Below are 140,805 nucleotides of genomic sequence, written 5' to 3' on the forward strand. Positions count from 1 at the left end.
TCAGAATTAGACGCCTAGCTAAGAGAGTGGTAAAGGCTACCAAATGAGCTTTGTATTTTGGTAGTAATAGAGTAGGGGGAGAAATTCCAAAAATAGCCGTCATTACATTTGGTTCTAACGGTATCCTAACACTCCTTGACATAGTGTCAAAGATCTCAGTCTGAGTTAAATGTTAACATGCGCAGGATAGTAGATATCAGGTAGAGTCCACAGCATTGCTAACCTGTCTCCATCTCGCCCACTTTCTTCCAGGTGTATGATCTGGCCTCTCCAGGGGAGAATGTGGACAGCTCCCCTGGATGTGGGCTGACAGATGGGGTGTGTGTGACAGCAGCGGGACCTTCCTGTGGGGTCCATGGTACCTGCTTGGGTGAGTGGGGCTCCTTCAGCTGTGACTGTCACCCTGGCTACACTGGACACAAGTGTGACAAAGGTGAGTGGACTGGGGGTGGGATGGCATCTGTGTGTGTGTGTGTGTGTGTGTGTGTGTGTGTGTGTGTGTGTGTGTGTGTGTGTGCGCATGTGTGCGCATGTGTGTGCATGCGCGCGAGCAAGTCCTTTTGCGACTTTAAGACAAACACAATTATACAGTTTGTGGACTTTTATAATGCATTGCTTTTTGTGTGCTTTTGCGAGTGTGCACACATCTATTTTTGTGTCAGATACAGTCAGATAGCAAATAAATTTAATTTTAAAGTGTCGACAGTGTGCGTGTACACTCCGTGTCCTGTTTGATGGACTCCTTTGTTTTACCACTCTTCCTGTCAGTTGGGGAAAATAAACATGTTAACTAAGCTTTGCTGAATAGAGGGTATGCGCATGCATAAAGTTAATGACAAATCGAGTGGTAAAGTGAATTTAATGTTGTTTAAAGACATTTAATGCAATCAGACTTTTCTGTTTGTATGTATGGACTGTCAAGTCCAGAAAGTAGCTTTTTGCGTTCCCGCATAACTTCCGGGTATGATAATGATGTCACGCGCATACCCTCTATTGTTTGTCTTGCCATCCTTTGGTCATCTCCAGTCGTGTTACCTACTACTGCCCTCACCCGAGGCAGCACGGTGACCGTGTGACATTTACAGATTATAATATAGATTTATTTATTTTGTGGTTAAGTGATTAAACTATCCCTGTTTCCCTCACAGCTGTTCCAGAATGGTCCTTTGACATGGACAGTATGCTACGCTTCCAGCTCAGAGGAGGAAGCAATCCTCGACGCACACACGCACAGCTCCTGCTCCGCACCCGAGGCTCCTCTGGTACCCTGCTCTCCATGACATCCCGGGAAGCCAATGAGTACATCGTCCTGGAGGTCTGTCACAGTCATAATAATAATAATAAAGTTTACCTGAAATGTAAATGTAGTGCTTAACACAATCAGCGCCGGGATTCCTTCAAAATAGAAGCTCTGGGGTGCCGGGAAGACATGGCCGCTTTTACTCTGTAGTGTTTTAAAGTGGTCTCAAGCTGAATAGTATTGTGACCCACTGTTCTATCCTCCTTCCCTGCCCCTCAGATCATGGAGGGACATCTGACGGTGCGTGCCAACCTGGGTGATGGCACTCATACCCTGCACCTACCTAGCCAGAGGCTTGACAATGGCCAGTGGGTGCAGGTCAGCCTTTATCGTCACGACAACCTATTCATGTTGCGTCTAGAACGAGGCGGCGGCTCGCGAGAGGTCAAAGCCTGGCTGGGGAACAGGAGGGAGATCGTGGTGCACCCCACTAGTGTGATGGTCGGCAATGGACCCGATACTGTGGCCAATGCTGACTTCCAGGGTAAGATCAGAATCTGTCTGCTGTGTATCTGGTTAGATATTGCATATTGTTTGATTAGATTGGTTTGTACACCTTATTAACCCATTAAGAACTGAGGCAGATTCTACAAATGTCTTCTAAAAACATACTGTATTACTATGTTGCTGGTGCTCAAACTTTCCCATATCAACGACCCCCAAAATGATGATGTAATTGGCCGTCAACCGCCTATCTCAAAATATTTTGTTCCAGGGACCCCCAGAAGCAAAGATTAAAAAGGATTGCTTTAAAAATATATATATAACTATTCAAAATGTTCAGAATTTTCTAAAATCGAAGATCTATAAGCTCATAGTGCAGCACAAAGTGACGAGGTGAAGTTTGAAATAATGGTTTAAGTGGTTCAAATCTAAAATGACACAGATGCTTTCCCGGTTTTAATAGGTTAACCCTGCGGGGGAGATTCACCCAGCTGATGGCTGGTCAGACTGTTATATTATGATGAGTTATATTATGATGAGTTATATTATGAGGACCTGCTGGGGGTTAAGCTTCTTGCTGAAGGACAACACATAGAGTGCCTTCAGAACATTCTTATTACCAGACGGCCTCTTTACCCACTAAGCGACGGCCACCCTGATATTTAGTATATTGGTCTTATTTAATGGTTGTTTGGATTCAAGCCATACCTGCCAACCTCAGACCATCATATAAAACGATAAACCAATAAAAGACATCTTTAATAATAACCACTAATTACTTTTATAGTAAGTTTATAATTGCATTCAATTACAATTTATTAATTAACATTATGACTGCATATCAGTGGGGTGTGTGAGGGGGGTATATGGCTCTTCATGTGACCACCGCACTCTGACTGTAGGTGTGCGACCCGAAAACATATCAAAATAACAGTAGTGGGTCGCACACACCAAGACTTCAGTTCAAATTGTTTATTTCATATTTGAACAGGGACAAACGTTTCGGCTATCCAGCCTTCATCAGTGTGCTGATGAAGGCTGGATAGGGGGGTATATGGGCCATTGACACATGGGTGGACCACACACAAAGGATGAAATCCCACAAAAGCAGGAGAAAAGCAGGAGAAATGGGGGCGCAGGAGTCATGCAGGAGAAATGGTCAAATGCAGGAGTGTTTGCAGCTATCCTCCAGGGAGAAATCTAGGTTTTCATGTTCTGGGTCTTCGTGTCAGTTTGATCTGGTTTAAAGGACGTCTTTATGTTTATAAACTTGATTGTCACATCTTTTGTCTCCTTCTGTCTCTTCTCTTTTCTTTGTTGCCTCTTGTCCATTGTTCACTCTTTCAAATTCTCTTCTTTTCCTGCCTCTGACTTTCCTCTGTATCTCTCCTTCACCTCTGTCTGTATTTCGGTTTTTCTCAATATTGTCCTTTCTCTGACTAAGTCTGCCCCCTAGCAGCCAACTCGGGTACTAATTCATCTGAAGAGAGCATGCAGGGAAAGTTTGTCGGAAAATAAAATTGTTTCAAATGGCTTACAGAATCCAAAATAGTCACTTGAAATATCTAATATATATATGGTAAAACTTACGGGAAATGATTTAAAAGGAGAGCCTATAGTCATCAGTATTTAAGTAAAAATCTATCTCTAAAATTGATGTTGAAATCAAATGCAATAGTAGGCCTTCTGAACCCTAGCTTATATTATTTATAAGCTAGGGTATTATATTATAAACTTCATTATGACAATGAAGTTTAGCTTTTGTATTTATTGGGTGTTATCTTTGATCATTTTTAACTGACCTTTTTCACAGCAGCCATTTTGACATGAAATAGTAAACACAGTTGTTACCAATGACACTAAATAAGGTGCATGCTGTCTCACTGGAAAGGCTCTGCCACACTAAATGCAACAGAACCTTAATTAGTAACATTGATAAAACCTGTGTTTTTTTTTACCCTACTATTTAATTTCATTGTGCCATGAAAAGGTTCTATTGTGTATTAGTTTTAAACTTGCATTTGTGGTGTTGTCCTAAACTAAGTTTGACTCATGTCCTCCTCCACAGGCTGCCTGCGAGACGTGCGTCTCAACGGCCACACCCTGCCTCTGGATGGCCAGAGTACAGAGTTTGCCACCGTGTTGGAGAGGCAGGGTGTGGTCCCTGGGTGCTCCTCAGATGCCTGCAGCTTCAAGCCCTGCCACAGCCCACTCTTCTGTGTTGATCTGTGGAGGAAACACCAGTGCAGGTGGGGAGACTGCAAAGATACATGCCTGAACATGGAACATATCTACATTAAATGTATGTTCTTTAAAAAAAAACACCCTAACCTCTATTTCAGCATTAAGCACATTATAAAGGATTGTCCACACCAAGCAGCAGGCTATAAATGTAAATATATCGCTTTACCACACAAGTGGTAAACACCACAACTGTAATGATGACAGTGGTGAGTGAACGACATAGTTATACTGCTTGTTGTGGATGACCATTAAGTCCTAAAGTACGTGTTCTCCGGTAGGTGCCCTGGGAGCCAGGTGACGGTGACAGACGATGTGACGGGCCTGCAGCACTGTGTTCCCTCGCCGTGTAAACCCACGTCCTGCCGGAACCAGGGCGCGTGCCAGGCTCTGTCCCCCGATAGCTTCCGCTGCCGTTGCCAGGAAGGGTTCAGAGGTCAACGCTGTGAGCTGGGACAAGTCAAAGGCCACCGCCTAGCAGCTCTCAGCCCGAGCTCAATCCTGGCCATCAGCATGTGTCTGCTGGTCTTCTTCAGTAAGTGGAGGAAGTGGAAGAAGGGGTCACTGTCTGCACTGAAATCCTCAGTATTACGTCATTTAACTCTTGATAGTGTAACCAAATGGGCCTTATTTATACATTCTGACGTGAGGAGATCAGAGGAGGACAGGTTTCAATAAAAAATAAATACAATTGTTTGGGAGAAGTCCATCTCTTCTCGTGGAGCACTGACGTAAGGAATAAAGAACAAGGACTTCTTTACACTGAGTTTTGAGCTTTGAAAACAGCACTATGTTGTTTACGTTGTCTTACATCCTCTTCAGTGAGAGATTCAATAGGTACAAACTTGGAAATATCCTCCTTTGGTTTTGAACCACAGCCCATCTGTTAACATAGCATTGGTTTATCTCCTGCACCACGCAGGCATCATCCTTTTGCACTTTATACCGACCTTTACCCACAATAATTGTGTGTTTGCATGTGTGTGTTGCAGCTGTATTGGTAGCAGTGACAGTGTGGAACCAGAAAGGCAGTCGTAATAGGTTTAGGAAGAGGGGTGTTTACCACATCCCTGCTGAGCACGAGAGCTGGGAGGATATCAGAGAAAATATCCTCAACTACAATGAGGAGGGTGGCGGTGAGCAGGACCAGGTACACACACACACACACACACACACACACACACACACACACACACACACACACACACACACACACACACACACACACACAGAGAGTGGTGGAAGAAGTACAACATGTAAGTAAATGTCCTGCATACAAACTCTGACGTCAAAATACAAAAAGTATTTTGACAAGCTAAAGCGAGCGAGTCGCTGTGCCGAGCTTTGCGAAGTCCGCTTTGAGCCGACTTTGAGCGCCGTCCAAGTTATGTCCCGATAGGCACAGAATCGTAAATCATATATTCCCTGAAAGTCATATACTTCCAGTCCAGTTTAATGTAAAATCTGATCTTTAGTTTTCAAAATTATATAAGCAACACATTATACAATAAAAATCACACCTGTGTGAAGTGAGGGGCGCTCTTATCATCTTACAACTTGAGGAGCCAATAAGAGACCACTATTTTTACCCTGACATACATACTCAACCGACTCGATCGCATTGCACCGATCACAGTACCTTTTACTCCCAAGATATCATCAATAGCCAATAAGGGCATATTATGGTATCATTTCTTCCCTGACAATACGTTTTACGTGTAAGCCTCTATTAATCTAACTCTAATATAATCGTATAGTCTAACTCATGTTGCTATGATTAGATGATGTAATGATGATGTAAAACAAACAGTGTCAAAACAAACATTCAATTCTCTTTATTGTTAATGGCATTTGTGTTAGGGACAAGATGACGTAAATCATTGGGTGATGTTGCACTGGCCCAAAAATGGTTGAGAAACACTAGACGGATTGAATCTGTTTCCTCAAGACACATTTTTAAATCATTAAGTGTAAACAGCCTAATGCATACATGAATCACATATACACATACAAATTCACATAAACTTTTGTAAAATTGCATTGATGTCAACCCAGGCAGCAATGTTAACTCAAGCCTACAATGGCAATCTTCAAGTTGTCCCCAGAATGAACATTTAGAACAGTACACACTAGGTGGTGCTGTTATTCCTAGAGTCTATCATCCACACAAACTTTTATACTAACCATTTTCCATTTTGTATGACAAGAAGAGGCTTAAATGTGACTGTATGTGAATCTCCCTCTTGTTCAGAATGCGTATGACATCACAGAGCTGAAGCGTCCCCTGTGCTCCAGCCTGTCCCAGTCATCCTCCTGCACCACAGCTCCGCTCATCAAGTCCTCCCAGGGCTCCCAGGAGGAGGTGCACCCGGCCGGCTCATCGTGCAGCAGTTCAGGCGCGCCGTACCTCAGCATCCCCCACCACCACCACCATCAACACCACCACCATCACCACCACCACACTGCAAACGGCAGCTGCACTAGTGACGCTGCCTATGCTTACGACGCCAACGGAACCAGCTACACTAACCACGGTGCACACACAAGTGGGGACGTCAAGGTGAATGACACCGGCTGCGTGGACGTCCCACCGGCGGGATCGCAGTCCCACGTTGACTTCAAGAACTACGTGGCACGCATCATCTGGGAGGCAGACACCGATAGCGACATGTTTCCGCAGGATGCCTACCACGTCTGGTCCGTGGAAGGTTCCGGGTCGTCGGTGGGCAGCCTCAGCTCACTCGGGTCGGTCTCATCCTGCCGAAACGCTACGGGGCCGGAGCAAGTTGAGGACAATGAGGGGGGTTTCGGCTATGACAGGCTGTCTAGCTGGGGCCCCAAATTCCAGACACTGAGTGAGATGTATGACCGGCCCCAGTTGGCCCTCACATACAGGGACGCTGTTAGCTACATGCAAAGGAGCCATAGCCAGGACCCCCTCCCCCATCCGCATTAGGGCCCATTGTAAACCCGCTATGGAAATCTACGTACAGCCAACCCTACAATGTCTCTGTCCACTAAGCAGCCCTGTAAATGGGTAGCATATTAGCACTACCAGCGTATATGGGCCCATCCCATCGTGTATGGTGTCACGGGATTGTCAACCACCAAATGGAATATGTATGCATGTTGTACCTTTGTCTGCTGATGATGTGATCAGACACAGACAGACAGACAGACAGACAGACAGACAGACAGACAGACAGACAGACAGACAGACCGCGAGTAAGCGAAGGAAGTTCAGTATTTGTCTTATGCAAGGACTGGACCAGTGGAAGTAGAAGAGAAGAGACGAAGAATAACTAGGAGAAATTATGATGAAGCCTCTTAGGCACATGAACCCTATAGCGTCCCTATTCTGGGGTGAACAATCGGCAAAAATAGCAGATATGCAAACTCACAACCCGTTGCAAAGCGATTGGTTGTGAGCTTGTAGATCTTTGATATTTGGTGTAGAGGGGGAAAAGGAGGGGGCCTACTTAGACCCCTGTGGGACTCCGGTCAACTGAGTATCAGTATACTAAGTAAAGTGGTTAAAGTGGTCTACAGTATACAGTATGTTATGGGTCATTGATATGGGAGGAAAAAGCACACACAGACGGTGGGTTCCAGTATAGTAGCGGATTTGTCAAGAGGGTTCACAAATATGTCATACTGATCTGAATTTATTTATTGGCTTTTATTCCTCTCTTTAAAAGCTGTTCCATGTACTGTATTTATTTCGTTTTTTACATTCCTTTTGAGCCAGCTTTTACACAGTGGAAATTGTTCCTCAATGTGACAATGTGAGTTTGAACATACCTGGTCAAAGTAGGTATACAGACTCTGGTTTTATATATCTTTAGTTAGTAATGTGCTTGAAGATACACTGTTTGTAACACCTGTCTTTTATTTTATTTACTAAGACAACAGAGAATTAATTAGCCAATTTGAAAATGTTCTCTACCATAGACTGTATAGTAGGCTGCTCGAAAAACCACTTGTTCAAATTGGTGCCACAAAAAGTTCAAATTCAGATCTTCTGTCATTGTGTAAATGCACAGATCTACAAACCAAAACTCATGAAATGACTCTTGAGGGTCTGGTCACACCAAACTTTAATTCTGCCTATTAGGGCCCATTCTGCCAATGCTTATCAATGGGAACCGATTTCTTTTTACAGAAATCCGAAAACAAACTCATTTAAAAGCATTGGCAGAATCCACCCGCAAAGATACATTTCCCTTAGTCTTTTTTTCTCAGTTCCTCATCATTGTCAGTTTCTCTATTCCTATTAACTTCAAGGTTGTAGGGTTGTTGCTTGGAAGGAACAGATCTACACACACAGTAAGTAATTTTCTTTAGCTCCGTGTTGCACTAGCGAGTGATTCTATGTCATCATAAAAGGGACCGTGGGATCAATTTGCCAAATAAAAGTACAAAAACCTTAAAATGCTGAGAACAAAAAGCCTCTCAACTTGCCTGGTAAAAAATGAAATATACACTGACAATAGGGTTTTAGATGAAAGATTATTTTTGTACTCTTATGGGAACAAGCGTCCAGTTCTTTGTGCACTGTATTTTGGGGTGGGTGGCCTCTTATGAATATTTCTTGAATTGTTTGGGGTTAGCTGTCATGTTCCCAACTATCTCTGTGTATGTGTGCGTACATATCTCTAGAGGTGAGAGGAAGGCCAAATGGCAGTCGTTATTCATTTGGATGTACCGCTCCTGCCTATAGAGATATGACAAAAGCATTTGGCGAGTGGCTGGTGGTAATTTCCTTCCCTACCTCGAAGCAACATCCCCATATTTTTGTCTTGGCAACTTCTAATGAATGTATTGTTTTATAGATGGTTTATGTACTGTATGGTTTTTATGGAGGAAATATTTCCTGTCATGGTCTGATCATGGAGTCATTATGAACAGGCGAAAAGTACAATCATAATTGATGATGATTCTATATTATTGCTTGGATATTTTCGATGAAGGCTTTCAAAATAGTGAAAACAGAGACCTTGCGGTAAATTCTTCCAATGTTTAGTTTGGTTGATGTGAAGAAAGACACTGGTGAAAGTTCAATCAAATATATGAAGCGCTTTTAACAAACAGGTGTTTCAAAGAAACATACAAAACAAAGACAACAAGCAAGGACAAACATGCCACAAAGACATTATTAGCCCCATGGTGTTAAAACGTCCTTGCTACATGAAGTATGGTGATGCACGGAGGAACCAAGTGTCACTGATTTTGTCCCTGGACCCAAAAGTGTACCTTCAGGCAATTGTACTGGAAGCTATGCATCCAAAATATGTTACACGGGTGTCTTTTATCAACTGATTTTAAGCTCCAAATATGGTGTATGTTTTAACAAACTGAGTTGACAACTGTCAGTATAAACTAACTGTTAAGACAATGTTTTATGACCATGTGTGTGAATGTGTTGATTTGTGTGGAAGTCACAGACTTACAGTCCGCACCAGTGTCTAAACTTGTTGTATTTAGGACTGAACATTGTTTATGTTATGTAAAATATGATGTACTGTACATATGTACGTTTTATAGCAACCTAACATGGAATATTCCTTTTGTATATGACTTTTAATAAAACAGCTATTCCCCATGGAATTACACTTTCATATTTGTATTCTTCTCCAGTGGTGGAAAGTAATTGAGTACTCAAGTACTGTACATAACTAAAATGTTGAGGTATTCTTTAATATACTGAAGTATTTCCAATGTCCTGTACTTTTACTTCTACTTAGAGGCAAATATTGTACACTGCAATTATTTGACAACTTATAGTGTAGATTTAGATGATTACAAATATAGTATGACATTTTTCAAGGTAATCGTCGAAAATCATGAAAAATTACATCTTTTTTTGTATGTCATGGTTTTTTATCCTTTTTTATCATTGAAAACCATGAAAACTGACATACTATAGGTGTGTGTGTGTGTGTGTGTGTGTGTGTGTGTGTGTGTGTGTGTGTGTGTGTGTGTGTGTGTGTGTGTGTGTGTGTGTGTGCGTGTGTGTGCGCGTGCGTGCGTGCGTGCGTGCGTGCGTGCGTGCGTGCGTGCGTGCGTGCGTGCGAGAGAGAGCTAGACAGTGCACGTGTGTCTGGACAATGCTACCAGTCTACCACCAAGGTTGGGGCCACGCTTTCCCAAGCCAGCACAATAACCTCACCCAGCAGGAGGGTAAGGGGTGTTTGGACTAATATAGGAGGGGGGTTGTGGAACTAGTACATCTCCCCATTCTATATGTCCATACTCCCCACCCCCATAAAACGCACAAATGATCAGCCACCGAACATAATATAGGTCACCGCCACAGCTATCCGTGTTTGCATGTAATACTGCGCTTCTATTGGAGCATTAATATGTTCACTGTGGTGGAGATGTCTGAATAAAGAATGTTAAATAGCAGCCACTTAACCCACTGAGCTACCAGGCTCTCTGTGTCATGTTATGTCATGTTCTGTCATGGTTTCTCCTCTATTATCTGATTAACATCCACGATAACCCTTAAATGCACTAAAGACACCTTTGATGCACAGCAAACACCATTCAAATGCTACATGATCCCAAGGCCCCATTTGAAAGGTGACACCAAGAGGAACAAATGGTTGTGAAAGAGGTTGTGAATTCAAATCCTGCTGAGTTCGTCCTACTTTCACTCTGCAGCATGTTATGGAGAATAACATCCAGAAGAACACTGGAAAGACAAGCTGAGGAGATTCTCAGAGAGCATGGTGGCACTCTGTGATAAGCTGCTGTCTATGTGTGCCACAGGTTGTGGGTTCAAGTTCAGCCCATATCCCATGGCCTTGGACGGCATACTATAGCATGCCATTTTTGAGGATTAAAAAAAAGACGAAAATCACCCCGAGACCATGGACTATAGCCATAGTCAAATTTGAAAGCACTATGTTTCTAAAACTATGAAACATTTCAACGATTCCTTTTCAGGCAAACATGTCCACCGTAAGATGAACTCAAATAGGTTTGAATGAGGTTTCTAGGTGTAAGTATGTAGGACTAGTAGCATGCCAAAGTTTGTGCTATTGCCATTGAGAATGCATTGGGCGTTTAAGTTAAATAACTCAGAAACTACAAAACATTTCAAAGTAAAAAGTTCCAGCATGTGTCTCCACAGTAAGCTGAATTATAAAAAGTGTGAATGGAAATTCTAGGTGAAAGTGCTTTTTTGACGTGCCAATATCTGCCATTGAGCCCCATTATACATTTCTCAAATTTGAAAGCACTATATTTCTAAAACTATGAAGCATTTCAAAGATTCCTTTTCAGGCAAACATGTCCACCGTAAGATGAACCTAAATAGGTTTGAATGGGGTTTCTAGGTGTAAGTATGTAGGACTAGTAGCATGCCAAAGTTTGTGCTATTGCCATTGAGAATGCATTGGGCGTTTAAGTTAAATAACTCAGAAACTACAAAACATTTCAAAGTAAAAAGTTCCAGCATGTGTCTCCATAGTAAGCTGAGTCATAAAAAGTGTAAATGGAGTTTCAAGGTGAAGGTGCTTTTTTGACGTGCCAATATCTGCCATTGAGCCCCATTGTAAATGTCTCAAATTTGAAAGCACTATATTTCTAAAACTATGAAACATTTCAAAGATTCATTTTCAGGCAAACAAGTCCACCGTAAGATGAACCTAAATAGGTTTGAATGGGGTTTCTAGGTGTAAGTATGTAGGACTAGTAGCATGCCAAAGTTTGTGCTATTGCCAGTGAGAATGCATTGGGCGTTTAAGTTAAATAACTCAGAAACTACAAAACATTTCAAAGTAAAAAGTTCCAGCATGTGTCTCCACAGTAAGCTGAGTCATAAAAAGTGTAAATGGAGTTTCAAGGTGAAGGTGCTTTTTTGACGTGCCAATATCTGCCATTGAGCCCCATTGTAAATGTCTCAAATTTTAAAGCACTATATTGCTAAAACTATGAAACATTTCAAAGATTCCTTTTCAGACAAACATGTCCACCGTAAGATGAACCTAAATAGGTTTGAATGGGGTTTCTAGGTGTAAGTATGTAGGACTAGTAGCATGCCAAAGTTTGTGCTATTGCCATTGAGAATGCATTGGGCGTTTAAGTTAAATAACTCAGAAACTACAAAACATTTCAAAGTAAAAAGTTCCAGCATGTGTCTCCACAGTAAGCTGAATTATAAAAAGTGTGAATGGAGTTTCTAGGTGAAAGTGCTTTTTTGACGTGCCAATATCTGCCATTGAGCCCCATTATACATTTCTCAAATTTGAAAGCACTATATTTCTAAAACTATGAAACATTTCAACGATTCCTTTTCAGGCAAACATGTCCACCGTAAGATGAACCTAAATAGCTTTGAATGGGGTTTCTAGGTGTAAGTATGTAGGACTAGTAGCATGCCAAAGTTTGTGCTATTGCCAGTGAGAATGCATTGGGCGTTTAAGTTAAATAACTCAGAAACTACAAAACATTTCAAAGTAAAAAGTTCCAGCATGTGTCTCCACAGTAAGCTGAGTCATAAAAAGTGTAAATGGAGTTTCAAGGTGAAGGTGCTTTTCTGACGTGCCAATATCTGCCATTGAGCCCCATTGTAAATGTCTCAAATTTTAAAGCACTATATTTCTAAAACTATGAAACATTTCAAAGATTCCTTTTCAGACAAACATGTCCACCGTAAGATGAACCTAAATAGGTTTGAATGGGGTTTCTAGGTGTAAGTATGTAGGACTAGTAGCATGCCAAAGTTTGTGCTATTGCCATTGAAAATGCATTGGGCGTTTAAGTTAAATAACTCAGAAACTACAAAACATTTCAAAGAACAAAGTTCCAGCATGTGTCTCCACAGTAAGCTGAGTCATAAAAAGTGTAAATGGAGTTTCAATGTGAAGGTGCTTTTTTGACATGCCAATATCTGCCATTGAGCCCCATTGTAAATGTCTCAAATTTGAAAGCACTATATTTCTAAAACTATGAAACATTTCAAAGATTCATTTTCAGGCAAACATGTCCACCGTAAGATGAACCTAAATAGGTTTGAATGGGGTTTCTAGGTGTAAGTATGTAGGACTAGTAGCATGCCAAAGTTTGTGCTATTGCCAGTGAGAATGCATTGGGCGTTTAAGTTAAATAACTCAGAAACTACAAAACATTTCAAAGTAAAAAGTTCCAGCATGTGTCTCCACAGTAAGCTGAGTCATAAAAAGTGTAAATGGAGTTTCAAGGTGAAGGTGCTTTTTTGACGTGCCAATATCTGCCATTGAGCCCCATTGTAAATGTCTCAAATTTTAAAGCACTATATTTCTAAAACTATGAAACATTTCAAAGATTCCTTTTCAGACAAACATGTCCACCGTAAGATGAACCTAAATAGGTTTGAATGGGGTTTCTAGGTGTAAGTATGTAGGACTAGTAGCATGCCAAAGTTTGTGCTATTGCCATTGAGAATGCATTGGGCGTTTAAGTTAAATAACTCAGAAACTACAAAACATTTCAAAGTAAAAAGTTCCAGCATGTGTCTCCATAGTAAGCTGAGTCATAAAAAGTGTAAATGGAGTTTCAAGGTGAAGGTGCTTTTTTGACGTGCCAATATCTGCCATTGAGCCCCATTGTAAATGTCTCAAATTTGAAAGCACTATATTTCTAAAACTATGAAACATTTCAAAGATTCCTTTTCAGACAAACATGTCCACCGTAAGATGAACCTAAATAGGTTTGAATGGGGTTTCTAGGTGTAAGTATGTAGGACTAGTAGCATGCCAAAGTTTGTGCTATTGCCATTGAGAATGCATTGGGCGTTTAAGTTAAATAACTCAGAAACTACAAAACATTTCAAAGTAAAAAGTTCCAGCATGTGTCTCCACAGTAAGCTGAGTCATAAAAAGTGTAAATGGAGTTTCAAGGTGAAGGTGCTTTTTTGACGTGCCAATATCTGCCATTGAGCCCCATTATACATTTCTCAAATTTGAAAGCACTATATTTCTAAAACTATGAAGCATTTCAAAGATTCCTTTTCAGGCAAACATGTCCACCGTAAGATGAACCTAAATAGGTTTGAATGGGGTTTCTAGGTGTAAGTATGTAGGACTAGTAGCATGCCAAAGTTTGTGCTATTGCCATTGAGAATGCATTGGGCATTTAAGTTAAATAACTCAGAAACTACAAAACATTTCAAAGTAAAAAGTTCCAGCATGTGTCTCCACAGTAAGCTGAATTATAAAAAGTGTGAATGGAGTTTCTAGGTGAAAGTGCTTTTTTGACGTGCCAATATCTGCCATTGAGATTCCTTTTCAGGCAAACATGTCCACCGTAAGATGAACCTAAATAGGTTTGAATGGGGTTTCTAGGTGTAAGTATGTAGGACTAGTAGCATGCCAAAGTTTGTGCTATTGCCATTGAGAATGCATTGGGCGTTTAAGTTAAATAACTCAGAAACTACAAAACATTTCAAAGTAAAAAGTTCCAGCATGTGTCTCCACAGTAAGCTGAGTCATAAAAAGTGTAAATGGAGTTTCAAGGTGAAGGTGCTTTTTTGACATGCCAATATCTGCCATTGAGCCCCATTGTAAATGTCTCAAATTTGAAAGCACTATATTTCTAAAACTATGAAACATTTCAAAGATTCATTTTCAGGCAAACATGTCCACCGTAAGATGAACCTAAATAGGTTTGAATGGGGTTTCTAGGTGTAAGTATGTAGGACTAGTAGCATGCCAAAGTTTGTGCTATTGCCAGTGAGAATGCATTGGGCGTTTAAGTTAAATAACTCAGAAACTACAAAACATTTCAAAGTAAAAAGTTCCAGCATGTGTCTCCACAGTAAGCTGAGTCATAAAAAGTGTAAATGGAGTTTCAAGGTGAAGGTGCTTTTTTGACGTGCCAATATCTGCCATTGAGCCCCATTGTAAATGTCTCAAATTTTAAAGCACTATATTTCTAAAACTATGAAACATTTCAAAGATTCCTTTTCAGACAAACATGTCCACCGTAAGATGAACCTAAATAGGTTTGAATGGGGTTTCTAGGTGTAAGTATGTAGGACTAGTAGCATGCCAAAGTTTGTGCTATTGCCATTGAGAATGCATTGGGCGTTTAAGTTAAATAACTCAGAAACTACAAAACATTTCAAAGTAAAAAGTTCCAGCATGTGTCTCCATAGTAAGCTGAGTCATAAAAAGTGTAAATGGAGTTTCAAGGTGAAGGTGCTTTTTTGACGTGCCAATATCTGCCATTGAGCCCCATTGTAAATGTCTCAAATTTGAAAGCACTATATTTCTAAAACTATGAAACATTTCAAAGATTCCTTTTCAGACAAACATGTCCACCGTAAGATGAACCTAAATAGGTTTGAATGGGGTTTCTAGGTGTAAGTATGTAGGACTAGTAGCATGCCAAAGTTTGTGCTATTGCCATTGAGAATGCATTGGGCGTTTAAGTTAAATAACTCAGAAACTACAAAACATTTCAAAGTAAAAAGTTCCAGCATGTGTCTCCACAGTAAGCTGAGTCATAAAAAGTGTAAATGGAGTTTCAAGGTGAAGGTGCTTTTTTGACGTGCCAATATCTGCCATTGAGCCCCATTGTAAATGTCTCAAATTTGAAAGCACTATATTTCTAAAACTATGTAACATTTCAAAGATTCATTTTCAGGCAAACATGTCCACCGTAAGATGAACCTAAATAGGTTTGAATGGGGTTTCTAGGTGTAAGTATGTAGGACTAGTAGCATGCCAAAGTTTGTGCTATTGCCATTGAGAATGCATTGGGCGTTTAAGTTAAATAACTCAGAAACTACAAAACATTTCAAAGTAAAAAGTTCCAGCATGTGTCTCCACAGTAAGCTGAATTATAAAAAGTGTGAATGGAGTTTCTAGGTGAAAGTGCTTTTTTGACGTGCCAATATCTGCCATTGAGCCCCATTATACATTTCTCAAATTTGAAAGCACTATATTTCTAAAACTATGAAGCATTTCAAAGATTCCTTTTCAGGCAAACATGTCCACCGTACGATGAACCTAAATAGGTTTGAATGGGGTTTCTAGGTGTAAGTATGTAGGACTAGTAGCATGCCAAAGTTTGTGCTATTGCCATTGAGAATGCATTGGGCGTTTAAGTTAAATAACTCAGAAACTACAAAACATTTCAAAGTAAAAAGTTCCAGCATGTGTCTCCACAGTAAGCTGAATTATAAAAAGTGTGAATGGAGTTTCTAGGTGAAAGTGCTTTTTTGACATGCCAATATCTGCCATTGAGCCCCATTGTAAATTTCTCAAATTTGAAAGCACTATATTTCTAAAACTATGAAACATTTCAAAGATTCATTTTCAGGCAAACATGTCCACCGTAAGATGAACCTAAATAGGTTTGAATGGGGTTTCTAGGTGTAAGTATGTAGGACTAGTAGCATGCCAAAGTTTGTGCTATTGCCATTGAGAATGCATTGGGCGTTTAAGTTAAATAACTCAGAAACTACAAAACATTTCAAAGTAAAAAGTTCCAGCATGTGTCTCCATAGTAAGCTGAGTCATAAAAAGTGTAAATGGAGTTTCAAGGTGAAGGTGCTTTTTTGACGTGCCAATATCTGCCATTGAGCCCCATTGTAAATGTCTCAAATTTGAAAGCACTATATTTCTAAAACTATGAAACATTTCAAAGATTCCTTTTCAGACAAACATGTCCACCGTAAGATGAACCTAAATAGGTTTGAATGGGGTTTCTAGGTGTAAGTATGTAGGACTAGTAGCATGCCAAAGTTTGTGCTATTGCCATTGAGAATGCATTGGGCGTTTAAGTTAAATAACTCAGAAACTACAAAACATTTCAAAGTAAAAAGTTCCAGCATGTGTCTCCACAGTAAGCTGAGTCATAAAAAGTGTAAATGGAGTTTCAAGGTGAAGGTGCTTTTTTGACGTGCCAATATCTGCCATTGAGCCCCATTGTAAATGTCTCAAATTTGAAAGCACTATATTTCTAAAACTATGTAACATTTCAAAGATTCATTTTCAGGCAAACATGTCCACCGTAAGATGAACCTAAATAGGTTTGAATGGGGTTTCTAGGTGTAAGTATGTAGGACTAGTAGCATGCCAAAGTTTGTGCTATTGCCATTGAGAATGCATTGGGCGTTTAAGTTAAATAACTCAGAAACTACAAAACATTTCAAAGTAAAAAGTTCCAGCATGTGTCTCCACAGTAAGCTGAATTATAAAAAGTGTGAATGGAGTTTCTAGGTGAAAGTGCTTTTTTGACGTGCCAATATCTGCCATTGAGCCCCATTATACATTTCTCAAATTTGAAAGCACTATATTTCTAAAACTATGAAGCATTTCAAAGATTCCTTTTCAGGCAAACATGTCCACCGTACGATGAACCTAAATAGGTTTGAATGGGGTTTCTAGGTGTAAGTATGTAGGACTAGTAGCATGCCAAAGTTTGTGCTATTGGCATTGAGAATGCATTGGGCGTTTAAGTTAAATAACTCAGAAACTACAAAACATTTCAAAGTAAAAAGTTCCAGCATGTGTCTCCATAGTAAGCTGAATTATAAAAAGTGTGAATGGAGTTTCAAGGTGAAGGTGCTTTTTTGACGTGCCAATATCTGCCATTGAGCCCCATTGTAAATGTCTCAAATTTGAAAGCACTATATTTCTAAAACTATGAAACATTTCAAAGATTCCTTTTCAGACAAACATGTCCACCGTAAGATGAACCTAAATAGGTTTGAATGGGGTTTCTAGGTGTAAGTATGTAGGACTAGTAGCATGCCAAAGTTTGTGCTATTGCCATTGAGAATGCATTGGGCGTTTAAGTTAAATAACTCAGAAACTACAAAACATTTCAAAGTAAAAAGTTCCAGCATGTGTCTCCACAGTAAGCTGAGTCATAAAAAGTGTAAATGGAGTTTCAAGGTGAAGGTGCTTTTTTGACGTGCCAATATCTGCCATTGAGCCCCATTGTAAATGTCTCAAATTTGAAAGCACTATATTTCTAAAACTATGTAACATTTCAAAGATTCATTTTCAGGCAAACATGTCCACCGTAAGATGAACCTAAATAGGTTTGAATGGGGTTTCTAGGTGTAAGTATGTAGGACTAGTAGCATGCCAAAGTTTGTGCTATTGCCATTGAGAATGCATTGGGCGTTTAAGTTAAATAACTCAGAAACTACAAAACATTTCAAAGTAAAAAGTTCCAGCATGTGTCTCCACAGTAAGCTGAATTATAAAAAGTGTGAATGGAGTTTCTAGGTGAAAGTGCTTTTTTGACGTGCCAATATCTGCCATTGAGCCCCATTATACATTTCTCAAATTTGAAAGCACTATATTTCTAAAACTATGAAGCATTTCAAAGATTCCTTTTCAGGCAAACATGTCCACCGTACGATGAACCTAAATAGGTTTGAATGGGGTTTCTAGGTGTAAGTATGTAGGACTAGTAGCATGCCAAAGTTTGTGCTATTGGCATTGAGAATGCATTGGGCGTTTAAGTTAAATAACTCAGAAACTACAAAACATTTCAAAGTAAAAAGTTCCAGCATGTGTCTCCACAGTAAGCTGAATTATAAAAAGTGTGAATGGAGTTTCTAGGTGAAAGTGCTTTTTTGACATGCCAATATCTGCCATTGAGCCCCATTGTAAATTTCTCAAATTTGAAAGCACTATATTTCTAAAACTATGAAACATTTCAAAGATTCATTTTCAGGCAAACATGTCCACCGTAAGATGAACCTAAATAGGTTTGAATGGGGTTTCTAGGTGAAAGTATGTAGGACTAGTAGCATGCCAAAGTTTGTGCTATTGCCAGTGAGAATGCATTGGGCGTTTAAGTTAAATAACTCAGAAACTACAAAACATTTCAAAGTAAAAAGTTCCAGCATGTGTCTCCACAGTAAGCTGAGTCATAAAAAGTGTAAATGGAGTTTCAAGGTGAAGGTGCTTTTTTGACGTGCCAATATCTGCCATTGAGCCCCATTGTAAATGTCTCAAATTTGAAAGCACTATATTTCTAAAACTATGAAACATTTCAAAGATTCATTTTCAGACAAACATGTCCACCGTAAGATGAACCTAAATAGGTTTGAATGGGGTTTCTAGGTGTAAGTATGTAGGACTAGTAGCATGCCAAAGTTTGTGCTATTGCCATTGAGAATGCATTGGGCGTTTAAGTTAAATAACTCAGAAACTACAAAACATTTCAAAGTAAAAAGTTCCAGCATGTGTCTCCATAGTAAGCTGAGTCATAAAAAGTGTAAATGGAGTTTCAAGGTGAAGGTGCTTTTTTGACGTGCCAATATCTGCCATTGAGCCCCATTATACATTTCTCAAATTTGAAAGCACTATATTTCTAAAACTATGAAACATTTCAACGATTCCTTTTCAGGCAAACATGTCCACCGTAAGATGAACCTAAATAGCTTTGAATGGGGTTTCTAGGTGTAAGTATGTAGGACTAGTAGCATGCCAAAGTTTGTGCTATTGCCAGTGAGAATGCATTGGGCGTTTAAGTTAAATAACTCAGAAACTACAAAACATTTCAAAGTAAAAAGTTCCAGCATGTGTCTCCACAGTAAGCTGAATTATAAAAAGTGTGAATGGAGTTTCTAGGTGAAAGTGATTTTTTGACGTGCCAATATCTGCCATTGAGCCCCATTATACATTTCTCAAATTTGAAAGCACTATATTTCTAAAACTATGAAGCATTTCAAAGATTCCTTTTCAGGCAAACATGTCCACCGTACGATGAACCTAAATAGGTTTGAATGGGGTTTCTAGGTGTAAGTATGTAGGACTAGTAGCATGCCAAAGTTTGTGCTATTGCCATTGAGAATGCATTGGGCGTTTAAGTTAAATAACTCAGAAACTACAAAACATTTCAAAGTAAAAAGTTCCAGCATGTGTCTCCACAGTAAGCTGAATTATAAAAAGTGTGAATGGAGTTTCTAGGTGAAAGTGCTTTTTTGACATGCCAATATCTGCCATTGAGCCCCATTGTACATTTCTCAAATTTGAAAGCACTATATTTCTAAAACTATGAAACATTTCAACGATTCCTTTTCAGGCAAGCATGTCCACCGTAAGATGAACCTAAATAGCTTTGAATGGGGTTTCTAGGTGTAAGTATGTAGGACTAGTAGCATGCTAAAGTTTGTGCTATTGCCATTGAGAATGCATTGGGCGTTTAAGTTAAATAACTCAGAAACTACAAAACATTTCAAAGTAAAAGGTTCCAGCATGTGTCTCCACAGTAAGCTGAATCATAAAGTGTGAATAGTTTCTAGGTGAAAGTGCTTTTTTGACATGCCAATATCTGCCATTGAGCCCAATTGTAAATTTCTCAAATTTGAAAGCACTATATTTCTAAAACTAAGAAACAGAACAAGCAGAAGTTGACTAAATCCACATGTCATTCTCGTTCAGCTTTGTTGAAAACAGTCAGGTTGTGTTAAATCCTGGTACACTTCTATTAAGGCATCTTTTCAAAGCTATGTCCAAAGGGAAGTTTTGCACTCTTGAAAAGCAAGTATGTTTTAGAGGTAATAGATTAAAGAATATTAGAAATTCAAATTGCATTGTCTGAGATGGTTGACACTAAGAAATGCACTTCAAAAACAAACCGGGTCTTATAGAAAAGCGGCATTAGTCCTCTCACAAGGCAAGCTTAAACTGTGGCAATTTTATTTACATATGCGTGTATGTATGAAGTTTCATATGAACAAGAGTCTCCATTATGGCAAGCCTATGCCATGATAGTATAGAGCAGTAGGCAAAGACGACACAAGTAAATTCCATTGATGATAAAGATCATAGAAACACAACTTAAACTCTGACCATTTACTTAAAAATACAATGAAAGTTAAATGTTGGGATTACTCCGTGTATATAAAATGTATAAAAGACATTCTTTAGAATCTACCGTTTACATAGATCTCACTTGAACTGCAGATGTACAAGAACAAAAGGCATTTCTATTCAATACTGCAGGCTACAGCAAAGAGTCACAGTTGTGTTCAACAAGGCTCATAATAAGCCTCCGCACCAAGCATCTTGGTTTAACACCACAGCTTGTAGATTACATAGCTAAGTTTAAGGCACCTTCAGATAGGACAGGCAACTGTACAACACATTTAATGAATAACTGTATTTTAACGTGTCACACCTTCAAGTACGTCACAGCAAAATAAATAACTTTTGCCTTTGGCAGTGATCAGTAATTCCATTCATAGCTGTATTTCTTTTTACATATAAAAACATTGTACATATAGGCATATAAAGAAATAAATACAATGCCTTAAAACATGAATTCTACACAGTTGTAGGTCATTTACCTACGGAAATCAAGTTTTACAGGAATGTAACTCGAACATGCAACCAGGTTGCAACAGTGGCAAAAGGAAAATCACTGAGCCACTCTAACTGGCGACGACTTCACCAGTTTTCAACCCATCTTCATATAATAGGTCCGCACTAATAATCATGAATAAAAAAATAAGTAAAAAAAATATATATTCTACTCAGCCTGTGTCTCATAAGAGGGCTGTGGGCAGTTCAGAAACCCACCCACCAGTGACCAGCGGTGGCCGAACGGATTGCGGAGCGGTCGTGATACCGGAAGGTCGCCAGTTCGAATCAGCGGTCCGACACGTTAAAATTACCACCGCTGAAGTGCCCTTGAACAAGGCATTGAACCACTACGATGAAATGTTCTATGAGCAGGGCCTGGCTGGAAACAAGTTCTTGAGCTTAGCCCAGATACCCTGGGTAAATATAGTAATCACCTGGGGAATCCAAGCTAATAAAAACCGCAGGCTTTCTAGTCCTGAAAGGTTGCAATGCAAAAATGGAAGCCATTGTTCTCACACTAATAAAACAAATCTAAACATTTTTGTAAAAAAGAAAAGACAGACAGAGTAGGGGGGGAAAAAAATAAATAGTAATTTTATCATGATTAGTGAGGACCTGTTATATGAAGCTAGTTTGAAAAGTGCTGAAGTGGTCCTTTAAGGTGACCCCTTTTGAGGTGGAAAGGGGAGGTACCATGCTGCGGTTGGTGAAGGCAACACACGTCTGTGGAGGATTTGAGGAGACGCTCGTGCGTCTAAAGTCCACAAGCTGTGTTCCTCCCCCCCCATGTCATCAGCCATGATGATATTATACCATCACAGGAGCAGCTACAGGAATTGGGATGACTAAATTGGAGAGGGAGAATTATCCCCAATACTTCCTATTAAAAGTAGCAAGTTATTAATGTGTCCGTCACCACTTGGGTCAAGACATTCCTGTACATTAATTTATACCTTATTAAAGTGATTCTCACCATCTTCAAATTTGCCCTTTCACTTCACACAATTAAATACTTTCTTGAGATAGGGCAATAACACTGAGGATGGGGAAACATTCATTATAAAACCCAATCTATCGATACAGCATCTCTGTACCTCCTGTCCCAAGACAGCTCATTACAGAAATTGTTCATTCACAATTCCACTAGAACCAGCATGTGGCATTCTGGCCACTTAAGCATTCAACACCTGGAGACAACAACTTTGTTCAAATGAACACCAGGAGTGCAGGTTTCTGGTCTCAGGATGTTGCCTTGATTCAGAACAATCTCTTTCAATCTTGATAAAAGCAATAGGTATGGCATGTAAAAATAAAACCTAAAAGTTAGGCATTTAGTAAAAGCCTCTCCTATTGGTCACCAATGGGGTGATCCTAGTTCACCCCGGTAGGTCTGGATGAAATGTGGTTGAAGATTTCTTTTACAGGCTTCACCATTTAAAATCTCAAAGAGCTTTGACGAGTCCATGGATCTCAGTGACTGGTGGGTTTTTCTGTGCTACTGGGTGGAGTCAGTATATCTGGTGACAGTGATCCCATGGTGACAGGCGACATCTGGCAGTCTGGGCTGTCAATCCGTCTCTCATGAGCCATTCCCTGTAAGAGGAATATGTACATATCAGTACGGAGGAAGGAGGCTTAATTTAGGGGCAGAATAGTTTCATGTTTACAATCTTACTTCAGCTTGTGCAAGGTAAGACGGAAATAAGCTAGGTATATTTTAGGGACAAGAATTTATAGGAAATATGGTCTGAATTTTCAATGGCATAGTCAATTCTGGATAAAGAGGTGGAATTTAGTGACATAAAAATCATTGTACACATAGATATCAAATATAAGCAAGCAGGATAGATGTACAACACCACTCAATGTAGTTTCTGGTGCCAAAGCACCACCTAGTGTCCAAGTTCTACACTTCACTTGATGAGTACTGCACATTTCCATGACAGGACAATAGGCAAGAGGTGCACATTTTCATGACAGGAGGTGAAGAACAGTGAAAACCCAACAAATAGACCACGTGAAAACTCACCAAGAATTCCAGGTAGTCTACATGTGTCTGGATGTTGTGCCGGTCATCCATCTTAACTTTGGCAAAGTTCTTTAGTTCAACTTTGGGCAGTGCTTGCACCGTATCAAAGAAGGCAGTCATCCACCGCACACAGGTAGATATGCTCTCCCATGTCAGACCTAGAATGATAAGAGGGCAGGCAGACAAGAGTGTTCAGAAACCATCACCCATGAGTATGTGCAATAGGAATGGGGACGAGAGCCAACTGTGTCATACTTCAGGGTGCCAAGATCTAAAATGGAAGCACGCACATCTCAAAAAAGGTTGACGGGTGCTGAACAAAAAAAAATATATACATACAGAAAGGTGGTAGGATGTCCACACACCATTCTTAAGCTCACAGGGTTTAAGAACGGTGTGTGGACATCATACCTTCTTTCTATACTTCAGGGTGACTACATGTTTCAGCAACTACGCTTAGTTAAGACTCTTTCAGCAACTACGCTTAGTTAAGACTCTTTATATTGGTGACAATAACATCTTTATACCATTGATTAGAATTAAATACAAGACCATTGAGGAAAACAAGATTCAATCCAAGTCTGTGTAACCTGGTTAGTGGTAGATTTCAAAGTGAAAGACTGAAAATACATACATATTATATACATATAGTTTGAGCAGCTAGTTCCCCAATTGTTAGCGTGGGTAGATTAGTAGAGGTTCCTTGAGAGAAAGAAATGCCAGCCTCATGCTTGTGTCCATGCACTTCCATTCAAGAGCAACTACAAGTACTAGACGACTTTTGGCATAACTATCACACATTGACGTCAAGTTAAGGCGATGCTCATACCTGATACTTTATGAACTACTTCAAAAGAAGAAAAGTGGCAGAAGGCAGCAGCAGCTAGAACGCTGTAGGAGTAATCCAGTGAGTCGATGTCCAGTATGCACAAGTCCAACAACTGCAACACAATACAGTTAATTTAAGACATGAAGAGCTTCAACACAGGACTGCAGAACTGACTGAACACTGCTACTTAACCACTAATAGAGGGTATGCGCATGCATAAAGTGAGTGCCAATCGAGCGGCAAAGTGAGTTTAATGTAATTTAACATCGTTTAATGCAATCAGACTTTTCTGTTTGGGTGTATGGGCTGTCAAGGCCAGAAAGTAGTTTTTTGCCACTCAGTAATGTTCCCGCATAACTTCTGGGTATGATGATGTCATGTGCATACCCTAGTGACTAGTATAGACTAGGGCCTAGTCTATACCAGTGGTTGTCAAAGTGGGGAGTGACAGCAACACAGATTCAGTTTGAGTATAAATACTGTAGCTCATGCTCTCCACACAATTATTAGATAACTTTTGTGTACTGCCATTTGCCCTTACTTGTGTGATCTGGATGTAGGCGTGTGGTGAAAACTGAGGCACCAAGAAGTTGTCACCATCTGTCTGGGTCTCAACCTGGGCATAGAGCTTCAACCAGGTGATGGGTGTCTCCGGACATAGGTTCCAGTCCAATGCCTGGGGAAGAACAGGATTAAATATCATGAGTAATTTGTTAAGTACATCATGAGAGTAATACTATCTGGCAGTCTGTATGACTGTGCTGGAGAACAGAAACTCCCACTCTCTGGGCAACTAACTAGTGAAGCAGTGAGGCCTAAACAAAATTTAAAAAATAAAAACATAGGAAAAAGCACAACATGCTCAAGTAGATTTTATTTAACATCTCTCTCAACCTTACCCTGCATCACACCTGGGGTACTACTACTATATAAAGACGCAGGCCCAGAACAGACAGCTGGCATAATGGCAGTAAGTAAGTCTCTCAAACCGTCACTGGGTTGGAGTATGTTAACAGTTTGTGCTAACCTACCTTCAATATCAGGAGTTCTAGCCGCTGGATGTCCCACATATCACAGGCTCCATCCGTAACGTACGCAAATTCATGGATCTTGGGTGGATATATCTCCTGGGAGAAGATAGGAAAAGAGACAGTATTGTAAGTGAGATTGTCAGGGGATTGAAAATGTACAGCAAAAGGTTACTCACAAAATAATAAAGTGAGATGTTGAAGAACATACTTCTATCTTGGCAGCAATAAAGAGGGCTGTGATGCCGATGAGCTGTAAGTTCCCCTTACTGACGTCCACCTGACTCATCATGTAGCGGTCAAAGAAGTCCTGGGCCAGGTAAGCAGTCTGTCGGTGGAGAGCATACACCTCGCTCACCTGCAAACCCATCAAGATCAGAAAAGTCAGCCTTCTTTGTTGTCACAACAAACCTTTTAACCACATAACACACATGTTTTGATGATTTTTTTAATAGGCAAATATTCTGCAAAAACTGGCAAATATTTGCTTGTTCAGTGCCACACACGGTGTAGCCCAAAAGTGAAACAAAACAGAAGGCCTGCCTCATTGTGGAGCATTAGGCAAACAACTGCCACACAGCTCTAATTGGATGACGATCTCGTTTCCGTTTTGTGTTTCTATATTATGCCGCTAGTAAAAATCAGTCTTAAGATTGTAAAAAAAATATATATACAGAGTTCAATAAACACCCCATATTTTCCTGTGTAGGATATACAATACTAGATCTTATATCATAACGAATACCTCAAATAGAATAGCTATATACCTCAAAAAGCCAGTCCAGGAGAATGGCCCTCATCTTAGCCTGCACCTTCGGATTCTGCTCCAGGTAGCTTTTATCGTGGACATACTTCAGCTCTTTATTTAACATCTTGATCCACACGTCATCTGAGCTCGCCCAACTGGAAAGGAGACATGGATAAATTAAGTTGAAGACCTTTGGGCTTTTATGCCTGAGAGAGATGGAGAGTGACCCGCAGCAAAAGTCATCGGCATCAGGGTTCGAACCCACGACACACTGTCAAGCTGACATTGCAGCCTAGGGTGCCTGGACCGACTGACATAGAAACATAGCTTTTTCAGAAAACTGTAGATGTAGATAGGATGTAGAAGACATTTTTAGAATCTGATCTCAGGTCAAAATGGGTTAAACTTGGCCAAGTAACATTTTCTCAACGCAGCCACAGCACATACAAAGCAGAGTGAAGATAAATATAGGCTACTTAAACAAAACAGTACAATGGTGTCAAAATCACTCACACACACACACACACACACACACACACACACACACACACACACCTTAGACAGGGTATAGGTGAAGGTTTGATGAAGAGGTTCTTGAATCTGTATCGTCTGAACCTTGATGGGTCATTTGTGGGTTCCAGCTCTTTATGTGGAGTCTCGATAAGGACACATGGACTTGCACCCTCTTGAGACCACCGATTCTATAATACAGATAGTGTACACAGTAATTTTTAATAAGACATACATGTTAGCATTGAGCTAATCTCAAGAAAAACAAATACAGAATGTGTTAAAATTCAAAGCATGTAATGGGTAAAAAAGCAGCATCATAAGCAATTGGGCAAAGGGCATCAACAAGGGGGGAAATACAGCACTTTGCAAGTACATGGCGCACATATTTCAAATACAAATAGAGTTAAGGGCAAGGAGTAATAAGAGCTGCTTGATGTTGTAAAAACAACCAAAAACTATGAGTGCCTAATTAAACTTTGTAACTTATTTGCACAACAGGCTCAAACTGAATGCCCGGGAGATAAATAAGGCGGGTAGGAACACAAAACGCGGAGTCAATCAAGCGCGCGCACCGCTTAACCGATGACACAGATAATATTCCAAAACACACACTTATCAGCGACATCTTCCCATCAACAAAAATAGATGATCTTTAAAGCTTCATATGAATTGAATAGGGGAAGGTTAAGGATGCACTGTAAGACACTAACCTGTATTTCATAATTGTGTTTCTTGGCAGGTAGCACATTATTTTTGGGCGGCTGGAAAATAAAAAACGACAGTTAACATCAGCACAGTATAGCGACAAAACGAACACACGGGAAGTCAAAATAAGACCTATTTAATGGCCAAACAAACCTCTGTTTTCCTTTTGTTTGGGAGGACCTTTGCCACTTCCTCTGGTGCATTCTCGTCTCTTGCATGCAATGTGATGCGACCACTGTAAAGAGTACATACCGGCACGTATTATTTATGATCAACGAGGAACATTAATTGTATGCATGTATGTATGTATCCATTTCCATAGTTTACCTGCGTCTAGACATGATGAAGCTACGGTTTCACAGTTCAACTTCACACTGCAATGACAAAAGGAACAGTTCAGAATACTTTGCGTGCCAAGCCAGCTACTGAAATTAGCATTTTCACAAGTCGTGATTGTGAGGAATGAGCTCTTTAAGAATGAACTGTACTGTATCCTATGTAATGTCGCGGAGAGGTAAAACACATGTATATAAAGAACAAATAGCCTACTAGTACTAATACTTTAGCTACTAGTATTAGCCAGCTAAATAGGAGGGGTAGTCTTGGGTCGCTTCCTTGTTTGTTCATGGAAAACTGTGATAATTGTAATATTTTATCAGAGGTTCGGGTCTACACAAAGCTACACAATCCAAGTATACCATAGCGTTGATAGAATTTTCATACACATTAGTTAGATGTAGATTTTTAACGATTTGTGAAACTCGAACACGCGCCAATTTTAGCCTACAAAGCGGGAGGCTTTCAACCTTGCCTTGTTCTGGTTCGCGCAAAGCTCATCCAAACCCTCCATAATACACTACCACAACACACCGATATATCATAATATATACTGCTATCTTACATAGCCACGACCACGAATTGGCACGAAAATACCACACTAATCCTTTATGTAGCGTTACTACACTTCTGCTACGTCCATGATGTACCGATCCACGTCCACAGCACACTACGTTACCTTAACAAACACCACTACAGTGGGATAAATAGCCAGTTTAACAGAGTTACATCTGTACATTAACAGTAGATCCCAACCAGAAATCTATTTGCAATCTAGCCAAGATAGCTTAGGATAACGTGGACAGAACAGATGAGTAGTTTGAAGAAACGCTTAAATGTTTTAAGGTCGCCATTGAAGAAAAAATAGTCGAAATGGATGCGCGGGACAACGGAAATATACGATGTTAAACTCAACGATATTTTCAGCTCCAATATAACATTAAACTCCTTCTTAAAATGAGTAACGACGAGCTTACAGGCGGGTTCTCTTACCTCCAGGACGAAGAAAGAATGAATGGATCAGCTGGCGCCGGCGCCAATACTTCTAATGCTGCAGACAGCCTCTAACCTGACTCCGCCCAGTGCGCATGTCTATTCCCGGCTGTTTTAAACGCGCTAAAATGTTCGAATGCGGAGTTCTGGTAACTATAAAGACACAATAATGTAGGTTCAATTCCAAAGGTGCAATACTTTCATTTTGTTGTATACGTAAGGTGATGGTTTGGTTTCTTTCCACGAGTTTAACTGGCCCATGTACCCATTTTGTGCATACAGCGTACGACTCGGGAGGTTTTTTACGATTAAAAGTGTTTTCTTCATTTTCCGGTCAGAATTAAATGACTTCGCAGACGTGTATGTGACATATGCCATGGTTTTCACTTCATAATTTAACACATACGATGGTATTTTAGTTGTTTTTCGCAGCAAAGACAATGCTTCCGTGTTAGAGTTCCGCCTGTGTGGGAGGAGTTTCTCACACGCTGAGCCAATGGAGAGAAAGCTAGGAACGACAACGTGCTTTTTACTCCAGATGTAAACAAACTGAACACGTGGAGCTGCTGTCAAACAGAAGCCAGCTTCGATTGTATATATATATATATATATATTATATATATATATATATATATATATATATATATATATATATATATATATATATATATATATATATATATATATTAGTGTTTAGTATAATAGGCTACATTACATTATTCTTAATTATTATGATTTTTGTTTTACATTTCTATTGGTGAAAACACATAGCAGGACACAAGTGACATACACAAAATACATACATTTCCAAAATCACACACATATACTGTGTATACCGACAGAACAAATATACGTCGAATTTATACATTGTTGTTAGTAAATTGTTATAAATTGAGATTGATCAAGTTATCAAGCTACTGATATTCACAAACACTGTAACAGGAAATAAACTTGGACCCATTTAATTTATGTTGCCAAGTGTGGTAATCCTATTGTAGGCCTACTGCATATTGAGTTCTGGACTTTTACATACAAATTATAGGTAATAAAACCTGGGGTTGGCAACCCCATTTGAAATATTTGGAGTGGTAGTTATTCCCTGGTCTACTGGGAGTGAAAAGTTTCACGTTGACTGTGCTGCGTTCATGATTTGTGACATTTTTTTAATACATCTGAAGTAGCGTAGTAGAAAAAAAAGTTTATTTTGAAGAAAACACAAAAAGTCCTGATATTTGGAAATGAGTGGGGCACATAAGTTGTTTTCATGAGCCAAAGGAAAGGAAGGTAATTTTTTTTATTGTACAACCTATGTAATGGCTCAAGAATTATAAGCCAAGTTTTCTCCTTTGAGAACTCATAATGGAACTCTCCTGTATCATCAGATGGCCAGCTCAGCTCAGTATTCTGAGTCTCCATCATTCATAGTTTTCAGGAATAAGGGGTGCAGAGAGAGGGAAAGGCTGTTGTTGAAAAGTAGGACTAAAAGTGCACACCTGGTGCATTGGTATGCAGACCAGGGCATTTTGATGCTAATATGCAGTGCGCCACTCCTGCATACGATTCACTGGGTTTCACACTTTCAAATCAGTGAGCCTGAGAATGAATGCATGACAGACAGCGTGAATGATTGTTTTTCTAATTGCTCCTGTAGACTCAATAGCCCGTCAAGAGAGAGTCCTGGTCAATCGGAAAGACATGGTTGTCCATCTGTTCAGAGTAAGACCTTATGGGACTGCCACATGGGGAGGGACATAAGGTCCTTACACACCAGGAGTGACACAAATGAACAATACGAAAATGGCAGTGGCGAATATTACACATCAAACTATTAACTTCATGGTAATGCATCATTCATACAGGTGGATGGTTTTATTTGCGACAACCTGGTCTTTAAAAATAAATATGTGGCTTTATCGCTGTGTAATATTTAATTTCAGTGTGGATACTTATGACACAAACATCAGTTTAAATTAATGCAAATTATAACACAACACAAAATGAACAATCCCAGGACTCTGAGCCACTCTGCTATACAGCTTGCTTTGAAGGCCTGCCAAAACCATTATTATGAGTGTTGGATTCAGCGCAATATAATTGATGTGATGGCTCTGTTCACACACAACACAGTACAAATGATATAAGTTGTACCTGAGGTGTTTCCGGACTCAAAATCTAGCCATCTCCCCTGTTTTGACAAGGATACCAGCACCCATTCCCATTCCTCCTGAGTGACAGGCAAAATAAAAACAAAATAATGGTAAATAAAATGAATAGGCTACTGCAGGCTAATTATTAGGGTTGTTTGTACCCAACTAAACTTCATTGTTATTATTATTATAGGCCTAAAATAAACCCTCCATAGATCCATAATCTACATCAATAATGCAACTCATTGAGTTGCAATGAGTTGCATACAGCACAAATGAGTACATTAATTGCAGTTGAACAGTTGACTGGCCATGTTTAATGAATACAATGAATCTGAAGGATATAGCCTAATGGATTTAAACAATATCATATTATATGATATATGATGGAAAAGGGCATTTAAACCACCACATGCCATTTAATTAAAGATTGCAGAATTCAGTTGCTTATAAGGTTACTAACCTTATAGGCTAAAACTGACAGGCTTAACACCTTCGCCAGACAGGTCGGACTCGGTATTAACACCTCAAAAACACAAGTGTTGTGTGTGAACTCTACCCCCACACAACCCATCCTTGTCGATGAAAAACCACTTGAGTTTGTGGGGCATCAAAAGACATCAAAGCAAGGTTGGGGAAGGCTCAGGGTGCTTTCTCCCAACTCCGATCCATCTGGAGATCAAAACAATATAGCCTTAAAACAAAGATGCTCTTATACAACAGCAATGTCAAGTCTATTCTGCTGTATGGTTCTGAGAGCTGGAGAGTGGTCAAAACAGACACTAGGAGAATAGAAGTGTTCCACAACAGATGCCTCAGACGTATATGTCAGATCTTTTGGCCGAATAAAATATCAAACAATGAACTGTACAAACAAACAGGGAGCCGGAGCATTACAAAGGACATTACACACAGACGCCTGAGATGGCTAGGACATGTACTGAGGATGGAGCAGGACTGCATCACAAAGGTGGCCTTACGATGGACACCACCAGGCAAAAGAAAACCTGGGAGGCCCAAGACCACCTGGCGCAGAACTGTGACGCAGGAGCTGGAACAGATGAACCTGTCCTGGGGAGAGGCGCAACATGCTGCCAGGGATCGGATGCAATGGAGAGCGCTCATTGAAGCCTTATGTCCCATAGGGGACGAAGAGGAGTAAGTAAGAACCTTATAGGCATGTTGTGGGTGATGTGGTGTCATATGGAGACAGCTGCAATTTCATAATTGTCTCAAATCAGTAAGCTGGCACGGTGTTGGCACTTGATGCCCAGTGCCTAATTAATCGCTATAATGTGATGGTCCCGCGTTGCCTGGGTTACGCATGTGTGTGTTCGAGCCAGGTGACGTTACAGAATTGGTCCTTTACATTTTCAAGGACCAATTCTGTAACGTCACCTTTTAAAGTTTAAAAGGAAAGCTTACAGTTGCACAGCCATCCTGCCACAAGCCTGTCAGTGTGCAAATAAGCTGGTCAGCTGGAGAGGAGGCCATCAGAGCAGTATAACAAATCAGAGTGTTATCTGTCAATTTGCACCAAAGTATTTAAATAATTAGAAAGGAGAAGGAACCCAATTTGTCTGGTGTTTAGCAGAGATGCTATAATAATGATATTACGGCACCAGTCTGAATTGGCCAATCACTAAAAAGTCACTTAAAGTCAAACACGGAGTTGATAGAGATAATAGACAGAATGCATCTCCATACAGCAGGTCAGAAATGGCAGATGATGATCATCACCCCAAGAGAAGACGGGTGGCTGCAAAGTCCATATATAGGACCATGGCATGTCACTATGACTAAGACATAACCATAAACAAACCCAATATGCCCATATATAGACAGACGACCACGTCACTATGACTCAGACATAACCATAAACAAACCCAATATGACCATATATAGACAGAGAACCACATCACTATGACTGAGACATACGGTAACCATAACATCATTGTTCTGGTGGCAAACCATAAACATCATTGTTCATAGTGACTTGGAAGTATTAAGCCCAAACCATACCAAAGGATCGGTCGGGACGAGACGGTTTTTAAGGCAAACTACATCAATAATGCAACTCATTGAGTTGCAATGAGTTGCATTGAGTTGAACTTTGTAGCGTAGTTCTTTTGATCACCTATAGTTACATACGTACAATTGAACTTTGTGTCGTAAAGGTGACGTTGCAGAATTTGGTCCTTTAAAAAGCAGCTCACAGCCAGACACCTCTCAGTGTGAAAGCAACAGATAAAGTGCAGAGCTAGAGCTGAACTTACCAGAGCAAAAAGAAGCAAAACGTTAAAAAGAAGTTAAAGGAGAAGAAAGGAGAGGTAAACCTTTTGGCTGGTGTTTAGAGACACTATAATAATGAAGTTACGGAGCCTATCTGCATCGGCACAGTCAGTAAAGAAGTCTGTTTTAGACAGGGGTAGTACAAAGCACAGATCAGGAGATGTTGAGAGTGAGATGTGTTCTGTTTTGGACATGGAAGAAGATGATATGCATGCAGTCAGGTCCATTCCGGATAGAGATAATAGACAGAATGGACCACCATACAGAAGGTCAGAAAAGGAATCATCCTTGGCAGATGATGGTCATCACCCCAAGAGAAGGGGGTTGGTAAAGCATAAGAGAGGGAAGATGGAGGGAGTGGTCCCACAGGGAAAACCGCAGAGGAAGAAGACACGTGGGCGTGTAAAGATTAAAATGGAATTCATTAAAAACAAGGCAAGGCGATACACAACCTTCAGCAAGCGAAAAATTGGTATAATGAAGAAGGCCTATGAGCTCGCCATGCTGACAGGTACCCAGGTTCTCCTGCTGGTGGTTAGTGAAACGGGACATGTGTACACCAATGGCACTCACAAGCTCCAGCCCATGATCACTAGTGAGGAGGGCAAAGCCCTGGTCCGAACATGCTTCAACTCCCCGGACCCCCCATCGCACTATGATCCAACCACAGACGTGCGCATTAGCAACAAGGGCTTCGAGGAGGCGGACCTAACGTTCCAGGTGTCCGAGTCAGAGAGCCTGGAGCACACTGAGGATGCCAGGTTACGAGGCACTACCAGCAGTGACCAGTCCACTGTGCCCACAGCCTCCTCCACCAATGTGCAGATGAGCAGCGCACTGTCATTCCCCAACTACCTGCCCGGCGTGTCGACCTACAGCAACTTTACAGAGCAGCTGCCCAGCGGCTTCACCATCATGCCAGCAGGCACTCCTTACCCTCCTGGCACCCCCACCATGTCTCTGAGCCAGCTGCAGCAGCACTCACTGGCCCCGCAACGGCAACACGGTCAGGCCATCACGTCCTCCATGTCACATGGTCACATGATGTACAACAATCCCCACACAGTGCTGTACTCCTCCACACACACAGGGCAATACGTCTACTCCCAGGGGCCCTCTGCAATGCAGGTGTCCTATGCACAGACCCAATGACACGGAAGCTGTTCCTCAAGAAAGAGTATCTCGCTGCTCCCACCAGACCCAGTTCAGAACGATACAGGAAAATCCAATGGTGAGTAACTTGACAGAGCTACAGGCAATACTACACTATTGCAATGAAAATGAATTGCCTTTAAAAGGCAAGAGTCAGTCGAATATATTCAGCTGTGTGAGTGTGCAAGTGAATATTGACAAAGCAAGAAAGGATGGAGGGAAGGGGGAGAAGGTGACTCCATGTGAAAGATGAGTCTTTGGTTATGTCACGTTAGGTTATGTCCTCATCTCTTATTCTGGACAGACTGATGCTTAATAGTTACAGTAAGAGGAGGTCTTTGGTTTTGACCACAAGTACAAAAAGTAATACAATCTTTAATATAAAGGCTTAGTTCATTGAACTATTAAAAACCACATCTACATGTTTTGGTCTCCATAGGCCAGGCCTTTTTCAAGGCAAACATACCATCACCAAACTAAGTGCATGCACCTTCTATTTTTGCACACCTATGCACAGCTTTGCATGTCTGTGTGTCCGCAGCACATAATGTGATGATTTGATTGGCTGAGCATGGAATGTGATGATGTGTGATGATAAGATAAGTGTGATTTTTGCTATTATCTTTCACAAGAACTTTTTTGAACATGATCACAGTTCTCCTCTAACCTTTTAATTCAGAGTTTACCAGATTCAATAGGAATATTGGGGAGAGCATTGTAGAATGCGTCCCCCCTTTATTTTATCCTCCTTTTATCATTATCATAAAGTACTAAGATCAAATTCCCATTGATAATGTATGGATAATGTCACGTCATAGTGTCTGAGCAAATAGACATAGGGCTATATCTTGCGCCACCCCTTAACCCTTATCCCTAAACTTATTTGCCATTTTTACTATTTAAAAAAACCTTTTAAAATAGTTCAAATAGCCAATCTATAACCTCACAACGTCTCGATGTAGATCGGCTAGTTGAACTATTTTATAATGTTTTTCAAAATAGTAAAAAATGGCAAATAAGTTTAGGGATAAGGGATAAGGGTGGCACAAGATGGAGCCAATAGTGTCTATTTTACGCCACGATGATGTACGATGATAAGAGCGCCCCTCACTTCACACAGGTGTGATTTTTTGATTTATTTATATATGTGTGTGTGTGTGTGTGTGTGTGTGTGTGCGTGCGTGTGCGTGTGTGTTCGTGTGTGTATATATTATATACAGTAGTCCTATATCCTGTATTTTTGAGTGGTGCAAACCACTCCAACAACCAGCTTTGTCTGTATGTTTGTGTACCTGTGTACGTGTCCGTGTCCGTGTGTACGTGTCCTCACAAGGTGAGCATGGTTACTATGGTTAGTGTGTGACGTCACTGACATAGCTGATCAGACTATATAAGACCTTGCACCACTCAGTTCACACGGGTGTGATTTTTAGTTAAAGTCTTAAAAACAGGCCTTATCTTCAGATACTTAAATCTGTAATTTGTTAATTATTAAAGTCTGTTTTTGAGGTGCCCAGCTTTGTGTGTTTGTTGATCAAATTTGTGATAACATTTGAGATTATTTGATTGGCTGAGCACGGATTGATTGGCTGAGCACGGAATGTGATGTATGACAATAAGAGCGCCCTTCACTTTTAATTCTTTGTTTTATTTTATTTGAATATCTTTATTTATTCTGGGCCTGTTTTTGTAGACGTTGGATTGTATTTTCCGCTCTGTATTTTAGTTTACTTGAAGATTGTTAATTTATATACTGTTACTCTATATAACTAATCCTCCTTTGTAAACTGTGGATTATTATTATTAATCCAGTTTATATGAGCTACAATGGGGGCATACTGCAGGCTGGAGGGGGGCAGAAGAATTATTATTATTAATCCAGTTTATATGAGCTACAATGGGGGCATACTGCAGGCTGGAGGGGGGCAGAAGGGGTCAATGGGGGCATACTGCAGGTTGGAGGGGGGCAGAAGGGGTCAATGGGGGCATACTGCAGGCTGGAGGGGGGCAGAAGGGGTCAATGGGGGAATACTGCAGGTTGGAGGGGGGCAGAAGTGGTCAATGGGGGCATACTGCAGGCTGGAGGGGGGCAGAAGGGGTCAATGGGGGCATACTGCAGGCTGGAGGGGGGCAGAAGGGGTCAATGGGGGCATACTGCAGGTTGGAGGGGGGCAGAAGGGGTCAATGGGGGCATACTGCTGGCTGGAGGGGAGCAGAAGGGGTCACGTTTTTCTTATACTGTAAATGTGAAATTGTAAAAAGCAAAAATGCATTGAATAAAATAATATTTTGCAATGATTATTTATTTATTTGACATGCAGGTCATGCAAGGTTTGTTGATCAATTTGGCCTTTAACCTTTTAAACCCCAGCATCCATATTCTGGGGAAACTTTCGCAGAAAATCGGCTATTTCCAGAAACAGAAAAGCCACAGAGAAGAGGGAAGAAATTGGGTGATTTAAAGAAATACATTTATTTTTCATTGATTGATTCAGTATTAAGAAATTCTATATAATATTTTTTATCAGACACGCCCCCTTGGTATACAACCCCACTGTAATTTCAAAGATTTATTTAAAACACGTGTCCTTGGTTCTAGTGCCTTCTAATACGTGAGGGGGCCGTGTTTTTCCATTAGGGTTGTGTATACGGAAAAGCCTGGTCCAAGTAGTTCGATAGCCCGATAAACATAATCTGTGTTCAGATCCAAATGATACAAGTTAAAAATATCCTCCTATCCATAAATGAACAAGTTTACAATAAACTTGCTAAAGGATGAACAATGAAAACAGAAAGTAAATGTTTGTGTGTATGAAAACATTTATTTATGAGACTAGTAACAGATCACATGTATTAACTATTACAGTTTAAAACAGATGACCCCACATTGTTTAGCAAATTCTGATCACCATCAAAATAGAATGAGTTGATCTGTCATATGTCCACAATATAAAGAATGGAACCAGATAGGTTGATAAATTAAGTTAACCTAAAATTCCTACACCTTTTCTTTTTTTTTGGCAAAGTGCTGTATTATTCCAGTAAACTATACAAAAACAAAATGTCTAACACTTGGTGAAAAATGCCACAAAATATTCTTCACACTTTCAAAACAATAGGAGAAAACAGTTTTGCTACATTGTTTCTTATAAAAGCTGTACATGGGCCAGGCGGGTCTTGAAGAGTGAAGAGGTTACCTCCAGTGGTGCATAGTTTACATTTTTGATATTGGATTTTTGTTTTCTTTATGTCTCTTTTTGACATAAAAGTTTCAAGTTCATCATCGATGCATTGTCATTACAACATTTCAACCTGGAAGGCACGTGATCCAAAACAACAAATTCAAGGCATAGAACAAAACACACAAATCCCTGTTAATTTCTTTATGAAGAGCTGACACAAACTGTGGACTAAAACAAAACGGCTCCTCCTTCCAGCTTCACTCATCACAAAATGAGAAGACAGTTCACCATGTCCACTCCATTCCCTTCCTCTTATTTATCTTTTACAACATAAACTAAATAAAACGGCTGATTGCAAGTTTCAATAGCAAATAATTGGAAATAGAACAAAAAAAAGGTTAAATACAACAGCGATAATCACTCAACTATCATAACAACTAAATGTATTTACACTACCGTACACACACCTAACAAATACTTGTTAGCTTTCTTAATGCTACCATGCCTAATACACCTGAACTTGCTGTCCCATCTAAATATGACCACAGAGTAGGCTACAACAAAACAGATGTCTATTAGGTTACACAGAAAATCAATCATACAGTATCTTACTGGAGAATTGGAAAGTGAAGCTCCTTGGTGATTTAACATGGGCTTTTTCCCTATGGTGGATTGTTTATTCATCTCACAATATCCACCATTTCAAAGCACCAAGGCCCGTTCTTCCATAAGTATTGTTAGAAAAAAAATCTAAACAAAAACAAAAGATAACTAAAAGAATTACAGTATTATAAACTACTGCTACGATAAAGATCAATGCTACTTTTTGGTTTAAATAGTCTAACAGTTTAACAAAATGTAACTAAGTTATATGCAACTTAGAAAATAAAACAGGTAGAAGACAAACTCAATACAACACTGAAATCATGTAAAATACAGTGAGCAATATATATATAAACAACATTGAAAAAGACCAGGTTTTACTCCATCTTGATGGACGTTAAACAGTCGATTGAGAGTTATAAAAAAAAATCATTTTCACAGTCCTGGGACTAAGGAGAAAGTTTTGAGAAGTCAATCATTAGTAACAAACATTTTCATGAGGGAAAGCATACTGGGACAAATTTGGACAGTCTCCAATAGACGCAATAACAATTATCAGCCATCAAGTAATCAACATTTGTAAAGTGTAAAGGTGATTGGTTATGACCCTGAGAAGTGGACTGCAGATTTAAGAACAAATACAAGATAATAACCCCAAATCTTGTTTTTTCTCTTTTTCTTTTTTTAACCATCTCAACGCTAACAACTCTACAACCATGCAACAAATTGCACACTAACATAATCAAACATACCTATACAAGATAACATAGACGCATATATACCAACTTCATACTGATATGTAATATGTTTTTTTCCTTTAAAAAATATTTTGGAAGTTTTTTCTTTTTTAAATACATTTTACATTTATTTTCATTTCAAAGCTACCATTAAAACAAGGCGTTTAGTGATATTTAACCCAGTAATTTTTACCTTTTCTTTTTTTCCTTTAAAAAAAATATTGTGAAAAGTACTGAATTACAAAGTCAAAGGCAAGTTCACTCACAGCTAAGGGAGTGGGAGGTGTGGATTTGTAGAGCAACATGTTGCCATCAAAAGTGTCATTGTTTTCTCATAATAGTGATGTACACTGTATATTGACTAAAAAGATATAATACATTTAAGATGGCACGCAATTGCTCCGCAAAATCCCACTTGAGATTGATGATCACTATGACATCGCACAACTACCGTACTCTAAACTATGTCAACATACACTCACTGGATGAAAGCCACAGCTGTTCTGCCACAGGGGCTGTTAATTTGCCATTGAGTAAAGTGACCTACAGCATTGATTCTATATAATATGGTGTCCATGAAGATCGCAACACTTCCCTCCATTTCTGCCTGTGACATGCACTTCCGTCAGAAGGAGAAATAGCTGGAGAGATGGAAGGAAGGACTTTTGGAAAGGACAACAGCATACATGAGGACAGGGGACACCTCCTTTCTGTGTGTCAATCTGTAGTTGAATGAGGAGGACAGAAGATAACATTTTCAACCACTGGCCACAGTGGCTGATTATTTCCTAAATCAGCCAACTGTCTTTTGAATTATATGAAACATATTGTTGACTTGCTAAAATAGCTAGTAGAGCATAAAATGTACCAACCACTGTATACATTTAATTAGACAAAGGCTGCTGTGGATTTCCCAAAAGCAATGATGAAGGAATTGGGGTTCATCTGGAAGTGCACTAGTACAATTATAATAGAAAGGGGGACTTCAAAAAATCATTTCTCCTCACAAGTTGTTGACATGTCTCTGGTTGGGCTGGTAACCAATGAGGAGAGGATAATGTAGTGGCAGTGGAGAGGTATAGGGGCTCATGATATAGATGATGATGGTGAAAGAGAACAGGGTCTTCACCTCAGAAGTTGAGGTGTCTCTGGCTAGGCTGGTGGAGGATCATTGCGCTGGCCCTGGTCTGCTTGGCTCCATTAGGTTGGCGCAGCAAGTTAAGGCGGCGTAGGGCGTTACGAGACAGGGGCTGGGTCCGCTGAGCCAAGCGCCCAGACTGCAGCTGCACCTGGTGGAGGAGGGCGGCGTGGGTAGAGCGGGCCGCGGCATAACAGGCTGAGTGGAGAGTGATGCGACGCTGGACCACAGCCACTTCTGGCCTCCAGGGGGAGACAGAAACACAATGAGAAAGGTAAGCAGCTGAGTCGACTCCATATGCTAAAGAAAAAATGCATAGATTCTCCAGTGTGTCTATTGCTCAGGCCCGGCGCCACGAGGGCTCAAAGGGGGTACTTTTTTTTTTTTTTTTTTAATAATATCAATAATAAAATATAAAACTACCTTTTGTGCTGGATTGGTTTTCTAGTGATATTTGGCAGTGATATTCACTAGCAGCACTGGTTATAACAACTCGAAACATGCTGCTACAAACAAAAACATGAATTGTACAGGCATGCAAGGAACATCTAACATGCGTCATGGCCATCTCCCATCTGGAAAGAACAGGAAGTACGACTTTCCTGAGGCACAGGAATTTAACACATGTTAATTCGGATCAACTGAATGTATGTGTCTGACATGATGGTCTGCCATTGGGGGGGAGGGGTGCTATTGATGCAGTGGATCAGAGCAAGTGGCAAAGTGGGCTGTGGACTATTGTGGACACGCTGAAGAATTTATTCTCTGAGCACAGACTCAGTTCACTTAATGCGGTCTGCAGGTTAATATCAGAATACTGATATGTTATTGATTTCAGCTGTTACAATTCCAAACATGCAAACATGACCCACTTTAATTACTTCAGTCTATATTAGTAGCTTAATGACTAGTACTAGCCTTTTTTATGTCCAATATTTGCATTTCAGTTCATAATCATAAAGTTAACATAACATATAAATGTATTTGAAATTAAATAAAAAATATTACTTTTCCGGATTCCAATAAAAAAAAAAATAGGTGAAATAATTCAGGATTCAAGATCTACAAGCTCAAAATGCATCGCACTGCGACACGTTTTGAGCTTGTAGATCAGCTACTCTTGACTATATGCATTGTGGCCCTCTGGAGTGAGTTTGAAATATAGTGGCCCTCTCCATCATCAAAGTTGCCCACCCCTGCCCTATCCAATGTTGTTTTGTAGCCTACTGTGATGTTGGCAAATGGCAATAATAGCACAGTAAAGATGATAATAATCTAATATGATGTGTGTAGTTCTTTATAGATCTAGCCTCTTCATTTTTATCTCAAAGTGCACCAGATTGAAGCATTTTTTGCCCCCTCAAAAATCTCAATTGACCCCTCAGACATTTCATCCTGGCGCCGGGCCTGCTATTGCTGTTTTTTTGATTGATTGATTGAAATATTTATTAACAGTTTGCAGAATTACAGTACATTTCAAGCACAAACTCAATACAAAGACTGTTAACTGTGAGTGGACGACCCAATTAAGCATTACACTTGTTTACAAGAGGGTCCACCATGTTCAATTCATCAAAACATTTAGAGACGTACAAATAGACACTTCTATATAGTCAAAGAACAGAACAGGAATTCATCATAGAGGTAAAAAGGGAAAAGAGACATATACAGTGAGGGGGGAAAAAGGGGGGGGGGGGGGTCGTGGGGGATTCAGATTTCGAATTGCAGCCGTCCGTAGGTGCCCTTTGAGAACGTTTTTGAAGGAGTCAAGGTTTTACAGTTTTACAGTTTTTACCATAAATAAATAAATAAATAAATGGTGCATTTATATAGCGCCCTTATTCAAGGCGCTTTACAGAGATTGTGCATTACATTCACCCATTCACACACACACACACATTCATACACCGATGGCAGCGGAAACCATGCAAGGCACCAACTAGCACATCGGGAGCAATTGGGGGTTCAGTGTCTTGCTCAAGGACACTTCGACAGTAACTCTGGGGGAGCCCGGGTTCGAACTGGCAACCTTTCGGTTACCATCCAGGCACTTTAATGTTCATAGTACGTATGAGTACTATGATGTTCATAGTACTTAAAGTTATTCTTATAAACTGAGCTCAACTTCATAAGGCAGGAATCAGAACTTGGTCTTAATTCACAGCCATACCTGTGACGTGGAGCATCTAGGGAGCGTCTGCCCTTCTCCTTGCCGACTGTGGACGTGGAATTGGCAGGTGTAGTGTCAGCTATCAGACCCAGGTCCAGCTCCAGGTTGAGGGAGCGTGGCAGTGGGTTGAGGGCCAGCCGGGGGCTGTGGTGGACGTAGACTGACATGCTGGGGTGCTCAATAAGCAGGTTCTCCAGGGGGCTGGGCTCCAGGAGGAGGGGCAGGCTGCTGTGGCCGGTGAAGCAGGGAGGAGGGGTGACAAACCAGCTCTCCTCAAGGGAACGAGCCTCCAGCCGCAGGAAGCCTCCCTCCTCCTCCAACTCCTCCTCGTCGTCTTCTGGGCCCCCGTCTGGGTCAGTGTCAGCTGTGGAGTCGAGGGATGTGCAGGAGGAATATCGGATGGGAGGGCTGGCCATTGGGGAGGGAATCATCACCAGATCCTCTTCTTCTTCTTCAGGAGTCAGAGGAGCTCCTGGAAGGCCATCACCACGTGCATTGGAACAGGCCTCAGCTGTACAGAAACAGAAAATTAGCATGGGCAAGTGCAATGTCTGAAAATCTGATATGGAAGCCATGGTCTACGCATTAGATACATGGGTAAAGTATCTGTAGGGATGTAGGAGCCCATGGCCCCTTAACCCTGACAGAATTGTATAGTGGTTCATCCACTGGGTAGCAAAGAGGATGGAGAACTTAACCCTGGATGGGTTACATATCCAGTAGATCACCATACATAAAAATATATATAAATTATAATAATTCCTTTCAATTATAGTTACATAAACAGGACATAAACCTTTTACGTTTACAAATATGTGCAATTTACGCAAGCTACCAGAAGATGGTGCTGCAGCACACATTTCACTGAGCCTGCCCAACTGTAAACAATAATCTGCAGAGGTGTGAAAGTACTACTGTAGGCAAGTAACCCCGCTCACCAAGCTGTTGTGGCCTGTCTGACCAAAAAAGTACACACACACACACACACACACACACACACACACACACACACACACACACACACACACACACACACACACACACACACACACACACACACACACACACACACACACACACACACACACACACACACACACACACACACACACACACACACACACACACACACACACACACACACACACACACACACGCACGCACGCACGCACGCACGCACGCACGCACGCACGCTTTTCTGTTAACTGAACTTGAGCCTCACTGATCTAGTATTATCATCCTGCTTTCCGTTCGAGATTCTAACTACCAGCAGCAATGAGTTATTGCTACCCCAACCCCACATGATTAAAAATCTCTTTAATACACTGACATTTTCCATGACCACTTGTTGAACCAAGTTGTTTCTAAAAGCAAACTGGCCAATGGCCACAGTCTCTGCAGCCAGACTTATGTTTTGAGTTTCAGCTGTCAGCATGTCAAATAGGGATGTCTGGCCAAAGTGCAGAGGGCAGACAGACGAGGCCTTCTGTGATAAACAAAAACACAATGCTGTGTCTGTCTGTATTCATGTTTTTGAATATGCAATAGTTTGCTAAATGCACAATCTCTTTAAAGTGTGCAAGATTTGTGCATGCGTGTTTAGAATAAGATTCACAAAAGTGACACATGACACGTCCATATTCTTTGGGTACTTGGCTATATGAATTTGAGATATTATTGAGTGGTGCAACCACTCCCTTACGGAGCTATGTGTGTGGCTGGCTGGGTGCCTACCCGTATGAGCACGAAAATAGCATGGTTGTTTTTCACCACCTGTGCGCAACCTAACACACACAAACACACACGCACGTATTAACTGTATATATGATGAGCCAGCACCCTGGCTGTGGCCCCCACACAGAGTTGCACCACTCACTTCACACGGGTGTGATTTTTATTATTATATTCCACTCCCACCCCTGTCTGCTGTCAGGCATAGACAACTTGTTTACACAAATCAAGTGCAAGCTCCTCAATGCTGACTCTGAGCCTTCTATGTGATATGCACTTTATCCTGCTAAGGACCGCAGCAGGACCCCAAAACGGATTACACCACCTATGATTGTCCAAGCCAGTTAGCAAGTAATCCTATCACCTGAGACTGCCTATGTCTAATGTCTAAGCGAGTATATGATGGTTCAGGCAATTTGCACAAAAAAAAAGATGTAAAATACCACTATTATGATCTTAAAACCCTGTGTGGCAACACAATGTCTGCTCATAAATGGCCTCTATGCACATGCAGATTACTGAGTGAAAACCACTAATGCCTACACTGTCTACATCACATTCTTGATTCTCTGGGAATTATTTTTCCCAGAGTGCAATGTAAAGACGTCAGAAAGTAATCTTCAGGTCTATGCTATCATACAAAGTTTATTACTTGTGACTTATTTCTATTGAGACATTTTGCACATTTAGCTGGGAATTTCTTCATTTAAGAATTGAAAAGCTCCACATTTAAATGAATTTCTTCAAAAATATCAAAACATTTGTAAAGGAAGACATTCACAATAATTGGGGCGAGGCTGTACACAGGTGTCTCATGCACTTTTATCTTAGTGAAGGAAAATCCGACCAGCCTGTGTGCCCACTGCCCATACATGTAAGTCTCCCTAAGCGGTAACTCTAGTAGGGAGGAGACCTATTTTTATCCCCAACCCCCAGTTCCTCAGACGCTTTTGTTTGACCTGTTTACAGGTTGGAATTGCCCATAAACTGCCACACGCCTTCACTGCCAACCCTTTCCCCTCCAGAGGCTGAACCAGGCGGCTGTCACACCTGAAATATTCACAAGGCTGTGGAATAGGAGAAGGGCCATGTCGGGACGAGTGGGGGATTAACGATGGGCAGCTCAAAAGCTGTGCCAGGTGGCACTCGCAGCCATCAGGAAAGTGCTAGCAGCTGTACACGTGCGTATATCCATGCAATATATCTATTATTGTATAGTATGTTTTTGCAAGTGTGTGTGGGTGCGTATTAGCTACCGGTATATGTAAACAAAATCTATTTCTGCAAAGTGAGAATGGTATCTTTTCCAGGGCATGCAGAGTTCATCACCCTAATGCAGAGGGGATTTCAACAGGCTGGTTTATGATGCTGGGGGGTGATACCATAGCCGCAGCCTTAGCAGCACATAAGTGGGCTGCGACTAGGAGATCAGACTGTACAGAAATGTCTGGCGGAAATAGCAAAGCTAAATCATTCTACAATCTTTTGTAGCCATCTCTATAGAATTCAGTAGACTGCTAAAACTCTGAATCAACTAACTGTTGTGGCTTGTTGATAGAACAGTTATTTATTGCACTCCACTTGATCGATCCATTTGTACACTGCGTGAAATGAACGCATGATGACATTACTTTGTCAGTATTCATTGATGAAATTTGTCTTGTGACACAGGCACAGCAGGGCTTTACACAGTGGGTTTGTGTGAGAGACTAACCCAAGTAGTCCACCAGGATCCAGTCTTCATCATCCTCTTCCTTGTGCTCTCTAGGGCCACTGAGCCGGCTGAGCTCCTCCACATTGTCCCCAAAAAGAACACTAGCAAACCTCTGGAACATCCCGGGATGTCCTGATGGGACACAAGGGGGGCGCAGCTAGGGGTGGCACAAGGCTGGGGGTGAAGGTGGGGAGAGGGAACTTTGGTCATCAGCTGCAGGGTCCACCAAGTGGGGAAGGCTCCAGAAAGGTGCAAAAGTACATCAATAAGATGGGACCTTGGATCATCTGCGGGTGACTGGGCTCAGTCTGGACATAGCTCAAGGTCAGTCAACTGGGAAAAGTGCAAAAGTACAAAAAGCCCTGGGAAAGAAAGACAGACATGGGAGAGGATGAGAGATGGTATAAGAAGACAACACATGAAGTGTCTCACTTGTGTAGCTTCTTGCAACAGTATAATTTGGGTATTGGCAATAGTCCAGACAAGTTGCTTATTAAAATCATGCATAATCAAATATGGAAAAGGGAAGGGAATAAGAGACTCTCATCACTTAACCATCTCCAGTGGAGATGCTCTAAAATACCATAACTGAGATTGTAATGTATATCTAACAAATGCACTGTAAAACTTCAAGTGTATGTTCAAGGTCATAAATGTTTACAGATGCATGTATCATTTGCCTCGCCTGTAGACACTCCTCATAAAAGATACTATGAAAATAGACCCCAAATCCAGCTGCCAAAGATGTTTCCCCACAGCCATGTTAGGACTGGACCAATCCCTGGCTTTGGCTGGCTATCTCAGGACTTAAGAGTTAGGACCACAGTTTTGCTGTTTGTTATTGCGACCGCAGGTTGCATTTTACCATGAAAACCTGCATTTCCCATCAGTCGTGTCACGCCTCCATATATGGTCACACCTCGTGACACGTCGCGCAACCATATATGGCCGTCTCCATATATGAAGATCACGACACTGACCTTGTCAAACCCTGGATAGCCATATATGGAGAAGACTTGATCACCTAGATCTGCATATATGGAGCCGTCCAGCAACTCTACATCTGACCTCAAACCCTTGATATCCATATATGGAGCTGACCTGTTCCATATGTTGATCCTACCCCACCCGTCCCTCCTCTTCGCTGTCTCCCTTTGGACTGATACCGGTCCATTCAAACTCCGCCCCAAAGTTATTAGTAGAGGTCTCATCAGGCCCGAAAATTAAGGCCCGGCCCTACCTTGGTCCTCATCAAACCCTGTACACTTAAGACACTTCCCTCGCTGCCACCCATAGATCTCTATATGGAGCTGACCTGTTCTGACATTCCATATGTTGATCTGACCTCATCAAACCCTGTACACTCAAGACACACTCCATATATGGCCAGTACAGAATTCATTCCATATGTTGATCTGATCCCCCATGCCAAAGCGCCAGCGCTCGCCCAGCAGTCTGCCGTCACCCAGGCGGATGCATGCTCGCAACCTCGCCCTTTAACACCAAATTTGGGTTTTAAAGTTAGTTTATAATGATGCTACATCAATTTAACAGCAATCGTGATGGCTGTGGCTCAAGAGGCAGAGTAAGATTCCTGGTATTATCTCTGGCCTCTCCTAGAGTCGTTGTGTCTTACTGGACCCTGCTAGCAATGTAGATCCTTGCAGATCCTGGGTTAATACCTGCTCCTTTACTGGGTGAATTGAATGCACTTTGTAATTAAAAGCACTAGAGAAACGAAGAGATTTTTTTGTATTGCATTTAGGACAATGAGAACATTAAAAACCAACATGTCTGCCTTCTTCAGGGTTGAATATGCACCCCCACCACTTCTTGCTTAGGTCATGACCTCACTGGAGGCAGGAGAGTAAATAACCTTAATTCTGCCTGAATTGATTTCTTGCAGTGACAGATGAGTGGGTGGGTGGCAGATGGAGACAGGCTTCCTAAATGGGTAAAGCTTAAGTACAGCATGGTAACATACTAACTTCTAACTATCAACAGTAAACAAAAGAAGATTTGTCTCAGGCAGCAGTGGTCAATGTTATAGACAATTACTGACTACATCTCGGTAAAGAAGAAAATACATTATTATTAATAATAATAATAACAATAATTCAAATAATAAATGAACAGTGTGTTAATTATCATCAGATTTTAGATATGTTTTGCGTCTGTTACACATGTTTCTGTGGTGTCAAGTTACTATACACTTGAGGAAACAAAACGAAAAGAGCAGCTGCGACTTTAGGACGGTGATGGGTAGGCCTACGGCTTTTCTCTTTCGAGGGTGTAACGGTTTTATTTACAGTAGCCTGCTGTGGCCGACAACAGACGTAGTTATCTCGTGCACCTGTTCCTCTTTAGCAAATCATTCACGCGTGTTTTGTTTGTCTCCCCGACCCCGAGGCTACAACACTCGACAAGACGCAAATTAACGGGTAACGCCAAATATAACGTTTGCCTCTCCGCTGTGGTAAATGTTACTTTCGCGGTGACTGATTGTTTAAGCAGGCCAATTGTGGTATACCCCCATACAACAATAAATAATAAACACAAAATATATGCACCAACCAAGGACGAGGCAACATAAACATCGATTACGTCATTTTCGACATTTCTGATCCACGAAAATAACGATGTTTGTTTATGCAACGGAAACGCACAGTAGTACTGACACATTGTTTAGACACAATTCACTAACCCTAATACATAAAACCTCTAAATAATAACGTCAGTGTACTGTGAACGGTAGAGCTGGAGCTAGGGCAGTAGGCTTGCTCAGTGTTGTTTGTTGATGGGGAATGGGAGGAGGCTCGGCTGTAACCCTACACCTTTTGGGCGTACCACAACACATCGACCAAGTTTTATCTCAATTATACCATTTCCTTTCCAGTTTCCACAATACATTACCGTTCAAAATGCCTTCGTTTAACCATGGATCAGTTTTGAATTGCCTTGAATAGACCACGCAGGGACGATCTCAAATGCAGTGTTTATCCACAACCACAAGTAGGCTATATTTTTAGTAGGCCTAGGTTATCATGATTGTACTGTAAAATGTACACTTAATTGTTGCTATTTTTAATGCATTGTATGTTTTTTGCCAATACGAATAGATATCAACAACTAGAATCCACACAAATGCTAAAGAGAACGTGATGTTCAGTGAAGAGACAACAAAGAACCGACACTCACCTGCGGCAAGGAAAAATGTAAACCGTAAAAAATATATATATATATTGCAAAACAAGTCCTTGCTATTGAGGTAGATTTTGTTTTTCGAACGTAATAAAAACGAAGGTTTCTTCTCAGAAGAAATACAAAATAATGTTAAGGGACTATTACATTCGGAGTCACAGTGTTTCTTTTCCAATCCCTTCCGAAGTCCCAACTGCTCCTTTTGTTATTGTTATGGAAGTACTAACAGCTGATCGGCGTGACGCGTCGAAGGACAGCCTATGGGAGGGACAAGTCGAAAATCCAACAGCCAATCGCGGCTCGCTATTTTCTCTGACGGACTGTCACCATCGCACGTGACCATCCCTTAGAAAGGCAAGACTGGGCAAATCACCCAAGTTTTTACTGGGAGTGTCTCGTAACGTTTTTATTTTCTTTAACGCAAAAAAAATAAAATGCCAAACATCCGGTTGTTACCACGGTGCTGTTTACAATAACTTTATGGCCTCAAGGTTTACATTATCATTATGTGATGGTTGATGTGCAAAAGGTAATATGTTACAAATGCATTATTTCCTAACTCATAACCTGGATCTTTATTGCTGCTTTCTGTCAGTTTGGATATATTAAAGCGTCAACAACGCCATAAACTCGTTGGTTGGTCCTATTGGTTTGCGGGCAGATTATCCTGACAACACGATGTTTTATATTGTTTAACGTAAAATCTCATGCAACATTGATTTGATCCCTACCCACAGCCACAGTCAGTGGATATAAAAACTTACTGCATGTTCAGTACATAGTCTACTATCTAGGATTCTAGGTCAACAGCAGTGGGCTTAATAGCTATAAAGGGGTGCAAATTAGAAGCAGGGCCTGCCCCAGAGCACCAACCCCCATCTATAATCTGGAGTAAAGGGCATTAGCTTTGGACAAAGAGCCTCCAGGAAATGATGGTTGATGGACAGATGAACATGGTGTTCTATTGGGAAAAAAAGTGATGCTTGTCATACAATAATGCTTAAATATGACAATGACAATTGTCTGTTTTCCAAAAAATAAATAAATATGCCAGTTGTCTGCCAACATTGCTAATGTAGTTTCTTGTACAGCTTGCCTGTTGAAGAATGAAGTATGGTTACTTTTATAACATAATGTTATCAAGCCAACATATTTTTATATTATATAGGCCTATAGAGGGTATGCGTGTGACATCATCATCAAACCCAGAAGTTATGCAGGAATGCCTACTGACTACTACTAGACTTTCACTGGACTGATGAGTAGCCTAATGCTAATTGACTCCTTGACCTTGGGGACAGTTTGTATACATGGCATAGACACATGTTCCCTGGAACTTAAGCCAAATAAGTAAGCATGAATGAGACACATTTTCATGTAAGATCTATCTGAAAAATGAATGCACTCGCATGTGTTCATACACAGACAGGTGTGCAGAAGATATTGCCTGCACATTTTCCATTCCCACACAAGGACACACCTGTACGGTGTTGATATCAAAACACTGATAAGATGTACATTTTACCTCCCGCCCCCATCCCATTCTCTTCTACTTTTCCACAGTAGACAAGTTATATTACGCCTTACTTTGAATGTTTGACCGACAAACAACTTTTGGAAGGCATGCTGCTTCCAGTGTACATGTTTTGTAACTGTAACAGTGTTTGTCTATAGTCACTTTTTTTCCTCTCCATCATATTGGAGATAAAGAAGGGAGTGAGTGAGAAGAGAGAATCATTCTGGCTTCTAAAATTACACACAAACATATTTGTCATAAAATAAGATGGCCTTTCATGAATAGTAAATTGTTTTTTCACACACAAAAAAAGTTAATGTCATGTCATAGAGTAGATCAGGTTAGCATCATAGCAAAACAATTACACAAAGTATCATAACAAAAAAAATAAACAAAGTGTTGACCTAGGTGTTAAGGACAAAATGTCCCACTGGCCCCAAAAATAGGCTATCATCATTCATGAATCATGAAACATTCAACGCTCTGAACAATGTAAGTTCCCTCAATGTGACGCTACATTCTTATATAATCTGGCTAATGTTTACTTTGTTGGAATCACTTGCACAATCCCCTCCTCTGCTAGCAAAAGAACAGGTCAATGACCCTGTGTTGTTGCCATTTGGTATTCCATAACGCCGTTTTCAAATGACTCATTTTGGGTCATAACATTTTGGGGAATATCCTTCAGATTAGAATAACTTTGGTCAAGAATAACTGTAAATGTTTGCCCCACAAAGAAAAGGAGCAGTGCAAGACACCAAATGGTGCACTACAAAATCACTCTACATGTTCCCTCAATTTATAAAAATGGAAAACTTGTATATCCAAAGCAGTTACTTTTCAGGAAATGGAAAAAGGAACCTGTGTTCCAATGGAGCCAGACAGTGTAGTTATTTAGTCACAAGCCCATGTTAATAACCTTAATTATTGGTTAAATATTAATACACTCACAGACTTAACCACTTTCAAATATATATATTTTTTGTGAGCTTGTAGATCGGCAATTTTCGTGATCTTTACGATGAAGTAGTATTAATTACAATAATAAGTTAATATGGAGATACAAGGTTTCTGCCTGACAGCAACAATGTGCAACAATCTGAATCTCAATGACTATTTTAATAATTTCCACTTGGAAAAATGCAGCCAATGGAAAGGCCAGCACCGAAGTACATAAAAAGCAACAAAAGGAAGCTCATGTCAAAGGCCCTGAGAAAGTGATGTGCTGCGGGAATGTAGCAGAACTGTGTGTTTAAACTGAGGGTAAAGACAAGGCTGTAAAAACACACAGGTCTACATTCAGTGTAAAGTTTAAAAATTCTACCAGTAGAATCCTTTCTCACTTAACGATGCACTGATGTGACGTCCCGTCAAAGAACACAGCTTCATACCTGATTGGTAAGGATATATCCAGGAATGAGACTTGAATCAAGAAGTGAAAGGTTGTGATTGTGTGTGCACCACAAACATTATACTGTAGGTCCCAAATCATACATGGACTGTACACTATTTAACAATGCCACAAGAATTATTACAAAAATAATTTGAAAATATTGCCCAATATCTTAAGTCTTAGGAACTTTCATAAGGATGTTTCAATAAAGATGGATCAGGCTACCAGTCGCATATCTTTTTAAGCTGTGACGTGACAACCTGTACTCCGGTGATGTACTTATTCAAGTTGTATATTAATTGAGGATGTAAACATGGCACATGGTAATTGGGTCAGGCTGTGTGTATTGTAACATCAACCCCATTGGTAAGGAGCAAAGCTAAAAACTCTTAGATCTTATACCTATTGTGAGGAACGCACGTCAAAGCCAACTGTAGTGTACAGTATTAACAGTAACAGATTGAGGGGAAGTCAACCACACCTATAGTAACCAAACACACCAGGAAAAAAATAACAGTTTGAGTAACAGATGGTTTTGTGATGGGTGTGACTCATGAGTCCTATCCATAGAAAAGGCCAAAGAGAAACACAACAGAGAGAGAGTAATAAACATACAGTACATGTGTGAAGAAATGTGTCAGGCAACCCCAGTGAGAAAGAGACACTGCACTGCACTGCTGTCTGGAATTACTGAAATGCTGTCAGACTGGAAGAAAGTGACATCCCTCAGCAGAGTTGCATCAGCTGGTGTAGAACCGTCAGGAGGGAGGAATAGACTTGGGTTGGTCGCCCAGCCATTGGATGCAACGCCCTGCCAGTCATTTTCATGGAGAGAATTTTGTTGAGTTCACTCTCCAGCCTCACCTCATAACACCAGCAAGTTTATAATAGAGGTTGAGGTCATCCTGCTACTGTATGCTGGTCACTTCATTTCTCTGTCAGAATAAGTAGTGCTTAAAATGAAGGTATGTAAATCACTCTAGAGAAGAATACAATACTTCAACTGCCTTTTCATGTTTCCCTGTTTTTTCCCCAGTAGAAAAGGTAGTTAGACTAGGTCATTTTGGGGTGTGGCAAGCAAATGGGCAACAGACAACAGCAGCATACAAGGTGTGACACAGACAAAATGTTCCTCTCTACTATGCAAAACAACACTTTGGAGCCTGCCTACTGGGTGCCTGTGGCAGTGTGGCTGTCTGAAGTGTGAACTGATCAAAATGTAGCATTTATCTCGGCCTATAGTTAAGTGGACAAACTGGAATAATCTGTAAAACGTTACCTGTAAGAGACCTTGTTGTACTCTACAGATAGTCACAGCAAACATGATTGCAGACCAAACATTGCAATGGAAACATTGACAAAATGAGACTGGATGGGGAAGAGAGAAGACGAGTGAGATAAACAAGTAGAATCAGCTTCCTGACAAAGCCTTAGAGGATCTTGTGCACGTCTAGGCACAGATGGTCAATGCAAACAAGATTATTAAAACACTATAATATGCTGTAGGAGTAGCAGTCAATGTCTGCTTAGAGAAGTGGTAATGACTACCATGTCATTCAATGCCTTTAACATAATCTTTGGAAAGCTAAGCGAAAACAAAAAAAAACAAAGACCAGTGTTTGCACAGTAAAGAGTCTTTATTTGTGAAAAACTGTCAATGTGACTGCTATTAGAAAATTCAAACTCAAGACTTTTCTAGAGGAGAAACAAGCTGAAGTATTGTTTGACAACTGTCAATATTCTAGCAATAGTGAAACAATACATATTTAACCTCTAAACTTGTCGGCCACAAAGGCAGGATATGTTTATATCATTAACATGAATACTGACAGAACAGTCGTATGTAGTGGAGGCACCACATGAAGAACAGTGTCAAGAAAAGGTGGCTTCAAATGTTTGGAGAGCATTCTTTTCTTGACAGCACCCCTGACATATGTACAAAACACATTCATTTGTTGCCACAGGCAAGTAAAATACTGCAAACATAAGCATAAGAAATTTTAAAACAAGACATGTAAAGAATAAAGGCTACAAGTTACAGAACTACAAAACTATTATGTATAACAAAACTATTATACATTCAGTGAACACATTTGACTATGGGTGTGTTCGGGTATGAGCACCAGGAGCACACTCAGGTATTGGTTTGTATCGCACCAATGTGCTCAGTGTGCTATCATAGAACACAACCTGTTATATTGTGAGTGATCCAGTCATACACCTCCTCTTTGATAGGCATAACTATCAAATAACATATACAGAAAACGCCACATATAATAAATATCTGTCAGCTCTGTCCACTGCGGGCACTATAGTGATGTACATATCAGCCCATGCGATGGCTGCACTTCCTGCATCAGTATGCCTTGCTTCAGTTGTGCCTGCTCACACTCAGCTGCTGCCTGCTCAATCTGCTGTGCTGGGCATTACAGCGATGCATCCTTCAGGCAGACGATGCGATGCAGCTCTCCTCTGCATCAGCCCTGTTTCGGCCCACACAGGATTTCCTCCATGGTCACACCAGGCCTTGGTGGTAACGCACAGCGCCCAGACCCTGCAGTATCACACTGTACCAGCAGTACAGCCTCCCATCTACTGTGTGAACACTACTACCGTCAATAGTACCGCTCAATCTTACGAGTCGACCCCATGTATTCCGCTGCACACTACATAGCTCCTAGTCATCCGATGATTGCACCAGGGCAACAACAAAATATGGGTTCAATGATGCCAATAGTCCCACCTTACCAGTGATGTATCATGTATGATTACATTACATTTTATGTATGTACACTGAGTCACTGACTGTAAAATCCAGTGTTAAATTAAACTAAGGATTTTTCTTGTCTAAGAGCTTAACATTTTAAGCTCTACTGATCCATCTCTAGCATAGATCCAGTGTCCATCAGATGTCACAGTGCCACACTAAATCACTGGTGCACCTCCACATGTGCCTCATAAAACATATAAAAAACAATAAAAACAGAGCAAAGTAGAGATAGGCAACCAACCACACTGAATTGCTCATCAAATACACAAATGAAATGACACACAACAGTCTGTCAGTGAAGATAAAAAAGAAAACAAAAATCAGTTGAGTAAAGAGTAAACTGACAACTATGTATGGTTTTCACACTGAGGTGCCAGAGAAAGTATGGTCCACGTTTAAGGTTATAGGTCAACTGAATGCACCAGTGACTTGCTAGTTCACAAATGTACACCTCTGTGACCTGGCGTTGAAGACCCTATCTAAGCTAAGCCAGATGTCAAATAAGCCTGGCCCTAAAATGACTGTGGTGAGCCTGTTATAGCCCACTACACAAAGAACCATAGCACAGATCTGAATAAGGTTTGCATATGTTTTTCCAATGATGGAATGCAAAGCTTAATGTTGGTCAAAACGAGTATTTAAAACCCGATGCAACTCATTTAGACAAGTATGGACAGCATTTTTGCTATAACACAAGCCAATCAATCACCAAATTGGTGAACCGATAAAGTTCATACTTTATGACATTGTCAGGACTAATTCAAGGAAGTGAATTATTTACTCAAGGAACTACACAAACCAGTATTCCAACCTGGGAGCTATTGTCCTGTTGATTTATGAACAGATAAACATGTTAGCTGTTCTTGTGTAGAACATTAATGACCTAGACTAATCGTCTTATGTGGAAAAGTATCCATGTCTGTGGCTCCAGCGCAGTATAACGTGTTGCAAAGATCACCTAAAAAACCCTCATAATTAATAGGATCACACTGCCATTGTAGCTAAGCAGTTAAACACAAATATTTTGGCACTGTTAATGTTAGGAAAAACACTCTCTTGTGTAAATCTAAACGGTAACAATAAAACACTATCCCAACAGATGACAGGTTTAATAACCATCAACTCCTGGGTCTCTTATCCATTTGTCTCAAGTATCTGTTCTGTTTCTTTAGCCACAAGGCGAAATTCTCATTTTAGTAACGCAAATAAATAACCTCTTTGACCCACTTTGGATGCCTTAGAATTGGTGCAGATTTCAAAACAATTTGATTTAAATTTGATCTACCAGTGTCATTGAAGAGCTTTGCCGGGTGATGTCAGTCAAATTTGAGGGTACAGAAGATACTGTATACAGTGAATCTGTCCACTCCCCTATTGCTTCACTTTTAATTTTGATCCCGTGAAAACTGTGAATGGTCCCCACAAATTAAAAATAGGCCCCTCCAAATGATTGCTTGTAGCTTTACTCATCAAAATTGTGACATTATAGATTGGATTATCAGAAAATGATTCAGTGAAAATAGGCTACAAGCTCACAACACATGTTGTTAGAAAAGAAACAACCCAAACTTCATGCGAAGGGACAAATAAGCAAGGAAGGAGTGATTAACAAAAATGTAAAGCCTGTGTAGAAGTATAAAATCATATTATTATTACTGTTACACTCAATTTTGCTTCTCTCTATAATTCTCCCCTCAGTGCGGGCGGGTGGGCGGGTGGGAGGGTAAATCTGTGTTGTCCTTATTTTATGTTTTGTACTGTTCCTTTTGTATCTTTGCATGTCCTGTATTTTAAGTATAAGTAGTATAAAATCCAATTTGTCTGAAAAATCTTTTCAGACAAATTATTATCCTATATTCTATTAAAAATCACACCCGTGTGAAGTGAGGGGCGCTCTTATGATCATACATCATCTCATTCTGGCCAATCACAATTTGCGTCCTGACTTTTGTCTTCAATGTTTGTGTTTACACACATTTGTCTTCAATGTTTGTGTTTACACAAACCCTCAAAGCTGGACATAGGAGGGGCTAGCTGCCCCTCTAAAAGGTATAGTCTATTGTCCATCATTCATTCATTCTGCACTGTCCTCGAGCACTGCATTTATGTGCCGCGTACCGGTCAACCCTCCAGTTTTCCCCAGGATTCTTCCATATTTGATCCTTCTTTCCCGCTGTCCTCCGGTTTAAACATCCCCTGAAATAAATGAAGCAGATAGCACCCTGCCCCTAGCCTCGCGTAGCCAGCCTTCATCTGCCTTTGCAATACATATTGCCCCAGTACAGATTAAGTCTGTCCCCTCTCAATTGTGGGAGGACTTCACGGGCGAAATGGTGACGGCCAACCAGATTAATCTGGAACCAGGCTATAATCAACCAGGGCCCAGTATTAAAATATAGGGTGTGACATTGCAGGAAACTCGAACACTGAGAGGGACGAGACTAATATCCACGCAGTGATATTAGTATCGCTACGCGAGGCTACCCTTCCCCCCTGCCATTCCAAATCACAATGTTGACAGATGTCTTTGTGCTTCCAAAACAGCCTCTGTAAACTAGTGTGTTGCCACACAGTAGTAAAGTATTTGAACTCTTCACTGGATAAGATCAGTAGCCAGTGCATACTGATACAGTATGAAGCCGGTTTGCCAATTTAGACCCCTGTTCACTTTTTAGAGACATGAAAAATGACTCTCTTTCACCTTCAACACCTTTGGATATTTCCCTATTAGGGTTCAAAGTTCATACCTCACCTGTTCATATGGCAATGAGGAAAACACTTCATGGCTCTTTTGTTGGAGCTGCAGCTCAATCAAGAGAGCGACATCAAGGTCATACACACAATAAATCTTTGTTTACACACCCCTTAAAAAGGACTTTGTTTCTTTGATACATTCATTGTCCTCAGCTGCAAGTAAAACTGGCCCAGCATACCAAAACAAAGCCAAAAACAAAAAAGCTTCTTACAAAAGCAGGTTGCTAGCATAGTCAAAGGCTGATTCAGCACAATTTTAAGTGTTCAAAATAAATATTCAGTAATGTTTCCTCTTTTACGTCCTGCATTACTGAAAAGCCCCATTTCAGTCCAACTGAAAACATCACATTTCAGTAGAAATAAAAGAGAATCATGTGATCCATCTCCTCCATTATAGTTTTTGAACATAATTCCAGTTCCACATAATTGTATTCATTATTTTTCCCCCAGTCAAATGCTCGGTGAGTCTCACTCTCTTGCATATTCCATATACCATAGAGACAGCTGTGCACAAATGTATTGTCTGTGAAAGTGTCCAGTGTGAAATGTTCCCGCTGTGTTTTTCTCTTAGATGCATTGACGTTCTTTTGCAGATGGCTATCCCATTTCGCTCTTGGAGGAATTGCTCTTATTTGATGTAGTTGCTTCCCTCACAATCTTTTAAATGGTGTTCCTATGATTGAGACCAAATCTCATCCTGCGAGTCTGTGTCATCCAATTCAAAATTCCCTTTGGCACGCCTCGAACCCTTACGACTGACCTTGGATTGAGATGAGTCTTCATTGATATCATTCAGTGGAACATAGCAGTAGTCCCGCTGTTGGGTGTGGCGCACAACCAGCGAGCCCCGACACTCCCGAACAAGGTGAGCTACCATGCTAGCCAGCAACAGCAAGGCCAAGGACACAGTTATTATTAGCCATGTCCTGCTGAGGAGGCGAAGGAGAGAAACACAATATATAATGAACATGTAGTTAATTATATTTAGTCAAGGGAAGCAAAAAAAAAACCAACAAGAGTGTGCCTGGTTATTGTCTACCTTAGAGAAACCGTTTTGTATAGAATATGATGAATCATGTGCATATTTAACTGTGATAGGTATGTTTATAGATAACAATGTGCCCAACAGACGTGTCCCATCAAAGTGCCCTTGAGCAAGACAATGTACCCCTGTCTGCTTAGTTAAAGCATATCACTTGGCTTCAGAAACCACAGAAAAATGACTAAAAGGACAAAGTTGAGAGGAAATTATGGTAAAACAAGAATCACTCTCAGTCATAACTGCCAGGTGCAACAAGCTCTTGTATCACCCGTTTTGTTCATTTCCGACATTCTTTTGTTGGTTCACACAGTGTTTTGTTATGGTTGTCCTCTAGTTCCAGTTAGCTCATAACATTAGCTTCTGTTAGCTTCTGTTGCCACTCGCTCCGCATTGCGGCGATCAGAGTATGGGTTTTTATGCCGTCACTGGCTTAAGAGGCAGCCAATCATGACTAGGACGCTAGTATGGCCGCTAGAACTAGGAGGCAGCAAATCATGACTAGGCGTCAGTAAAGTCGCCACGAAAGTCGTCTTTACGGTCATCAATAGTGACGACCGTAAAGACAAATTTAGTCCAGGAGCTTTTCAAGCACCTGGCAAAAAACTGTACTCCCCCATCTCTGACCAGACAGCCCTTCACAAAGGGCTGGTCCAGAAACCATAGCAACACCCAACAATCCCTAACTTGCATGTGAAAGGTAAGGGGGCCGGCTAATGAATGCACCGTGTTTGCAGAATCTCCAGCTTTGTTTACATGTAAAGGAGATTCTGAGATTGTTGCCAAATCTGCCTGGAGTACCAGGTGTTCTTTTCCAGACATTAATTGGACCCCATTGATCACAGCAGAAGACGGTTATGTATGTTCCTAAATTGATATGATATAAACAATAATGCATTTCTCTTGTTAGACCAAATCTGAAAAATATTTAAGCCATTTAGTTTATTAGCCAGCATCCTCCAAAAAGGTTAAACCTTGCATCTCAAGGGAGTTAAGTAAATACACTTGTAAAAGAAGATTTGTTTTTACTGAAGCAGAAATGTACAAATATTTGTCTGGGGTAATTTCCCACTTTGGTAAACACCACTAACGTGACGCATTTTTGTGTGAGGGGAAAAGTCAGTTGAGTTAAAGGGAAACTGATTTCCAACTTGATTTGCCACAATATATTATTGATCTCTTCAAATAAGAACACTGGGATTTATGTTGAAACCCTAAATCCCGCCTTTCCTCCTTGCTCAAGAGACTTGACCGTTGACACTTACTCTGCCAGATAAGACTTGTCTCTGTGAGCCTGCTCCTCTTGTGTCCATGTTGTAAACATCTGCTTGCCCAGACAATAGCCCGCTGTGGAGACACAAAGGTTGAGACTGTTTACATGTACCCAATCCAAACGCAGTATACTCTAGAGTCCCAAAGTGGTATATTGATACCCTGTGCAAAACCCTGTTAATTTAAATCTGATGCATATTAAAGGCCTTGGTTCCATATGGATAAATTAACATAGAGGATTTTATATCAATTAATAACCAAATATCAGTTGAGATTGAGAACAGAAAAACGAAGCAAGTCCATATAGTACACAGACAATAATAGATGAGACAGCCAGGCTTGTGTCTAAATACATCTCTGTGGAAATGTAATAACCAGCCCTGTTATTGAGTGGCTTAAAAGATATGGCCATCTCAGTGTGGTCAATATAGCACAGGCCTGTTTGGCCCACAAGCATAGCAACGTTGTCGGTTGGAAATCTTGTATGTCCAAAATCAGGAAAGGGGAAAAAAAAACCTGTGTTCCTATGGTTCCAATGCAGTAAAATGCACACAATGTGACGGTGTTGTGAGCTTATAGATCACATATTTTTGCTACTTTTGTGGGACACTTTAGTATGACGAAGTAGGGCAAACATTTATAAAAACACAAGTTGAAATAAGGAGATATAAGGTTTCTGCCTGACAGCAATGATATTTACTAAGGGGATCTAGGTTGTTTTTTCAACTCTCTCTCCTATGCAAATAGTTCACCATTTGCAAACCACACATGCACAGTTGCACACACAGCCATAATTCCTCTGTCTCCATTTCTCTCTCTTATCTCTATCTATGAGTCTCTCATAAAGGATACATACTGTATAGTATGATAAACATACTGTAGCAAAGGGCTGCTAAATCAACCAGTGGTTCCTGTAGGTTCCTATTTAGGTCAAAAGGGCTGAGAGCTGTGCGGCTGGCACTTGTTAATGACAGACACCCAAACAAAGTTCTCTGCTTAGCTTCTTTTACAAGGGTCTAATTATAACTTGCTGATTTAGAGCTGCAGTCAGTTCATGGCAAGGGTCACTGGGCTCAACAGATACATAGCACTAGTGCTGAGTCAGATAAGAACCTGTGTGTGTGTGTGTGTGTGTGTGTGTGTGTGTGTGTGTGTGTGTGTGTGTGTGTGTCCGACATCTGTCTGAGGTTAAAGGATCATACCGCTGGTCTGGCATGTTCATTGACTACAATTCAGCGTATAATTGACATTACAGCCAACCCTTTTCCAAAGCATAGGCAGGGCTTGACATTAAGGCTTGTACTGTTGTCTGGGACAACCAATAAATCTTTCCGGACAAGTGCATTCAAAATGTACTTGTCCGGGACAACCAATAAATCTTTCCGGACAAGTGCACTAAAAATGTACTTGTCCGTTGGACAAGTGAATCTTGGTCTCACTTTTTCTGTGACACTCCTCAAGCCAACAATATTGTCTGACATTATTCTCTGGCTTTCCTAAACATGTTTTAAAATCAAATAAAGAATACCGGTATGAATTTAAAAAAAACGATACGCTATAGAGCGTCGCAGTCCCGCCCCCTACCAGGGCCCAGGAAATGATTCTCCGTTCATTTTCCTCATAGACTTTTCAGAAAGTATTTATTTAAAGACGTTTACGCCGCGGACAAAGCCAACTCTTGTCGTGACAAATCATGACAACAAACACAATTTTTTGGGCCGAACAAATAATTAGAAAGAAGAAAAAAACGGCAGGTTACAACACTTTTTTTTAAGGACTGTCTAAGAAGGACGAGACGCGAAGACCGTACAGGCAACGCCATGTTGCTCACATGGTGCTCCATGGAAGGAAAGAAACATGCGCAGTTGAGACCAGGAAGTTGGACATGACAAATCATAGATATGGCACAAATGGCCCAGCAGATGGCGTGATGCCACTGACGGGAGATATGCTTGTACATATCATGTCACGTCATTGCATTTTACCTTTTATATTAACGTTTTAACAGCAAATGGATAAGTAAGTCCCAGCATGGATCATCATACAGACAGTAATGTTGGTCGGACGACATATGTACAAGCATCTCTCCTTTCATTGGCATTAGTAATCTCAGCAAGGCAAATGGCTTCTTGGTTAGAGTGGGTGACAATGTTATCACACGTAAAGATGAAATTACCTACCTAGGTTCCATCCTGGAGGCTAATCTTTCCGGTGATAAAATGGCCACCAACGTAATCAAAAAAGTCAACCATAGAACAAGATTCCTCTACAGGATCTCCTCACTGGTCAACAAAAACACCTTGAAGACCTTAACAGGAGCCCTTGTACAGGGTTTCTTTGACTATGCATGCACCTCCTGGTACCACAGCACCTCAAAGGCCCTTAAAACCAGGCTCCAGACTTCCCAAAACAAACTGGTCAGGCTCCTACTTGATCTAGCCCCCCGAACCCACCTCACCCCTGCCCACTTCGACAGGCTGGAATGGCTTAGGGTCGACGACAGAGTACAGCATCTTGCAATGGGTCTGGTCCACAAGATTCGATACACCACCAAGATACCCATGTACCTGTCTAGATACTTCCTTAATGTTAACGAAGTCCACACCCACAACACCAGAGGGAGTGCAACGAACCATGTACAACCCAGATTCGGCACAAACAAGGGACTAAATTCTTTTCGCTCCTATGCCACCAAAATGTGGAACGCCCTACCAACTGTCATTAAGACATGCGAATCCCTTGACTCCTTCAAAACCGCTCTCAAAGGGCACCTACGGATGGCTGCAATTCGAAACTGGCCCCCGTAAAATCTGAATCCCCCCCCCCCCCGCCCCCCCCTTTTTTCCCCTCACTGTATATATTTCTTTTCCCTTTTTACCTCCTTTTTGATGAATTCTTTTTTGATGAATTCCTGTTCTGTCTATAGAAGTGTCTATTTGTACGTCTCTAAATGTTTTGATGATTTGAACATGGTGGACCCTGTTGGAAACAAGTGTAATGCTTAATTGGGTCGTCCACTCACAGTTAACAGCCTTTGTATTGAGTTTGTGCTTGAAATGTACTGTAATTCTGCAAACTGTTAATAAATTCTTCAATCAATCAATCAATCAATCACGCCATCTGCCATATCTATGATTTGTCATGTCCAACTTCCTGGTCTCAACTGCGCATGTTTCTTTCCTTCCATGGAGCACCATGTGAGCAACATGGCGTCGCCCGTACGGTCTTCGCGTCTCGTCCTTCTTAGACAGTCCTTGGGCCTGGTGTCGTCATGAAAGGGGGCGGGACTGCGACGCTCTATTCAGCAAATAGATGGCCCCGTTGAAAGTATGCATGCCAATCGATGGACTTCTGTTAACTTGTTAGCTAGCCCTAGAATGTACACATTTCGTACACATTTCATGTTTTCCAAATACACAGCTGTATCTGTCCTACGCACGGTTAACAGACTGACGTCGTCTGCATTTAAACTTGTAGCACTGCGTGTGCACTCACCCCATAATTAATTAATTAAGACTTGGAGTCATTTTGGAGACTTGTAGTTTCATATCCATTTGAAATTTCTGACAGAAAACGTGTATTTAGTCAAATATCTCCACTTTTAGTTTTCCACAAGCTGCACACGGACGGCATTCTCTCCGGTGAGGCGTGTAGAATGAGTGCAGGATTGAACATATCAAAACATCCTTTAGGAAGCACAAATGTATGGGGCACACAATTGTGAGGTGGTGTGATCAATTACCCCACAACAATCGCAACGGACCTGTCAATTGTGTGTCCCATACGTTTGTGCTTCCCAAACATCGACTGTTTCCAAAGGAAGTTTTCATAATTTCAGTCCAGCTTTTCTTTGTGGAAAAGTGGCGATATTTTGGGGTGCATATATTGGTCAGACGTACTAACAGTCCGAAATGCAACAATCTCCATTGCAGTGATGTATTGACTTGTACATTGACTTGTCTCTTGTGTTTGTACCAGGCAACCATTGGTTGTTGATGGAACAGTAATATTCCTGGGCACTGCAGAGTGTCAGTTTAGTTTATCACAGAGAGTGTAAACATGGACACTTATGGGTTAAAGTAGTCTCTCGAGACAGATTGTTGACTCCGTCAAAGGAAAAGAGGGTGCTGTTTTTCTTTTATTTGCCGATGGGTTCTCAGATTGAGGTTAAAGTAACATGTTACATTGGGATGGCTTTTTTAATACTACCGTTTTTCCCACATTTTGCACATCTCTGTATTGGTTGATGCAATGTTTGTGTTACATAAATTCATTGCAAACCCTATTGACAGAGACAGGAAATCAGGTTTTTAAACCTTGTGACACTAAACAGATCTTACGGCTGTAAGAAGAGAATACGCTTATTTTCTTTCTCTCCCCATTTAGGACAAACCGACATGATGTGGATTAGTTAAAACTTTTTATTTTTGTTTTTAATGTAATTTCATTAAGAGAGACACTTGAGTGTTGCATCGCCTCATTGTACTGCTGTGCTCCTTTTAGTTCTCTCTGGAGTATCAAATAGAAAGCAAATGTCAGAGGGGAACAGAAAGCTCACATTAGTCATGTCTGCGAGGAGTCACTCACAGTTGTTCTGCAGAATGACACCTGCATGGATGAGGGTTGGTTGGTTCTACATGAAGGAAACAAACAAGTCTCACATGCTCTATGTTTAATATCCTAACTGGTTTCAGCTATATAGTAGAAATAAGGAAGTGTGTTTGAGAGTGACATTGTGAGTAAAAAAGAAATCAGAGGAAGACGCATGCGGGAGTGATGCAAATAGCCTACATCCTGCGGCCTCATTCACACGTATCAAACGCAATCAAACAAATGTTTGGTAATTGTTTTGTTTTTTTAGGCCACCACAATGCTTTTCCAATGGGAGTCACATGGTTGACCAAACATTTGTGTTTGATTGCTGGTGGTGTTCTGCCCCTCCCCCCCGATCAAACACAAATTCCCATTGGAAAAGCATTGTGGTGGGACTCATAAAATGTCCCTGCAGGCTGGGACACATCTACAAGGGGTACAGGCTTTAGTTCCGACACACCAAAGGTTCGACAGTCATTAGACCAACAACCTACCCTAAACCCTAACCGCAAGCACAACTGTGATAATGCCAGCCGATGGTCGGAGGCTCCAAGGAGTCGACAGGTCCACAAGTATATTTCAGGCATTTTATTTACCTCCAAAAGTGTCTTTAGACAGTGCAAATACAAAAATAAATAATAACTACTGGCCAAAACAACGTTCCAATAACAAAACAAACACTTGAACAACTACAATCAAGAGACACGCAGGAACTGGTACAGGCTTTTCCCTGGCTGGCAGTTCTCCCCTGTTGTCTCTCTCTCACCTAGCCTCAGGTAATACTGAACTGCCTCCACCTGCAGCAATCCTGCTCTTAAACAGGTGGGGCAAATCATCCTCTAATCAGCAAGTGATAATTAAGTCACCACACGGCTAACTAAAGCCTACAAGTAATCTTTCACATTACTATCTACGCATATGCGCATCTGATCAAGATAATTAGTTATTTGGCAACACCTGTGTGAAATACCAACGCTTTCATATAGCCTACTTTTAGAATAAGCTTTTTCTTTTTTTTGTGGCCATCTACAGGCCAGCCATGTGTACTGCATCTTTCTATTGAAAACGAAGCAGTTTACCGGTCTCGAGTGGACGTCGTACATAATTAACATAACCGCAATGTAGACGCAGTAAAGTTTTATATCGTTCGCAAACTTAGGCGGGGAACAGCCCGCGACGTCCTCGTGTACCCGGCCCCTTAGAGGAATATACATTAAATTACGTTTCACACATTTCATTTACTATAGACAACATAATACAATGAAACTGCAACATAAAAGAACAAACACCCCTCCACCGCCACAATACTTGGCACCCTCCAATCTAGAGGAGTGCCAGCCCTGCAGAGGGGAGACAGGTGACAAATAATGCAACCTCAGTGTACAAATAAACATATTTAAACCTCTTGCAAGCATCGTGTGGAATAATAACAATGTCATTTGTACAATATATATATAGGGCACGGGCTGCACCGTGACAACAACGCTCCGCATGTCGGACCTTTTGTCAGTTTGGTGTGTCGGATAAGCGTGCACACCCCTCTAAAGGCCCACCCCTGGGTCCCGGGACCCATTACATTGAAAACCTATTTACAGTATCACTGAATGTCTAGAACTGAAATCTTCCTGAAACTCAATACACTTATATAGTGGGTGAATACTAGAATAGTGAGTCAAAGTATTCTTATGAGGTCCACCCTCCAACCAGCTCATAATAAAAACAGCTGCCTTAAAAAAGCCAACAACATTAACTACCTTTACAAGAACTAAGCAAAAAAATCACACCCATGTGAATTGAGGGGCGCTCTTATCATCGTACATCATCCATTCATTGTCAATGGGAATTTAATCTTTGTGTAGGACAAAAATAGCCGATTTGTTCGTCCACATAATGATGTAAATTCTCCATTCATTGTCAATGGGAATTTAATGTTTGTGTAAGACGAAAATCTACACTATAGCTGAATATAGGAGGGGCTAGCACCCCTCAAAAACAACAGTCTGAAACGCTTGAAACACTGTTGCATTGACAAGATCATTTCAGTTACTTTGAATGCTTGGTTTCAGTTTGCCCAGGGCACAACTGCAACATTTGCACTTCTCTAAATATGCAATAGCTTGGACCAGCAGTACAATTTCAAAGCTGCAACATGATTTGCAAACACATGTTACTTACTATAGCAAAAAGTCCCAGAAGTACCGCTTAATTTCCAAGTGGCATAGACTGCAGACTTGCAAGGAAAAGAAATCCAAGTCTTCAATTAAAGTAACGTAAACATTTTACTTAGTCTCTAGAGCAAGGCAACAGCTTGACCAACGCATATAGGTCTTCAACAGGGTCTATGTTAGTAACTATATGTCAGGCTATTGTAAAGACGGGGTAACAAAACAATATACAGCATATATCATTGCTACTAGGACAACGAGAGACAATATGGATATATTATCCATATTGTCTCTCGTTATGTTTTTCCTACTTTAATGCCCCATTTTATACTTTGTAAGCCAGTGAGCTTGTAGATGTGCGATTTTTGCTATATTCTGTAATTTATCCACAAATGTCTGGTTTTGTAATGGAATGAAAGTGTTCCTTAAATAGATCTCTATGATTTACTGCTGCAAGACACTTCCACATTTCCAGTCCTGACACAAACATATGTACACACACGGGAGGCTGAAAAGCTACAGAGAGAGGAGCGAGATTCCAGCAGAGCCCTCTCTAGTATCACCTAGGGCTTGTAAACACGTATGTCCTATATGGGAAATGCATGCAAGTGCATAAACTGGGCAGGACCTACATACATACTGTATGATCTTCAATTCTTCATAGACACAAACGTGTCTCACACACACACACACACACACACACACACACACACACACACACACACACACACACACACACACACACACACACACACACACACACACACACACACACACACACACACACACACACACACACACACACACACACACACACACACACACACACACACACACACACACACACACGGCAGAGGAAACCATGCAAACCTGCTCATCAGGAGCAATTAGGGGTTCAGCGTCCTTGAGCGTCTTGCTCAAGGACACTTCCGACTAGAACTATGGGGGAACTCCTACTACCTGAGCCACTGCCGCCCCCTCTAGGAACAAACATATACCCACATAGGACTAGACAGAGCTATGCATTGGTGCTTTTTCACAGCATGGCACTGGTTCGACTCAACTTCACTGGCTTTTGACCACACATACCGGTACTTGGATACAATAGTACCCCTTTAATGTAGCTAGTCGTCATAGCGATGTCCAAACCTCTGCATAGGAGACCGAGCACTAAAGAACAATGGCAACTTGCCCAACAAAAACAGTTTATGAAAACATTTCTTTAGGTGAATAATAAATTAATCAATATTTATTATTTTCATATTTACAATGGCTAGTTTAGCTTTCATGCAGTATATAGGAGTTTGACATGACACAATTCATCTAGTAAGGCTGCACGATATGGACAAAATGTCATATCTCGGTATCTATGCCAAATATTGCGATATCGATATGATATACGATATTACCGTTAAAATGTCATATTCATTTTAAGTGTTGCATTGGAAACTAAACATTATTCAAAAAACTGCATAATAACAAGTCAATATCACTCACGATATATCAACGATATATCAATAAATTGACGATATATCATGTCGCGATACCGTTGCCTTTTTGCGATACTGATATTGCACATGTTCATACTTCGATAACGATATATTGTGCAGCCTTAGACCAATCATGGAATGGAATGGAAAACCAAAAAGACAAGTAGATTCAAGTCGAGTAACCCTATTTCCATGCAGTGGAAAAGCATAAAAACCTCAAATGCAAATGAAAGATAGGAGTTGTACAGTGAGAGAGAAAGAGGAACCCAGTCTAGACGGCAACATTCAGTGATCAGTATAACTTGAGACGGTGTCCTTAGATGACACTTCGCTCTGCATGACTATTCAGACATAGTAAGAGGGAAGATACCCTAACCCAACCCTAACCATTAAACAGAATACATAGCGATATAACTAATATAGAGTTACAAAGTCCAGTGAAATAAAAGGAGCTACGTAAATATATTAGCAATCAGCTATAATGAAAGGGGAGGCTTTCACTGTTGGTTTGGATGAGGTCAGCTCAGCAGAACATAAATAGCTCACAAGAGTAATATTGTCATAACAAATGACAGCAGTAACAAGGATAACACTTACACACAACCTATCTGCCACATACAGACCAGTGCCTCTCGCAATCTAAACCACTTTCACATTGCCTACCTTTGTTTGTTAAGCAGTGGTTGGCCACAGTTGCAAGAAAAATACAACAGATTTGTGTCACCACCACACAACACACAGGATAACTGTTCAAAACAGGTAGAATGTGTCATTATCGGTGGAGTTTATGCCTAGATTTCCTCTTCATGTTGTTGTGCACAGTATGTTTTGAACCAGCTGATGGCAATGTTTACTGTAATTATGTTGTGACTGTGTGTGTGTGTGTGTGTGTGTGTGTGTGTGTGTGTGTGTGTGTGTGCGCGTGTGTGTTCATGGGAACACGTGAAGGAAATTCTTGGAAGTGTATTCTTCATTCTTCTCTGTGTGTGTGTGTGTGTGTGTGTGTGTGTGTGTGTGTGTGTGTGTGTGTGTGTGTGTGTGTGTGTTGTAAGGTACCTCTGTATATGGTATGGTTCCTTTCCCCCTGGATCAAGGCATTGCAGCTTCCTGTGACAGTGTCACATGGACATAGATCTTGACACTGGCACTCCTGGTTGCAGGACAGACCATATAACCCCACAGGGCACACTGACAGACAGAGAGATGACATAAAAATGAATGTATGGATACCATTAGTGTTTCCACTATCCACTATTCAGATTAGTATAGTATTCAAACTATGTTTTTTGAGAAATAACTCAATGTTCTTACCACACCAGGGGTATGGTATATGTAAAATATTTCAATCTAGATCCATACTAATAACAGCTTTCAAGATTCCCGGCTTATTAAAACACTAGAAATCTGAGATCAATTTTGACATGTTTAGGGTACACAATCCCACCCTAGCAGGAAGGACAATTGAGTGAGACAACGCGTTGCAACACATTGTATATCTGCTATTCACCTATTTTTCCAGAATGTTTCCCTAGGGCCAAGGGTTCATGTCATGTGATTAACTCCCTGGTAGGCTTTATAAACCAGCAGTACCAGGGGTACTAGTGTTGAAGAACCGGCCCTGCTCTAAACTTAGAGAGTTGGGAAGAACACTGACAGACAACAGGAAACGGATGACAATGTCTTCTATGAAACATGAATGCCCATAGCTATTTAGTCAGCTCAGGATTTGGGCTTTATTAAAGTGTAAGGAGGCAGACAAGGAAATTATGTAACAAAGCTTAGCATATCAGGGCTAATGTTACCCACCTGCTCATTGAAGGAGCCAGAGATTTGGCAGGAGTCTCATGTAGTCGCACGCACGCACAGTGTAACAGAAGGAAGGCAACCTTATAAGATTGAATCCTGGAGCTTAAGTCCCAAACTTCGGGGCAATGGGTGAGGTTACTTTTGAGGCTATGGTAGTGTGCACATGAGCAGATTGAGTAAACATACACCCACATACTGCTATATATGCATACATCCATGCACATAGTGGTGGCTCAACAAGTTTTTGCACACGCTATGTCCTGCTGACAATATGGATTTGAATATGTCACATGTCACGCTCTAATCTTCTTTCTTCTTCTCCTCAACATTCACCTTCTCTTCGATAGAACGATAGTCACTCAACGAAAATAACTGATTTTAGGTGAGCGACACATGTGTAATTTAGGCTTTAAAAAAGCTACAAACACTACAAAAAATAAGCTATCAAATAAATACATACATTGTTCACAGGAGTCACCATGGAAACCAGCTGTGCAAGTGCACTGTCCATGGACAGGGTCGCACAAGCCTCCGTTGGTGCAGGTGCAGGTCTGGTTGCAGCCGTCGCCATAGAAACCTGGCAGGCACTCTTCAAGAAAGAAGAAGAGAGCTAGATAAATACTGCAACAAGCTTTTTGTTTTGGTGAAAACAAAAACAAAATGCTGAGGTCAATTTCAACCTTGCTGTGACGTTTGGGATAGAGTTGAGGAAAATGCTTAAGTGCAATGGAGATTGACATTTCTACATTACTGTGTGGTTGTCGAAGTGGGGTCTGACCTCCAGGGGTTCTTAAGGGGTTCCTGGGGGTCTCCACCTAAATTAGTTTAATCACTTTAACCCTACAGTATTATAAACGATGTCAGGACGATCTACAAGCTCACAGTGCATTACGATGACACGCATTGTGAGTTTGTAGATCGACTATTTTCTCAAAACTCTTGACAAATTATGAATCATTTGGAATATTTTAACAATACAAATCTTGTATGGTATGGGGTCCATGGCACAAAATCTTTACAAATAAATATTCATTTGGGGGTCCCTGACATGAAAAGGTTTGAGAACCACTTTATACTTAGTGTAATGAAATGGAGAGTTGAGAAGTACATCAAAGAGTCACAGAGCCGACAGACTAAATACAGTGTTATGTTAGGAATGGTTTCAGCTATGTTAACTTACCCACCTTTTACCTTTAAGAGAGCTGCTATTATAGATATTCAAAGTATTGTGCAGAGGCACATTCTCCACAAATAATAGGTTCCTTATAATTGGCGCATGCTCCAAACCAGATTGTGGGAGAAAAAAAAAACTATTTTTGTTTTGTTTGTTGCCTGTGTGTGTATTTGTGTCTGTATCTGGACTGCATGTGCAGACTATACTTCTGCCTCAGTCAAGTAAGTCTGTAACTGCATGTCTGTGTTTGTGCATGTGTGACCAAGAGCAGTCTGCAGGTTACCTTGGCTGCAGTTTTGTCCCCTCCATCCAGCATCACAAATACAGCCATCTGCAACACACAGAGGACAGAGGAACAATGTCTTTCCAAACATCATGGTGCAAATAAAAGTCTGCTTTGTGAATGTGTATGTTGTTATAACATTCATGATCATCACAAATACATCCCATCATGACCAATATAAAAGTGAGCAAACATTCCGTCACTATCTTATCCAGAGCAACTTACAATCTACATTCAGAATCATACCAGTGAGCCAATCAATTTAATCAATTAGCCCTTCGCTAAATCCCACCCCAAAAAGCAATTGTCCAATGCCAATCCAAATAGTTTAGCAACTGTTGCTATATGCAGGTCAAGCTTTCCCCACCTCATAGCTGTCAATGTTATTTTGCATGGCTGTGTTGTTGAACATATACACAGCTTAACGTCGAGAAAGTTACACGACTAACCCACCCAGGTGATGGCAATAATACCAATGACCGTAGTCTTACCATTCAACATGAAAACTGCAACATGATTCTTTGATACATACACACAAAAAACCTGCTTCTCAATATTAAGTTGTTATTGGTTATTTTTGGTTAATAGTCATAATTTCCAGCACACATTGACAAGAGCTGACACCATTCCTCCACATAACACACTTACAGGCTGTACAGACACCATGGGCACCACATGCTGGTGGTTGGCACACCATAGTATCACACGTGGCACTGTGCCAGCCCTCCTGGCAAATACAGTGCCCGTCTACGCAGGTCCCGTGCCCACTGCAGTTCTCAGGCTGGCACAGGCGCTGGTGGACACACAGAATGGTCGAGACCCTCCGCGTGCAGCGCCACTTAGGATCAGTAGTACTGGGTCAAAGAAAGAAAGAAAAGTGGGTATGAATATAATAAAAAATATGATAATTTAAAGAGAATGAGGAAATTAAGAAAAGAGATTCATATTATAGAACACAAACATCTGTACAGAAATACTAATCACCATGCATGAAGTGCTTCAAAAGAACGTAAACCTAAACTGAATTGTGTGTCTTAACAATGAAATTGCTGGTAAAGTAGCCTTAGTAAAGCTGTGACATGCATGTTTTTAAAATGGACTCACCAGTGGTCAGAGGGGTAGCTAGCCAATGAGCCATTGGTCACATAGGTGGAAGACCCGCCTCCATCCAGATTTATAGCATTGACAACTCCATTCCTCTTCAAGAAGTCTGCCACCTCCCAGAGATTCATACTATATTAGTAGAGACAAAACAACCAGAGAGGTACATAAAGGCCCCGCACATTGGGAATTGGGATGTCTGGAACACAGCACACAGGAATACAAGAAAGCGCCTTTGACTGTGCTGTATACCAACACAATAAATGTGCCCCTAAGGGGTTAGCAAGTAAAAAGTGATGTTATTCATGTTAGACAGAAGGTCAATTTCTCCAGAGAAGGTCATTGGTCCGTCTGATTGCATTAGATAGAACGAGCTGACTGGCTATAATTTATTGAACTGGACCATGTCTGATATTGAGTGGGGGAAGTACGATGGGGGTGGGCGAGGACATGTCACCTTGTTGTTGCTTTGCGCAGCCAGATATTTAACACAAACACATGAATCTCTTGGGGTCTGTGAGGTCACTGTGTGTAGGCACTATGAGATCAATAGAATTGATTGGCAAGAGGGAAACTCGGAGGAAGTTAGTGTCTTAATGGCTATTGCAATTCACCCACTTGGCTGAAATGGCACTCCTGTCACTGAATTCCTACATCACTTTAATAATAATCACAATAATCAATAATAATCACAGCAATATTTTGCTCTCCCTTCTAATTAAATCTGATCTTATATATAACGTGGAAATGTGTGGGAATATATATTGATTTAATTCCGCTTATCTCCTTCCAGTTGTATTTAACTGTACATCTTTATTATTTTACTACTTATTGTAGACTGCAATTTCACAAAGGGTGTATACTACTAGGCCATTAGGCATTTTAGGAGCTGAATAATTTGAGGATTATTCATGATCCTCATGATTACTCATGACTTTGCCCTGCATTTCCAACATCTCCTATTGAGCAATGCATGTAGTGAGGTCCATTATTTTCGTAGCCAATCAATAGGTCTGCTCCATTTGCAAGCCGGCATGCAAATGCAGCGGTGCAAATGGAGTTGTGCACCAGCCAACCTGGCTGTGGTGCATCAGTCAACCTGGCTGTGGTGCATCAGCCAACCTGGCTGTGGTGCATCAGTCAACCTGGCTGTGGTGCATCAGCCAACCTGGCTGTGGTGCATCAGTCAACCTGGCTGTGGTGCATCAGCCAACCTGGCTGTGGTGCACCAGCCAACCTGGCTGTGGTGCACCAGCCAACCTGGCTGTGGTGCATCAGCCAACCTGGCTGTGGTGCACCAGCCAACCTGGCTGTGGTGCACCAGCCAACCTGGCTGTGGTGCATCAGCGAACCTGGCTGTGGTGCACCAGCCAACCTGGCTGTGGTGCATCAGCCAACCTGGCTGTGGTGCATCAGCGAACCTGGCTGTGGTGCACCAGCCAACCTGGCTGTGGTGCATCAGTCAACCTGGCTGTGGTGCATCAGTCAACCTGGCTGTGGTGCACCAGCCAACCTGGCTGTGGTGCATCAGCCAACCTGGCTGTGGTGCATCAGTCAACCTGGCTGTGGTGCATCAGCCAACCTGGCTGTGGTGCATCAGCCAACCTGGCTGTGGTGCATCAGTCAACCTGGCTGTGGTGCACCAGCCAACCTGGCTGTGGTGCACCAGCCAACCTGGCTGTGGTGCATCAGCCAACCTGGCTGTGGTGCATCAGCCAACCTGGCTGTGGTGCATCAGCCAACCTGGCTGTGGTGCACCAGCCAACCTGGCTGTGGTGCACCAGCCAACCTGGCTGTGGTGCATCAGCCAACCTGGCTGTGGTGCATCAGCCAACCTGGCTGTGGTGCATCAGCCAACCTGGCTGTGGTGCATCAGCCAACCTGGCTGTGGTGCATCAGCCAACCTGGCTGTGGCGCACCAGTCAACCTGGCTGTGGTGCATCAGCCAACCTGGCTGTGGTGCATCAGCCAACCTGGCTGTGGTGCATCAGCCAACCTGGCTGTGGTGCATCAGCCAACCTGGCTGTGGTGCATCAGTCAAGCAGAGTCTGCACATGATTTAAAAGCCATCTCAGCCTGCTGATATGCTATACAAACAAACACAACATGCTGGACTGATGTGAGCACTATGAGCATGAGGGTGGGAAAATAAAGAGTCATTAACATGATCATGTTAGGGTTGAGGACACTAGAAAGGCCATATATTCCTACACATTTTCTAAACCATTCAATATTGCTATTACAGCGGCTCACATTTTAGTTGAAAGAGTAAATACAATAAAATATAATGCACATACAGCAGCCAGCAGGTGATACCAATATTATTGTTTCTGCTTGCCATTGATATCTCACCCTCAGTAATTCATGCAATAATCAGTTGTGTTTTCACCTCCTGCCACCGGCAGGAGCTCATAGAACTTTTGTTTTTTTGGAAAGTGGTTGTAGGACAAGGTGTGCTACAACAACACTGGGTGTTGTAGCACACCGGAATAAGGAAAGAGAAGTACCACAAAAGTAAATGGAGAACAAGCAGCTACTTCCCACTACTTGTTGCAGTGTAATCTCGATTGTACTGAAGAACAAAAATAAATTGTGTGAAAACCTGCAGCAGATTAGAGAGCATTAGTGTCAATAGACATTTGTCTACTACTACAAATATAAAAAAGGCTTAAACCACTAATGGTCATGTGCGTGCTGTGATCGGCCAATAAGGCACTGTGCTTTCTTAGGGATATGTAAAAGAAAGTCCTATGGAATGTTGTGTAGTCTATATGGCTATAGGTGGTTATACGCAGCACATCTAACCATGCATATTCAATTCCCTCTGGAATTCACAGATGTTGAATGAAGAGAAGAGCTGTTAATTAAACTTACAAAATTACATACTGATGATCAAATAACTTGCCCGAACCTACATCACTCTCTCACCAGTACACAGTAGATATTTCGTGCTTACCCCCTGCGTTCTGTTTGTCCATCGATGTGGAACAGGATCAGTCTACCCTCCTTGTCATGACCCACCGCTGTCCTGGCTGATACGACATCCACAAAACGGCGGAACGAACCTGTTTAGGTAGAAATGTATGGTCAAATCAGATTTACAATTATTTACAGGTTACTTGCCAATCAATGTGCTGGTCTCCCACTGCTAATCACAATATCAAAACAACCGATTATGATTAGTTTCTCATGCAAGATATATATTCCACACAAGAAATGAAGACACAAAGCATTTTTTTAAATTGAGTACACAAAAATAAATTTCAAACAAGGATTTTGTAATGCATTTTGTGGATGTTGGCAAAGCTGGGTTGTGCTGGGTCACATATTAACTTGTTTCTGTATGTTGTGTGAGTATACCTGTCTCCTGTATCTCGCCACATTCTGCCTCTAGGCTCTGGTTGATGTACACCTGGCCGTTCCTTAGCAACCACACCACACCACTGACCAGCTGCTCAAATGGGTTGGTCTTGTCCAGAACATCCTCCTCTGACAGGTACCTGGATATACAGTACACACACACTTTAACAATTTATTTATGTCCACACAGGAAATTGCATACAAGGACATAAATAGTTCAGGTGCAGCAAAGTTACATCCACAAAATCAAGGAATGTCGCGATACAAGAATGTCATGTCACCCAGCATTCTATGGGCACAAGTAGTGTAGGCACACGCGCGCGCACACACACACACACACACACACACACACACACACACACACACACACACACACACACACACACACACAGTCCAGTTGACATGAGAACTGTGTTGTTTTTTTATAATTTTTATCCCACGATTTTGCAACCCATTTTTTCACCCAGTGTCAATTATCTAATGTAATCCTGGGCGCTACACCCCCTCTGCCAACCTGGGGGGGGGGGGGCAGCAGACTGACCTCATGCTTCCTTCTATGTATGAGGAGTCCAAGCTGCTTCTTTTCACCTGACAGGGGGGAGTTTCCCCGGCCGGACGTAGCGTGCGGAAGGAACACGTTATTCCGACCAGTTCCTTTCCCCTCCATCAGGCGCCCCGGTTGGCCAGGGGGAGGTAGTTTAGAGACCAGGATTACTGCATGTTTTTTGTGAGGGTACCTACCCTAAGGGACACGGGGAGAACATGCAAACTCCACACAGAAAGGACCTTCTAGCTGTGAGGTGACAGCACTACCGACTGTGCCACCGTGCCCCAAGATAACTGTGTTGTTGACATGCTTGTAGAAGACTATTGACAATTGGCAACAGTTGCAAAACACTGGACCCATGGAACTCTAGTTATTTTTTGCCTAAATTATTTGATGACTGCACTGCACTCTGTACAACCAAACATTCATTCAGGTGATCCGGGCAGCAGACTTTTTATCATCTCGGTTGACTCCATATTTCATCTTCTTTTGGTGAAGTCAGGTGCAAATGTCCTTACAATTGGTGAGATGGTAGGCGTTACTTTAAACAAAGAGGCAGTATGTATTTTTAAAGAGAGGTACAGTATGCCATCCTGTGATCTTTTTCTTTCTAACTGCCTGACCAGCATTAGAGTAGACCAAAAGTTGGCATGCCAATGCCATTGACCTGAAAGCGGGATTAGAGCTCATAAAACCATATAAACACAGGGAGGCAAACCATCCAGCTTTATCTTTTAACAAAACATTGAAAAGTGTGTCGGTAGCTCCACCAGACACATCCAAGGCATTCAATCAAATCATAGAAACAAGGAGAATACATGATTGTGACTGGTATATCAGTCACAATCATGGCATATGATATCAGTCCTCAATATTTATATTTCAGCCCATGAGGGCTTTAGCAAAATACTGGATTCAAACATTGTGCACAGGCGAAGACTACAGGTATACATATTCCAACACAAAGTCATATTAGATCTGCTTTCTCCTCAAGCTTCACACATGAGTTTTTTTGTGCATGCAGTCTCTTTGGTTACATTTATCTGTGTATTTTGTCTTGTTTGTTGTGTGTGTTTTTTGGTGTTGCTATTGCTATTAATGATATTATGCAAGAAGCTAACTACTACAGTAGGTGCTGTTTTTCTTGAGCTACTATTCTTGGGTAAGGTGCGGATAGTGCCTTCATTATGGTTCATTAATACCAGTAAGAAGCGACCTCGCCCTAAAGGGCTAGGTCGCGTGCACTGGCCATATATGGAGCGTGTCTTGAGTGTACAGGGTTTGATGATGTCAGATCAACATATGGAATGTCAGAACAGGTCATATATATGGAGATCTAAGGGTGACCGCGGTAGCAGTGTCTTGAGTGTACAGGGTTTGATGAGTGCACAGATAGGGCCTGTTGAGAACTCTAGTTTTCGTCGGCTGCCGGGCGTGGCTGCACAAATAACTTTGGGGTAGGCCCTTCTATAGTTTAAATGGACAGGTATCAGTCAAAAGGGAGACATCGAAGAGGAAGGGTGGATGGGGAAGGATCAACATATGGAATGTCAGAACAGGTTCTGATACTAATATTGATGACATCAGGGATCTCCATATATGTGACGTGACAAATTGAGTGATAAAAATGTAGTGTGACATGACGTGACAAAAACGCAAGGTCTCATAGTTAACAGTAACCAGCATGTGCGTACAACATATTTGTCCTAATATACAAAGACAAATTAAAACGAAAACAAAGACACGATTGTCAAGAACTGTGATTTTTTTTTCACTGTGGAAATAAACTAAACTTCAAAAGTAATCATCGTGATCTTCTACGTGATCTAATCAAAGATGTTTTTGACCAACATGTACAATGGCTAGTTTAAGCCAAACATTCTGCATTCCATCCATTCTGATTATTCCAACAAAGATCAACAATACAACTGATTGCTATGCCAGCTGAATTAGCCATTGATTTTTTTCTTTAAATTTTTTTTTCTTTAACTTTTTCAAAAAGGAATCAGTATCACAAAATTACAGAACTTCTTACCCAAACACCAAGGTACCATCTCTCCTGATTCCAAACTGGGCATTCTGCACGCCTCCACTGTTCTTCACCAGTTTGCCATTGCTCACTACATTGCCATGACACAGGCCATTCTCCGTCCTGAAGAAGCCTCCATTTTGAGCATAGAGACAGCCAGCAGCCTTGGCTGTCTGCTCCACCTCAGCTCTGTGGTTCATCCCACAGCCCCCTGGCCCACCTGGCTCCAGCACTGACACCGTCTTCAGGGGGTCATGTACCACTGTCCAGTGACCTGGAGACAGGAAGTGAAATCTCGTAAATTGAATGATCAAACCAACAGCAATCCAGAGATGGTGGTGATGACATCTCATTGCATATTATGAATAACAAAAACGGTAATATGGGACCAGTTACAAATCACATTTGGTATCTTGCAACAAAAATGCACTTGTTAAATCCCACATGTTTTCAAGTCATCACTGACCATGGACCCATCGTGGACGTGGACCAACATCTGTGACAAACGTCATGGATTCGGCCACTGGCACCCCAGTGTGGTTGCTGGCCTGCCAGCTTTCATAGGTGATGTTTCCATGGATGATGGGCTGACAGTCTCTGACGTGGCGATGAGAGTGTGAGGGTCCATGGCCATGTGCATATGGCAATAGGAGGTCATCATCCATAGACAATCTATGAACAAAGTTACAATAATCAAATCACTCATTTTAAAATGTATGACCTGGGCTTTTGTGTTTGCATTATTTTAATTAACATAAATATATATTAAATATAAATATTTAATTGTAATATTTAGCATCATCTACCGTATATTTACTTTGTAGTTGTGTTGTTATAACCCTAGCCCCAATATGTTCCTCAGTCCCTACACTCATTCTGTAGCTCCGAGATGAGGTCACATCCACGCCCTTCCCACTGCGGTTCAGAAACGGCACATGGTTTCAACCAGGAACGCTTCTTACCCTTTTCTGCACATTGAATCCAAAAAGTGAAGGGCCACTAACATGCTAAACTAATTTAAACTTAGGAGCGGCCAAGAAAATCCAAGTTTAAACGGTTAAACAAGTGTTTAAATCGGTTGTTTTGTCTGCCGCTTCCATGTTTTTCAAGGAAGTTGTGCGCGTGCGTGTGCATGTCGAGTGAACTGAAGTCAGTTGGAAATATACTTCCTACAGGGGAGGCGCTAAAGCTTTTCAACTTCCTTGAAAAACATGCTAAACAACCGATTTAAACACTTGTTTAATCGTTTAAACTTGGATTGTCTTAGCCGCTCCTAAATTTAAATTAGTTTAGCTGCTTTAGCATGTTAGGCAACCTTTACTTTTTGGATTCAATGTGCAGAAAAGGGTAAGAAGCGCTCCTGGTTGAAACCATGCGCCGTTTCTGAACCGCGGTGGGAGGGGGGGTGGATGTGACCTCATCTCGGAGCTACAGAATGAGCGTAGGGACTGAGGGAACATATTGGGGCTACTATAACCCCTGCTTATTGTGTGGCATAACTCAAATGGCATTCAAACATCTTTAAATCAAATCCACAGTGAAACTGAAAAGCAAAATGTTTTCTATGTAAATTCCTTATAATGGCATGTTTCACTTTTTACTTATCCAGTAGGCTACTTTCCAACACAAGCTTGTGTAAGTTGTAACTGTACTGTAGGTCAATGTGTCAAGTCATTGTTGCATGATGTAAGTGGATGCTTCCAAAAGGCAGAGACGCCGCCTGGAAGGAAACTTTTCAAAACATTTACTTTAAGTAACAGCTGTATGGGGCCCAGCTACAGTAAGGTGACCACAGGTGCCACTTCTACACAACTGTTATGTAATCTCAGGTCACATGACGAGCGCACCAAGAAAACCCACAAAACAGTGGTGGCTTCATTATAGGCCGTAGGAGTAAATTTAAATGGTTGTGTTAACTTGTGTATTACCCTTTCACTAATCAATATGATTTTGATTGTGTTTTTCTAATCCACACACACACTGTTGCGTGTTTCTTGGATAAATTAAAACATTTTGTTTGACTTGATACAGATTTCTTGAGCAGATCTGTCTTGTGTAAGCCTTTCAATACAAATGAGACTACCTGTCTGCCTGGTATGGAAGATTTTGCAGTCTCCTATAAAAACAATGGAAAAGCTGGAAAAGTACACAGTGGCTACTAATAAACGGCACAACACGTCCACCTTGTGGCTAAAGTACTTCATTGCAACGATATGTGTGTTCACTGTTCAGAAGAACTTTTGGCCAGACCGACTAGATCGATCCCTGGAATGGATAACTTCATAGATAACATAATGTTCACGGGGAATAATCTAATACTCACATGGCGTCATCAGAATTTCACCTACATGCATGTAAATGTTCCCGTAGCAGAGGCAGAAATAGGCAGTATGTTAGTGTAGCGCGGGTCGATTCACTTCCGTTTTTCTGAAGATACTTCAAGTAGAGTAGTAGACTATTAGAACAGCACTTTATTTGATTTGGTGCTGTGAATTTTTGATATGTTGACGCACCATTGTGCATATTAGAAATGGAGAAGTTGTGAACTTTGCAAATCACACAGTGACAGAACTATTCCTACCATGCGGCCGGGTTAACTACTTGAACTGTTAAGACACGTAACAGATAATATGAGCACCATACCCAGCGTAGCAAACTCATAATCATGAAGTTGTATTTGGTTAAGTTAGCAACTAGCTGAAACAGAAACCTTACCCGATAGTTGTGGTATCAGACAGCAACCCCCAGAGCCATAACAGCAGCCAAACACAGTGATATTTCGCTGTGATTATCGCCATATGGCGATAGTTTCATGTCCTGCCAGTCTGCTGCTGTCACCTTTTTCCACGGTCTATCACTACTGTCACGCACATTATCCAGGACACCAGTCACATGACTGCGCTGATCACAGGACATGTGATCACTTTGTTTATTTTACTGAGGTAAAACCATAGAGTATATATATAAAACCGATAACGCCATGTTATTTAAAGATTATTATGGATTTGGACGTTGTACAACCATTCAACAACTGTGGAACGTATGCAAAGTTGCAAACCCTTCGTTATATTATCCTCTTGAGTTGATAGATAGTTATTGTTGTTGATAGGAGTCCGGACTCCGGACATAATTTGGTTTTCGGCTCTTTATTTGACGACATGAAGCGGAACACACACTCGATCCTGTTTGCGGAGGAGGACAGTTAGCTGTGTAACACAGGGTAGGGGTTAAAGGTAAAAGTTGAAGGAGATGTTGTTGTCAACAACATGGCTGCTGGAATCATTTGTGTCAAACACGGATTGTTATTAACTAACAAAAGTTATCGGTTTCAAACTCTTCAAAGAAAGTTGTTGCCACATGTGGTTTTTATCCAGAAACCCGTAGAATTACAGAGTCTGAGAGCTGCAACAAACTCATCTGATTCACAGCAGAACGAAAAGTACTGCATTGATCTAGTCAGGTAGGTAATATGCTTCATACTGTTGTTACTTACCACATAGCCCCATATGTGCCCTCTCCCTACGCTCATTCTGTAGCTCCGAGATGAGCGTAGGGAGAGGGCACATATGGGGCTACAGACCAGACCACCTAGCTTGTAGCTACTTGGACGTCATGCCCTTGTACGTGCGAATGAAATTGACCTCACGTTGATTGAAAATGTTATTCACACTTCACAGTAGTAGAATGGGTACATTTCAAACGAAAGCACAAGTCAATACAAAACTGCTACGAGGATGAAACCAGAAAAGTACTAAGCATTGTTTACATTAGCTAGTGTCCTCTATTTTCAATTCATCAACACGTGCACGTGTTGGAGGTGCAAACTGTGTAAACAAAGTACCTCTGGTCCATAGCCCAGTCCCTAATGCCCATATGTGCCCTCTCCCTACGCTCATTCTGTAGCTCGATCTACAGAATGAGCATAGGGAGAGGGCACATATGGGGCTACCGTTGCATTAACATTAGACTGAGAGCTATGGACCAGAGCTACAAACAAGCTATCCCCATATGTGCCCTCTCCCTACGCTCATTCTGTAGCTCCGAGCTACAGAATGAGCGTAGGGAGAGGGCACATATGGGGCTAGCGTGATTTCTTTCTACGTACGCTTTAAGATGGGGCTACTAACAAACGTGCTTCTTCTGTGGGATCCTTTTTGTGGCTCGGGTAGCCTAAAGATTTAGACTCTCGTAGACGTATTTATCGATTCTGACATCAGAATCGATAAACGCGTCTACGAGAGTCTAAATCTTAGGCTATGGCTCGGGATTGGGAACTTGTAGCTCTGGTCCATATCTCTAATGTCTTTGCATTAGACTTATGGACCAGAGCTAGGGAACTTGAATCTTTGATATATTAAGTGATATTAAAAGAAAAAAGTTAAAGCAGTGAAAATAACTACATATTCTGATCTGTCTCTCCAGCTCTTCAATACATATAGTCAGGGAATATTAATACAATCTGGGAATACATTTCTTACCAAGAATTTTCTTCACCAATGTGTTTGTAAGGTTGTCTACTAACATATCCCACATTGGTTTCTATTCAACCACCCTAGGGGAATTTTGGACAGCTGCTGAACGTTGGGGTACCATCAACAACCAATATATGGCAAAATGTTCTAAATTTCATTATACTTTAAGTAACATGTCAAACTAGGGGGTTTTCTAGCCCCTCTCGGCACCCTCCGTAAAGTTTCTGAAATTTGGATGTTACTTTACGTAGGGTCCATATGCATTTATTCCAGGTGTTATGGTACACAGATGTACATACCCTCCGTGCAGGCCGTGCTGCGGCCTTTTGGTGGTGGTGAGATGTTTCAAAAGAAGCATAAATCGGCTATAGGAGACAACGGAAACGTGAGAGAAATTACATTTGGCGCAGAAGCTGTTAAGTATTTTTAATCTTTGTTTGACCGTCTGAAATTCTCTCTTCCTTCCTGCCTTGACTTCCTTATTGACTTCCCATTGTACCGCCTCCCACACCGGGACTGGCTAGCTGAGACAGAGCAGATCAGAGGCAGGAACGTAGGGACATAAATTCGGCCATAGCCACTTGCCCAAATGTGCTGACCTGGCAAGTGGCTATGGCTGAATTTAGCCCAAGGAGTGTTTTTCGTGCAAAACTAATGCTTGGAATGGATTCAGAATCATGAAAAACCCCTAGTTTGACACGTCACATGTTACTTAAAGCATAATGAAATTTAGAACATTTTGCCTTTTATATTGGTTGTTGATGGTACCCCAACTTTCAGCAGCTGTCAAAAATTCCCCTAGGGTGGTTGAATAGAAAAAAACAATGTGGGATATGTTAATAGACACCTTTTCAAACGCATTGTTTGGTGAAGAAAATTCTTGGTAAGAAATGTATTCCCGATTTGACATTATTCTGATAATATTCCCTGACTAATGTAACATATTTTCAGGTAGGTGACAACATTTCAGCCAATCAGGACTCAGGAGAGAGTACCCGTTTATCAGCTTCATTTTTATAGTGTTCCATTTCCATTTTGTCTGATCATTTCGTTTTGTCACCACGTGTTTAATCTGTAAACATTGCGACGGTTGCGTTATTGAATACGAGCGCTTACAAACTCCAACACTTAAAATAATCTTGACAGAAAGTAGCTCATAACATGTCTATGGTGGATTTTTATGAAACACAAACTTTGCATTTGTACTCCATAATGAATTGCTCAGATCTGGAGTCAGATATTGCCCTCTAGTTTCATATCCATTTGAAAGTTCTGCCAGAAAAATATCTCCACCTTCCCCACAAGCTTCACACAACATTCGCTGCCCGCGACGGGGCAGCGAATATTATGCTTTAACTATAAGAATCGGTGTACAAATGGAGATTTGACTGTGTGTGTGTTCTGCTTCTGAATGCATTTCTGCTGCTCTTCTATCCCCCTTAGGTCACGAGACTATGATGGTTTTGTATGTTCCCTCCTTTTACCAGAGGAGGCACGGCGCTCCTCTCTGGCCCTGAGAGCCTTCAATGTGGAGCTGGCTCAGGCAGGTATTCTTGCACATTCAGTGCTACCTGATACACACTGTTCTAATGTCAAAGTGCTTCCCAAACTGTAATGCTTGTAGAGACAACAAAACAATTATACTGATACATGAATGACAAACGGGAGAGGGGAAATACAACGGCAATAAGTAAGCTTTACAGAAAAAGACAAAACATATTGAATTAAACAATCAGTGACATACAACATGGATGGATCAAAAAGGGGCACCAATTCTTTCCAAAGGATGTATCACACTTTGTTGTGTCTCTTTCTCTACAAGGTGAAGGACTCTGTTTCCCAGAAAACCATTGGTCTGATGCGAATGCAGTTCTGGAAAACGGCTTTAGAGGAGCTGTATAGAGATGACGCTCCAATGCAGCCAGTCAGCTCAGAGTTATGGAGGGTAAGCAGAGGACCAAACAGATTTTACTTGTTTCTTTGTATATTCTGAGGTGATGTTCACTTTGGTAAAGATGTGTTGACTAATAAAATGCCATGTCAAAACAATGAAGTGTTTGAATGCTGTTTTGCAGGCAGTGAGGAAGCATTACCTAACAAAGCGATGGTTACTAAGAATCATAACAGACAGGGTAAGACATTATTCCATTTTTGCTACATGAACATAAAGCCTTGACAGCCACAATAGTCATACCAACACAAACAGGCATGGTCTCATGACTCTCATACAGTGAAGTATTATTTAGTATACAAAATATATACAGTAGTACACATGCCCCCCCAACTGGTCTTTGAATCCATTACGTCTTGAGTTCTGCTTTCCCACAAACTAAAATTAAACGCCATCTACCTCAGTTATCATGTGTCACATGGGATTTTCCAATCTATGGTCCAATCCCCCCTGACAGTGATTTAAATAGAATGTATTTCAGTATGTTGTGTCTCCATCATCCTACCAGGAGAAGGACCTGGAAGATAGAGCTTATAGGACCCTACAGGAGCTAGAGGCTTACTCTGAGAACACCCAGTCCTCCGTATTGTACCTCCTATTGGAGTGTTTAGGTAAGAGCCTCTCTAGTCTGTGCTTGTGTGTTTGTGTGTCCAGAAGGCAATAAGCTGTCCTGCAGTTCTAACTTGTTGGGCATATTGGGAATTAGAAAATAATGCAGTGTAGCTTCTACATTCTGTTGAGCTAACATTGCATTGTTTATCCTCAAATGCAATAAACATATATAGTGTTTGTAGTTCTAAAGAATGTGTTAACACAAACATTTTTGCACTTCATGTTCCCTCAGCTTGAAGTCTGTTTTTTTTTATAGATGCCTGAAATAAGGTCTGTGGTTAACACAGGCTTGAGAGAGTTTCATGACATGAAATACGTCAGTGAATACCACATTTTATGTATATTAAAAAGGGCGGTTGCTAACCAGCAGCTAAATGAGACTACAGAGGTTGTGGTGACATCAGTAGTGATGTTGAGTCACCATGGTTTAGTTTATTCATATCCTCACGATTTTTTACTTCTAGAGATTTCATTTACTCTTCAACACTTATACATGGGGTGTTAATTTGTGAAGATTATCATGCTGAACAAAACATGCATCTTAAATTTATATTTGCCACATCTTATTTTTGGCAATAATCTAAAATCTATTCCATCTTTTTGTCAAGTGAACCCATTAGATGCTAATTTACTGCTTCCACCCAAGGCTATGCTATTGCATCAATTTCTTGATGCAATTTGAGCTAGCAGATTCAACAGTACTGGGTGGTAAACTCCTGCAAGTTTGATGGAATGCATTGAAGTCAATGAGAACTGGATGGACTGCATAAACATTACCTTTGAAGTTTGAATGATTGAACTGATTCTCTAACAAGGTCATCATGCACTTCAGTGCATTCCATAAGAATTCCGTCTCCGGTTTGCCTCTCAGGCAAACACGCCTACTGTATGTGCCCCCTCCTTTTTGAGTGGCGCTAACTACCCGCTCCAACGTGTGGCTATGTGTGCACAGAATGTGATCTCAGTGTTTCGTTATTCCACTGTCTCGTCCCTCCAAATACCCAAACCCCAATCTGCCCGCTCACCAGGTGTGAAGGATGTACATGCGGACCATGCAGCCAGCCACATAGGGAAGGCACACGGGATTGTGACATGCCTACGAGCCACTCCCTACAACAGCAGCAGACGCAAGGTTTACTTACCCATGGACATTTGTATGCTGGTGAGTTCCTACGTCTTTGTAATAGAGAGATGGTGATAGTGGTACAATTCACTGCTGTCCTCCCTGGCCAATTTAGATGAGCGTGATTTTTTAATTGTCACATGCTAGAGAGGATTACTGTATGCTCCCCTGCTATCTCTACACTTGGGTGGAAACTCATTTACATGAGAGAGCTTTCCATTTAAAATATGTAATTACGTATAGAGCCTGGCTTTGACTTATTGTAAGTTATGTGTCGCCATACGTAACAATGAAGACCTTTCTAAGTTCATAACATGTAGGCGTTTCCTTTTAATTAAATAAAATTTCTCTTTTTACTCCTGAGTGCCTGGATTGTCTGTTGTTTTTTCTTAATCCTGATCTGTGAGAGCACCTTTTACTTTTTTATTTTTACTTTTTACTCGGTAGAGTTGAGGAGCGATGTTAAATTTGATATACAGATATAATTACATTAAAATCTTTCCTTTTTTAAGTATAGTAGGTTGCTTATGCTTTCTGCTTATTTTCAGCCATGTCCTTAAAATATTTCAGATCAAACTTCACTATGACATCTTACTAGTGACTACTGCTTTCTTATTTACATTTTCACGCAATTCTCTTTTCGCAATTCTGTTTGCAATGTTAATGAGCTTGTCTTTCTGTGTGTGGGTGCATTAGCCAGTGGCAAGATGTCACAGTAAACTATAAGCAGACAGAGGGACAGACCTTGGCAGTCAAAGCTTCCTCTTTAATGGTTCAAACTGGGCAGAATTCTCATCTAGCTACTAATGTGCTATACAAATTTGTTATTTTGTGTGCGTATGCTCTAGCATGGTGCATCCCAAGAGGACTTCATCCGAGGTAGCCGGGAACAGAATGTTCGAGATGTAGTGTACGACATCGCTAGTCAAGCCCACGTACACCTAGAACACGTATGTATCAGACTCCTTTTCCCCCCCGTTTTTAAGTTTCTTTATTCAAAGAGTTGTACAGTACATACATTATACACATTTTCTGTCAGTGAGAGAAACTTTAGACACAAACAAAGACAAGACAGACACATCCCCTCCCATTTGGCTGGGCGGTATAACCAAAAGAGCAATCTGTTTAAACCAACAAAAACTATTTAATAATAGCAATCTGTTTGACCACACATAGTCCACCAGAATCGGTCCAGAGTCGGTCCATCAGTATACAACTTAAATTAACTTCAATTAATTTGTGCTAGTTAGAAGCACACATTCATTCTGTATAACAGACATAGTAATGTAGTACAGTACAGGCCTGTAATACTGTAAAATGTAAATACTATGGTTTGTGTAAAGCAGTGGTTTCTCAACATGTTAATGACAAGAACCCCCAAATTGATATGTATTTTAAAAGATTTTGTGACAGCAACCAGCACAAGAAAAGATTTGTCAAATTTTTTTGAAATGCTTGTCTCCTCAGGCTCGATCTTTTAGGAAGAATATCCCAGCTGCTGCTTTCCCGGCCTTTCTACAAACAGTAGGTTATCAAACATTAAACGCTCACTTGATTCTTTTCTACTACGAAGGGTAACCCAGAACCTGTTAAGTTCTGCTATTGAAATGTTGTCATAATAATGTATTTATAGGAGCATGTGAGTGTGGAAAAAAGAAAAGAAGCACTTTGTGGGTCCTTTATGTAGAAAACTGCAGACAGGTGCTCTTTGGAGAGGGTTTCAATAATACAGCACAAGAGTTCTTTAAAAGTTCTATACCTTTGAGTAAAGATCAATGTGGAAGGAGGTAAGAAGGTGGGGAACCCCTTTTGGTGTTTTAAGCATTATGTTATACTTTAGCTATTGAAAAATAGCAGATCTACAAGCTCATAGCGTGGCACCGAGTGCAGCGCTACAAACTTGTAGATCTGCTATTTTTGAAAAATCGTAAACATGTGGTGCAAATCATTGAATATATATTCTTTCACAGCGAACGTTTTTAACTCATCTTTGCTTCTGGGGGAGTCCCTGGAACAACATATTTTCAGATGGGGGGGGGGGGTCCGCGGCCAAATGCAGATAATTCTAGGGGTCCTTGACATGAAAATGTTTGAGCACCACTGACATAGAAACATGGGTTTTTCAGAAAACTGTCAGGATTTAGAAGACATTTGTAGAATCGTCCTCAGGTTTAAATGGGTTAAAGAGGATCTGAGGCAGCGCTGTGCAGTACCTCAACTGCACAGAGCTGCCATGGATCCTCTTTAGTTCGCCACCTTCTCACCTCCTTCCACATTGATTTTTACTCAAAGGTATAGAACTTTTAAAGAACTCTTTTCTTCGTTCTTTCTGCTCTCTCTGGCCAATTTTCTTTTAAGTTGTGTTAAAAGCGTCACATACTAATTACAGAGGAATAGTAAATGTCCTCCTGCTCTCTCGCCAAACACTGAGGGTCAATTTCTGTTTGTTTCTGGGGTGCAATTTTGCAATACCAGAGGAATCTGGTATGCTTTTGATATGCATGTCATTGTCTGCATTAATCTGTTTTGCTCACACATTGGCGTGTCCAATCTGTCCATCTGCTCTGCATGTGCTTGCCCACATGAAGAACCCTGCACATTGCCATATAGGCACTATAGTGTAGACATTTGTTATGGGATTTCAGTTGAATGCGAGGTTCACTGTGATGTGTTTTGTTCACTCTGGTGTATTGTGCTGCAGGTGGTGTTAGAAGACTACCTTCAAAGAGTGAGGAAAGTAGACTTTGATGTTTTCCATCCCAGCCTACAGAACAGAAACCCATTGCTTGCTATCAAGCTGTATGTACGGTCCTGGAAGAAGACCTATTGATCTACAGTCACCCACATACTGTACACCATCTACCGTATTGCTTGCACCATTATATCCAGTATCTGAAATCAACTGCCAAATAGATAACTACCAAATAGAGAGTGAACTCGTATCAAATATCCATGCTCATAAATTCAGCGGATTCGTCCGTTATCACTGCATTAAATCAACCGTTATCAGGACGTTGGAATATGGCCAATATGGCCATACTGGCATACTAGACATTGTGGTGTTTGGCTGTGTTCACCCTGACTGCACGCATGCAGGATGGTGCAGACATAGCCTGGTCAAGGACTCTCTGCCTATCGGGACGTAAGTCGGACAGTGCTGAGTTGGCTCTGGTGGCCGTCACAATGCTCGGCACGGCGACTCGCACGGCTGGCGCCTCACTCGGCGGTGCCTCACGTGGCTCAAAGCCACCAGAGACGGCACGCCTCCGTTATTGACACAAAAAGCAAACGCTCCCATAGTTTCACTTCCGGATTTCCCAGTATGTTGATTATCACATACTGGGGGTATTTCTAAGGTGCTGATAACGAACATTCTCTTGATTAAGGGGTGATAACATCCGAAGCGGGTGATAAATTAAATGCAGCACTGCCACTGAAACCAGCCTCTATGACAGAACATGACATTACCCACTGTTTCTCAACCTTTGGTCACAGCAGGAAACGCACAACAGCCACTTAAACATGATTCCATTAGGCAAAATGCCTAATAGAAAAGAGCTTGGATGATCACCTTGCCAAACTGGAATGGTAGTTGTGAATATTTCCCACCCTCCATCCTGCTTTTTTCCCCCACATTTCTGTTAGTTACATGGTAGTCATTATACAAAGATTTCTGCTCAGTTTGTCACAAAAAAGATTGAGAAACGGTGATAGTTTATGAAACAGTCCATTGTGCTATATTCATTCAGAAACATGTCTTTGGTTTAGACATAATACAATTAAAATTAACATTTGCTAAATGGATTAAGTTAAGTGTATTACCTCAATACACTTAACTCCCACTTATTCACATTTGTGGTTTATATGTATTTCTCACATTTGAAGTTGTGTTTTTGCTTTACAAAAGCCTAGTTTGTTCTTGGGAACTGTTGGTTACCATGTCTACTCTATTCGTACTACATGATGAAACATTTTCCAGTTATGTGTGATTAATAAAAGCCCCAAGTGAAAGATTGGTTGTTTAATGATGAAGGGCACAGAGTTATAGGCTAATGTATGTCAAATCATGTCCCTGGTACTCTGGTGCCTGCAGTCCATGCATGATGCTAGTACACACTGTTAACACTTTACTGGACGCTGATTCACCTGAATCTAATAAATCAGCCTATATCTGCACTTTTGACTGTCATCGGGTCTGTCTCAACTCAATGTTGTAGGGCACTGTATTAGAAAAAGCTTGACTTTCCCCCATAAAACAGCATACATTTTCGCAGAACTATATTTCTCTGGATACATCCAGTGGCTGTGTTGATTGTGTAACTCATCAGTGAATCAGTCGAGGACATCCCACATTAACATATGTGGATGTAGGCTACTCAAGAAAGACGCAGGAGCGCAAAGCAGGTCGCATTTACTATGAAATCGTGTGTTTCCCGTCAGTGTGTTGTTGGCAGCCGGCGAAAACAGGCCCGGAAATTAAGGCCCGGCCCTACCTGGGCCCTCATCAAACCCTGTACACTGCCCCCGCTGCCACCCTTAGATCTCCATATATGGAGCTGACCTGTTCTGACATTCCATATGTTGATCTGACCTCATCAAACCCTGTACATTCAAGACACGCTCCATATATGGCCAGTACAGAATTCATTCCATATGTTGATCTGACCCCCCCCATGCCAAAGCGCCAGCGCTCGCCCAGCAGTCCGCTGTCACCTAGGCGGATGCGTGCTCCCCCTTTAGGGCGAGGTCGCTTCTCGCTATCAGGCGTCTTACTCAAATGTCTATATGCGCATAGTTGTGTTGTGTTTTTGCCAATTTGCACACAATGTATTGTATTTGTTGTATGTTTATGTATGTGTATGTGTATCATCATTGCCACTATGGCAGTAGTAAGATACTTCATTTTCTCTCCTCACTATGTCCGGTTACTTAAGACCCCGAAAGAAAATCTTTCCATCGTGAAAAGGTTTCCAGAAATAATCTGGCGATTGTGTGAAAAGACAGTTCTCTGACAGCTAAAGTCTCAGAGGACCTCCTGAAGCCATTAAAAGGGGAGATGATATTTCACTCAATCTCTTATGTATCTGCTTTTGAAATAAAGGCTTTTCTGGACTCTAAAATTCCATGTCCATTGTGAATCTCTGTCAGCACCAGCTACATGCTATTTTGGAATTATGCAGCCTTGCATGGCCAGACTAATATCACTGCATTAATATTAGTCTGGATTGGAATCTCTGTGTGGAACTTGCATTTCCAAGGGGGAGGGGGGGATAAAGAAAATGCTTCTGGACTAGAATTGAAGGTTTTAGATTTGGCACCGCATTTGAACAGACCAAATAAACCTATATTTAACCAGACAAGGTGACAAACTAGTCATGCTAATTCATAACAGTGGTCAAATGGAGCATTTTCATTCAAGAGCCTCTTGTCTTCTAGACAAGACCCACTGCTCTAGGTCCCAAACTGTGGTGCGTGCACCCCTTGTGGTGCGCAAGCGCCTTCTAGGGGGTGCGCGACATGAAAAGTCTAATGGTGGTGCTATGGTTTGCTGCATATATTATGCCATATTCAGGTTCATATATGTGCATATATGTGGATAAAAAGGAAATATATTTCTCTATATAGCTTATGAAATTTATATTTCCATGTGGGGGGGTGCATCAGCTAGGTCGGGATGTAACAGGGGGTGCATGGCCAAAAAGATTTGGGAACCTCTGTTCTAGAGGAAATCCATTCGCCCTCATTCTGCATGTAGAATCCCACTGTTTCAGGGTAATAAGTCAGTCGACAAAATGTCAGCCAGGATTACACAGGCATCCGTTCATGCTAAAATTAAATTAAACATCACAACAAACTTGAGTTTCCTTCAGAGATATGAGAACACCAGCCCTGTCATACTTTCATGCCATCAACAGCAGAAAACTAATAGTCATTAGAGGCTAGAGCAGAAAACTAATAGTCATTAGAGGCTAGAGCAGAAAACTAATAGTCATTAGAGGCTAGAGCAGAAAACTAATAGTCATTAGACCCACAATAAAGGAACAATAGAAGGGAGGAAAATAGGGAAGAGAGTAAAGAGGGAAATATAGAAGAATGTGAAGTAGATCACGATAGGGAAGGATGAAGAGTGACCAATGCCATGGATCAGCCCCCCATGCCAACAGACAATGCCTGGCACCCAAGCTAGGATTAATTTACTCATATCATGATATAATACCCATGTCTGTGTGGGGAAGACATAGGGCTCCATTTTCATCACTGCTAAACCCCTTATCCCTAAACTTCTTTGCCTTTTTTTACTATTTTGAAAAACATTTTTGAATAGTTCAACTAGCCAATCTACATTGACATGTTGTGAGCTTGTAGACTGGCTATTTTAACTATTCAAAAATGTTTTGCAAAATAGTAAAAAAAGGCAAAGAAGTTTAGGCATAAGGGGTTTAGCGGTGACGAAAATGGAGCCCATAGCCTCCGATTCCCCATATACCCACCAGCATAGCTAACCCCCACTGGACCCATCTCTCTAGGGTGGATGGAGGGCAGTTTGAGACTGATGCAGTGGATTTCAGACGACAGAGGGAGAGCTAAGCTCTGTTTTGTACTGAGGTTCATGTAGTGGTTTTTCATTGGCTGTATGCAAAGCATGTTCACTGTGACTCACGTTTGAATGTCTAATGATGTCATCGTTGTTTGCATGTGCTTGACTTCTGAGGGGCGAAAGTGCCTGAGAAAATGTGTGATGGTTTCCTTCAGCTCATTCTATAAGGAAAAGGAGACCACAAGTTCCACAACTAAGGACCTACAGTGATTAGATGTTCAAGCATATTGTTCAGAGGTCAATAAAATATATCCACAATCTTGCTTCAAATTAATCAAGTTTACTAATTACAAGATTGTTTGATACAAACTTAATCACGATAGTTATTCATCAAATCCTATTAATTGGTTCATTATCACACATAACAAAAAAAAACATTGCATGGATGCACCTGGGACGTATCCTCAGTGATGTATCCCAAGGTCATCAGGGTTTCGGGTCTCTCGAACATCATCATACCCCTTACTCAGGCAACCCAGCCGGGGTGATCAAGTCCCGACTAACATCCCAGTAGCTACCCTCCATCAGTCCCACCCCTGAACACTTGATGCACATTGTGGACCTTTCCACAAAGTTTCATTGTGTTGCATGAATCAGTTCAGACTGAATACCTTTGTGTGAAGCCATGCTCCTTTTAACCACACATATCATCCCTTCTGAGTAGCCCACTGATCATTCCCATCCAATTTCTAGAAAAACTATCCATTCTTGAATTTTATACTTTGTGACCTTGAACTTTGGAGGTAAAAACAGACTTACCCTTCTATACATTGCTGCGGACAATGATGAAAAATGCATAGATATGATCCGATTGGTTTGTATTATATTAATTTGGCTGCCTAGTGCTGTTATGTCTAGTGCCCAATATTATCTATAATTCCCAATGCATTTTTCCCATATACATTTCAAAAAGTATTTATTTAAAGACCTTTTAAGCATCGTACAAAGCCAACTCGAGTTGTGACAAATCATGACAATAAACGCAATATCTTGGACCAAACAAATAATTACAAAGAAGAAAAACAAGAAAAAAAAGTGTTGTAACCTGCCGTTTTCTTCTTCTTTCTAATTATTTGTTCAGCTCGAAAAATTGTTGGCTTTGTACGAGGCTTAAAATGTCTTTAAATAAATACTTTTTGAAATGTCTATGAGGAAAATGAACGGGGAATCATTTCCTGGGCCCTGGTAGGGGGCGGGACTGCGACGCTCTATTGTCTTTGGCAGCAGCTATGTCAAGTATAAGTGTTTTAAAACTTTTAACAAGAGGTAACTTGACTTTCAGAACATTAAAGTACTGTATGTGTATAAGTATAACACCCACTGCAGTAACAAAGATGTCTGTCAACATCAGGTCTGAACGTGTACTTCAGCATTGAACTACAGTCACTGTTCTGTTCTCAACAAAAGATCATGCTTTTTAGCATTAGGTAGATACTGTAAAAATATATATTAAAACTATATTTATTAAAACAATTTTGCCTACTCAATCCGATTCTCTATTATCTCAAAGACAGGTAATCTGTCAAGAAATACTTGACAAATCAAACAAAAGTCAATTTAACTTGGCAATTTTTTTTAAATAATTTATAGCCAGTGGACTACTCAACATAACAAGACAAGGTGAAGCAAAGTTGAGTCACAACTTTTTTTTTAAATCAGTTGCTATAAACGATCATCAGTTTACCGATGACAGCTTTAGCTCAAAATATAGGCCTACTTGTAGGGTGTTATTCTCTTTCATTGGTTTTGTTTTATTCAGCTGGTCATTTCAATTTAGATTTACACAGGCCAGGGTACAAAATAACAAGAGACCTAATGGAACATTATGTTTGTGCTTTCAGTCAGCTCTATAGCCTACTTACTGAGGTGATTTGTCTTTCACTCTGCAAACTATTTATTCCTCATTGCTTCCCACAAATTTAGATTATTTTAGCAGTACTATTCAAGTTTGGTTTCCATACCGGTCCTGGTTCCCGTTATATAGTTTGGTGGATTTTCATGCAATTCAATTGGCACTTTGTCATTATGAAAACACATTCATTGTGAGCATTTAGGACTACATTCATCCATTCATTCATTCATTAAGAGCAGGAATCCTGGAATCCATTTTCTGACAGTAATGTTAAATCAAGAGAGGAAACACTAGTCTTCAGAGTAGCAAGAAACAAGACAAGAGCCAGAGATTAGGCAATACATTATTTATATTTCTGAGGAAATTAGTAATGATATTACATTCAGATTGGAGCCCTTTTGGGAAGTTTTAAACAAGAAATAAAATGACAAATCCTAAAAAATAAAATAGAGTAACACCAAAAAATACAATGCAAATTAAGCAAACGCAAGAAGATTTTGTAAAAATCCATGAGACCTGAATGGTTTGCACACCAAACCAAACAGACAAAGAAGACACCCTCTCCTTAAGCTGTCTGTACTCGTCTCCTCTTTGTGCCAAGAATAGGATTCTTATTTTAAATAATTAGGAAATAGGCATATATATAATCCAAATCTCAGGATCAATATCTCCATACACTACTACATACACACTTCTGAAACGTGTTGTCAAACAGAATCCATTCCTGTCTGTCAACAGCCTTAACTCATTCAGGACAGGAACCCCTTTTGGTGTTTTAAGCATTATGTTATACTTTAGCTATTGAAAAATAGCTCATTATGTGCCGCGATAAGAGCATGTAGATCTATTTATTTAAATCGTGAAAATGTGCACATTTTTGAACATGTTCTTTCACAGCGAACATTTTTTACTCAAATATTTGCTTCTGGGTGGGGGTTCCCTGGAACAACACATTTTGAGATAGGGGTCCACGGCCAATTACATATAATTCTGGGGGTCCTTGATATGAAATAGTTTGAGAACCACGGATACAGAAACAGGTTTTTCAGAAAACCGTCATGATTTAGAAGACATTTGTAGAATCAGTTCTCAGGTCACACAGACAGGTCTTGGATACAATCTGCCGCTCTGTGGAGGCAGATTCTGAACAGGTTAATTTCTGTCCCTGGTTCCGACGGGTCCTCCGGCTTGCCCACCACCTTCTAGACTCCAATGGGGCTAAAGTTCTGGTGGTTGATCTTTACGGCAAGCAGGGATGAGCACAAGAATTAAAACAGCGTAATTTCAGAGGGGAAAAAAGAACACTACCCAAAACAATCTGTACAAATGTACAAAAATCTAAAGGATTAAAAGAAAAATGAAAACAAATTTTCTTTAAAAACATACAATTTACTTAAATGGTCATTTCCGGTCTAACAGCCTATGGTTTAAGATTTTATCCTACATCAAAATGTGCCTAACAAGTGCAACTGACAGCAAAGTGACAGCAGAGTTCCTCAGAAGGAATGAGTGTTTGGAATCAAAGTACCTGCTCCAGCCACAGCATGACAAAAAAACCCTAGTGATTTTTGTTCCATCATTAGACATTTTGATTTTCTCATCTCTCTCATGTTGCATTGAGCTAAATAACCTTTTCCATGAACTTGTGTATTCAAAGACAAAATATAACTTTAGGTCCTTGCAGACTGGAGGAAAAATGCTGCTAAAAATCCAAACGCAGCAGTGTGCAAGGACCTTTAGGCTGTGACACAGAACATAAATGGTCCTGAAGTACTTTTCACTATAGCATGGCGTCCTCCTCAGTGCCCTGGAGCAAAACTGTACAATAGCAAATGCAGTAAAAGTTCACGTGTCATTTTCCAAAACAGAATTAAAACCTGGAGAAATGTACCAGCTGGAGAGACCTCATACCTGTTGTATTCACCATGTGTCCATTTTATGCTTAAATCATCACTCCCTGCTCTGATTGGGTTTGCAACTTTTCTGTGTGACACCAGACTATTCTTCCAATACCTTTTCTGGCACAAAATCCACTGTATTTTTAAGATATATGCCAAGAAAATAACATTTTTGTGAACACAGTTTAAATTTTGAGCTATAACATCAGGTGTTTTTAATGTTATTTTTCAAATTGGACACAACATGACAAGACATGAGAGTAAATCATTGTTACTATGCTCCACACACTACTTTGAAGTTCTCACCAAATAAAGAACAAAGATGAGATAATGTTTTGGAATGAAACGGCCAAACAAATGATTACTGTGGAAACACAGGAAGAGAAACATGAATGATAGGTGATTGAACCTGTCAAGAGTAGGAGCAAGAATGTGAACAACCCCCCTCCCCCAACAAATATCTCAGTTCCTGGTTCAGTGTCAAATCACATGAGTAGGGGGGAGAGAAGGTAAGGACGGTCTGACAGATGTGGAAGTCGGTATTCAGTTCCTAGGCAGTTCTCTTCCTAACACAGGGTTAGTAAAGGTTTTTGGAGGACCCTCATACATCAGAACCACACGGGGAGACACTTGCTCTCTGAGGAGAAAACACTAGGATCATTTTCTGGTTATTGCATTCCAGTTACTGGAGGTCTCAAATTGGACAATTCCAATAATAATAATCATCTTACTATTGGACTGCATTTCATATAAAGTATTGCATACTATTGGACTGTATTTTATAAAGCATTGCATATACGATTAGTCTATTTTATATAAAGCATTGTATAGGCTTCAAACTGATTGTAAAATAAATCTTAAGAATAAAGAGAAATACTTTTCCAAGCATTATTCTGGTCACAGAGCCTACCACCACCTAAAGAGTGATTTATACTCGGTTGTGTACCATGTCACACACAGACAATAGCAGCTCTACAAGCTTGTAGATCTGCAATTATAGGTGCACGACACCCCCACACAACAAAGAATGAATCATCGTTAAACCTTCAGCTATGTGGATAAGCTTACGTTCTTTACGTCTCATCGACTATGAGATTCAAGTTAGGGTAGTAAAACTAACCTTTTAGGCAACTAGTCACACTACTTGAGGAATCTCAAAAATCATCAAGACAAATATCAAATATTTAGTTAGATTTGCTGCCAAAGTAGGTACATTTCCCAGCCAGCCACAAATTGTGTTTGTCTATTGACTTGAGTGTTTATTTTCCACCCAGATTGCAGTACCCAAGGATAATCAAGCAGGCTGACAGCAATGTTTCTCACAGTCAAACACTCATTTAACTTTAGTTTGAGCCTCTCTGCTCTCAGCAACATAGTTCATTTTAGTGGACACCGTAACCTTAATTAGGGCTAAGTCACTGTTTGTGAAGGCACTATGTGACAGTAAAGGCATGGGACAAGTTCATTTTTGGGACTATTCAGAAGCTAAGCTGTGCAGTTTTTGTAACAAGCAGGGGCATCAAACATAATTGTTGATTTAGTTGATTTGTCACAAGCAGCTAGATTAATTAGATAATGACACAGGCCATGTTCTATTAAAGTTTAACCCAAGTGTGCAGCATAGACCATCTAATTGCATGCGGGTTGATTAGGGTGATGTTCTGTTGAAAAGAAATGTATAAAAAAAAGTATTGAAATTTTACAAACATCTGCTAAAAATTGCTCTGTTTGGTAACATACCTGAAAGACTCAAAGACTGAGTTTAGTGCCCTAAGCATGACCAGACATTTGGTTATCCCTGCAGAAATTAGGAGTCAATTACCTTGTAAGGTTCACCGGCAGAAATATGCAGAAAAAAGACAGCATTTTAAAACAAGTTACAAGTAAGCTTAATTTACACTAAAGTGAAGGTGAAACTAACACTTGTGAAGATGGACAAGGGTTATTATTAGCACCATTCTCTTCTGTAGTCAAGTCTGTCGTGTCGACAGATCAGGAAGAGAGAGAGTGTGGGCTGTCAGTAGAGGAAGTGTTACTCCTGGTGCTCTGCAGTGCAACCAACCATACACAGCTCCCTCAATTAACTGCCGATTTGTCAATATGGTTCCTGGGAAACTTATTCCAGCTTCAACTGAAAGGGTGGGGGTAAAAGAGAATGTCATTCCAAAACACTGTAGCACTAGGTACTAAATGTCAAAAGCAAATTTCAAGCCAAAGTGGAAGCTGGTAGAAAATATGCGAGAAAAAAAAAATATTTTCCTTCGTCAATCAGGGAATGGGCAGGTTGTCAGGATGACAGAGCCTTCCTCAGTCACTGCTGTCATCTTCATCATCTGACAAGTTGCTGCTGAACTTTGACCCCGGCCGGCTGATGGAGTCCGAGCGCGGTGCAAAGCCACCCCCTGAGGTGAGTTGCACATAGCAATACTCACAGACTCGCACAGGCTTGGAGGACTGGCTAGGCAAGAGGTATTTCTTATCTGAGCAAGGACCACATACCACAAAGCCGCATTTTCGGCAGTGATGTCGCCGGCTGACCGGTGTGAATTTGATTTTCTGACAGCGCATGCACGTCGTGGCCTCCGAGTCAGGCACCCAAACGGCAGCATGTTCGCCTGTAGGAGACTTGCCACTCTTCTCCAGCAGGTCACCAACACACTTACCAATGTGGTTCATCCATTCCGACTTCTCAGTGGCAGTGGCAGCATAGACGGCAAACGACTTGGTGGGTGTCTTAATAAGCCAGCCGTTACGCAGGTCACCCTCATCTGGTACAGTATCTATGGTGACACTCTCTAGGGGAATTATGTGTTGCTTATTGTATTTCTTCTTCTGGATGACGATGTTGCCGTAGACTAGGATGTCGTTGAAGAGGAAGAACTGGCGCGCTTTGGGTTTTTTGCGGCAGAGTTTGGTCAGAACACCCTCACCGATAAGCACACGGCCCAGGATGGCCAAAGGTTGGCCTGCTGCACCAAAGCAGCCCTCCACCACTCCAATGCGCTTAGAGTTGGCCTCGCTGTTCGCCAGCCGGTCCACCATCTTAGCCTCACCTGGCAGAGAAGGAAAGGGAAGAGAGTGAGTTTCATTTTTGACTGGGAGAAATTGAGATTCAGAAGAATCAAAGGCCACTAGCATAAAGGCAATAAATGTTAATGTTTTTTGGCACCACAGCTGATGGGCCCACAAGATTGAAACTGTAAACCTGAACTAACAAACTAAAAAAGCCAGAAACCCAACAACTGTTTCATGGTGAGTTAATTAGACCATATCCTAAAAAAAAGTTTTAAGCTCTATATTACCGGTACTATAGTAATCATTGCAATAGTGTGTTTGTTCAGTAACATCTCTCCAGCTGGAGAAATGGAAATATTCAAATTTTTATTAAGACCATTTAACAGTTTATTTACTTTTCATCTTGTTCATTTTTCATCACTTCCAATTTCACTCTCCTGAATCGATATCCAGACCTGAAAACATTTTCTAGACGAGACTTGAGGCCTGCATAATCTGCTGTATGTATATCATGTGACATTACATTGTACCGAGAATCATGTTGGAACTTGGAAGAAGTGATTCTGATGCCTTTCAGTTGGATTTTGACATTTGAGCTGAGGCAAAAAAGCCTGCTGCTGCTGCCTAGTCTCTGGGGTCTGACAGTTGAATCAGATGAAATGAGGATCTCTGCTCTAACCCAGAGGCCATTCTCATGATGGCATAAAGACCAGAGGTCACTGCTGTTGAACCAGAAGAGAACCAGAAGAGTTTTGCAGAGTTTCTGCATGAGCCAAGCTGCCAATAGAGTGCCGCAGTCCCGCCCCCTCGAGAGACCCGGAAAATAAATCCCTGTTCATTTTCCTCAGACTTTTCAGAAAGTATTTATTTAAAGACGTTTACGCCGCGGACAAAGCCAACTCTTGTTGTGACAAATCATGACAACAAACACAATTTTTCGGGCTGAACAAATAATTAGAAAGAAGAAGAAAACGGCAGGTTAAAACACTTTTTTTGTTGTTTTTCTTCTTTGTAATTATTTGTTTGGTCCAAAATATTGTGTTTTGACCGGGTTAACAGTGCCGGAGATTAGCTGGTAACAGACGGACGGACGGACGGACGCAAACACGGACTCACACACACACGGACGGAGTGCAAAACATACTCTCTCCCCATGCCTTCGGCCTGGTGGAGACAACTAGACACTTTTCCATAGATATTTGGACAACAGCCAAGGGGACTGTTAGGGATTCACTTGCTACTGTAGACTGTGGATGAAGAAAAAGAGTTTCCTGAACTGCATCCAATATACACAATCCTCACCATCTGCAAGGAATGGTAACTTCACAGCATTTGACCACACCACCCATGATCATGTTATATAGGCCAGTGGATGCCAACACTGTTGGTCTGAGCTCCCCAGTGATCTGTTCACCGATAACTCAGGGCGCTAGCAACACTGCTGGTGCATTGTAGACCCTAGGCTGGAGGAGTTTGGATACAGAGTGATTGCTGACATATTAACCCCGTTAGTGTGGCAACATTAACTGGCACAGAATTCAAGTAGAGGGGGGTCAAGTAATGGGGGGGGTCCTGCAAAAGGTGCACAAAAGTATATAACTGAGAATGATCAACCTTTTGTAAAAATGAATCAACCATTTGTAATTGCTGTTAACTATTTTTTTTCCTGTTTTACATCCGTAAATCAAGAGACAGATCAAAAATAAATCTAATGGAAAATATCAAAACAAAATAAGAGGCCTATTTCAATCAATAACTCCCTCTGATTAGTAGTAACTGACAAAAGGCCAGTCTTCAAATGTCTTGAAGGACTGTGAGCATGTGACAGGCCCAACAACAACATGCGAGGCTGCTGGAAAGGAAACAACTTCAGAATAATGTAATGTAGTCCCCTTTAATGCACACTTGCAGCCAAGATAAAGTAAATTACTCGTTTTGATCTCAGACATAGATGAACGATTTCTATATGCACACCAAACATGATCAAGAATCAATTCGTCAGAGACAGGCATAGATACCACGCGCACCACACAAAGAGATTGACAGAGAGACAGTAAGTATATTTCATCAAGCCCTATTAAAGCGCAATAACTAGAATTTTGTGCATACAATCCTGAATGGAAACACTTATAAAAATACGAATAAGTCTTCATGTTTTCTTTTTGCAAAAACACTTTTGCGCTTGAAGGGGGTGGATTTTTGGGCTATATTGAAAAAATGGAATACACAAATGGGGTATCATGGGTATGGACTTGCGGAAGAGGTTTCTAATTACAAAGCATTGAACTCGCATTATATCGCTTTTGAACAGTTGGAAAATAAAATAAAACACGATTAATGGAAGTTGGGTGTGATGTGGATACATTATGCACTCTCATTCAGGATCCTAGCAGTGCTGTTTTTGAAGCCTCTGTCTGCACTCTGCAAGCTCTTGCTCTCCCCGGTGAGTAGTGCGTTGATCATGGAAGTTAGATCTGTGAATATATTTCTCCAAAACACCTCGGAACGGACGAGGGGAGTAGTCAACAATTACAATAGAAGCGACACCAACACGGCCAAAATGTCAATTCACGGTCATCGCGTCCATTCACAAAAGTCGGAGGGGTCCCTCGTCCCTGTGCTTGAAAACGAAACCTAACCAGCCCCTGTCAACTTGTCAAGTCAACACACGCCTATTTATTTAACAAGACAGCCTGATTGAAAGACAGCATAGAGGACAACCAGGCAGTCCATGTATAATATTTTTGCATAGCCTAAAAGAATGTCAAAAAGTAAAATAAATGTCAAATAATATGTCTCAGTTGACTGGCAAAATCAATTTGTCAGAGACAGGCACAGAGACCACAAAACCTACTGCTTATTTCATGAACTAATTTCATATCTCCCAAGAATCGCATTTTAGTGGATGGAAACAAGGGAAATGCGCTTTTCTTTTTTTGAATGACTGAACATTCGCTTCTCGATTATTTATTAATCAGAGGCTCTGTCTTTTATCTCAGCTTTCCAAGTCTAGCCGTTTACTGCCAAGACAGCAGAAGATAAAAAAAAACATGAATGCCAAGTAGGGAGGAAATCAGTTAAATTGTTTTGCATAACATGTGGGAAATGATGTAGCTAAATTGGAGATAGCAGTGGGGAATCCCCAATTTGTCAGATGTTCAGGAAAGAAAATGTGACCACACCAAGGAAACATCTCGTAACATAAAAACATATGTGAGACACTTATAAAAGCCTCTGTACACTTGAAATTGTAATATTTTACACATACTGTATGTGTTTCTCAGACTTGACATCGGTAAATCTAAAGGTCTAGAACAGGGACTTTCAAAGTCAAGGGACAGGACAGGGCTCCCTTGAGACAAGGGTCAGAGGCTTCCCACATGCACTCAGGTTGGTAAATCAACACCAGCAACCAGCCAAATGCTGGTAAATGTTGGATGTGGATGCTGAACTCCGTCTACCTCAAGACTTTGGCAGATAAACTACTATTCAGACATCATATCCTGCTCACCTTTCTTTAATTATATTTGCCCATGGAAATAGTTGGTTGCATTTGGTGAATTTTGTGCATTGCCAGCAGCTGTTACCATGCAGCCAAAACAAAGAGTTTAATAAGGGTGTGGCCTCAGAAATGTATCAGACATGCAATTTGTGAATGCTTCAGTGACATTTGCTGTTCATTGCTGGAGTGAGTTAAACCTCGATTACACATCAGCATGATGTGTAGGTTCGACATGCTTTTTTTTAGATGCGTTGAGTGACTACAACATGTCTGAAGGAGATGTCTGATCAAGGCTTTTGAAGCATCATTCACATTATAGGCTAAGCCATGGATGCAAGTTGCAACACATCAACTTCAGTGACATTGCCATTTCGTGGAACAAATAGTGGTGTGAGCCATGACATGTCTTTTTGTACTTTAGGGGGGAAACAAAGTTAATCAGCTTGGCAAGTTGGCCTATCCTAAATACCTTTCGTCAAGCTATGGACATTCTGTTCATTTCCTGAGCTAATATTCAGATACCGGTTTGAAATCAATTAGCCAACAAATCAAAGGCTCTTTGCAGCATCAGCGTGATTGTTGTCTCGCTTGTTGCCACTCCACTAGCAGCAACAAAAGCTGACCGCTACATTCTGCAGAGTTGCTGTTGAAGTGATGCTCAGTAGTGTGAATGAAAAGGGTAATCCATTTATGGAACTGAGCAGGAATGAAGAGAGAGAGAAGGGGAGTGGAAATGGTGAAACAAAACATTATTGATTGACGATTCACGAGTCATTGGAAAAAGTTGAAGACAGCTCAACCTGTTTTTGAACTGTATGGCATCAGTTTGTAGTAGGGATGTCATGGTGTGGGGAATTTCACAATAATAATAAATGCATGCAGCATATCCCACTTTAATTACTTTCATTAATATATTGTGCTCTTTCTGAATAGCAATTTTCTGATCATATCAATATTTTGAGATTTGTGGCCAGCCCTACATATAGCAGTGGCATGAGTTTTGAGATTGCTCTACTTTTGAGGGGCTGTATAGAAAAACTAGAATCATGGAATGCCGTGCTTTGAGGAGTACTGCCCGAGCTTGCAACATGCACTGCAGTTCAAATGTGTAGAGCTACACATGAACCCTGATGCCAAGAACAGAAGGAGTGAGTGATGATGACAAAGGCAGGGTTGGGATAGAGACAGAGGGCTTCTGTGGGCTGTAAACAGCATCCTCCACAACAAGGAAACCCATTTAGCTAGGGAGGAGAATGCTCATGCAGATGCTGCTGAAGCAGACTACCTGCCTTATAGTGCACAGGCTTTGATTTTGATATCAACTAAATAGGAAGTAGATATTTCAGTATGTTCTGTGCACAGGTCCCTAGCATAGAAGCATCTTTGTGAGCACTGGAGAAGACTGGAAAGGTGACATGTTTACATGATGTTCGTATGAATTAAAGGTTTTAAGAGCACAAGCTATTGTGATGCGTTTCATGAACCATTAGTTGAGAGCTCTAGCTCTACCATCTTTTAGCCCAGGACGATATTTGGGATGAAAGAAACATAAGTGGATGAAGATGGAGAAGATGGCCAAAATCCACTCAAAACATACAAGCTAATGACTGCAGATGGAGAATTATTTATTTGATGTTAGTTTCATTTATTGTCCACGATGTGGAAATTTGTCTTTGGTCTCTATAAACAACAGTAAACAAAACAACAACAACACTTACACACAATTATCTACATAGCAAAAAGCAGGACAACAGTGACAAATACATTAAAAACAGATTTAACTAGAAAAAGTGCCCTTCTGGGCACAGGTCTCCACCAGGAGGATAGGAGTGTGTGTGTGTGTGTGTGTGTGAGCATGAGGCTGATTTGAAAACTGTCAAGTGGCATTTCTTCCTCAGCCTAGTGGGAATAGGCATGCACAGTTTCACCGCAATCGGACGCTGCGTTGAGGAGTTGTGGCGATTTGTACAAAACGGGCTACTCCTGAAAACTTTAGAAGCCAATCGTAGCCAATCAGGATGGATAATTATGAGAAATCAAACAAATCACATGATCACATGACTATGGAGAGCAGGTGTACCGATTTGCGTGAAGTTTGGATGAAATCTGAAGGAGTAATATTAGAAAATGTGTTTTACATATGTTGGCCTCCTGGTGGCGCTATAAAGAGCACATGTGAAAAATTCCAGGCAAAGGTTTTTCCTTGGCCTCTAGGGAGTGTGCATACAAGGTTTTACACAGATCGGTGTAGTTAGAGGTAAAAACACAAAACGGCCAGTTATAGCGCCACCATGAGGCTGAATTGAAAATATTCAAGTGGCATTTCTTCCTCGGCCTAGTGGTATTGTGCGTGCAAAATTTCACGGAAATCACACGATGTGTTCATGATTTGCAGCATTTTGTTTGAAACGGAGCACTCCTGCGAACTTTGGAAGCCAATCTTAGCCAATCAGGATGGAGTCTGAAAAATCTGAAAGAAATGTTTCGTTGGCCCAGGCGGTGGCGTAACCGTCTGGGCACCCGACTGGTAATCCAGTCGCAGTGTGCCGCGGGTTCGACTCCCGAGCCCGACACGGCCTTTACTGCATGTCTTCCCCCATCTCTCTCCCGTTTCCTGTCAGCCTACTGTCTGTCCCTTCAAAAAAACAATAAAAGGCGTAAGCCGCAAAAAAATATCTTAAAAAAAAAGAAAAAAAAAAGAAATGTTTCGTTGAATGGCTCTAGAGAGACTGTGTACTGTGTATTTGCATGATGTTTGGACAAAATCTGTAGGTGTACTGTCAAAACATTTGTTTTGCACAAAGCGGCCTCCTGGTGGCGCTATAACAGGCCAATGTGAAGACTTTGGGGCAGAGGTTCAGCTCTGGCATTCAGGGAGTGTGTGTGCAGAGTATGGCTGCGATCAAGCCAACGGTGCCAGAGATTAGCTGTTCACAGACGGACGGACGGACGGACGGACACACGGACACACGGACGGACGGAGTGCAAAACATACTCTCTCCCCATGCCTTCGGCCTGGTGGAGACAACGAGACATGGTAACATGTAATGGACTATATTCACTCAAAACTCAGCAATACAGTAGCTCAGCAATACAGTAGCTACAAATTGATGGACGGACTGCACTCAAAACTCATCAGTTGTGCTATATTATGTTGATGTGCCACTGAAAATGTAACAATGTAGCCATGCTACCCAATTTATGGTTATAATTTTTAAATAATCTGTGAAATGAAATGAAATGTGTAAAGGTCTTTTCAAAAGGGCAGCGATGAACGCAGACGTTGTTGCCTGGATCAATGACAGGTCTGCTTCAGGTCTGCTCAAAAGGGGCGCGACAACGCAAGCAAAAAAAAAAAAGGCTCAACAGAATCCAGGTCTGGTGAGTCGCGGGCGTGTGCACGAAACGAGCACGCCCACGACAATTTCACGTGACCGTGCCCAGCCTCCCACGTAAATACGCTTGCGTTGTTGCCCCTCGACTTCTCCGCACGTACAGAAAATAAACGCAGGTCTCATTGAAAATGAACTATAGGCACGTTAAACTGCCTGTTTGAAAGGACCTTAAGGCAGAATTGGGCAGAAATCATAAAAGCAGTTACAGCTTTGTAACATGGCGGCTGGACAGCTACCTTGGCACCAAAGAAACGAATAAAATAAATATTTATATTGGAATCTGTAATTTGTACGGCCTGGCGGTGTTTGCCAACAGGCAGCATTACCTCTTAATTACCTAAATGAAAAACTGCATTACCAGGGCATTAATTTAAAGCAGGGATTCTTGCCAGGCAGGTGTCTCTTTAGTTGAAAAACTACCAGTTTACCAAAAATGGTGGGTGTGGTGTTCAACTATTCATTACCCTCCCTCCCTCCCTCCCAAAAAAAAACTTAACAGCTTAAAACCCTCAATCTCAGTTGATGCAACACAACCATCAAGTGTTCTAAACCTTTAGTCTACACTCTACGATGTACAGGTTTAGGGTGCAGGCATTAGGCAGAATTAAAGTTTGGTGTGTCCCTGTCCGCATGTAGCCATTTATTAATTCATAACTTTGTGAATAACAGTTGGTCTACCTACTCTTGAGAAATGTTGATCCTGTGAGTGTGAGTGAAATTCAACAGTCCTATTATGGTGGAAATGAACACCAATGATGGGTTGATTGATGATACTTTGTTAGAATTCTGACCTCGGATGGTCCTCAGATCAAAAGCAGACCAGAATACCCTAAAAATGTCCTTGCAGTCAGTCCTGGAACTGGAGGATGGGGACCACTAGAATTTGTATTCTGTTCAACTCTAGTGTATGTAAACAGCATTTATTCTCGAGAGAAAGGAGGGGGGGGGGGGGGGGGGGTACACAGCAGGGAGGGTTTTCCTGATAGAAATGTTATTGGGCATTGATGCAGTTCTGTAACAAACAATGACTCTTATTTTAGAGTTGTCCTTCACAACTATCTGATCCCTGAACAGGTGGCTTTAGATCATAATTTGCGTATTTGCTCAGCAAAGCACACAATCACAAACATGATGTTAGTTAAACATGGCAATGCGTTCTGGGGTTGTAGATCTGTTTTGATAGTTTGTGATTTTTTTATATACATTTTTGCCTATTATGCCACATTTTGTGTCACATCAAATATATCTGTTGGGTCTTGAGATGAAAAGGTAAAGTAAAGTAAAACTATCCTGCTCAATTATTACTTTATGTTATTGGTCGACTAGTCCACCAGTATCTGCAGAGACCCTGCCTTTAATTGAAACCTTTATGCTTGTATTTCTTATTTCGGAATGTTCTGGCCTATTCTGCTCTGCGTTCGCCAGATCGTTCAGTGACAGCCGAGAGGAAGGAACAATAATGGCGGACACACAGCTAGAGCCCGACCGATGCCAGATTTTTGGGTCTGCCGCTGATCCGGATTTTGGAGAGTCCTAGAGTATTTGATTTGAGATTTGATTCGTTTTTCAAAATATTAAATTCTAAAAACAGCAGATCTACAAGCTCACAGTACGTTGTGATCTTGTACAAAATTCAGACATTTTTATCCATGCCCAAAACAGGTAGAAAGTGGTTAGAAATCATGACACGTCAGCTGCATACAGTAATTGCCGATACCAATGTCGTCAAAAAATGTCACTGAGACACAGCAATGCGAAATGATTTAAAGCACAAAAGTTTGTCTGAGTAGAACCATGAGGATTGCAGGCATGGCTAGCCTATACCGAGGAATGTGGTCCGAACAGGCCTACATCTGTTTCTCTCATTCTAATATTCTCATTGTAGATTAACCTGTACGACATTCAAATGCAATAATCTAACAGTGAATTAAAACAGAGTTTGCTGTAAAATAGCCTACATCAAATTCTGTTATTTCAATTGCAAACATCTCTCAGGAATAACGAGGACACCTAGCCACTCATTACTTTAACCTATAGCTATAACATCATAATTATTAGCCAGCACCACTAAATGTGTGGCACTGGCTAGTGGAAGTAGCCTATTCTTATGCATGTAATCTGCATGTAATCTGCATGTAATCTGCATGTAATACACGCTATATTGGATTATACAGGCTGGGTGCTGGATTACACGACCAACCTAGACCAGACATCTTGTACTTCTGACGAGGCAGATTGGTGCTCCCTGAGGTTGACTTGTTGTTCATTTAACACTACCCTACATAACCTCACCCAGCTTGGTTCTAGGAAAACTGGTTTTACCACAGCAACACAAAGTAACCAGATCATGCTGCCGAGTGTGTTACGGATAGGGATATATCCATCCATGGAACAAGGGCTGATAGATCTCAAGAAATAGATGAGCAATTTTCCCTAATTTTGCAAACTACACATGATGTAGGTAAAGTAAATGACCATTAAATCCATTGCCAAGTGGATTTACCTATAATGGGACACAGACCAGCAGCCACAATGAAAATGGATTTGCTTGATGGTCATGGTAGGTGGTAATTATGCACCTTGACAAGAAAACAATTTTCCCGTAGACAATGTATGTTGTCAAATCAAGTGGCTTTGGTAGATGTCTATTTTCACTTGTTCAACATTAATTTGAATATAGTATAAGAATGCCTTGTTGCTTGCCTTTACAGCTATCCAATTCCAATCAACTCAAAATCCTTTTGCCAAACACAGCCTGTTATGCACATTAACAAATAACAATGTCACCTTTTGCCCCCATTAACCACCCCCATGAAGAGAAACTTGGCTGATTCTTAACTTGAATCCTGTTTTTCCATTGTGAGGAGGCGGGAGGACATGTGAAAATCATGTGACATAACACTTCCTGTGTGTTTTGAGAGCTCACACTCAAGGTGCTGGAAAACTGCCTGCCAGCATATGTAAAACTCTTTTATAAACTTGGGAAAGTATTCAGCATGCTTGAGTGTTTAATTCCATTGCCACATTGTCACAACATGCATGGCGAAATGTTTAATTTAGACTTTCATCATTAGGCCTAGTCTGTCAGTGAAAATATGTATGTAGGGGAGAAGTACTGTAGTTGACAGACAAGACCACATCAGTAATAACCATCACTAACACTAACACTAACATCACTAACACTAACATCACTAACATCACTAATAACCAAAACATTACCAATTCATAAGCCCTCAACATGTATTGGCATGGCAAGCACAACATGTATTGGCATGGATGTGGTAATATAAGGAGGTGATTACTAAGCTCTCACTCAACTTTTTATGTAGTTTTCATCCAAGTTACAGTGATCAGTGCATTGGTAAATTGCTAATGGGTATGTCACACTGAAAAGCTGCAGATGGAAGCAAGCTCCCATCTAATTTGTTAATTACTTGTTTACTTGTTAATTGTTCCACTGGTTCTCCAGCATCACAATGTCACTTAAGACTAAGCCCTGACCCCCTCCCTAAAAAAAAGGCAGATAACTTACATATTTTGAAACAGGCTTGAAAGTCCACCTTTCAACAGGCCCAAGGATGAGGAAATTATTTATTTTGGGCATTTCTTTAAACATACCGGTAAAAAACAAATTGGCCAAAATACCAAGTAGCTTAGCTTACAGTATGCACATGTCCCTTTATGTAGTAAAGGGATAGAACCTAAAAGCACAATTAACACATTTCCATGTGATGATGGGATGTTTCAAAGTTTATAATAGATTATTGCAAGTGAGCCCTACCAGAAGTGTAACAATACATAGTTGGGTCGTTTATGGCAGTTCCGTTTCATCTAGGAGGGTTATTAAACAAATTGAGCCCCCATGTAAATCGCAAAAATGCAGGGAAAATTCATGAGCCCCAAATCCATATTGCCACCATCAAAAACCTGTTAAAGCACAATAAGGCAAAATTACCTAAAATTCATTCTGCTTTCAGTAGCATGTGACGTGTCAAACTAGGGGGTTTTCATGATTCTGAATCCATTCCAAGCATTAGTTTTGCACAAAAAAACACTCCTTGTAGTAAGAGAAATCTATGCAAATCTGGGAACTAAATCGTTACCAAGAAATTTCTTCACCAATGTGTTTCTAAAGGTGTCTAATAACATGTACTAAAAGTTTGAAATTCAACTCCCGTGGGAAATTGAGTTATTAGCATAATATGCATAATATGCCCATAACATCCTATATAAGGCAAAAAAGTCCAAATTTCATCATTCTTTAAGTAACATGTGACATATGAAACTAGGGTGTTTGCATGATTCTGAATCCATTCCAAGCATTAGTTTTGCACAAAAAACACTCCTTGGGAGGAAAACGGCCACACAAACGTGATGAGGTCAGCACATTTGGTCAAGTTGGAATGGATTCAGAATCATGCAATCACCCTAGTTTCATATGTCACATGCTACTTAAAGAATGATGAAATTTGGACTTTTTTTGCCTTATATAGGATGTTATGGGCATATTTTGCATATTATGCTAATAACTCAATTTCCCACGGGAGTTGAATTTCAAACTTTTAGTACATGTTATTAGACACCTTTAGAAACACATTGGTGAAGAAATTTCTTGGTAACGATTTAGTTCCCAGATTTGTCAAATACCTGATAAAATGCCCTTACTATTGGGCTAAAAACAGCCATAGCCGTCATCACAAATGTGATGAGGTCAGCACATTTGTGGCTATGGCCGTTTTTAGCCCAAGGAGTGTTTTTTGGGCAAATCTAATGCTTTGAATGGATTCAGAATCATGAAAACCCATTTTAGGTGCCTTATTGTGCCTCAACAGGTTTTTGATGGTGACCATATGGATTTGGGGCTCTCGTGAATTTCCCCCGCATTTTTGCGATTTACATGGGGGCTCAATTTCTTTAATAACCCTCCTAGATGACAAATCCATTGAGAAACGGACCTTTGCTCTCCGCGGTCACGGAACTGCCGTAAACGTCACCCAACTAACATGGATTGAACGCAAAAAAACAAACAACTGAAATTAACCAAAATTCTGTATTCACGACTAAACTACAGAAGGCAAGCTACATTGATAAATCTCTCCTGTCATGAGTCATGACATAACTAAGCTGGCTTCAGGCTGACTGAGACTTCCCATAGATCTGTGTAGTCAAGTGGCCACTGTGGAGGAGTACTGGAGTTTCATTCATGCTTAACGTTACACAAGGCGGTATAGTGTAATTAATAGCTTATTATTTCCACTTTTCGAATCGCGACAAAATGATTCCCAGTAAATGTCAACATTTCCATTGCCACTGTTTATCACCAACTACAGTTCAGGCACAATCTGGCTCATTGAGTTAGCCTATGTTAGCCAAGTTAGCTGTGTGGAAGCAGATGCTAGTTTAGTTTATATAAGTTAGTGAAGTCTTTCAAAAACTGGTTTTCTAGTCAATGCTTCACATGTGTGGTCCTCGTTTACTTGTTACATGCTTTAAAGCTTAATACAGGCGATCATACTTTCTTTACTTTAACATTAACCACACAACTGTGTGAATGAAGCAAGCTATTGCTATGCTAAGCTTAGCTAGCTTGGCTATACTCTTCTCATCCTTATTAACCAAAGTCCTACTTCCCCAACTGTTAGTTAGCAGCAGCATGCATTAGCACGAGTACAAGAACCAGCAAAGACTTGACTCCGATCGAGACAGTTACATACCCGAGGTTATTCTTCTTCTGTTCTGTCCCGGCAACTTTCAAGTTATTTGAAACTCTGAGGTATTCCAAAGTCCAAACTGGGTGACTGAGTGAACGTTGCCCCCACCCAACCTACCCCCTGTGTCCGCAGACAGCGGCTCCCGACTCGGTCGCCTGACTTGAAGTTGAAAATAATAATAACAATATGGCTCCGCTGAGAGGCTGGAGAGACGCATTAGCTACTTGTCACCGCAGGATAAAAGCCTGGGAGGGGATTAAAGACGTGTCTACACTTTATCGTACACCGAGTGTCGCGCGCTGGAAAACAGCCGATCTACAAGCTCACAGAGCGCGACTGATGCAAAGTGTTGTGAGTTTGTGGATCGGCGTAAAACACCGGTGTTTTAGGTGTACGTACGACGGGAGTATACATTTAGCACAACAGTAGTAAACAGGACGGGGCATATTATAATGTGGTTTTCACCAGGCGGACTGGAATGTCTTTTAAAAATAGTTCGCGGACTCTTTGGGGGCAGTTTCCAAAAGCAAATGTATTAGAAAGGTTCACAACGCGTTGTTTTACCCAAAGTGTACAGAGAGAAACTACACTTTGGGTAAAACAGGCTGGCTGATTAACTGACGCACGGGGGCGCCAGTGCTAGTGCTCAAGGGGTTCAGAAACTTGTTGAGGTCCAGGAATGAGGATTCAGTAGATTTTGTTTTCGTTTCTGACTTTCTGGAAAGTGTGAATGAAGAAACAACGCGTTGTGAACTTTTCTAATACATTTGCTTTTGGAAATTGTCCCCAAAAAAATCTGCGAACTGTTTTTAAAAGACATTCCAGTCCACCTGGTGAAAATCACATTATAATATGCCCCGTCCTGTTTACAGAGCCAGAAATACTCTGCGTCGTATACACCTAAAATACCGGTGCCGCACGCCGATCCACAAAATCACACTTTCCAGAAAGTCAGAGAAACGAAAACAAAATCTACTGAATCCTCATTCCTCAACAAGTTTCTGAACCATTAGCACTGGCGCCCCGTGGCTCTTGATGAACACGTCACTCTCGTTTTCTTAAATAAAATAGTACAATTACAAATGATGAGGCGTATGTTTTTTCAAACACTTAGGGGAATGTAAATGCTAACAGCAACCTCTCATTTCTCAGGAAATAAAACCTGGAATGAATGAACTGTACAGGAAGTACAGAAATACAGAATTGTCCAACCTACAGGAACGTCTTGTACTTCCGGTTAGACAGCTTAATTGGCAGTAGTTCAAAATCAACCCAGAGCTCTGGTCACTGGAGTCCATGGACTCATAGGTCCAGTCGTGTCTCTCGTGCACTATAGGTCGTGCAGTCCAGCCAGGCTGAGCCATCCATTTCTATGGAGCCAGGCCAGCCCTACCCTAACTCCGGTCCATCGCTAGTAAAGGGAAGGCCTTTGTCATTGTCGCATTTCTTGTGATCTTTCATGATAGGTAGAACGTTAGTCAGGTGGTAATAAACGACCAATCATAACGTAGTACTGTTTTGGAAGGATATAGCCTATGCTTTGCTAACAACGATTTCTGGACTTTTCTCGAGGCTCCCTGCTGCTGAGGTTGCTGTCCTAGAATAGTTTAGTTTAGTAGACAGTCCACCATAATAAATTAGGGCCTTATCTCGAATTCCTAGCTAACCACCTTACCCATTGGCTCAGCTCCGTTCAAAATAGGTTGCATCGGAATAATAGACACACCCTCTCTAGATAAGTTTTACTACCGCCAGTAGAAAACCCACCCAGACTGCAAACGGAAAAGGGCAGAACTGGTTGTTGTTTAGCAAATTGTATCGTATTTCAGACAGAGAAATGGCTTATCCAGGATACGGTGCTCCCCAGCCAGGACAAGGTGGATATCCAGGACCAGGGGTAAGCTATTAACAAAATAATGATGAATGTTGTCCATGGGCCATGGGCCCATCTTGTAAACGTCAGGAAGTGCACTGACTTGATTTAATTACTGGAGATTTGGCAACTGTAGATTATGGCTAGGCCCGGGTCTTTCGTAGCCTTAATGTGTTTTGTAGACAAGAGCCGATGGCCCGATGCACATATTTTAGATTTATTTATATATATTTGTTTTTTTACCTAGCAGGCCTTCTATTTAATTTGTGCCTGATATGCAATCTCATCCCCATACTAATGTTAACCCCACCGCCGCCTATCCAACCCAACCCAACACACACACGCACACAGTCAGTGACAAAGTCTGACACTGACTTTGTTAAACAAGGGTGAGGGTGTTGTGACAACTGACAACACCCTTGTTTAATAAAGTCAACACTGTTGTATAACACAAGTTGTATAACTTGTATTATATTGCAATAGTACTAGTATAGTAATTGTGCCCCCAATTATTCTGTTTTTGTTCCTCATTCTCTTCTCTATCCTCTTTCCAGTATGGAGGAGGCTTCCCTGGTCAACAAGGTCAACAACAACAACAGGATCCTCTATATGGATATTTTGTTGCTGTTGCTGGACAGGTAATTGCCCTGTGAAACATCATGTTATGTGGTTATTTAACTTTTTTTGAGTTATATATAGCGCAATATTAATCCTTGCTAGTATCTGTTCAATAACAGGAGTTTCCCTGTCTCGGGATGTCCCGATACACCTTTTTCGTTCCCGATCCGATCCCAATAACACAATTTCTGTGTGATACCGATACCAGTGTTGTGATATCGTGTTGTGTTTATAGCTATCTAGCTATATATCTCATGTTGTGTTTATAGCAGACTCCTCACTCAAATGTGCACTTGCAGTTTTGGCAACTCGAAAGCAAACTCCACATGCCCCAACATTTTATTTACCTGCCATAGTGCCTTACCCTGTGTCGGATCGGTGGTTAGACTGGCATATTCGCTGATACCGATATGACCCGATACCGATACAGTATTGGGACATCTTTAACTTTAGTAAACAAATAAGAACTGTTGATACACAAGTTGATAAATGTACTCTCACTGATTGGATTGGCAACATACCTGAAAATGTATTTTCTGTTTATTAAAGAACTGGAGAAATGGGCCTAGCTGTAAGCACTTAATTGCTTTAACATTAAAAAAAAAAATATATATATATATATATATATCACTTAAACTACATATACAGAATGACTGCCTCATACTGTCTTATTTTTACAAGCCTGAATTCAGTACAGGCTGAAATGTATAATTAGTTTATATTAATCAACATTCAATTAATACCAGAACTTTGAGCTAGGCTACCAAGTCTGTGAAGGAAGTCTGTTGGATGGTTTTCTGTGTAACCGTGTCCATTATGATTGTTAATTGTAGGATGGACAAATCTGCGCTGATGAGCTGCAAAGATGCCTTACACAGGCCGGCTTCTCTGGTGGATACAAACGTAAGAACACGTACCACACTGTAATTACATAAATAATATTTTTTACAATGTAAAAAAGAGTAAGGTAGTTGTTTTTGATACAAGTTTTCTTTCTTTCTGTATTTGCTCTTTAAAGAGTGGTATATTTGCACCAAATTTACACCACTAATTTGGTAATATCAGATTCCTCCTTTGTCTATTCTTGAAGACCAATATATGAATGTTTATACTGTTCTCTATTCTTTTTAACAGCCTTCAACCTGGAGACCTGTAGACTGATGATCGCTATGCTTGATGTATCCTTCACTAATCAGCCAATCAGAGAAGCTTCAGTTTGATTGACAAGGGTTTCCTAGGACTTGTTAGTCGCTATATTCAGTAGAATACATGGTTGACAAATACTGTAGGAAAAATGTTTGTTTGTTAAAAAACAAACCAAAAAAGAATTCACTTTATGCCTTGTGTTGTTAACCATAGCCATCATTATATAATTATATAGAAAACAAGATCAAATAAGATGTGTGCATAACTTCCTGTTGCTGCTGTGACCAGAGTGGCAAGATAAACAAGCGGCCATGTCTATGAAAACAAGCCCAAAAGTGTTACTAGTTAGCTATTCGAAAATGGCAGATCTACGAGCTCACAGCGACACGCTGTGAGGTTGTACATCTGTTATTTTCCAAAATATTGAGAATAAATTGAAATATTTTGATTTTTTTTTAAACATTTTAACAACGCAAATCTTGTATGGGGATCCCTGGCACAAAATATTTTCAGATGGAGGTCCGTGAACAATTACATATTAATCTGGGGGTCCTTGACATGAAAATAATTACTGAACCACTGGTTTAAACATTAGAAAGCAAGCCCAAAAAGCAACTACCCCCCCTGCCCCCTATTTTAAAAAAATAGAAAAAACACACAACCAGCAACTACCAATATTTACAAGCGACTTTACAGAAACTACAAGCCCGAAGTTGCTTATAATAAACAGACATGGCAACACTGACTGTGACAACTGAATAGGAAGTGTGGAGGAAGTGAAGCCCCAGCAAGCTACTTGAGAAACGGGTTGAACTATATAGATTATACCTAGCCTTAATGAAAGATCTATTGACTCTAAGCCCTTTGCTCCTCTAGTTCTAGGGTGCATAGGCCGTTGAAATGTCCTCCATTTCACTTGGTTTTAGGCGTTCTTTTGAGATCTCCCCAGTTGAGCCCACTCTCTGCCATTTCAGTCTCAATACTTCTCCAGCTGTTCTTGGGGTGACCTTGTTTCCTTTTTCCCTGGAGTTTCCATTTCAGGGCTTGTCGGGTGATGTTTGTCGCCAGTTTTCTGAGGGTGTGGCCAATCAAACTCCACTTTCTATTATAATGCAACAATTTCATATGTCCAGTGTCCACGTTGGTGCATGAGTTCATCCTTAACTGAGCCTCTGCTAAGCGGGATATGTCCTGTACCATGGGCTTCAATGAGTTCAAGGAACTGTGGGGAGTTCTGAACGGCTGGAAGCAGCATTTCATGTCCATCGATCGGGATCACAGTGGAACTGTGGATCCGCAGGAAATGCATCAGGCTGTGAACTCCATGGGTATGGACAATCTATAACAATCTGGATAAAGAAGCCAGTAAATGCAAAAAACTATTCATGTTAAGGTTAAAAAAAAGAACTTGAGTAGAACTACTGTATACTTGAAACATATTTAACCTGAAAGGCTTCTTCAGATTCATAACGGGTGCATATTCTTAAAAAAAAAGTTTAAATGCTTATTTTAATGCCCTATGCCTTAAATGTAAATGTTATTTGTTTCCGTCTCTAGGCTATAGACTAAGCCCTCAGGCCCTGAATATCATCGTGAAGCGTTTCAGTACACAGGGAAAGATCTCCTTTGATGATTATGTGGCTTGCTGTGTCAAACTCAGAAGTCTAACTGGTAAGTGGGCAAGGGTTAAATTGGGGTTGACATTAAGGTCTCAAGAGCATTTGAAAGATGTATCTCATGTTGTACGAATAGCCCTGCATGGCAAAAATATTCCCATGGTTTGTGCATGCATGTTTGAGATTAAGTGTTTGTAGACTGGTGCTGCATGTACACTACTGAGTACTGATACACAAATAGGACAGTGCAAGACAGAATGGCACACATTACAGCATATTATTGTTAAAACCAGATCAGTATTGTTTGTTAGTCTTTTTAAAGTATGTTGACCAATGTATTTTTCAGATTTATTCAGAAGAAGGGACACAGCTGGACAAGGGGCTGCCACATTTCAGTATGATGATGTAAGTTTCCCTTGCTGAGTTGTCATTCCCAATAAAAATCACAACCTTCATTATTGTAACAAGTATCACCAGCTGCTTTTGGCAGATACACATTCTGCGGCTTATCTCTCTCCCTGTCTTAACTTCCTTCCAGTTCATCCAGGTCACTATGAACACATGAACAAGACAAGAAGAAAGGGACATGGTCTTCTAAATCATCTCATATAAACAGCATATTTAGATGTTTCCATAACGTTGTTTTTATACCAGAATGTTTGCGTTATTGCCTTTATATAACATGACGTTATTGTAACATTCCATTTTCACATTGTATGTTATGAATGAGTGCACATTGTATTAGGAATATGAATGGATGTAACATGAGTATTACCACACGATAACCACTAGTCTACTTACTAACAGGAGGATATTATCACTGTTTTGTGATTATGATACATTGAGCTTCCAGCTCTTTATCAGTCACCGCGTTAACCAAAGGTGTCTCTGGATGCTGCAAGATAATAGACCGAATGAATATACTGCAGATGTGAAATGAATAAACATTGCAAATGCAAAACGTCTTGGTTCTTGACTGTTAGTTAGAGGTTAGGTGGCATTTTATGAATCCAGTCCCACACGTGAACAGAGCCGTCTGTGGCAGCAGAGAGGACAGTCCGGGGCCGACTAGGGTGCCATACATGGCAGGTGATAAAGGCAGGCAAAGAAGTCTTTGAGTCTACTGCTGTCATATGACCATGGTGCTCAAACAGTGGCTTAGTTTCCTTCGACTCTGCTGACCAAGTGGAAGTGTTATAGATCTGTACCGCTGGGTTAAAACCTAGCAGAGGAAAATGATTGTAAAATACACAGATGTGATGTTGAGTGACAAGTGCAAGCATTTCAATTAACAGTGATCAATATGATTTCGCCATGACCCGTTTGTTATGTACAAGACTTACGTTTTCAATCACCTAATTAACCTGGAATATACTTTTAGATTTGGCTATACCTTTAAACTTTGGAAGACCTGTTATATACAGTATAAAGCAACATCAATTTCTTTAAAAAAATATATATATAATTTCTTAGTTTTTCAGAAAACTAAAGGATTTATAAAGTGTTTTGTGAATTTGCCTCCAGCTCCGGTCTAAATGGGTTAAAGTACTAGTGCATTGTATGATCAAGTTTAAAAGATAGATTGAAAATGACAACAGTTTCCATACCTGACACAGCAATGCAGTTGTCCAGCGCCGGTGCCCATGACAGATTCATGAATTCAGTAATAGGACCATCAGTTTGAAGGTCCAATTTGGCCTGATACACAGCTGTTCTCAGATCCCTGAGATCAGACACTATAACTTGTCTGGATGAGGACAGCCGTGCGACCTTACACCATGCTGGGACTGGAGAGGACTGGTCCGTGGACACATCCATACACCAGTGGACAGCATCCTTACCATCTGCTGCTGGTATGGGCTGTGGAACAGTTGGTGTCCGTGTATCCACTACATATAGGTCCCCATTGCAAGTGCAGGCAAGGAACACATGGTTCATCAGATGCAAGGAGCTCAATATGTCTGTGTTGTCCGTTTCTATGAACAAGACAAAAATAAAGATATTAAATAGCAACCTGAAAACTATTCACTTGAAGTTCATTATTCACTGTACTAAAATATACATATTTATTTTCTAGCTGGTGTTATAATTTTACATTCATAAGTCATGCACTGCACTTCTATACATTTACAGAATCTGTATGTCACTGTCTCTGCATAGAAGCCTGCACAACTCCAATTCGTCTCACTGTCTACATTCTTACCGGGTGCGCGGTCGGGGAAAGTTAACTTTACAAGAAATCTCTAAGAAGAAAATACCAGCACTCACGGACATGTCATTTAAGGCACTTTTATTATTTTCTGGTTGGCATAGTATCCTGCAGACAGCACAACGTACACGTTTCGGCTTGGAGCCTTCGTCAGCGTTGCACTGTCTCTGCATATCCCGATAACCGTCTAACCCAGGGGTCTTCAACGTTTTTCAGGCAAAGGACCCCTTAGGTGGTATAGAGATGAAACAGGGATTCCCTAATAAGAGGGTATGCACATGACATCATCATCATACCCGGAAGATATGCGGGAATGCCTACTGAGTGGCAAAAAACGATTTTCTGGCCATGACAGCCCATACATCCAAACAGAAAGTCCTATCCGATTGCATTAGACAACGTTATTTATTTGGAAACTCCCTGTGATGATTGTACAGTGTACTTCTAACTAGGCCTGTCACATTTAGTTCATAATTGCCTAATCGCAGTTATTTGAGATAATCAATTATTTTCTGCATAATCGTCATGATCATTTCCATGATGAAAAATGCTCATGTTTTTTTTAGCTTGTAGATCGAAGGTATAAAGTTATTAAAAGGTTATTTGTCATATATGCCCTGTGCAACTTGTTTACAAAGCCTAACAGAAATGTAATTTTTATTCATAATGTTCCACAACACAATTCAAATTGAATTAATTTTAGTGACTTCCTCCTGGGGGATCCCGAGACGTTCCAAGGCCAGTGAGTCGATGTGTTTCCTCCAACTGCGCCTTGGTCTGCCCCGGGGTCTCCTCCCAGTGGGACGTGCCTCGAGGGCCTCCCTAGGGAGACGCCCAAGAGGCATCCTAACCAGACGCCCAAACTACCTCGGCTGGCTCCTTTCCAGGTGAAGAAGCAGCGACTCTACTCCGAGTCTCTCTCGCGTGACTGAACTTCTCACTCTATCTCTAATGGAGATGCAAGCCACCTGTCGAAGAAAACTAATTTCAGCCGCTTGTAATTTCGGTCATGACCCACACTTCATGACCAACCGATCGACTTCAAACTTGCCGTGTGTATCGCTGAGAACCCATAGGTGTGCCAAGTGGGAGGTCAGAACTGAAAATCCACAAATCTTTGTCTGGGTGTCCGTCTCTCTCTGAGTCAGTCCCCTTCATGCCCCTATATGGAGCTACTGTATCTGTCCGTCATTAATATGACATCATAGTACTACATAGCGTTATAGATTGGCCTGCTATGATAATACACACTACTTTGGCAGCAGGTACAATAAGTATTGCTTAACCAGAGAGGCATGTGTTCCCAACTGGCATGTGCCTATTGTTTCTAATTTTCCTTTTGCAATTTGAAACTTTACAAAAACAAACCACCCAGACAGCTTACCCAGTGCATAGACAGACTTTCCTGAGGATAGTTCAGTAAGTTCAATGTTGCCAATCAGAGACCCATGAAGAACACTGGGTTCTGACATTGATCCAACTGCAATTTTGCTGCCTCTTTCTACTACAGCCTTGGACTTGGACTCAATGTCTCCAGTCTTTCTTATCACATCTGTCATTGAAGAAGAAGACACAGGGATCAATCATGTTGGAGGAATGAGTTGATGTTAACTTATACGCACGCACGCACACACTGTACGTTGTAAAAGCAGTGTATATAAGTAACGGGTATTTACCTGAGGTTATAATGTAACAGCAATTACAGTTGTGTATATAAGGTGCAGCTGTAGAAATGTTAACAGAACATAGGTGCTGCAGATTATGTACATAAGGTAAGGTGCAGCAGTAGGAACATTAACGGATATGAGGTGTCTTTCAGAACTACTTGAGTTTGTAAACATGTTTTTGTTCTGGGAGGTCCAATGTAATGTAAAGTGTGAATGTGCACAACTGGTGATTGTGAACCATTGTCCTGTATCTCCCGGGATGAATATGTGAATATATGAATAAATCCAGCAGTCATTAGTTTAAAGGTTAAAACCAGACAAAATGAAGTACCGTTATATTTCATTTACCATATAGATTAGATAGACCTGTATTAATCCAAATGGAAATTCTGTGTTGAGTTAATTCATATTTATATGAATACACCAATTATCTTTCATGTGCATTGAAAAGGCCACTTACCACTATCTTCCACTCTATCCCACAGTTGCAGTCTTGAGGTGAGCCCATCATTGGTAACAATACACCTTTAATGAATACAAGGAAATATTAATATCAAAAGGCTACCTTTAAATTATTGTATAATTCAAATCATGTAGAAAACATTTGGGATTGAAGCTGCATTCATGGTTTATTTTATGTGGCATTTTGTTTTTGTTTTGGGCAAGACTGTCACCTAAATAAGGTAATACCATTACCTACCCATTGGAATTGAAGCATTATTGCATTAGGAAGGGACCTCACACAGTAATCCTGTACAGTGTACTAGTGTAGATAAATCATGCATGTAAGACCACTGCCCTGAGACCCTACCTACCGTGTTCCTGGAACGTGTTTGAGGGTGTGAATAGGGCCTCCTGTGAAACAGTGACGAACCACTTTGAAATCCCGATCTGCACAGAGACCCTGAACACATCCAACAAAGTAGCATCAGCTGAGTGACGCTGTGCAATATTCATAATGGTAAAAGCTTAAAGATGGAGTGCCACGATTTTTTTCCACCCTAAAACATGATCATCAGGAGGAAGAACTTGTTCCAAAAGTGCACAGTATTTGTTAAAATCATGCTTTTATGTGGACATGCCCACCAGTTCATTAAGTATGCCTGGTTTGCCTGGTGGGTGGTGTGAGTGGTGATCCACCTGAACTGAAGCCGCACCCACAGCTGTAGTTGTATGATAAAAGGTGATAGTGTGATGTCACTATATTACTGTTTATTTCATTGGTTTGACTGTCAAGGGTTCAGCCTCCAGGAAGAAACCCTAAATACAAAGTTAATACACCATTGCACATAAAAACGACTCCAGGGTGTCTAATGAAGTACTGTCACCTCATAGACACGTGAAAAACTGGAAAGATTGTGGCACTCCATCTTTAAGCTCTTTAAATTCTATACATTACCTTGTTTTCATCGGCAAGGAGTTTCAGAGGCATGTGCAGCTCTAAAATTTCACTTTTAGATGGTCGATAGCCTGCCACACAGACAGCTATAAAGACAAAAACAAAACAATCTCCTTCAGAATTATGTATTGTAGTCTGTAAACTACTGTTGTAACTGTATAATAATAATGATTGTACTAGTTAATGAGTAACAATCTTATTATGCTGTTATAATCATCATTTACCCACTTCTTTCTGATGTCCAGTCTATGACCCTGGTGGGATATTCCAGTTGATAGACATGCAGGTCCTTGTATCTAGATGAATAGGTGGACAGTATGATCTTTGCAAACAATATAGAATACCCCATTGCAAACAGAACAATTAGATAGATAGATAGATAGATAGATAGATAGATAGAACTACACACTGATCACACTGCTGTAAATAAATAGTGAATATAGTAGGCTAAATCACACGAAGGGAAATGTTTTGAAAGTCGCATATAATAGCCTTCCAAGTATGGGGTTTAGTTTCAACCGATTGGATATCATACATACACATGTTATATGTCTTACGTTTTGAGCGACTCGATAAACCAGTCATCAAGGACGTCATCAAGCACGGTTTCATCCATTTCCATTTCACTACCAGTGGAATCAGTCTTGTTCTTTCTTGCACGCTTCTTGCCTTGCACCGTTTGAAACTCCAAATGTAAACTGACTGAACTGAACTCGAGCAAAGAGATTCTCTTTGAGTAGAGGCAGTTCTGATGAACGACAAAACCAATACTATACCGCCACCTATTGTACCGGGGTGGCATGATTTGCTATTATATTCTTAGGCACTGACTGAACTAAAATGATGATTGTTACACAGCACAGGGAGGGAGTGGAACACAACCACGCAGTGCTAAGAATCAGAACTACACAGGGATACCAGGAATTCAATAACTCAGAGGAAATGTATCTGGAACTTAAAAGGTCAGTCACAGTCGGTGCACAATCCTCTCATTAACCACTTAACCCCTAGATACGTTGTACATCAAATATCAAAAATAGCTGATCTACAAGCTCACATCACGCAATGTGAACTTGCAGATCGACTACTTGCTACTTTCACTTATTTTCATAAAATGTTCGCCTGCCCGGTTAAAATCCAGGTGCCCCTTTTCTCTCCCAGCCAAGATGAGTGAAAATACTTTCCTCTATACACTGTATGATGCTGGCATGCTGCTCATTCAATCAAATCACAAATAGTATGTCATCTCTCCTTGACAATGGATCTCTGATCATCAGTCTCCCCAGCTTTTCCACCTTTGTTTGAGACCTGCATGTACAAGAGCTTCAACTTGCCAGGAAGCATGGTTGTTATGTTCTCCAGGCCACTTGCAACATCCTTCCTTTCTAGACTCTAGGCTCTTCAGACAGTTGGAATAGCCTCATCGCCAACATGAATCAATGCTTGTGCACACTTACAGGCAGACAGGTATTACATATTACTGTATGTATGCATACATGGACACAGTGTACACAGGCCAATGAGCACTGCCAGGGACAGTGTTGGTCAGCAAGAGAGACACAGGGAGACTTCTGTGTTTGTTTAAAATAGCGTTTTCTTTTTTAACAAATAACAGCGCAACTTATCTTAACAAATGTGTTTGTAGGCCTATGTAATGCTGAAAATAAATATAAACTAAGTGAATAAATCAAAAAGAAAAGTTACCATACAGTATGCCACCCAAGCATACACAATGCATACTTAGGCACACACATTTAAAAAGCTGCTTGAATCTACAATATTTTAAAGATGGATAGTTTAAAGACAAGTTAATGATACACAAATGATTGGGTCTTCCATATAGCCCACTTACCTTTTACCATACTGACTGAACGTAGCTTGTTTAGCAGTTCTATATTTTACTGGAATCTCTAAAGGCAATCTCTGTACACCCAAAGCGAGAGCTGTGTTGGTGTGCTTGGAAGTATGTCGGATTCGTTTCCAGTGGGGGTTGGCCTCCGACAGGGCTGCGCATTGTCACCTATCCTGTTTGTGATTTTCATGGACAGAATCTCAAGGCGAAGTCGTGGCGGAGAGGGTATTCGGCTTGGTGAGCTAAGGGTTGCATCACTGCTTTTTGCAGATGATGTGGTCCTGATGGCACCATCGGTCCAAGACCTTCAGCTCTCACTGGACCGGTTCGCAGCCGAGTGTACGGCGGCTGGGATGAGAATCAGTGTCTCCAAATCTGAGGCCATGGTTCTCAGCAGGAAACCGGTGGATTGTGCAGTCCGGGTAGGGCATGAGGCATTACCCCAGGTGAAGGAGTTCAAGTATCTCGGGGTCTTGTTCACGAGTGAGGGGAGGACGGAGAAGGAGATCAGCTGGAGAATCGGAGCAGCAGGGGCAGTATTGCAGTCGCTGTACTGCACTGTTGTGACGAAAAGAGAGTTGAGCCAGAAGGCAAAGCTCTGTCTACTGAGCAATCTTTGATCCTACTCTCACCTATGGTCATGAAGTGTGGGTCATGACCGAAAGAATAAGGTCGCGAATACAATCGGCCGAAATGAGTTTTCTTTGACGGGTGGCTGGCATCTCCCTTAGAGATAGGGTGAGAAGTTCAGTCACACAAGAGAGACTCGGAGTAGTCGCTGCTTCTTCGCCTGGAAAGGAGCCAGCTTAGGTGGTTCGGGCATCTGGTTAGGATGCCTCTCGGGCGTCTCCCTAGGGAGTTCCTTGAGGCACGTCCCACTGTGGGAGGAGACCCCGGGGAAGGCCAAGGCGCATTTGGAGGAAACACTTCGACTCACTGGCCTTGGAACGTCTCGGGATATCCCAGGAGGAAGTCACTAATGTTGCCCTGGAGAGGGAAGTCTGGAACACTCTGGTAGAGCTGTTGCCCCTGCGACCCGACTACGGATAAGCAGTTGAAGATGGATGGATGGATGAAGTTTATGATTTCCAAGTCTGTTAAATATCAGGACAAGCCATATTAGCCATAATATTTAATCAAACATTAAGCAACAGAACAGCATCTGAGAGTTGGACAGCAGATGGTTGGACTGGACAATAGCTCCAGTTTGCAGCTTCTGTACTTTCTCCCATTGCTGTTTTAATCATTTTATATGTGCACTTTTGCATTCTAATACACAATGAGATAAGACCTGGAACGTCTTTATTCAGAGTCAAGAGAAATCATCAATTGGAAGATCCCATTAGTATACTGTACACACATAGGTACTCAATATAAATACTTTAATTCTGACATTTAACAATATAAAAATATATACATGTCAGACATATTCTGTTCTGAATTAAACGTAGGCTACTCAACACATATTGCTTGTCTTACGCCTTCAGGAAGTGTTTTGGAAGTAAGAAACCATTAACATCTAAATCTGGCTTCTATATACTGTAGGTGGTTACTGTACTTTAATTGAACGGGCAATTACATCACATAATTTGTAGGTCCAAAAATGCTGCCTACTGTACTGCCACAAACATTGTGTTGTGTAACACAGTTGCACATTAATGTTTTCTTAGAGAGAGGATTTAGATTTCAAAACCATAACATTGGTTGGTTGTTTGAACAGTATTGAGACTATGTTAGTGTTTAAATCTTTGGTGATTTTGAGAGAGAGAGAGAGAGAGAGAGAGAGAGAGAGAGAGACCACATCTCAAGGCTTGTCTGTCCACTATTCAGGTATCATGTGTGCCGCACACACCCATTTAAGCTGTGTCTGGTCCCTCAGGTCTGCTAAATCTTCAGATGAGAACCAGCTGCATTGACAGGCATATGCCCGTGTCCCTCTTTTCCTCTTCAATTTGGCCCTCAGCTTCTGACTGTCTGGCATGTTGTTTCTGGAAAGGCAATCAGTAAATCAGTGGTCAGTCAACGAAAGCAAGCAAGAAAGCAAGAAATGACAAAACCAAAAGCTATCAATATTCAATTAATATATTGTAAGCCAATCTCCCCTCATTTTATTGAGTGACCTCTGCAGGAAATAAATAAAGGCTAACATCTAAAATGTTCCATTGTAACCACGGCACCATCACTGCATTCATAGAATTTAATTCATAGTTATTCCAATTCTGGTTCAACGTGGACCCAATCGTTTTAATATTTGATTGTCAAGACATTTGTGTGGTCAGTCAGAGAAGAGAGCAGCCATATGTAGGAACACACATAAAAAAAGAAACCTTAAAACATATTCAGGAAAATAAATGTCCAATAATATAAAATACAATAATCTGCACCAAATAGAAACTACAAATCTAATAGTATTTTTTATTTATTATTCAACTGAATACAATTGCATCCTACAACTACATTTGCTGTAAGCGTAAGAAAGGTTAAAAAGGTTAAAATAATAAAAAGACCAGGACTACAGGTATGAGAGCTACCACAGCTGCAGCCATACTCCAGTGTCGCCATCTTATTCCTGTGCGTTTATGTAACACTAAGGTAATCAGGTATTGATAAAACTCCCACTCCTCCAAGTCTTTGCACATCTCTGCTGTGAGAATGTTCTTGGTAATTATCATGCTGGCCTGCCAGCTCATATTAGTGTAACAAGTGACATCATGTCACCAGGAATTAAGCTTTCTTCCTCCCACAACCTGCCCTTGAATACAAAATGGAAACAGAAGCACAGTGGTCATCATGTCGGGTGAAAGCCAAGAAGTCACTTACGTATTTCCTCATCATCATTGTAGACATGAAGACATGTGACTTCCTGTTAGTGTTAAAATGTCACACTTCCCAGGTTTACTTCTTTGTGAAAGACTGTTTAATTTTGTGGTCAGGTCACAGAGAACACATCAAGTTAGGTCCGACACCAAAATATGACTACAATATTGCCGCTCACTAGTTCTGGATAACTGCAGATCCGACTGACTTCACAGTTGACACTGCACTATGTTAGGACATCAGCAATACACACACAATGTGAAGGTGATTGGTTGAGCGGTTCTAGAGATATTCAAATACAGACATTCACACTCAATAACACTCAGATTTTAGTTACACAACAACAGCCTTTTCTCAGGTGACAACATCAGGCCAAAAAATCTCCAACACACACAATATCTAAAAATCTGATGGGAAACCTAATTTGCTCAGCAAGGATTAATCCTACCGATTTTGGTGACTTACTTACTTACTTGTAGTGCCACCCTCAGGCTAAATTTACCACTTGCACGCAAATGATCTACAAATGTAATGGGCAGGTTGTCATGCGAACAGATGAACCCTAACTATTGTATTAACCCCACGCCTTTTCCTCTAGTGCCACCCTCAGGCCAAAATATCAACTTTGCACACAATATATCGCATAATCTAATTATCTAATAGGTAGATTTCAAGATGTAATCTATATTTGTGACTTACTTTCCTCTAGTGCACAACTTCGTACACAGTTTCCTGTTGAGTCTAATGAGCTGAATGGTTAGTGAGCCCGTCTAGGACTCCGGAGGTCGCAGAGATCCCAGACACGATTCCAGCTCTCATCAATGTGTCCCTGAGCAAGACACTTGGGCCTGTGCTACACCTACAGTATATGGGTCTTTTTTTGTGCGTTTGGGCCTATCAGCCACACACAAACGGCGTTTTCATCCATTCAAACAGAGGTTTTTGGAAACAGATAAATAAGGGAAGATTTTCCAAAATATCCGGATCAGTGGATCTGTGTAGTAATGCAAAACGGAGATTTTTCTGCAAACTGTTAATAAAGTATTCAATCAATCAATGAGGATGGGAAGTTCATATGCATGTGACACATTTAGTTCCATGGTTCAATACTGCCACCTTCTGACCAAATCAATAAATAATCATGCAAGGCCAAACTAGCATTGTATTTTAATTTCTGCAAGGCAGGCTGCTATCCTACTATAAATGCGCCACGTCTCTGTGTGTCTGCGTGTGTGTGTGTGTGTGTGTGTGTGTGTGTGTGTGTGTGTGTGTGTGTGTGTGTGTGTGTGTGTGTGTGTGTGTGTGTGTACGGATTGTAATGCACATTACTCGAGATCCGTTTGCCCCACGACTTCAAATTCGACACACACGTTCCACACCCCCACAGGGAGTGCCCGCTATCGAGTCGGTCGGACCCACGGTTCTCCAGAACCACCACAAAAGGCTCTGGTCAGGCTGTGCCAGTGGACCTAATGAGGCCAAGTCCCCTCACCTGTGCAATTTCTAGCCTCTGCCTCAGCCAATTGATTGCCATGGCAACCCCACACCTGCCAATAGACCTTTCTCATTAAACAAGCTATTTAAACGCTTGTTTAACTTGGATTTTCTTTGCCGTTCCTAAATTCAAATTAGTTTAGACCATTAGCGGACCTTCACTTATTGGATACAATGTGCAGAAAAGGGTAAGCAGCGTTCTTTTTTCTGAACCGCAGTGGGAGGGGACGTGACTGGAGCCTGTGGGTGAAGTTATGTGGCCGCCGTCCACACAAGCAACTGACCGTGGAGAAAGTTTCAAAGCACACCATTTGCTCCAAGGTAATTGTTTGTTGTTTATTAGACGATTGATTTAACCATTGTTTAGTAAAAGTTGATGTTAATGGTATGATTTAGTAGCAGGGAGGGTGAACGAGTGACGCCCCCGCCACTGCTGCCACCTGCACCATGTGCATGTGCGCACCCAGGGGAAAAGGAGGATCGCTGATAGTAGGGGTTGTTTGTCCTGCTTAGCAACGGTATCGGGGCAGGTGCGCGAGCGGGTGGGGCTTACCGCAAGGTCTATTGATTACTTAACCAGTCCACTTTTCACTGTCAGTTTGCAGCACTCTTCAGACACAGGCAGACAGACAGATACAGAGATCTCCATGTGGGACACAGACAGACAGTTAAAATGGGTGCTATGACAAGTTGCATCGTTCTCAAGTAGGCCGGTGGCCGACGGGCACGTACAGGTCTAGTATCTTTAATTATACACTCAAATAATGTTATGTTTAAAACCTCAAGAAATATTAACTGGGGAATATGATTTAATTTAAAAGTGTTGAGATCCTTGACCTTGGAATCTGGCCTTTGGACTTTCATTTCTTTTAATACATTTTGTGTAGCCAATTCTTTGTCTCCACCAGGCCGAAGGCATGGGGTGAGAGTATGTTTTGCACTGAGAGTATGTTTCACACTCACACTCCTATCCTCCTGGTGGAGACCTGTGCCCAGAAGGGCACTTTTTCTAGTTTTACCTCTTTTTGTCCTCAATTTATCATTATGCCAAATAATCCCTCCCACTGCTGTATATATTATACAGTACATATACACATGGCATGTGAATATTATACACACACACACATCATGGATCTTGGCTGTACGGCGCACGGGCGCAGAGACATAATGTTCAACAAAGTATCTAAGCACAGCCGTGTTTGGGCCCGACGTTCTTTCTATGCATCCTGGTGTTGGTTCACTATGTTGTCGCCAAGCACGAGCTCAATATTTACAAAAACATACCACCGTCACTCTATTCTGAGTGATGTGGGCTAGAGTTTAAAGCCCACAAGAATGGCGCCGCTAGCTTTTCAAACGCCGCCCCCCTCTTGGTGACATACACGTTTTTACACCCTATAGACACTCGGCAAGTCGGATGCATCGCGGTGGCTTCAAACCCCTTGACTAGTGGAGCGCAGGTAGTTCACCCCTGCATCACTCGACTTTGACCACAAGTGACAAAACTCTGATGCTCATGTGGAGACTCACCTCAGGAACAGGTAATCACAGGTGGTGTCCCATGCATAGTCATCAAATAAAAGCACACGGAAGTCACATGATGTGCACCTCAACTGGTCGCATGACCTGTTAACAGAGATACATTTTTATTTTCTATTACAATGTCTGTGAGCACAAAGCAATATTTGCTCACTGAAACAATTTATGTGCAAAAAGGAGGCCAGCAAAAAGGCACACAAATGGAATGCAGGGCGCAGGTGGGAGTCTGACTGTTACAGCAGGTTTGAGCAGGTTTAAGTGCTCCTGATGAGCAGATTGGTACCTTGCATGGTTTCCTCCACTGTCAGTGTGTGAAAATTGGAAATTGAATATACAATTAATCTGCGCACCTTTTTGATATAGCCGTTCCAATGCCGTTTGTGACGGAGCTTCCTCCAAGAAAAACTGGACAGCATCTGTATTCACAAAGGACAGCATAATGCACGAGAAATAAAATAATAGACAAATACAAAAACGGACTGTTTTTAAAGTTAATGATATACATAATTGCCCCTGCAAAATGATACTAAATCATTACAGTAGTTCTTCTCCCACACACACACACACACACACACACACACACACACACACACACACACACACACACACACATACACAGTACACACACACACACACACACACACACACACACACTCACTTTTTCCCTCCTATTTGAGGCAAGGGCTTCTTGCCCGTCTCTGGTCCTTTTGACAGCTGCCCAGTCTGAAAGTATAGGTATGTAAAGGAGTATAGGAAAATTCATCATATCTATCTATCTATAAAAGCACCGAAAAATGTCAGTCAGTCACTCACTCACTCACTCTGTCTGTCCTTCAGTCTGTAGCCTACACTTCCTTATATTAACCTGACTCCGCTAGATGGGGCAGTAGAGTACTCTCTACTGCCTCATCTGGCAAACATCATTTGCTGTTCATATATTCAACGGGTAAGGACTAGTTATTAAAATATACCAATATGTGTGAAATCTGAGTAACATAAATCTGAAGCAAAACACTAATCTGAAGAAGACTGGACGATTGTGCCAGCAATTCAGTCGGGACAAAACGTTTTTGAGTGGTGCAACCACTCCCTTACGGAGCTATGTGTGTGGGTGGGTGGGTGGCTGGGTATGGGCACGAAAACAGCATGGTTGTTTTTCACCACCTGTGTGCAACCTAACACACACACAAACACACACGCACGTATTAACTGTATATATGATGCTTTCGGGTGTGCCAGTGCAGTACAGTACAGTGACAGTAGAGGGTACAGTAGAGGGACCGCCACACGGTAACTCTGTCATTTCTCAACCGTTTTGGACGCGCGGCGGCTCGCCGGAACCAGCCCGGCCCCCTGGGCGCGTTCTTCTGGGGGTCTGGAACTCCCAGCTAGGTTGAGTGCATTTAAACTCTTTGTATGGTAGATATGTCATCTGTATGAAAATATGTCTTTTGATCACATGCACATCTTAAATTATGTGCCCTTTCAGGTCTCACTTCAGACCAGACTTCAGGCCTTGTGGCCCAAAATATATGTATTTTGTTGTACAATCTCAATGTACACACTATGTCCAGTTGCCCACAGCACTGACTGAACCCTCAGACTTCAGTTAACATCACCTGAGTTCAGCTCAAGGTTCTTAAAATGTAGTAAAAGAGAAATGGGACAGCATTTTGTGACTTGGAATGTCATATTACCTTCACAATGAGTTGTTATAGCAACAACTCAATGTTATCTAACAAAGTGAGGATCCTATGAATGTGTTTGATGTTCGCTGCCTGTTTACGCTACCTGTACTAAATAACTGAAACTACTTATAAATAACAACCTTCTTATTGGACCACTGCTCGTCCAAATTAATACTCATGTACTTCCATTTACAGTGGGACATTGAGACTGGCCCCCCTAAGTACTGTAGCAGTAGGTTTTGCTCACACTCACCTTTGGATGAGAGGAGTCATAGTCCTCGTCTAACAGATCTTCTAATAGCGCATCAATATCTTCGGTGTCACTTCTAAGATATTTAAGGCACAACAAGAAAACACAGGTCCATGTCATAATACTTCATTATATCAGCTTATGGTGTTGGTATGGTGTACACTGTACATGAATATATTAGCTATAGCTTAATAGACATGCATGTTCTTCTCATTTAAATTTCTGACATTCTCCTTCAAGGTGATATTATACTAGCACTGACCGTTTTTGCACCTTGATGTCTAATTTAATAAACAGTATATAATATATTGCTGCAATGTTAGTGGTCCTTGATGACCAGGACCTGGGTAAAACATTGTTCTGTACTTGTATGGAAAGACAATAAAACTCATTGAGCCTCATGTACATACTGTACTGGATGGATATGCTATGTGTATTATGTAGATAGCTTTTATTTATTTGTCCCTTGCACCCCCACCCTCCTTCTCCTTTCTGGAAATAATGATGGAGCTTGCACAAAATCGAATTTCAAGTATAAACCTAGCATAACGATGCTAGAGCCATGAAGGCTTCACCATGACATGTTTTCATTCAATCTAGATTAAAACAGGTCTCCATGGCAAGTATTTGACAACAAGTGGCAGCGGTGGCCGAACGGATAGCTGAGCGGTCTTGATACCGGAAGGTCGCCAGTTCGAATCAGCGGTCCGACACGTTAAAATTACCACCGCTGAAGTGCCCTTGAACAAGGCATTGAACCACTACGATGAAATGTGTTCTATGAGCAGGGCCTGGCTGGAAACAAGTTCTTGAGCTTAGCCCAGATACCCTGGGTAAATATAGTGATCATTTCAACAGATACACGATGTAACATATAATATAGTAACAAACATTACAGCCCCCATGCACAGCACATATTATGTGCTGTACCTGTGGGGCTGTAATGTTTGTAAACACTGGACATTTTGGATTGGGCATTTAACATAGTTAAGCTCCAGCTGATAAACGTACAGAAAATGCAAGACAGGGTATTCGAAATTCAACTAGTTACACATAGTTGATGTTAGCTAACGTTAGCCAATGTTGTAAACATGCCTGTGTATTTTCTTTCCCTCGCTTTCATTATCGCATTTCACAGATTTAACAGAATCCGTGTGAGCTGGAGGTCTGATGGAAACGTCCTGACAAAACTTTGATTCAACTTCATCAAGCAGGTCGTCCAAGTCGTCATCCATAGTGTTGGTAGCTACTAGCTGCTAGCGTTAGCTGGCTAGCCTAGCTAGCTAAATTGAGAGCAGAGCTGTGCAGCCAAGCACGCATCCTGTTCGTTGCTAGGTAGCGACACGACGTGGTTATGTTGTGACAAAGAAACTGTCTGGTAGTATGTGTCTCCACTCTCCAGAGGTCACTGTTGAGCAGTAGAGCGCAAATTAGGGGTTTGCATTCTAAATAAAACAATACAGTCCCACTCCCTCCAATGGTAGTATTGGATTATGTATCAAATACTTCGTAGCTTGAATAGACTTATTTGACGAAAACGGAGCCAAAAAACGAACCCTGTACATTCATAGCAGGCTGGAACCGGCTGGAACCTCTATGGCTGGGACCGATACACAAAGGTCACACATTTTACTGTAAACATCTTTAATACAAAGTACCGCAGAATGTTCTCACGAAGGTTTGCATTTAGCTGTTGTATTTGTTTCTAACCATGTGAGATTATTGAAGAGGAGAAGAAAAAAAAGTAGGCCGTTGTCGGCAGGATTCGAACCTGCGCGGGAAGATCCCAATGGATTTCTAGTCCATCGCCTTAACCACTCGGCCACGACAACTTGATGTTATGATGTCATGTACAGTAAAACCTTGAATATCCCAGCATGCCACGGGGTGTGTCGTTTTAGTATAATTGTTATCCATTGAAATGATCTCAGGGCAATCAGGACACTGATTGTTATTAACTTGTCATTTGCTATGAAATGCATTGTGGGAAATGTATGGGTTATTGTAATGTATGTTGACATTTATTGTAAATTGATCTCCTGATGAAGATCTGAACAGATCAAAACGTTGACGACGCAATGAAAATACAGCGGAGCTTTTTCAGCATCACCAGTGTGCAGACTCTATTCTTTTTTTTAAATGATAATTTAATACGCCACCGTCCATGACTGATAGGGGGTTTGTTTAACTACAAGGAACAGCGCCTCAAACCAACGGTACTCGATCCTGAGTCCTGACTGCAACTTTTTGCTTTAATTCTCAGCAATCGTTGTTCGACACTCAAGATATATATATTTTTCGGACAAGAAGAGAAACCTACCGGCCAAGTAAATACCGTGGTTTAGTGGTACCGCAGTACCGCCTACACAACCTGTCCCTCATGCTAAAATAGGTGTCACCCAGCCAGCCCGAATGAAGACTTTACCTACCGTAGTTTATTTCTTCTTAAAAAGTTTTCACTTGCATAAAACCAACGTAAAGTAAGAGAAAATAAACAAAAACTAAACAAATTAAACTACATTACAGTTGTAAATTATACAATACACAATTCAGCTGATTTGCAAAACCCATACCTACCAATTAATTAGTCTCAATTACCAGCAATGCGTGCATGTGCCTCATTTAAACAGCTATCTAGGGTGCTGCTTTTCATTTTTTGCGCCGACGAAAATGAAAGCCTGGTACAGAGGCTATAGGTCCTTTTATAATACTCTATGGGTGCACCGTGCTGCTGAAAACAGTTGTTGGAAATAGTAGGCTACTGGCGTTATCAATCAGCAACTAAAAGTACCTTTCAAAATAAAATAAAATACAGATTAACAACAAAATAAAAGTTTTTGATAAGCTTCTACTGGGACAGTGAGTGTAGTGCTTCATACCAAATCACAAATCTACTTTAATTTTAGGCAGCAGATTCTATGGTCTGGAGCCATCTTTTCTCAGGTTGTTAGCCAGGGATTGCACAAATCTCTTCATGATCTTAAACATTTAACCAGGACAACACAACAAATGAGACAAAAGATGAACATTTTTGTTTTATGATGAATTGAACATGGTGGACCCTATTGTAAACAGTGTAATGCTTTATGGTGTCGTCTACAGTTAACAGTCTTGTATTGAGTTGTGCTTGAAATGTACTGTAATTCTCCAAAAAAACAAAACTGTTAATAAATTCTTCAATCAATCAATCAATCAATCAATCAGTCAATGCATTTGTTTATTTGGGTAGTCATTCAACAATGTTGAATGACTACTAAAAGTAACTACAATGCAACTACAAAAAGTGCATAGCTGTTGCTTTTCAGTATAGTAGCTGCCACTTAATTACTGTTCACAGTATGCGTTATCCAAACAGGTTTGTGATCAAGTACTGTAGAGTAGTAATAATAAGTAGTAAAGTACATAACAGTAGTTAAATAACAAATATGAAATATATAAAGAGTCTGGGGAGGAAATGAGGTGGTGTGACGCAATCGTGCATTGAATTCATTTTGGGAACATTACAACGCAGATCTCTAAATATTAATTTCCAGGTTCTGCTATCTCAAAGGAAAGGATTGCGCATCTCTCTTCCATGACATGGCACTGAAGGGGTCAGCACTGCAGCAAGGTATGTAACTATGTACAGTAGGCCTACAGTACATCCCCAAAACGTTTGTGTCTGTCCGCCATCAGTATGACGTGGCTAATGGTCTGGAGCCGTTGTGGAACTCTTTAGGGCAAGATTTAGGTTCACCACCTGTCCTGATCACCTCCCACAGCTTCAGGTTCAGCACCTGTCACTGACCACAGCTATATGTGCTAGCTCTGCTCAGCTGTGGTCTAGTCTGGTGTGCCCCTTTTTCGTCGTATCTGATTATCTTGAGATTGGGTCTCATGGCGTGCATATAGCTGGTATGCTGTAGGTTTGAGTTCAAACACATATTTCTTTCAGGTTCGATTTCAGACACTTGGTACCCAATGTATGGATCAACATTAAGTCCTTCTTTTCTAGTGGTTTAAATGGTGAATTGGAGGATATTTCTTTATGGGTTGTAGTTTTCTTTTCTGTGAGTATTTTCTTCAGACAGGACTGCAATGGAGTAAAGAAAATATGTTCAGATTAGGGATACAACAGAATACCAGTTGAGACAAATATCCGGCCTTCTACTTTGTGGAATGGTCAGTCCAGTTTATATCAGTTGTTTGACAGTTCATATTTACTTACATAACTTATGCAGAATATCAATACAGCCAGTATCAGCAGTACTATAGCAAAAATCACCATGTAAACATCTTCCATCTGGTCATCTGATGGACTGTCAGGACAACCTGTGAATGGAAAAAATTGCTGTTAATGTTCTTCTTGCTTCAGTTGCAGTGCTGCTGAGCTGTACTGTATAGCTAAACGACCAACAGACATTTTTCTAGAAAAAATATGTCAGAGGAGTCTTGGATCAGTACCTGTTACAGTGAGTTGGACCTGTCCTTCCTGGTTCTGTTCACCCACCGGTGCAGACAGGACACACTTGTAAGTGCCTCTGTCTTTGCATGTGAGGTTTTGCAGAAGGATATCCCTAGAGTAATCCCACAGTTCCACTATTCGCTCCACACCAACGTACCATTGAGTGGTGCCATTAGGAAGACTTCTCATCAAGAGCCCATTCAGTTGAGGAGAGGCATCTTCATCTATCTGTGAAATTAGCACACCATCACTAAAGAATGAATGTTGACTTGAGTGTTGACTTGTTTTATTTTTATGTTACTGTTTTATTGCTCTTTAATGCTCAATTGACTTCAAACTTTCCCCAAACATTTTGAACTCCATGAATAATACTTTACTTGATTTGAGATGAAAATGGTTAGTAACATTATGTTATTAATCGGCAACATTTAATGAATAAATGTAATTTGTATGTATTTTGTATGTATGTATTACACAGAGTATGTTAATAATATAATTTATTCAATCAGGGTGAATTTTGTCTCCCTGCTCTTCTATTGAGACTGTGATCCTGTGTCTCACCTAGACACAAACTTTGACCTGAAGGTCAAGATTCAATTTATCCCCTGAGCAAGCAACAAACATGGCTATACACGATGCAGCTCAATGGTAAAAGTAGCCTAAATGTCAGCACTTGTGCAGTAGAGGAAAGTTACATGGTTCAGCTTTACAGGAAGTATCTTGAAATCCATCCAATGACATTATGCCACGCCATATCCTCTTGAATCAAATGTATCTAAATATTAATATTAAATATTAATATATAAATACACGAGCAGTATATAAACAAGATGGACTTACCTTATACCATGTTACAGCACGATACTGGACCCCACTTTTGTAATGAGCTGTACATCTCAAGACACAATCCTCTCCACAGTTACACGTCGTCTCTGCCCGTAAATTGTTAATAGCCACACAGTCAATGTGAGAGATACCTGATGAGAACAATGTACAGTCAGTTGAGTGTTAATTGTCCTTGTCTCCCTTCAACTCACTGAAATGAGGACTTTGGCTTTAGATTAAAATACTCACACAATGCAAATAACACGACCCAGTGCATTATAACTGAAGGCATAGCCCTATTTACGAATAAAGATAGGCTATAGAGTATAGACAGTCAGACAAGACTATTAGGCTCTGATCCTCTGAACTCTCTATAGTCTCTTGTTCCACTCTTATTACTCAACTGTACCAAACTCCATTATATACTGTATAGGCTAGCTGGAACATGGGAGTATCTTATCTGTTTTCATTGTCTGCATGCTTTTGTTTCCCTTTCAAAATTCCCCAATGTGTGTGTGTGGGCGTACGTTTTCAGTTTCACAGCTGCAGGCAGCATGCAGTAGAATAGATTAACAGCAGCACGCACATGGCTGCATGCTCACCGACACCTAGTGAGTATAGAAGGAACAAGGAAGCAGTTACTCTAAAACGGTAATATGTGACCTATTACTAATATTATTACTTTACTTATTACCCAAAGGTAACTTATTGCTTATTACTTTTCTTATTACGTTTTTTTTCTCACCCCCAGTAATTGCATATTTTAACACTATAAAGACTTTCACAATTTATGAATTCATAAATTACAAAATAAATGAAATCACACCTGGGCTCAAACTGATAATGATGCAATCTTTGAACAACTTCTGTTTATTAAAGATGGAGTGCCATATGATTTTTGTACTTTTTCTGTTTTATATGTGTCTATGGAGTTAACATTACGTCTAGACCCTCAGGTGGTTATAATATTCAAATACTGTATGTCTTCCCTGTATATTTTTGGTTTCTTCCTGAACACTCGAACACTCAGTTTGAGTCAAAAGGCTCAATCAAAAGGCTTAAGTTCAGGTGGGTGGTGCTAAGATGAAAAGCAGGTATACTTAATGAGCTGGTGGGTGTGGCCACATAAAAACATAATTTTAACACTTTCTGTACACTTTGTTTTGAAAGAAAATCTCCTAGTATAATCATGATGATCATGTTGGGGGGGGGGGGGGGGGGGGGGATCACGGCATTCCATCTTTAAAGCAATTAAGCTCCAAACAAAGTGCTAGACCAATAAGGCCATATGAAGCCAACATGTGCCAGTGCATTTCCGCTTCTGATAATTCAATTTCTGTTTTAGGAACACAAGGCTGCTGTACTTTATACCTCATACTTTAATGCTTAGTATGAGGTATAAAGTACAGCAGCCTTGGGTATTGGGTAAGACTGACGTTATGTATCTTTCAGGACCTTTCACTGCTTTGTCTCGGCTCTGGTCTCATCCACCGCGGTAGATATTTTGACATTCCGTTTTCTTTTTGGGAATGTTGCCACTACTGTTGGAGCAGCCATAAACTACACAGGTTCATCCCGATGTTCTGGGCATCTTTGTAATGTTAGTGTTAGTAAAAAGCAGGTAAAAGAGTAACATTTGAGGCAGACTAACATCAGTCACTTTTCCATTCACTGTAGTAGAAGGAGGTGCAGGGAATGTCGTCTCCGCCTACAGGAAATATGTTGCCTGCGACCATGAGACCCGTTTCTGAATCGGTCTATAGATAATGAGAGAAACCGCTTTATGGTGTCAATCCATGATGCAGAAGATTGGGTTGCATTCGCAGTAATATCGCTGAGTTAAGATTACTAGTCCTTACCCGTTGTGAGATATTGCCCCCCCATAAATATCTTTAATTGCCGTTCATTTTAACTTGTATAATATATTTGTGTGTTTTTTTAATGAATAAAAACAGCACTATAAACATTCTATTACATCATAAACAACTATTCGTACAAATGCATGGTAGGGAAATATATTCATAGCAAGGACCACAGCATTTACACTTATTAGCCCACAGACCCCCATTTGAAAAGTATGAAGGCCCCCCCAGTTGGACATGCACCACAGAAACTATGGACAGTCGCACAGATACTCCCAAATGTATTTTGTGAGTCTCACAGATGAAGTTATAGGTGCATTTGCATCCAAAATGTGTACAATTTTGAGCTCTGGCTTGAGAAAACTCATTGCTTTTGCAACCTGTGATGTTGTGAGCTTGTATATTAGCTGTTTTTGCCGGAGCGCGCACTTTATCTCCCCAAAAGTATGTTTTGGGGAGTAAGAAATTTTGATTGTAAGACCTACGGTTTAAGAGTTATAATGTAAAGTGGGCTGTTATAGCGCCACCATGAGGCCGACTGATGTAATTATTTATTACATTCATTTTAATAATTATTATGAACCTCCCCTCCAAGTGTTGTGACTGTAGCTCCGACGGTTTCTGAGAGAAAAATACTTGATGTGAGTTTTCGCATTTTCCCATGTAAGTGGATGGGTAATTTGAATGCACTACTAAATTAATTATTAATCAATAATTTGTAAAATTGAAAAAAGGGCTTTGTTAAGACCTCCATATTATTATAGTCAATGCCTGTGTGAAAAGTGGGAGTGATTGGTGCAGGCAGTGCACACATTTAGACAGACAGACAGACAGACAGACAGACAGACAGACATTTGGTTAATTATAGTATGATTATAGTATGATATAGTATGATTATGCAAACAAGGGTTTTGTAGTGTTACTGTTTTTGCATTAAGTAAAAGTGAAAGTAAATGCCATAAAAAGCCCCTGAAATTCCACTAGCCATGATGTCATGTCTGGTAATTCCCTGTAGTTCCCCTTTGTCACTGTCACACTCAATGTGTCTGGGACGTCACAAAACCAATAGACCCCTATTTCTATACTGTACACGGTTTCCATTTCTCTCAGGTGAATAGGTCTTCCCTGAAATACACCACTTTAGTGTTATCATTCATAACCCTAACCCCTCCCCCATTATCATACAACAACAGCTGTGGGAGAGGCTTAAGTTCAGGTGGGTGGTGCTAAGGTGAAAACCAGGTATACTTAATTTAATGAACTGGTGGGTGTGATCCAAGCCCCCAGAAGGGCTGGTCAACTTTGAAGCAGGGTATCACAGCCTTCCATCTTTAGTAAAACTTCCGCAAAATGCCCGCGGATCACCAGTTTGACACCCCTGACTGTTCTACTGTGAAAGTGAGCAAACTGAGCATACAGATTGATTTATTATTTAGTCATGATGAGTTATGTCAATCATGCCTCAGCCTGAAAAGTTTTCAAATCAGGGTAAATTTTCGTGATCAACTCATCAATTACGCTAATCTTG

The 140,805-nt window shown here is 40.9% G+C and overlaps 11 protein-coding genes across 17 annotated transcripts in view; 4 read left to right on the forward strand and 7 right to left on the reverse strand.

Moving 5' to 3' along the window:
- The window catches only part of LOC306925040 (neural-cadherin), a gene marked incomplete at its 5' end in the record, with an annotated part of 185,678 nt that extends 176,086 nt beyond the window's left edge, over positions 1-9,592 (forward strand). The window contains 7 exons of the mRNA XM_079503721.1: positions 253-433; positions 1,149-1,315; positions 1,520-1,784; positions 3,813-3,993; positions 4,267-4,520; positions 4,978-5,135; positions 6,237-9,592. Of these exons, the coding sequence (XP_079359847.1) occupies positions 253-433; positions 1,149-1,315; positions 1,520-1,784; positions 3,813-3,993; positions 4,267-4,520; positions 4,978-5,135; positions 6,237-6,941 (1,911 nt within the window). The 3' untranslated portion in view covers positions 6,942-9,592. The remainder of the gene's footprint in view (positions 1-252; positions 434-1,148; positions 1,316-1,519; positions 1,785-3,812; positions 3,994-4,266; positions 4,521-4,977; positions 5,136-6,236) is intronic.
- A 10,996-nt stretch (positions 9,593-20,588) lies between these two features.
- On the reverse strand, positions 20,589-28,571 carry ccne2 (cyclin E2). Of its 2 annotated transcripts, none has more exons than XM_079504276.1 (12): positions 28,491-28,571; positions 27,489-27,535; positions 27,315-27,396; positions 27,167-27,217; positions 26,499-26,644; positions 25,963-26,098; positions 25,407-25,553; positions 25,199-25,294; positions 24,709-24,843; positions 24,168-24,279; positions 23,339-23,496; positions 20,589-22,902 (listed from the first exon to the last, which is right to left on the reverse strand). In XM_079504276.1, the coding sequence occupies exons 2-12, from the start codon at positions 27,500-27,502 to the stop codon at positions 22,780-22,782; spliced, it is 1,200 nt and encodes a 399-aa protein (XP_079360402.1). In that variant the 5' UTR covers positions 27,503-27,535; positions 28,491-28,571; the 3' UTR covers positions 20,589-22,779. The 2 variants fall into 2 exon arrangements, with proteins under 2 accessions (XP_079360402.1, XP_079360403.1); XM_079504277.1 differs by having other exon boundaries at positions 28,475-28,496.
- A 4,706-nt stretch (positions 28,572-33,277) lies between these two features.
- On the forward strand, positions 33,278-34,081 carry LOC306925041 (serum response factor-like; the record flags this gene model as incomplete). The annotated part of the gene is made up of 1 exon (XM_079503722.1): positions 33,278-34,081. One exon carries the CDS (start codon positions 33,278-33,280, stop codon positions 34,079-34,081), a length of 804 nt encoding a protein of 267 aa, XP_079359848.1.
- Positions 34,082-36,883: 2,802 nt separating this feature from the next.
- tp53inp1 (tumor protein p53 inducible nuclear protein 1) lies at positions 36,884-48,733 on the reverse strand. 3 transcript variants are annotated; one of them, XM_079504060.1, is made up of 4 exons: positions 48,555-48,733; positions 45,357-45,718; positions 41,912-42,422; positions 36,884-39,978 (listed from the first exon to the last, which is right to left on the reverse strand). In XM_079504060.1, the coding sequence occupies exons 2-4, from the start codon at positions 45,475-45,477 to the stop codon at positions 39,840-39,842; spliced, it is 771 nt and encodes a 256-aa protein (XP_079360186.1). In that variant the 5' UTR covers positions 45,478-45,718; positions 48,555-48,733; the 3' UTR covers positions 36,884-39,839. The 3 variants fall into 3 exon arrangements, with proteins under 3 accessions (XP_079360186.1, XP_079360184.1, XP_079360185.1); XM_079504058.1 differs by having other exon boundaries at positions 36,884-39,983; XM_079504059.1 differs by lacking the exon at positions 48,555-48,733 and adding an exon at positions 47,931-48,020 and having other exon boundaries at positions 36,884-39,983.
- An 8,337-nt stretch (positions 48,734-57,070) lies between these two features.
- nagpa (N-acetylglucosamine-1-phosphodiester alpha-N-acetylglucosaminidase) lies at positions 57,071-80,712 on the reverse strand. Of its 2 annotated transcripts, none has more exons than XM_079503307.1 (12): positions 80,565-80,712; positions 78,316-78,521; positions 77,856-78,123; positions 75,274-75,413; positions 74,870-74,978; positions 71,917-72,045; positions 71,461-71,666; positions 70,813-70,860; positions 69,816-69,944; positions 68,606-68,737; positions 59,295-59,376; positions 57,071-57,919 (listed from the first exon to the last, which is right to left on the reverse strand). In XM_079503307.1, exons 1-12 carry the CDS (start codon positions 80,645-80,647, stop codon positions 57,664-57,666), a joined length of 1,788 nt encoding a protein of 595 aa, XP_079359433.1. In that variant the 5' UTR covers positions 80,648-80,712; the 3' UTR covers positions 57,071-57,663. The 2 variants fall into 2 exon arrangements, with proteins under 2 accessions (XP_079359433.1, XP_079359432.1); XM_079503306.1 differs by having other exon boundaries at positions 75,247-75,413.
- Positions 80,713-80,954: 242 nt separating this feature from the next.
- Positions 80,955-89,807, forward strand: ndufaf6 (NADH:ubiquinone oxidoreductase complex assembly factor 6). 2 transcript variants are annotated; one of them, XR_013790135.1, is made up of 10 exons: positions 80,955-81,309; positions 83,765-83,864; positions 84,144-84,266; positions 84,397-84,453; positions 84,781-84,883; positions 85,913-86,046; positions 86,856-86,957; positions 87,475-87,531; positions 88,709-88,916; positions 88,949-89,807. XR_013790135.1 is itself a non-coding variant. In XM_079502544.1 (9 exons), exons 1-9 carry the CDS (start codon positions 81,116-81,118, stop codon positions 88,835-88,837), a joined length of 999 nt encoding a protein of 332 aa, XP_079358670.1. In that variant the 5' UTR covers positions 80,956-81,115; the 3' UTR covers positions 88,838-89,807. The 2 variants fall into 2 exon arrangements, 1 of the variants encoding a protein (XP_079358670.1); XM_079502544.1 differs by having other exon boundaries at positions 80,956-81,309; positions 88,709-89,807.
- A 4,981-nt stretch (positions 89,808-94,788) lies between these two features.
- plekhf2 (pleckstrin homology domain containing, family F (with FYVE domain) member 2) lies at positions 94,789-113,344 on the reverse strand. Of its 2 annotated transcripts, none has more exons than XM_079504297.1 (2): positions 113,195-113,344; positions 94,789-99,408 (listed from the first exon to the last, which is right to left on the reverse strand). In XM_079504297.1, exons 1-2 carry the CDS (start codon positions 113,340-113,342, stop codon positions 98,663-98,665), a joined length of 894 nt encoding a protein of 297 aa, XP_079360423.1. In that variant the 5' UTR covers positions 113,343-113,344; the 3' UTR covers positions 94,789-98,662. The 2 variants fall into 2 exon arrangements, with proteins under 2 accessions (XP_079360423.1, XP_079360424.1); XM_079504298.1 differs by lacking the exon at positions 113,195-113,344 and adding an exon at positions 111,982-112,411.
- A 395-nt stretch (positions 113,345-113,739) lies between these two features.
- sri (sorcin) lies at positions 113,740-118,166 on the forward strand. The gene is made up of 8 exons (XM_079504299.1): positions 113,740-113,875; positions 114,406-114,489; positions 115,303-115,372; positions 115,604-115,647; positions 116,796-116,943; positions 117,173-117,286; positions 117,578-117,636; positions 117,770-118,166. The coding sequence occupies exons 1-8, from the start codon at positions 113,816-113,818 to the stop codon at positions 117,794-117,796; spliced, it is 606 nt and encodes a 201-aa protein (XP_079360425.1). The 5' UTR covers positions 113,740-113,815; the 3' UTR covers positions 117,797-118,166.
- A 48-nt stretch (positions 118,167-118,214) lies between these two features.
- On the reverse strand, positions 118,215-123,212 carry wdr73 (WD repeat domain 73; the record flags this gene model as incomplete). Its single annotated transcript, XM_079504296.1, has 8 exons — positions 123,064-123,212; positions 122,735-122,802; positions 122,507-122,592; positions 121,923-122,011; positions 121,568-121,632; positions 120,825-120,992; positions 118,839-119,207; positions 118,215-118,453 (listed from the first exon to the last, which is right to left on the reverse strand). Exons 1-8 carry the CDS (start codon positions 123,126-123,128, stop codon positions 118,215-118,217), a joined length of 1,149 nt encoding a protein of 382 aa, XP_079360422.1. The 5' UTR covers positions 123,129-123,212.
- Positions 123,213-125,564: 2,352 nt separating this feature from the next.
- cfap418 (cilia and flagella associated protein 418) lies at positions 125,565-133,467 on the reverse strand. The gene is made up of 6 exons (XM_079503565.1): positions 133,242-133,467; positions 132,150-132,222; positions 130,867-130,931; positions 130,559-130,624; positions 130,200-130,295; positions 125,565-126,346 (listed from the first exon to the last, which is right to left on the reverse strand). Exons 1-6 carry the CDS (start codon positions 133,379-133,381, stop codon positions 126,181-126,183), a joined length of 606 nt encoding a protein of 201 aa, XP_079359691.1. The 5' UTR covers positions 133,382-133,467; the 3' UTR covers positions 125,565-126,180.
- A 2,040-nt stretch (positions 133,468-135,507) lies between these two features.
- cd83 (CD83 molecule) lies at positions 135,508-137,801 on the reverse strand. The gene is made up of 5 exons (XM_079502692.1): positions 137,665-137,801; positions 137,431-137,567; positions 136,590-136,818; positions 136,354-136,457; positions 135,508-136,218 (listed from the first exon to the last, which is right to left on the reverse strand). Exons 1-5 carry the CDS (start codon positions 137,705-137,707, stop codon positions 136,060-136,062), a joined length of 672 nt encoding a protein of 223 aa, XP_079358818.1. The 5' UTR covers positions 137,708-137,801; the 3' UTR covers positions 135,508-136,059.
- Positions 137,802-140,805: the final 3,004 nt, after the last annotated feature.

This window comes from Electrona antarctica (genome assembly GCF_951216825.1).
Source record: "Electrona antarctica genome assembly, chromosome: 6".
In the NCBI taxonomy this organism is placed as follows: Eukaryota; Metazoa; Chordata; class Actinopteri; order Myctophiformes; family Myctophidae; genus Electrona; species Electrona antarctica.

Excerpts from the sequence above, each read along its gene's own strand:
- sri (XM_079504299.1), top strand. The coding sequence starts at position 113,816 with ATGGCTTATCCAGGATACGGTGCTCCCCAGCCAGGACAAGGTGGATAT. Across the intron at positions 115,648-116,795 it reads TGATGATCGCTATGCTTGAT|CGGGATATGTCCTGTACCAT; the intron begins GTATCCTTCACT and ends GCCTCTGCTAAG. Across the intron at positions 117,287-117,577 it reads CAAACTCAGAAGTCTAACTG|ATTTATTCAGAAGAAGGGAC; the intron begins GTAAGTGGGCAA and ends TGTATTTTTCAG.
- ndufaf6 (XM_079502544.1), top strand. The coding sequence starts at position 81,116 with ATGGCTGCTGGAATCATTTGTGTCAAACACGGATTGTTATTAACTAAC. Across the intron at positions 84,884-85,912 it reads CCTCCTATTGGAGTGTTTAG|GTGTGAAGGATGTACATGCG; the intron begins GTAAGAGCCTCT and ends CCCGCTCACCAG. Across the intron at positions 86,047-86,855 it reads CCATGGACATTTGTATGCTG|CATGGTGCATCCCAAGAGGA; the intron begins GTGAGTTCCTAC and ends CGTATGCTCTAG.
- tp53inp1 (XM_079504058.1), bottom strand. The coding sequence starts at position 45,477 with ATGTTCCAGAGGTTTGCTAGTGTTCTTTTTGGGGACAATGTGGAGGAG. Across the intron at positions 42,423-45,356 it reads GATCCTGGTGGACTACTTGG|CTGAGGCCTGTTCCAATGCA; the intron begins GTTAGTCTCTCA and ends GTTTCTGTACAG. Across the intron at positions 39,984-41,911 it reads CTAGATGCTCCACGTCACAG|GCCAGAAGTGGCTGTGGTCC; the intron begins GTATGGCTGTGA and ends CTCCCCCTGGAG.
- cd83 (XM_079502692.1), bottom strand. The coding sequence starts at position 137,707 with ATGCCTTCAGTTATAATGCACTGGGTCGTGTTATTTGCATTGT. Across the intron at positions 137,568-137,664 it reads GGTCGTGTTATTTGCATTGT|GTATCTCTCACATTGACTGT; the intron begins GTGAGTATTTTA and ends TGTTCTCATCAG. Across the intron at positions 136,219-136,353 it reads TGATATTCTGCATAAGTTAT|TCCTGTCTGAAGAAAATACT; the intron begins GTAAGTAAATAT and ends ACTCCATTGCAG.
- ccne2 (XM_079504276.1), bottom strand. Across the intron at positions 25,295-25,406 it reads TTATTGCTGCCAAGATAGAA|GAGATATATCCACCCAAGAT; the intron begins GTATGTTCTTCA and ends ATCTTCTCCCAG. Across the intron at positions 22,903-23,338 it reads TAGACTACCTGGAATTCTTG|GGAATGGCTCATGAGAGACG; the intron begins GTGAGTTTTCAC and ends TTCCTCTTACAG.
- nagpa (XM_079503306.1), bottom strand. The coding sequence starts at position 80,647 with ATGGCGATAATCACAGCGAAATATCACTGTGTTTGGCTGCTGTTATGG. Across the intron at positions 78,124-78,315 it reads ACGTCCACGATGGGTCCATG|GTCACTGGACAGTGGTACAT; the intron begins GTCAGTGATGAC and ends TCCTGTCTCCAG. Across the intron at positions 70,861-71,460 it reads CCATGGTGTCTGTACAGCCT|ATGGCTGTATTTGTGATGCT; the intron begins GTAAGTGTGTTA and ends TGTGTGTTGCAG.
- cfap418 (XM_079503565.1), bottom strand. The coding sequence starts at position 133,381 with ATGGATGACGACTTGGACGACCTGCTTGATGAAGTTGAATCAAAGTTT. Across the intron at positions 130,932-132,149 it reads ATGACTCCTCTCATCCAAAG|ACTGGGCAGCTGTCAAAAGG; the intron begins GTGAGTGTGAGC and ends CTATACTTTCAG. Across the intron at positions 126,347-130,199 it reads TGTGATTACCTGTTCCTGAG|AAACAACATGCCAGACAGTC; the intron begins GTGAGTCTCCAC and ends TTGCCTTTCCAG.
- plekhf2 (XM_079504297.1), bottom strand. The coding sequence starts at position 113,342 with ATGGCTCAGCCTGGCTGGACTGCACGACCTATAGTGCACGAGAGACAC. Across the intron at positions 99,409-113,194 it reads CGGAAGTACAAGACGTTCCT|GTGAGGCTAAGATGGTGGAC; the intron begins GTAGGTTGGACA and ends CTTCTCTGCCAG.